This window comes from Balaenoptera ricei, chromosome 1 (assembly GCF_028023285.1).
Source record: "Balaenoptera ricei isolate mBalRic1 chromosome 1, mBalRic1.hap2, whole genome shotgun sequence".
Taxonomy (NCBI): Eukaryota; Metazoa; Chordata; class Mammalia; order Artiodactyla; family Balaenopteridae; genus Balaenoptera; species Balaenoptera ricei.
The window spans coordinates 146,578,188-146,722,366 of record NC_082639.1 but is presented as its reverse complement, the minus strand read 5'-3'; the positions used below and the strand labels follow the sequence as shown (position 1 = coordinate 146,722,366).

Here is a 144,179-nt window from a genome sequence, read left to right as displayed (position 1 = left end):
TCCTGTAGGTGCTTCTCTCCTCTCGCTTTTACATGGATTTTGTACCCTACAAAAAAGTAATCTGTAGGCACAGATTACTGGCATCTCTTTGGGAGCAAGTAAATGACCATTCCCATCTCACCTCACCCAAGCGGAGGAAACCAGAAGCTCTCATGGCAGCATGGATTGGGTAAGGGGAAAGGGCTCCACGTGAGAGAGTTGGCTTACAATTTCTGAAGACATGAGAACTGAGATGTTATTTTAAACAAAAACTTCAAAGGTTAGCTCTATTTAATTTTCTGAATTCTGCCCTGTTTGGGAAAAGCCCTCTGCTGCATCACTTTTACTTCAACAAAATAGCTTAATCTATAGTCTCAACCTTTATTCTCTTATTCTGTCTCCAGTAAGGAAGAAGACAGAGATGTGTAACAGATAGGCATATAATTAAAATGAATGAGAAAGTTATTGCCTAGCTTTCTCTCTTTCTGGACGACAAACGTACTGTGAAACCCAGAAGGTCCTGAGCGCTCAGTCAGGCCACCATTCTCATTTCATAGAAGAGGGAATGGAGCTCCTCAGAGTTGAAGTGACTTGTCTAAAATGGCACAGCTAGTTGGTGCCAGATCTGTCTCCTTTATCCTTTCTGGTAGGTATTATTTCCAGCCCTTCAATCATCTTGACAACTTTCCTCTGAAGCCTGTCCAATTTCTGCTGCCCTTTCTCGACTGAAGCTCCTGGAATTAGACACATGACCCCAGAGGGGTCTGATGTTATCTGAGCATAAATAGAAGATTGCGTTAGTGTTCCTACATTCTAGGTGTCCATTCCAATGCCATGCTTGCTCTGGGGGTTATTTCTGATGATGACCCTCCGGTCTATTTCTGACATGCTGGAACACGTTCTCCCATCTCACGTGTCTCGGGTCTGGTTTTCTTCCCCAAGTGTAATGATGCCCTTACTGAGCACACCCTGCGAAGGATAAAACCTCAGATGTTCAAAACATCTTTCTTTCTGGAAACACAAAGCACCTTTCTAAGAATACCGGCCTCCTAGATGCTTCTGGAGGGGTGGGTAGCCTGCCAGATTCCAACTTTGTGCTTAGACAGATTAGTGTCCAAAGTTTAATTGATTTAGCCTGACTCACCTATGAAGACGGGTGAAGATTATTCTGGCGGGCAGAGAGGTGACCTTATCCCTAGTCAGCACGGAGTCAGTTAGTCCGTATTTAGGGCACCCCTCCCCCAACCACTCACAACTGCCAGCCAATGCCTCCTTTTATTTACTGTTGCAGCAGTTCCTCCATATTCATTGTTCACATGCTTTCAACTCCATGGCAGATAAGATACAAAGCAAATTCGAGATGCTTAAGCTTTGCCCTTGCAGGAGTTTGTGAGTCAGCATTTTTAAAATCCTTGGGGGATCTGTTTATTTTCTAGATCCTACCAAGCTACCTTCCTGTAAGGCCCTCCACTGTGCTCCCTGAGCATTTTGTTCACCGTCACTGCATGTATCCCATTGTCTCGTACCCGCTTACCTGTCTCACCTGCTGCCCTCCTCCTCCCCAAGCCAGGCTCCAGGCCGGGGGCTCCACAGCCTGCGGGGGGTGCATACGGGGGTGGTGCATGCTTGTTTGCGGAATGGATGTACTCCCCGAGAAAGCCCCCTCTGCCGGCCCCTGCCTCCGCCTCTGGGTGCCTCAACTCTGCTTTCCCAGGGGTACCTCCTAGGAAAACAGAAAAACACTGCCTGTGTGGAACTTGTGGGTTCTGCTGAGGAGTTTGGATTCTGCTTCATCCTCAAGCTCATGAATCGGTGATTGACTCTTTCAGGGAGCAGCCGTCTCAGACATTTGGGGCTGATGTCTGTCCCCGCTGTCTCATGTCAAAGCGATGGGGCATAAGCAGCTGTGACCACAGAGTAGAACAGGGAGTAAGTCGGCACTGAGCTGACTCTAAGGATTGGACGATTTCGGCACCCAGCAAACTGCCGTGGGCGAAGTCAGTGCCTGTTGGTGACTGTGGCGATGGTCTCCCCATGCCCTCCTTAGAAACCCTCCAAGGAAGGCTCCCACCTGCTGCTGCAATTTATCTTGTCTTGTAAGGTCTGAGACCAGACTGCTGAGGACACAGCGTTTTAAACACTGAGCTCTCTTGGGATGGTGCCCAGAGCAAGGTTCCAGGAACACAAAATATCTCCACAATCCCTGGGGAGAAGCTACTGATGGAAACAGCCGAGGTGAAATCTCAGCCGGGGGCTTGTGATTCTCCAACCTTCTACCTCTTCCCTTCCAGCAGGGATATAAGTCAAGCCAGTGGCCAGCCCTCTGGAGGTCCTCCTCAGATGGACCGATGGTTCTTATTGTTGACCAAGGCCATGACCCAGTGCTCAGAACTGCCACCGGTTCATCTGTGAGAAGACAATGCTGTTAAAGTGAGCCTACGACTAGCTAACACTCATCGAGCCTTTGTTACGAGCCAGGCCCATCGCATGGGTTATCTTATTTAGACAACCCTATGAAGTAGGTACTTTTATGTCTGAGTTACAGATGAGGAGGGTACATGGATTTCCCAGTGTCACCCAGTTTAAGAAATTTCAGAATTGGGAATTCTAACCCAGCATAGACCAGAGGTCCACAGGCCATCCTGTTTCTCTTTCATGGCACTGCCTCTCTGACGGTTGGCAAGGGAGCCTTGGAAGAATTATGTCCAAAGGAATCACCAAGACAGCAGGATGGAAAAGTGGCGGGGAGGCAAGAGTTTATTTGGAGGAAATTGGAAAAGTAACATGAATGCTTTATCCAACAGAGGCACCCGCTCCAACTCGGTGACGTGATACCAATTAAGTTTCGTAAACAAAAAAATTTCCTTGGGGAGAACCATGGGTGGGCTGCCCAGCCCTGGCAGGCTCTCCAAGAATCTGAGATGCATGTGCATGCACACACACACACACACACACACACACACACCATGAAACAGACATGCACACACACACACACACACACACACACACACACCATGAAACAGACATGCAGACACACACGATGAAGCAGAGTTCACTGACATCAAAGGCACGGACAGCTTTCTGTTCCTTTCTGTTTTCTGGATTTCCAGCAGTCTGCAACGTGTCCCAGAGAGAAGAATTCAAGAGACTAAAATTGCAAAACTAGTCAGTGGCAACACCCAGAGAGGAAGCTTCAAATGAGAAAATACCTGCTTTTTTCCTGGAAAGTACCTCAAGAGAAAAAAACATCTTTCTTCTTAAGCCGTCTGAACCAAACTCAGAGCCAGTGGACAACCTAACAATGCAAAACATTAAATATGAGAAAGGATTTTGACAGCTGCCAAGAGCCTACCTGCTCCATCTTAGAACTGACCACTCCCATCTTGGTCCAAACTGCAGTTTATAGATTCTTTTTAAACGATTCCTATAATACTTTTTTGCACATATTTGTTAATGTCTATCTCTCTCCTTTCAGACCATAAACTACCTAAGGGGTGAGTTTGTACCTCCAGTCCTTCACGTGGTAACTACAAACATAGGAACTCAGTAGTCATTTGCTGAATTAATTTTTTTTTTTTTGCCTTCTATCTACCAGGCCAGGTAGGACAGACGACCTCGTCTTATACCTGAAACCTATATTTCAGTCATCATGAACTTGAACCGGCATGAACCTAGAAGCTCTTCTTTCAAGGTGGTCATAAAATGAGCCCAGGTCTGGAAGACGGCCAATGCTTGGTTTGGGTTTGATTCTTGGCTCTATCACTCACTTAAGGTTACTTGATTTTTCCACTCTTCAGCTTATTTGTAAGATGGGAGTTCTAGAAACCTCAGAGAACTATTGCCAGGTGGGGTATTATTTTCAGCAGAAGAACTATTACAGTTCTGTAAAAATATACCTTAGACCATGTCAATTGTCTGCTCAGATCTCTCCAGTGATTTATCAATTCATTCATAGTAAAAGTCAAATTCCTCCCATTGGCCTGCAAGGCCCTACAGGATCTGGCCCATTGTACTGCTCTCCTCTGCCCAGACACACTGGCCTCCTTGCTGTTCATTGGACACTCCAAGCACCCTTTCCATTGGCCATTCCCTCTGCATGGAGTCTATTCTATTCATGTGGCCAGCCTCTTCAGCTGCTGCAAGTTGAAGTTGCGCATTCTCAGTAAAGCCTACTGCCACAAACACCAATACCGACAGCTGATTTTAAATTGTAACTTGAACCCCACACGTAAAATCTTGGTCCATTGTACTCTAATATATTATTTTTCTAAAGCACTTTTTCCCTTCTAACATATTCTCTAGCTCCCTATATATATGTATATTGCCTGGAAATCCCCAGTGCCACTCTCACCCCCCAACATAGCTTCACAACAGCCAGGATTTTTGTGTGTTTTGTACGCTGATGTATCTCAAGTGTCTAAAACAGTACCTGGCACACAGTGTGGGCACTCAATAAATGAATAACAGTCCAGTGAAGATAGTTTAGTGCCTGGCACAAAGAAAGTCTTAATAATTGTAGCCATCAACACCACCATGGTCATTGTCAACATCTTCATCATCATTGGGACACTAGTGGCCCTCTTATAGGGCCCTGAGGAGAATAAAAGAGTTAAGGTATATAATACATCTAGCACAGGGCTGGTGTATATTAAATACTTGGTAAATATTATTTCCTTTACTCTTCTCTTTTGTGGCTTTTTTATATTGCTCGTTGTTTATGAAGGACCCTTAGGACATAGCTGTGATGCAAAACAAACTACCCAGCCTACATGTAAGTGTCACATAGGGCCATTTACAGAACACTTTGGAACTGCTGATTAACTATTACTACTATCATTAGCTGAGTATCAAAATTGAATTTATGTGACTTTGCATTCTCTTGATCTCGATTTTCATTATTAAGCACACTTTCTGCTGCTTTTTCTACAACTCACGAGGAAGAGAAAGGAGGAGGAAGAGGAGGAGGAGAAGAAATAAAAATGTATATTTCTTTTATAATGCCTGGGTTTACATATATACCGGGGGAAATATACCTGTAGGAAAAGAACATTACATTACCAGTTTAAAGTTAAGCATTCTCTAGAAAATTCTATAAGCATAAAAATGATATTGAGGGTTACAAAGGTATATATTTCCATGCTAGTGGCTAGAAATACCAGGTTGTAAATGTTTTCACGTCAGCAGAAATATTCACTTTTTTAAAAAACCTTTTCTTTTCTCTTTCCTATGTCAACGTAAAGGGAATTATTTTGAATGCTAAGCATGTGCCAGGTGCACAAATTCTGCCTGTCAATAGTTAACATAAAACACGATAATGACACCTCATTTTTCCTGCCTCTTGGAAATTCAGAGAATACACAGAATACAGAGACCTTGGGTAGGACCAAAGCATCGGGACAAGTTACTTCTGGTTGTCAAATTCAGTGTGCACCTTAGGCGGGACATGCACCCCCATTGCCTTTCTTTCCTTAGTGCTCCAGGCAATAGTATGGCTCTTTCATCTTTATACTTTTACATAGTTTTTAAAAAATTATTTGTTTTTTGAATCAAGCAGTTCTTGAATGCTGCATGGAACAGCTCCAGTCGTTATTGACAGAATTGCCTTTACTGTCAGGCTGGTGTTGTGCCGTTCTGTTTTTCTGTAAAATGATTTTACAAGGACACATGCTTATCATGTCACATTAGAAAGTCAAATGACTCTTTTATAAATTCTATACTTTGTTTGGAAATCATGCCCAGATGCCAACTCTCTTATCGTGCCAATAAATATATTTTCTGCATAAAATGTGAATCATCTTGACTTCCCACCTGCCACCTCCTCCCCCAGTTTAGGGGATGGTCAGGGTTGATGTAGCCATTGTGATAAACTGTGATTTGTCAGGGGTGATTTCCTGGGACAAAGCTAGGGTGGGATTCATACCCAAGTTTAAGTACAATCAAGGTTCAAATAGTAAACAAATGCAAACATTAGTCCTATAGATCTAGAGGTAAGGTTGAAGTTAGGATCCTAAAGCCAGGAGTGGGACTTATACGCGAACAACAGTAAACCAAAGAAGAAAGGTATAGTCCGAAGGGGTAATTATCTCAAAAACTAGAGGATATAAAAGCCAGTGAGGGGGCTTCCCTGGTGGCGCAGTGGTTGAGAATCTGCCTGCCAATGCAGGGGACATGGGTTCGAGCCCTGGTCTGGGAAGATCCCACATGCCGCGGAGCAACTAGGCCCGTGAACCACAACTACTGAGCCTGAGCGTCTGGAGCCTGTGCTCCGCAACAAGAGAGGCTGCGACAGTGAAAGGCCCGCGCACCGCGCTGAAGAGTGGCCCCTGCTTGCCACAACTAGAGAAAGCCCTCGCACAGAAACGAAGACCCAACACAGCCAAAAATAAATAAATAAATAAATAAATAATAAAAAAATAAAGGAATTCCTTAAAAAAAAAAAAAAAAAAGCCAGTGAGAGGGTCAGTCGATCTAGAAAGGCCAGAAGCAGGGCAGAGGTGAAAGTTGGGCAGTGCTTAAGACTGAGAATGAACAGACTTTAGTTTGTTTGTTTGTGTTTTTAAAGAAACTTATTATCATCATACAAAATGGATTAAAGACAAGCAGAAGACCTGAAACTGTTACTTTTCAGAGAAAACATAAGGGGAAAACTTCAAGACATATTTGCATTTATAAACAATAAAAGCAAAAATAGTCAAGTGGGATTACATCAAATTAAAAGTTCCTGAACGGCACAGGAAACAATTAACAGAGTGAAAAGGCAACCTATGGAATGGGAGAAAATATCTGCAAACCATATATCTGATAAAGGGTTATGATCTAAAATTTACAAGGAACTACTTCCATTCAAAAGCATAAAAATAACCCCGTTTTAAAAATGAGCAAAAGACTTGAATAGAGATTTTTCCAAAGAAGACATACAAGTGGCCAATAGGTATGTGAAAAGATGCTCAACATCACTAATCATCAGGCAAATGCAAATTAATACCGCAATGAGATATCAATTCACACCTATCAGGATGGCTATTATCAAGAAAACAAAACAAAACAAAACAAAAACTAAAGAACAAGTGTTGATGAGGATGTGGAGAACAGGTAACCCTTGTACATTGTTGTTGGTGAGAATGTGAAATGGTTCAGCCACTATGGAAAACAGTATGGAAGTCCCTAAAAAAATTAACATAAAAGTACCATATGATACAGCAACCCCATTTCTGAGTATTATCTAAAATAACCAAAATCAGAATCTTGAAGAAATAGTTGCACTCTCATGTTCATTGCAGTATTATTCACAATAGCCAATATGTGGAAACAACTTAAATGTCCATCAACAAATGAAAGAATAAAGAAAATGTGGTATATACATACAATTAAATATTATTCAGCCTTAAAAAAGAAGGAAATTCTGTCTATGCAACAACATGGAGGTACCTTGAGGACATTATGGTGAGTGAAATAAGCCAATCACAAAAGGACAAATACTGCATGATTCCACTTACATGTGATACCTAAAATAGTCAAACGTATAGAAACAGGTAGTAGAATGGTGGTTGCCAGAGCCGAGGGTAGGGGGAAAGAGGAATTGCTATTCAATGAGTATAAAGTTTCAGCTTTGCAAGATAATTAAGTTCTAGGGATCTGCTGTATAACATACTATACTGTATTGTACATTTAAAAATTTGTTTAGCGGGTAGATCTCACGTTAGGTGTTCTTATCACTATAAAAAAAATTGATTTTTTTCATGAAACCAGCATGATCTTAATAGTAAATCTGGAAAATATTTTAAGCACAACAAAGAAAATAAAAGTCATCCACAAATCTATCAATAATTCCAATCACCGGAGAAAGCCACACATACCAATTGAAAAATTATATACCTCTAGAGAGCAGCATTATCATGATTATCATCGTGATTTATTGAACACCTACTATGTGCTGGACACTGATTTCATGGCTTTACATGTAATTACTTCATTGCATTCTCAAAACACTCCTGTGAGGTAGAAACTATTATTAACTCCCATTTTGCTCACAAGAAAACTCAGGCGCTGAATTTAGGTAACATTACGACACTAGCCAGTAACAGTTGGTGGAGTCTGGAATCAAACCTAGGTTGTCTGGCTCTAGTGCACCCATGCCACATAATTTAATTCTAGAATAAATGATACATTCACATAAATCAAAAGAATGTAAAAGGTGTCTAATAAAAGGTCTTGCTCCCACCTCCGTCCCCATCTGTTTCATGTCCCCCCTGTCATAAGTAACCACTTTTATTAGTTTTGGGGGTACCCTTCAAGAGTTTCTCATGCAAATACAACCAGACACAAATATACTCTGTATTTTGTTTGCTTATTTTTCTGCCTACCTTTTTTATTTTTTAGCAGTTTTAGGTTCATAACACAATTGAGTGGAGAATACAGAGTTCCCACGTAACCCCTGCCCACCCACGTGCACAGCCTCCTCCATCTTCAGTATCCCCCACCACAGTGGTACAGTCGTTGCAACAGATGAATCAGCATTGACACATCATTATTAACCAAAGTCCATAGTTTATATGAGAGTTCACTCTTAGTGTCGAACATTCTGTAGGTTTGAACAAAGCTATAATGACATGTATCCACGATTCTAGTACCCTACAAAATTTCACTGCCCTAGAAATCTCCTGTGCCCTGCTGATTCATTCCTCCCTTCCCCTAACCCCTGGTAACCACTGATATTTTTACCTTCTCCATAGTTTCCCTTTTTCTAGAATTTAATACAGTTGAGATCATATGGTATGCAGCCTTTTCATATCAGTTTCTTTCACTTAGTAATATGCATTTAAGGTTTCTCCATGTCTATTCATGGCTTGAGAGCTCATTTATTTTTAGTGCTGAATAATATTCCATTGTCTGGATGTACCACAAGTTTATTTATAGATTCAGCTGTGGAAAGACATCTTGGTTGGTTTCAGATTTTGGCAATTATGATAAGCTGCTATAAACATCTGTGTGCAGGTTTTTGGTGTGAACATGAGTTTTCAGCTCATTTGGGTAAATGCCAAAGAGGGAAATTGCTGGATCATATGGTAAGAGCGTGTTTAGTTTTGAAAGAAACTGCCAAGTTATCTTCCAAAGTAGCTGTCCCATATTACATTCCCACCAGCAATGAATGAGGATTATTATTGCTCTGTATCCTTGCCAGCATTTGGTGTTGTCAGTGTTTTGGATTTTGGCCATTCTAATAGGTGTGCAGTGGTATCTCATTATTGTTTTATTTATTTATTTATTTATTTATTTATGTTTTAACTAGTCAGATGCTGAGGGAGAACAGCAAAGAGAAAAAACTCCTATAGGAAATACATTCACAGCATATCTCATTTTTAAAATATGACGTTTACTACAAAATCTTGCTTCTAATTCCTTGTGGAAATCTACTTCTTGTACTTTTAGCATCTTTATTTTTTATATGATTCTGTTAATTATTGTTTTAATTTGCAATTCCCTGATGACATATGACATTAAAAATCATTTCATATGCTTACTTGCCATCTGTATATATATGTTGGTGATGTGTTTGTGCAGATCTTTTGCTCATTTTTAAATTGAATTGCTCATTTTCTTATTGTTGAATTTTTTTTAGTTCTTTTATATTTTGGATAACAGTCCTTTTTCAGATATGTCTTTTGCAAAGATTTTCTCCTAGTCTGTGGCTGGTGTTCTTATTCTTGTGAATATTCTTTACTTTTTTATCTTTTAAAATATAAGTGGTGGCACTTGGTACACATTTTTCTGGATCTTACTTTTTCACTTAATATGAAATGTTGGACATCTTTTCATTTGAGTGTGTAGAGAGTTTATCATTCTTTTTTCAGTTGCATACTATTCCACTGTGTGGCCATATCTTGATTTATTAACCAGTGCCTTACTGAGAGACTGTGGGTTGTTTCTGATCTGGCTAAGAAACACAAGGCTGGAGTGAATAAGCTCGTGTGCACATTGTTTGGTATGAGTGCAGGTGTGTCTGTGGCAGAGGGTCCACGTTTCACCACCATGCTGTGCTGTGGCACCTTGGGAAGTAGCTCATTATTTATGTGTACTTGATATTGTGCAGGTGTTCATAACTGAGGTTTGCTCTCTGTGGTCATAGAAGTCTCTGCTCTTTATCGACCACCTGTGGACCCCAAAAGAAGAACCTCAGATGCTTCTCTGAAGACACACTGACTTTCTGGTTCCTTTCCACCTCTGGGCTTTCACACAGGCCAGACTTCTTGTCTCTCACTCTTTCCCTGGCTAACTCAGCTCCCCTCAGCCTAAATGCCACCTTCTCAGAGATTTCCCTGTCTCCCCTAAGCACTATTGCTTCCTTCTGTTACTCATTCCCAAAGCTCCCTGGACCTTGCCCTTGTAGGACCTAGAGTAACCCCAATTCACGTCCATTTATATGATGAGCTGTCTGCCGTTGCCCCATGATGGCAGTGAGTGGGTCTGTCTTATTCTACCGTATCCCTGGTATCCAGCCCACTGGCTTAAAAAGGGTGAGCAACTGATAAATATTTATAGAATGAATGAACTTCAGATCATTAGGCAAACTGTCTCCTTGTCCTTCAGATGAATTCCAGCTTTCATAAAAATGTTTTAAATTTTTGAAGTCTTGCTGGCATTGTCAAGTTTGCGAAAAAGCAACCTGATTAGCTCTGGATTAGGGGACGTGATACTTTCAAACAGACAAGCTAAACATCAGCAATTGGAGTCGAGAGAGCATTAGTGTATATGTTTTCCATGGACCTTTAGATTGGCCACAACTGAAACAGTACCCGGACACTAGCCAGCCTTAGTTTCCAAACATCCCTTGCATACCCATCCCTTGTCCAAGTCATGGCTCAATTCTAAAGATTGGGATCACCACTTCATATTCTGGGGTTATGACTGCTAATCTCTGGTAACTTCTGAAGGGATGAGTTAAGGGAGGTGAATACACATGTTATGGTATTATGCGCTGGTGGTAACAAAGATTAGGAGGAAGAAAAAAGCAATTTTGCCTTCAAATAACTATATAACTCCAGGAGAAGGAGAGGAGTCCCATATTCAATTCTTGGGCAATCCTAACCTTCTAATGAACAGCAGAATGCAAAGTTGTAACTGTCATGACAAGCAACCTTTGATGAGCTATGTATGATGCACAAAGGAATTCCAAGAACAAAAAGGATGACATTGTTTTAAAAGTTCATATTTCATATTGGGAAAAAAAGATCATAAAAGTTGCTGACAAATCTCCTGCGTATATTTTCTGTATAAACTTATTTATTCTGATTCTGGACCAATGACATTTTCTTTTTCCTAAAACCTTTGTTTCGTATAAAGAAAACTGACTCATTAACTACTCCAGAAGAGGTTAATGGTTTGGTTTAAGTACTTCTCCAGGGGCATGAGGAAAAGCTCAGATAAAGAAAGATGGTTTTCTATAAGAGACTGTGTTATGCATATGTTAACACATTACCTCTCCTCCCACAGAGGCCCTGCATGACAGAAGAGGGAAAATAAAAGGCTTGTTACGTTCTGCCTTCTAATCAGCATCTGTATTTCAAAGATTAAAAAAGTGACATTAGGGGCTTCCCTGGTGGCGCAGTGGTTGAGAATCTGCCTGCCAATGCAGGGGACACGGGTTCGAGCCCTGGTCTGGGAAGATCCCACATGCCGCGGAGCAACTAGGCCCGTGAGCCACAATTGCTGAGCCTGCGCGTCTGGAGCCTGTGCTCCGCAACGAGAGGCCGCGATAGTGAGAGGCCCGCGCACCGCGATGAAGAGTGGCCCCCGCTTGCCACAACTAGAGAAAGCCCTCGCACAGAAACGAAGACCCAACACAGCCATAAATAAATTAATTAATTAATTAATTAAAAAAAAAGAATACTGATGTAGCAATATACAATTATAATGAAAAAAAAAAGTGACATTATTAGAGTTCCATGGGATCTCGGAACTTCAAATGAAACAAGATTTGATATTGATAAACAGTGTACTTCTTCCCCAGAAGATCATTTCAAAATGTTTGAGGCTTCCTTAGCTTTGCACATGTATTCCTTCCCCATCACAAGTCTATCGAGGACATATTATCTGACATTAAATGATGTTTTGATGACCTATTTGTGTGTACAGCTGAAGCTATTGAGTGTCCTCTATGTGTTGGGCACAGGCAGAGTCAGTGAATGGATGTGACTGAGAGTAAAGATCCTGGGGGCAGGGGGCAGGTGTGTGTCTCCTCCTGACTGGGAGAACTCGGGTCACTTATATAACCTGTCCGAGATTTAGTGTATCCCTCTGCAAAACTGGATTGTTTGCATGGATTAAGTGAAACAATGGCTGTAAAGTATTTACCACCATACCTAGGAAGGTAAGGTGGTAAATACTTTAGCGTACAACAAACAGCAGCAATTATTACTGTTACTATTACAGGCCACTGAAGAGAAGACAAGGTCCCTGCCCTCAACACTCCTAAAATCCAGTAGCAAGACAAGGCATGGGAAAGTACTAGGATAAGTTGAAGTGCAAGGCACTTCTGCATTCCTGCTGAGGATTATCTGAATGAGGTAGCAGCATACTTTGCCATGAAATCTGAAAATTTTATGGAGTAGCAGACGGAACAGGGTCATACTTTCATATCCTATTGTTATTTTATTTCATCTCTTAGAATTACTAAAAATTTGGCCTCATAGGAAACTTGGGGGAGGGTGCACCTAACCCCCTTCTTTTTTTGGTGTGTTGCTGACATCGTTTTTCCTAGTTAATTTCAGTTTACTGTGGTGTGGCTTGAGCCTACTAGGTAAAATGCACTCTGTTAGATGCATTGGGCATTGTAAGAATAAGTAAAATATATTCAGAGAGGTGTGAGACGATAGTATATTCATAAAGCAAGACTAGGACGCTCTGCCAGCTTCAGTCCTCAGAGAAACAGAAGCCAAGAAAAAGTAAGAAGTATAACGATGTATTGGGGGTAATGCCTATGAAAGATAAACAGGGGAGGGAACAGGAGTAGGCAGAGAGAACCTTCAGTCTGTGAGGTAGGTCTAACAGCTTTGAAAGGAGAGGGGGAAGGAAGAAGGATTGGAAAGGAAGGGCTTCCTTTCCAGACTGCAGTACAGTCTGAGAAGGTCTCAGCCAGCCCACTGGGGTGAATGACCCCCCCAGGCTCTAGTCCCCACTGTGGTCAGTCGTTGCCTGGGAGCTTCCCAGGAAGTGGGGCTCGGGCTGAATGCTGCAGTGGAGGCCAACACTACTGCACCTGGAGGCTCTCAGTCAACTGCACTCCTTCCAGCAGGTTCTCCTTGAAGGGAGGTCTGAGCAGGCCACCTCCATAGTTGCCACAGATGGTCTGCAAAATGGAACAATCAGAGAAGAAGAAAGAGCCCTCAGATATTAAATGTGATTAACGACATTAGGCGTTCAACTGAAGGATTGAAAATTAAAGTTGGGAAAATATCTCAAAATGTAGAATAAGTCAAAGAGATATAAAATATAAAATATATGAAAATTTAAAATGAGACATTAGAAAAGCAATCCTAGAAAGCCATTGTCCTGTTAATAAGAGCTTCAGATAACGGAGGAGAGATAAGGAAGAAAATTATATTACAAAGACAAGAGAAATTTCTAGAACTGAAAACTAGGTAGCATGTTCAGCACAATGAATTAAAAAAGACCTACACCTGGATACATCCTCGTAAAATCACCTAACACTGAAAAGAGAAGATCCCCAGAGCTTTCAGAAAGAAACAACAGTTCATGTGCAATGGAATGAGAATCAGACTGTCACTGGTCTTCTAAAGAGCAGCTGGATGCTAGAAAACAAAAGCTGCAGTGCTTTAAAGATGTTAAAGAAAATTATTTTTATCCTAAAATTCTCTATCTGGCCGACAAAGGGAGAAGATTAACGCATAAAAACACTCAGAAAATGTAATTTGTAAGCAACTTGTCTTAGTTACTGGAGGACGTACTCCAGCATAATTAGAATAAAAAAGAAAGGGGAAGGTATATGATTCAAGAAACAGTCAGTTCAACCAAGTAAAACAAGACGGGAATTTCAGGATATCTGCAGTAGATCTAGAGAGCTCTAGTCCTGATTGGAGGAAGAGATGAGACAGGACCAGGAGGGAAGAGGCAATGGAATAAAACATGTGATCGAGATAATTGAGGATATAATAAAAGGCTGAAATGCCCCCTCCTATCAAATAAGAGGGGGGCAAAAAGGACTCTGGGAAAAACAAAAACTCTATAAGAAAAGTGTGGTGAAATAAGAAGTAAACCAAAATGTGGTGTCGATTTAGGCAAATGACATAGTGGAAAAAAGGAAAATCTATTTGGCTTTGATGCTAGGGACAACCTCTTGAAAGCAGCTCAACCCTGGAACTACAGAACCTATAGAAAATGAAAAGTAATCCTAATATACTACTTGGCCAAGCAGTAAACAATATTTACATTGCTATACTAATGTAAACACTATTTTTTCATTTTCAAATTTCAGAGTCAATCCATGGACACAACAGGAATATTGGTGAAATTTTAAGACAACGTGTAATTGTCAAAAAACATTTGACCATGAAAAATAATATATGGCTGGTGGAAGGTGGACTGTGGGGTCGGGGGAGGTATGCAGAGGAAGGGTAAGGTCAATTTCCAAATTGGAATGACCCCATAGAAGGTTGATGGAAACAAATATATAATCATATTATTTAATGTTACAAAAGTAACTAATAGAAGAATTAAAAATAATACAGTGCTAAATATTGGGAAGATGATGGGAAAGAAGTTAATGCGAGATAAATTTTCATTTCTCATAAGTTGATGACTATAAATGATAATCAGGGTATATATTTATAATTATAGTAACAATACTTGTGGAAATTACTAGCCAAAGAACTAAGTACAGAAACAATTAAAAGAGATGAGACTATATCCAGAGCTGGCTGGGAAACTACCAGTGTTTGTGAGTTTTTCTGTATTATTTGATTTTTACCAAGTACAAGTATTGTTTTGATAAAAAAACTAAAATTAAAAACAAAAGAAAAGCCTCAAACTTGTATTGTTTAAGGCGATAGGGGTTGCCATAGCAATTTTATAACATGTAGTTCCTAGAAGAGTAGATTTTAAATTTTTTAGGTTCTTTGTCCCTTCAGGGAGGCAGAAGGTTGCCTGACTCACGTTCAATTCTTCCCCTGCTGCACCCTCCTCCCCTGTCTCCCTCTCTCCCAATCTCTGTCTGCCTCCCTCTCTCTCTCTCACAAACACACACTATATGCCAGAATGGATAAGAAGATTGTCAGGTTTCTTAAGGAGACACAAATATAGCAGTCAGTTTTTTCACATTCCAACTTAATTTAAATTGGACACTAAGTCTCAGCACATTTACAGCTTCTCACCTCATTCATGTTGTTATTGTCTCAATTGCCTCTTTATACATTTTGTATTTATTAAACTAGATTTATATATATTATGCATGTTTTAAAAATCATACAGTAATAAATGGGAAGCCACAAACAAAAAGAATGTTATTATTCTACATACCATTGTACAGTATAAAGTTATACATATTAGACAGTATATTATGCTGATTCTCATATTTAGCTAGGTAACTACCTTTACCACTGTTGCTTATTTCCACGTATGTGTTTTTTCATATCATTGTACTAAATATACTATTTATTTTTCTTTTTATTAGCCTTGGTTTATTACTTTATTTTTTAAATTCAATGTATTTAAACTAAAAAAAAGTTCACCCATTTCTCCAACCCTCCCAGTCTGTTGTCTGTATTTATGACCTTAGTTATCTACCTATCTATCTATCTATCAATCTATCTCTTAGATTCCACATATGAGAGAGAGCATATGGTATTTGTCTTTCTCTGTCTGATGTATTTCACTTAGCATAATGCCCTTGAGGTCATCCATGTTGTCGCAAATGGCAAGATTTCATTCACTTTTGTGGCTGAATGATATTCCATTGTATATATACACCACATCTTCTTTATCCATTCATCCATTGATGGATACTTACATTGTTTCCATATCTTGGCTATTGCAAATAATGCTGCAATGAACATGGTGGTGAATATAGCTTTTCAAGTTAGTGTTTTCTTTTTCTTTGGATAAATACCCCAAAGGGGAATTGCTGGATCATATGGTGGTTCTATTTTCAATTTTTTGAGGAACCTCCATACTGTTTTCCATAGTGGCTGCACCAATTTAAATTCCCACCAACAGTGCACAAGGGTTCCCTTTTCTCCACATCCTTGCCCACACTTGTTATTTCTCTTCTTTTTGATAATAGCCATTTGAACAGGTGTGAGGTGATATCTCATTGTGGTTTTGATTTGCATTTCCCTGATGATTAATGGTGTAGAGCATCTTTTCATGTACCTGTTGGCCATCTGTATGTCTTCTTTGGAAAAATATCTGTTGAGATCTTCTGTCTATTTTTTAATTAGATATTTTTGCTATTGAGTTATATGTGTTCTTTATATATTTCAAATATTACCCACTTATCAGATATATGATTGGGAAATATTTTCTCTCATTCAGTAGGTTGCCTTTTCATTTTATTGATGGTTTCCATTGCTGTGCAGAAGCTTTGTAGTATAATGTACTCTCATTCATTTTTGCTTTTGTTGCTTTTGCTGTCAAAATAAAAAAATCATCACCAAGACCTATGTCAAGGAGCTTACTACCTATATTTTCTTCAAGGAGTTTTATGGTTTCAGGTCTTATGTTCAAGTCTTTCATCTTTTTTGAATTATTTTTTGTATTTAGTGTAAAATAGTGGCCCAGTTTCATACTTTTGTATGTGGTATCCAATTTTCCCAACAACATTTATTGAAGAAACTGTTCTTTTCCCATTGTGTATTCTTGCCTACTTCATCATAAATTAATTGGCCATATATGTATGGGTTTATTTCTGCGCTCTCTATTCTGTTCCATTGATCTATGTGTCTGTTTTTATGCCAATACCATACTATAGCTTTGTAATATAGTTTGAAATCAGGGCATGTCATGCCTCCATGTTTGTTTTTCTTTCTCAAGATTGTTTTGGCTATTTGGGGTCTTTTATGGTTTCACACAAATTTTGGGATTGTTTGTTTTATTTCTGTGAAAAATGCCATTGAAATTTTGACAGGGATTGCATGAATCTGTATATTGCTTTGGGTTGTATGGACATTTTAACAATATTAATTCTTCCAATCCATGAGCATGCAATATCTTTTCATTTATTTGTGTCTTCTTCAATTTCACTACTGTCTTGTAGTTTTTAATAGACAGATCTTTCACCTCCTTGTTAACCAAACCATTTATTTCTAGGTATTTTATTCTTTTTGATGCAATGGTAAATGGAGTTATTTTCTTAATTTCTCTTTCTGATAGTTCATTATTTGTATATAGAAATGCAACAGATTTTTGCATATTGATTTTGTATCCTGCAACTTTACTGAATTCATTTATCCTCAAGAGTGTTTTGATGTAATCTTTAGGGTTTTCTATATATAATATTATGTTATCTGCAAATAGTGACAGTTTTACTTCTTCCTTTCCAATTTTGATGCCTTTTATTTCTTTTTCTTGTCTAATTGCTCTGGATAGAATTTCCAATACTATGTTGAGTAAAAGTGGAGAGACTGGACAGAACATCTTTGTCTTGTTCCTGATCTTAGAGGAAAAGTTTTCAGCTTTTCACCATTGAGAATGACATTAGCTGTGGTCTTGTCATATATGGCCTTTATTATGTTATGTTCCTTCTATATCTGCTTTGTTGAGAGTTTTTATCATAAGCAGATGTTGAATTTGTCAAATGCTTTTTCTGCATCTATTGAGATGATCATATGATTTTCATCCTTCATTTTGTTACTGTGGTGTATCACATTGACTGATTTGTGGATGTTGAACCATCTTTGCATCCCTGGAATAAATCCCACTTGATCATGATGTGTGATCCTGTTAATATATTGTTGAATTCAGTTTGCTAATATTTCACTGAGGATTTTGCATCTATGTTCATCAGGGATACTGGCCTGTAATTTTATTTGCTTGTGGCATCCTAGTGTGGCTTTGGTATTAGGGTAATACTGGGCTTATAAAATGAGTTTGCAAGAGTTCCCTCCTCTTTTATTTTTTAGAGAGTTTTAGAAGGATTGGTATTATATATTCTTTGAAGAGTCGGTAGAATTTACCAGTAAAGCGGTCTGGTCCTGGAGTTTTGTTTGTTGGGAAGTTTTTGATTACTGATTCAATCTCCTTACTAGTAGCTGATCTATTCAGATTACTGGACAGAAAATGGTAGTCACCATTTTTAATTGCCTGTCATAATTAAATTATTATTTCATGTCTGAAATAAAAATGTGCAGACATTGTGAGCATTAAGTTTGTAGTGACATAACAATTAGAAGAGCATTCTAATTGAAGATGCCACTGGTCTGGACAAAATTCAGGTCCCAAGCTTATTCCTTTCCCTAATCCTCAACTCAGGGTTTTCAGGACTCAGGAAAAAAATGTAGAGTTTTTATCTCACTTTTGGGTCAATAGTCAACTTGGTTAGGGAAATGGCTGCCATTTTTATCATCATCATAGCACATAAAGACAATTTTCCTGTTATTCAGAAGAAGTTCACCTTGCTCCAGGTTCCTTCTACAGCATAAATGGTTGGATCCCAGAAAATCTAGAGTATAAGATTCCCTCTGGGGCATTTGGGCTACTTGAAGCTTGACAAGCACAATGACAGAAATCTTTTCCATATATCTTGACTTTTTAGAAGTTTGTAGAAGCCAGAAAGAAAATCCTTTGCCACACTCTGTACCAAGATTTAATCTATTAAAAGGATACTGGTCATTTTATTTTAGTCTACTGTTAAGGAATGTGTCTAAGTGCCATGCATTATGTTAGGCAATTTGCATGTATTATCTCTTTTAATTTTCACAATAATTCTAGGAGGCAAGGGCTATTACTAGATCTGTTTTTCAAACATGATACTGAGACTTAGAGAAGTCAAATAGGTATTAAGCAATAAAACCAGGATTTAAAACCTATCTGCCTGGTTCCAAATTCTGGACTAAAAACAACTGTCCAGGCTACTGTCAGCCTTATTGTTTATCATCGTTCTTCTCCTGCTCTGTATTATTTAATATAAAAGATCTCTACCTCAGCAGATACTTTATCAAATGAACTGTTCTTCTCTGTTTATATCACCTTGTTTAATTCCTATAGGCTCATCTTTTCAAAAAAATTTTAGTAGAAATGACCAAAATAACATCACAGACATAGTTGGTACCATTGTTTTGTGTATTGAGACTATATCTCCTCTGTTTTTTTCTAGCACATTACTGATCATTAATTTTACATCACAAACCTCAACCAGAATTTGCCTTCATCTACAGCTAAAGCATTCCTTTGGAAGGGAAGAACTAAGTCCAAACAATCATAGCTGTTAAGTAATTTAAAGCATTTTACTCCCACATGAAGTACCTTAAATTTGTCTGCATTGGATAAAATTCTCAGCATATGTTTAAAAAATGAGATGAAAGATTACATCACATTAAAAATACTGGCATTTTAATTTTTTAAATAATTCTACGAGGAACAAAATGGCAAATTATAAACACATGTTGTTTTTATAGCACTTTCATATTCATTTATAATGTATGAATATTTTAAAAGTAAAATTTTATTTAATCTGCATTTTAACATATAGTAACAGTAATATATATAATATCCAATGGATATATGCAGAAACCAAGGCATTCTATTAAGAGATTCAACATTCAGTGACAGGAGAAAAAGAGTAGTAGGGTGAATTTTGTGTGAGCAAACTTGACTAGGCTGAGGTCTGCTACTTAATAAGGAGAAAAAGGCAAATAACATATGTCATTTGAGTGTCGACAATTTTCATCTGTGGTCCAGCTCATTCTTTTACAGAAAGCAACAAAACCCAGATTTATATGAATAAAAATATAAAGACTAAAGCCATGAAAATAAGACAGAAAATAATCAAGTTAGGGTGTTTGAAGTGTTAAGTATTACCTCTAGAGTTGTGAGTCAAATTTACATAGAAATAATTTCCATATGATAAAATATACACATTTTAAGTGAGTTTTGACAAATGCATGTGGTGTGATGAGTTTTGACAAATGCATTTAACTACCCTTACAATCAGTGCATTTCTATTATTACAAAAGTTCCCTTGTACTCCTTTCCACTCAATCTTCTCCCACCACTCCCAGCCCCAGGAAAACAATGGTCTGTTTTCTAACACTATTCGTTAGATTCGGGAGTTTTTTTCTTCACATATCATACCCAGTAGTTTGATCATGATGTGTCTAACTGTGGTTTTCTTTATAGTCTGCCTGCTTGGAATTTATTGTGCTTCTGGGATCTGTAAGTCAATGTTAATCAAAAATCTGGGAAAATTCATGCCATTACTTCTACAAATTATTTTTTATGCACCTTTCTCACTTTCTTCTCCATCTTTGATTTCAATTACACATATGTCAGACTGTTTTAAATTATCCTATACACCCCTGAGCCTAGTGTTCTTTAATATTTTCACTTAATAGTCTTAATATTTGATAACTTCTGTTAATATGTCTTCAAGTTCACTGATTATTTCTTCTGCCATCTCCACTCAGTTATGAATCTTTTCCAGTGAACTTTTTATTTCAGGGTATTGTACATTTTAGTTCTAGGATTTTTATCTTTCTTAATAGTTTTTACTTTTCTGTTGAGATTCCCTAACTGATCACTCATTAAGACCATAGTTTATTTTAAATCTTTGAAAATATTTATGATTGCTGCTTTAGGTCTTTGTCTGCAAATCAAATATTTGGACTATCTTTTAATCAATTTTTATTGATTACTTTTTTCCTCAACTATGATTTACATTTTCCTATTTCTTTGCATTTTTAGTAATTTTTAATTGTATAATAGACATTGTGGGCAATATTGTAGATTCTTGGGATTCTGTAATATTCCTCTGAAGAGCATGATTTTTGTTCCAGAAGGTAGCTCAATTATTAGCTGAACACCTTGAATCTATATGGACTTGTTTTACGCTTTGTTATGGCAGATATGTGGAAAGTGCTAGGTGTTTTCTAAAACTCTCTAAGCTGGGTAGAGTCAACTTCCAAACTCTGATGCCCCTACAGATCTGTTTAAGTATTATTTTTAGGTTTTGTTAGGGTGGGTCTATTGTAGGCCTTTCTGTAGCGTGGTCCTTACATCTAAAGCATGGCCTTCCTGGTGTCTCAGCTGGATACCCATGGTATTAATGAGGTCTCTACACTCTGGCTGGAGCAGCCCTCTAATATTTCCCAGCACTGCTTGATTTTTAATATTCCTTTCTCCTCTCAATCCCATAGCAACCACTCTCTGGTAAACCTAGCGTGGTCTCACCTGGAACATGCACAGCCTAGTCCTTAGCCAAGGTCTCACCCAGACTTTTGAGTCTTCTTTTGGTGCAGCTCCTTCCTCTCTAGTGCCCTGCTTTGCCCTAAAGTTTCTAACCTGTTCAGTGTCTCCAAACTCTGAATTTGCCCCCAGTCAGAGAGAGATGGCAGCTGTGGGGATCACCTTGTGAGTTTCCTTTTCTCAGGGATCACAATCTGGTGCACCTATTGTCCAATGTCTGAAAACAGTTGCCTCATACATTTTACACAATTTTATAGTTGTTTATGGAAGGAGGGCTCATCCCATACCAGTTAGTCTACCATGGTTGAAGTCTTATCTACAACTTTGAAGAACCACTGAATGAAATCTGAGATCCATTAATAATGACATCTGAGGGTTTATGGTGATATTCGGGTGACTAAGAAAGGAAGGTATAATAACTAAATTAAAAAAAAGAAGTGTGAGTCAAAACATAGACCAGAAGATTATAAGATCTCCTAAAATGTACATTATGTGTTTGTCTTCCGGTATATCTTCCTTGGGGCAATCAGCCTCTCCCTACTTCCTGGGTTATAAATGACTTTCAGTTGCAGTGCCTTCCCAACCGCTCCCAGTCACAAACATGGGCATGTTTGCCCAGGCTGAGCCAATCAAAATGCTCCATGTTAATGACCTCAGTGACTGGTGCAGGAATGAGCCCCCAAACGGTGTCAATCAGAATCTTTCCTGACCTTAACAAATGGATATTGTTAGAGAGATACTCTCTTTCTGTTGGGATTGCTAACTGGGAACATATGAACTGGATCTCTTGACAGACACCCTGCCCACTGAAAGGACAGAGTCTGGATAGTTGATGTTTGTCTCTCTTGGGCTACTCGGTAGCCAAATCTTCTTCCAATCTGAGATCTCTATTGTGTGACCCTCAGCAGGAAGCAGGGTCCTGCCACCCACTCTAGTAGCCAAACACTCTCTCGCCTCTCCCTCTGGAAGCTGTGACTCAGCCAATCAGACTGAATCTCGTCAATCCAATTCTCCTACCCATCCTTTAGGTATGAATGTTATGATGTAAAGATGCAGAAAGAGTAGTGGCTGTTTGTACCACAGTAGTGGGCTAGAAAACGCAGTGAGAGTAGTAAGTGTCCTATGGCACATTCAGACAGTTTGAGGCAAGTATCCAGTGGTGGCACCAGCAGCGGCACCATCTTCACTGGACCGTTTCTGAGACATAAACTTAGTTGTGTTCACAGCTGTCTGGGAAACCTTAGGTGTTGCTTGTTTTCTATTCCTGGCTCTTGAGTCCTCCTAATAATCATGTAGGCTAACCAATACCCTTCTATAAATTCCCTTTTTAAGTCTGTTAGGCAGAATGTTAGTTGTCTCCCAAAATGTGTGTGTAAGTGTCTATGTGTATATATGCATATATGTATACATACACGTACAGGTAGTTATCGATAGATATAGATATGGAGAGAGAGAGAGAATGGAAAGGAGAGATGGAAGGAGGGAAAGAGAGAAAAAGAAAGACAAGAAGAAAACTTTTACTTTCAAATTTATATTTTTCTGTACTGCTTAAATGTTTTCGATTAATAAGCATGAATTGTTCCTAACATCTTTTAGAAAATCAAGGGCAGGAGGTTACTTTGGCTTCAATTACCTAGACTTCAGTTACTGTATGTCTAAATGCTCTCATGATTTCTTTACCAATGAAATTGTTCTGTAGGTAAATGCAGTGCAGAGCCTTGGGAAGTGTAATTCTTCCCTGAACTTCACTTTGAATAAGAAGAGCAATTGCTCTAAGGTCTTTCCCTTCTAAACACTCTGGAGGTAGGAATTTATAGACCTCTATGGTTTGAGGTAGGAAAAAGAATTTCTTCTGCATTGAGTTTTCCCTGGAAAATTTTCTCATTTACCAAAATGCTCTTTCCTCTGTGACAGACAACTGTGTCTGTCTCACACTGGAAACCTCTTCAACTGTGAAGAAAACTCTTTTCTCTGAGCAGTATTTAGCCAAGTTGGTATTTTTTTGTTTGGTTCGTTTGTAATTTTTTTATACATGTGGCATGTGAGTGACTGGCAAACACTCATTAATTTCCTTGCATTCCCTGTTTTTTGAACCTATACTTGCATCGCAGTTATAGGAAAATATGGCTTGATGTGTCTGGGGTAACCAAGGCAAGATGAAAAAGCGATATATAACTTGCATGCATTGACAGACTAGTATTTTGTCCTGAATGTGATGACCACCATTATGTTTATTTACAAAGTCCTGGTGAAATGGCAGGAAAATTATGGTTCCTTCTTGGCTACACCCTTTGAATCACTGCTGTCATCTCTGTGATGGAATGAAATCCTTCCAAGTCCATATATTTTTATGTCTATATGGTACTTCTTTATTTTTATTAGTTGTAGATGTACACATTATGTAGTGTGACTTGATAGGACTTGCTTTAGGCCTTGCAGCTCAAAAACATTTCTCCATAGAATGTAAATTGATGCAGCCACTATGGAAAACAGTATGAAGGTTCCTCAAAAAACTAAAAGTAGAGTTGCCATATGACCCAGCAATCCCACTCTCAGGCATATATCCAGACAAAACCATAATGTGAAAAGATATATGCACCCCAATGTTCACAGCAGCATTGTTTACAATAGCCAAAACATGGAAACAACCTAAATGTCCATTGACAGATGAATGGATAAAGAAGATGTGATAGACTCTAGGTCCATCCACCTCACTACAAATAACTCAATTTAGTTTCTTTTTATGGCTGAGTAATATTCCATTGTATACATGTGCCACATCTTCTTTATCCATTCATCTGTCAGTGGACACTTAGGTTGCTTCCATGTCCTGGCTATTGTAAATAGTGAGTAGCATTGACATATATACACTACAAATGTGAGGTAGATAGCTGATGGGAGACGGCCGCACAGCACAGGGAGATCAGCTCGGTGCTTTGTGGCCACATAGAGGGGTGGGATGGGGAGGGTGGGGGGGAGATGCGGGAGGGAGGGGATGTGGGGATGCATGTGTGCATATGGGTGATTCACCTTTTTGTGCAGCGGAGACTGGCACAACACTGTAAAGCAACTGTACTCCAATAAAGATGTAAAAAAGAAAAAAAAAAAGCTCTCATGCCTTGAGAAGTAAACAAAAAAAAAACTTAAAAAAAAAAGATGTGAGGGCTTCCCTGGTGGCGCAGTGGTTGAGAATCTGCCAATGCAGGGGACACAGGTTCGAGCCCTGGTCTGGGAAGATCCCACATGCTGCGGAGCAACTAGGCCCGTGAGCCACAACTACTGAGCCTGCGCGTCTGGAGCCTGTGCTCTGCAACAAGAGAGGCCGCAATAGTGAGAGGCCCGCGCACCGCGATGAAGAGTGGCCCCCACTTGCCGCAACTGGACAAAGCCCTTGCACAGAAATGAAGACCCAACACAGCCATAAATAAATAAATAAATAAATAATAATCAAAACACCAAGAACCTCCAAAAAAAAAAAAAAAAGAAAGATGTGATACACACACACACACACACACACACACACACACACACACACAATGGAATACTACTCAGGCATAAAAAAGAATGAAATAACGTCATTTGGAGCAACATGGATGGACCTAGAGATTATCATACTAAGTGAAGTAAGTCAGAAATACCATATGATATCACTTATATATGAAATCTAAAATATGACACAAATGAACGATACAAAGAACAGACTTGTGGTTGACAAGGGGGAGAGGAGGTGGGGGTGGGATGGATTGGGAGTTTGGGATTAGCAGATGCAAACCATTATATATAGAATGGATAAACAGCAAGGACCCAGTATAGTTCCCTGTATAGCACAGGGAACAATACTCAATATCCTGTGATAAACCATAATGGAAAAAAATACAAAAAAGAATATATATGTATAGCTGAATCAATTTGCTGTACAGCAGAAATTAATACAACATTGTAAATCAACTATACTTCAATAAAATAAAAAAATATTTCCCCATAAATTCCACTTGCTGTTTAATTTGGGCTAAGCTGGCTATTTTAAAATACAAATGCCCTGCTGGGCAGTAGGTCCCATTCATACTCTTGTAAGAATTATGTAACTAAATAATATGTGCATTATAGTCTGTCTGTCCCTGCAGGCCAGTTATTTAGCCTTCTCCGCCTGCTTTGTGTCTTGGGATGTTGACTTTACTGGCTACTTCAACCCAGGTCCCTTGCCTTCTGGTTTGGGCAGGTTTGGCCAGCTGGCAACACTAGGGGGAGATCAAAGGGTGGGAGGACAGAGAGGGCAAGGTATTTATTCCCCTAGTTCCTTCCCGGCTGGACGCTGGTTTGACACTGGCTGTCTTTCTTTACCTAAAACCACAGCCCTCACCTGGTTCTGGTAATTGCTTCCCCCCAGTCTTTGCCCTTTTCTGCTGTTACTGTCTTTAGTGTTCTTTCTCATCCTCTGTTGATTCCTTTAATCCCACTCACAACTTCATAAATTGTCCCTCCATTAAATGTTCTCCAATCATCTCTTTAGAATATGCCACCTGTTTTCTGAGAGGACCCAGAATGATACCGTAATACCTCTATGAATGGCCTCAGGAAACGGACCTCCAAAACTGTATATCGGGATTGTATTGAGCAGTAGGCAGAACAATGGTTCCCAAAGATGTCCACACCTTAATCCCTGGAATCTTTGAATATGTTATATTATGTGGCAAAAGAGAATTAAGGTTGCAAATGGAATTAAGGTTACTAATCAACTGACCTAAAGATAGGGAGGTTATCCTGGATTATCCAAGTCGGTCCAATGTAATCACGAGAGCCCTGAAAAGTGGAAGAGGAAAGCAGAAGAATCAGTGTCAGAGTGATGTGATGTGAGAAAGACAGATCAGCCATTTCTGACTTAGAACATGGAAGGGGCCCTGAGCCACAGAATGTATGCAGACTCTAGAGATGGAAAAGTCAAGGAAACACATTCTCCCATGGAGTCTCTAGTAAGAATGCAGCCCTGCTGACACCTTGATTTTAGCCCAGTGAGACCCATATCAGACTTTTGACCTACAGGGCTGTAAGATAATAAATGTGTTGTTTTAAGCCAGTAAGATTGTGGTAATTTGTTATAGCAGCAATAGGAAACTGATACAGATTGCTAACATATTTGGTGAGAACATAGAACCTTCTTGATGAAGGAAAATAAAATATGTATAATCCATTGTATGTTATTCAAATTATTACAAGTAACGAAGGTTGGGATGCAGTGTAGGTGGAGGGCAAGGTGTTGAAAGATCAATTAGCAATGGTCCTTAGTTGCTACGGTGACAATGGTAATTACTAAGATAGTGGTGTGAGCTGGCTGTTTCTGTCAGTTTTAAATAATGTGCACAGATAAAAGTACTAATTAAAAGCTTTTAAGGTCCAGTCAGAGCCAAGTAGAAAACCTCTCTGGCAGCTTGAAAAACCTTGCTTATCCTCTTCAGCACGTTTGATATGAGTGAGGATCAATCCAGAATCTGAGAATTGCAACATCAAAATCTGATTTGCTGAGGACTTGGGGTGTGAGATGGGAACGTTTGACAGACACAGGCAAGACCAAGAACTTTGAGCCTCCCAATTCTCTTAAAACTTTCTTGCATATAATCCCCCCAACCCAGTAGAGGGGCTGGAGAACATGGGGTTGGTGGTAAATGAAGGAAGCTATGCTTATCAACTTAGTCCTCATAACCAGCCTCAGAAGCAGGACTGTGCAGCTATGTTCTATACTAATCATCTCTTTTTTCGACTTTATTTCCCTGCTACCTTACATAAAAGGCACTGGTAGTGGCTAACATTTTAGGTGTAGGGGAGATTTTGACTGAATTCTTATCACCTACAATGAATGGTAGCTGGGGGTGCTCTGTGTTGGGGACACACGTTTTTTCACGCAGATAAAAGGATGCTAATGTGAAGTGTGTCTCCACCTTTCTCCACCCGGCTTTGTGTCCTGAGACATTGACCTCTATGGACCACATCAACCACGCTTCCTCATCCTCTGGCTTCTAGCTGGGTTTGGCCCATTCGAGGCACTGGCAAGAGACTAGAGGGTACGCTGAGAGGAAAAGGGCAAGGTATTTATTTTCCTGGGTCCCTCCTTGTGAGGCTACATTTGACTGTGTCTGCCACACCCTCTGTTTTAGAAACATAGCTGGAGATCCCAGCCCATGTTGGGCAGCCCTCCTTTACAGCTTGCTGAGGTTCTTCTCCTAACCCTTAACCCTGCCCCTACTTTTCTAAATAGACCCTTCATTTAACTCTCTTCAAATACTCCCTTTTCTTTGCCAGAACCCTGACTGATACCATCATCATTATCATTGTCATTATCATTATAGTAACTAACACTGCTTAGCTCTTTTTATGTCGCAGGCACCTTACATGAATTAGCTTATTTTATCTTTATCATAACTATATGAGATGCATGACTATTGCTACTCCATTTCAGAGATCAAGAAATTGACATTTACAAATTGGCACATAGCTTTCCCAAACTTACCCAGCTAGTAAGTGGCTAAGATGAGATTTAAAATAGAGCTACCATATGATCCAGCAATCCCACTCCTGCTCATATATATGGAGAAAACCATAATTTGAAAAGATACATGCATTCCAATGTTCACTGCAGCACTATTTACAAAGGCCAAGACATGGAAGCAACCTAAGTGCCCATCGATAGATGAATGGATAACGAAGATGTGGTGTATATATGCCACATCTGAGTAATGAAATACTACTCAGCCATAAAAAAGAATGAAATAATGCCATCTGCAGCAACATGGATGGACCTGGAGATTATTATACTAAGTGAAGTAAGCCAGACAGAGAGGGACAAATATCATATGATATCACTTACATGTGGAATCTGAAAAATAAATGATAAAAATGAACTTACTTACAAAACAGAAACAGACTCACAGACATAGAAAACAAACTTAGGGTTACCAAAGGGAAAGGGGGGAGGGATAAATTAGGAGTTTGGGATTAACATATACACACTACTATACATAAAACAGATAAACAACAAGGACCTACAGTATAGCACAGGGAACTATACTCAATATTTTGTAATAACCTATAAGGGAAAAGAATCTGAAAAAGAATAGATATGTATGTATAACTGAATCACTTTACTGTACACCTGAAACTAACACAACATTGTAAATCAACTATACTTCAATAAAAAAAGAGTACAGAGAAAAAAGTAATGGTAGGTTTCAATTATGTATGGAAAGATATTGTGATATACAGCAGGACCTCTTCATGAGCGTGTGTCCACCTCTCATTTTAAGAAGAGCTTTTGCATATGAGGACATTGTCGATGTAATTTGAAAACCTTAACCACAATTTTTAAAATAAATATTTAACAAAGCAAGAGGAAAGCACCTAGTCTGTAGCATTTGAGGGAGCATAGCAAAATAAGTATAGAAGAAGACAGGTTTTGAAGTCAGAGACTTGACTACAGATATCAAATGGTGACCTGAGCCAAAACACTTAATCCCTCTGATCTTAGGTTTCCTTATTTCTGAAATGGAAATTACATTGCCTCTGCCAGTTAGAGAGAGTCTTTGTTTGCAAGCAACACTGCCCAAAATGACAGGAATCCAGAGAGTTCTAAAGGATCCAGATAGCAGCAATTAATGAATGCACTCTTCAAGGGTCCCATGTTGTCAGCTCCAACCATCTTCCATTCATGGTTGACTGTGCTCAAGACTCAAATTCCCTAGAGGTGGGTCCTCCCTGGCCTCACTTACTCATGTTACTTGTCCACATCTTTAACCAGATAAGATAGGGCACCGGGTCTGCATTCAGTGATAGAGCATTAGTTTCCCAAAGAAGATCCCTGTGATTTTACCTGGAAAGGGGTTAAGGGATGAAGGGAGGCTGTGAAGGCAAAAAGCAAATAAACAAACACTTTAAAACCTGTTTTCATGCATACAGCGAAAAGCAAAGGAGATAACTTAGGCAGAGCACTTGACACAGGGAGCAGGGCTTTCTCTTCCCTCCTGCCTGAGCATTCAGAATTGGCGAATTTAATAACAGTGAGAGGAGTATATTGGAGGGAATTTACCCTCTACTAGCTGTATCTATTGTCTGCCTTCTGATAGCCTTTCGCAGGAATCTTTGATGTTTTCTTCCTCTTGTTCTGCCTAGTGACTGCCAACCCCAGTCCATAATGCCTATGCTTATATAGATTTCCCACCCCCCACCATTGCCTATAGGCTTCTTCTAACAGTCTGTCCGTGTACTAACTCACCCTCATCTGGTTCATCTCATTGTTGTTCAAGGCCCTGTTTTCTCCAACATTTCATTTTTAAAAATTTCAAACATATAGAAAAATTGAATGTAGACAGTGAATACCCATAAACGCATCGTCTAGATTCTACCATTAATCTTTTAGGTTATTTGGTTTATGGCATACCTATCCATCCATCCATCTATCCACTCATGTATTCATTCGAGCCCCTTTTTGACAACATTGTAACCTAATAGATTAATACAGATTTGGTTTTTTTTTTACAATGAACCCAAAGCTTTGATATCAATGTTAACAAAGAACCACCTGACAGAGATCTCAGCAACAACTGGTGATGGGCCAGTCTCTCTTGGTTAATTCTTTGAATAGAAGAAGTTTTTAAAGGATTTGTTTTTCACAGAAAGTAACCATCTGTTCTTTTTGATGGGTTCCTTGATTCCTATCATTTCTAACTAGGCGTCTAAAATAGATTTTTCGGAGAACTGCTTTTGGAATTATGGGGAAGAGTTCTTAGGGAAAATTCACTGACTGAAGTGACCCCAAACCAGAGGAGTATGTGGATGGAACACTTCCTAGATAATAAGAATAATAGGTTTTGAAAAATGTCCAAAATCTGGCTCACAATTACCATAGAGATTTTCACATCCGATCACCAAATCTTGGAGGAGACTAAGACCCTAAGAAGGATACCTTCCATCTTGAGAAATGGATAAGCATCTCAACTCTTGAGGGCTATTTGAATACCAAGGTAATTTACATATCCCAAGTTGCATTCCATTATTACTGACTAGATTTCACTGTGAGATTTATGATTCTGGTTCAAGTCCCTGAACTCAAGATTTGGGTTCTTGTTGATTTGCTCACTTGTTGAAAAGATGTTGAGCCAGGGCTGGTCAAATTTTAGGTGCAAACATAATGAAGTAGAAGAAACGTAACATAGCCATTTTGGAAGTATAAATACAGTTTACATTCAACTCTAAAATATGGGACATCTACTCTTGGTGCCATTTGTCTGGGTTCTGGCATGATTTTATTTCTGCATTACATCTTAATTGGTAAGCAGGGTTGGAAGAGTGTGTTTTGGGATTCCTAGGGAAAGTGGGATTAGCAGGTGGCTGGGGAAAAGTTGCTGGAAAAAAAAAAGAGATTGAAGAATAATCCTGCCAGTAGGGGAGAGAAGGTCTAATCTCTACTGCAAAAAGTACTGGAAAATAAACAGAACCCTAGAACATGTCAAAGAAGAGGAAGTAAAGATGAAAAGTAGGTAACAGTATAGGAGAGAAGTGTGAGCAATACCTAATAAACTGAATGGAGAAGAAACATCGCTGAGTTCAGCTGGGAAATTCTTAGAAAGTAACCAGGTATGATACGAGAAGGCTTGGCCTGGGATGATAGAATATGATTGAAAAAGAGATGAGTACTAGGGACAGGTAAATACCTCAGGAGAAATTGATCTGACTCACAACATCAGGGATGGGTTCTCCTTAGCTTAAACTGATCAGCATAGCCCATAACCCTAGCCACAGCTGCTGGTTCAGAGGGAGCCACGTGGCCTTTATTGAAATGCTTGGAAAGAGAAGGACTCTTTCCTGGATGGTGTGCTTTATGGATTTGAAGCTTGGAACTGCAGCAACCATGTTGACACCATGAGAGAAAACAGCCTTATGACAATGCTTACCTGTGGAAGGCAAGAAAATCAGCTCATCAAGGACAACACAGAGCCACTGGATTAACCTCCTCTGAAGTTCAAACATTCCCCAGATTTACCAAATTCGACCTCATCATGAAATAGCTGCAAACTGATAATGGTGTTGGTGTAGCCCAGAAGGCCTTACTAGCAGAGTTAATTGTGCAAATTTTATCCCCTTATTCGAAAATGATCTCCTACCACATCCTCGGGCACATAGACAATATCCAGTTAAAATACAGGCTGGAGGGGAATAAATGCATTTCATCCAACACATACTGTTGCTAAAAAATTAAGGTTAGAAGCAAAGGTAACATGTCATGTGTTTGTGTCTGCAGAGTGGTGGTTTGGGGGATGAGGCTAGGTGACCATTAGAGGTGAGGAGTTGAAGTAAAAAGTTATATGGGTTTTTTTTTCTTCTCCCATTCACCCTCTGTGACAGAGATAAAGCACCTGAAGAAGTAGAAGCAGTACTCAGTAAGCAGGTTTTCTCAGCTGCTCTTTCAAATTCTATTTCTGACAACCAGCAGCTCACAAGAGGGAGAAGATAGTATAATTCTAATTTTTCAGGGCAGAGGGTGCTACCTAAAAGGGAAAATAATATCCAGTAGTGTAATATTAGAGCTCAGTTCTGATATTGACTTTTCTAAGGAGTCACTGTATCCTAAATTGTCGCTTTCTACTATTGGTAAGAATGCTCCCTTTTCCAGAGTGGGGATAATAAACTAACACAGTCTTGCAAAGATGCTTGGAAAATCTGCACATAGAAACTACTTGAGAAATACTCAGGTACTAACTGGTTAGAAAGAAGAAATTATGGCCTAGAAGAAACAAAACCTGTGTTTTCCTTAGTCTTTATATCCAGGGTTTGTGCGCAAGGCTAGTGTATAAATTGTCAGTGAGGGACACCCAGGAGCCCTTTCCTAATGATCCTAAACAAATTTCAAAGATCAAACAAGGCATCATTCTCGCTAATAAAGAGGTCATAAAGTGAATACTCCAATTTCCAAGCTACCGTTTTGCGTGGGGAGTGTTTTTCTTTATGAATGAAACACATTAACTTTTTTTTTTTAAACATCTTTATTGGAGTATAATTGCTTTACAGTTAGATAGCCTCATCCACCAGAGGGCAGACAGCAGAAGCAAGAAGAACTACAATCCTGCAGCCTGTGGAACAAAAACCACATTCACAGAAAGAGAGACAAGATGAAAAGGCAGAGGGCTATGTACCAGATGAAGGAACAAGATAAAACGTCAGAAAAACAACTAGATGAAGTGGAGATAGGCAACCTTCCAGAAAAAGAATTCAGAATAATGATAGTGAAGATGATCCAGGACTTCGGAAAAAGAATGGAGGCAAAGATCGAGAAGATGCAAGGAATGTTTAACAAAGACCTAGGAGAATTAAAGAACAAACAAACAGAGATGAACAATACAATAACTGAAATGAAAAATACACTAGAAGGAATCAATAGCAGAATAACTGAGGCAGAAGAATGGATAAGTGACCTGGAAGACAGAATAGTGGAATTCACTGCTGTGGAACAGAATAAAGAAAAAAAGAATGAAAAGAAATGAAGACAGCCTAAGAGACCTTGGTGACAACATTAAACGGAACAACATTCGCATTATAGGGGTCCCAGAAGGAGAAGAGAGAGAGAAAGGACCCAAGAAAATATTTGAAGAGATTATAGTTGAAAACTTCCCTAACATGGGAAAGGAAATAGCCACCCAAGTCCAGGAAGCACAGAGAGTCCCATACAGGATAAACCCAAGGAGAAACACACTGAGACATATAGTAATCAAATTGGCAAAAATTAAAGACAAAGAAAAATTATTGAAAGCAGCAAGGGAAAAATGACAAATGACATACAAGGGAACTCCCATAAGGTTAACAGCTGATTTCTCAGCAGAAACTCTACAAGCCAGAAGGGAATGGCATGATATATTTAAAATGATGAAAGAGGAAAACCTACAACCAAGATTACTGTACCCAGCAAGGATCTCATTCAGATTCGATGGAGAAATCTAAAGCTTTACAGAAAAGCAAAAGCTGAGAGAATTCAGCACCACCAAACCAGCTTTACAACAAATGCTAAAGGAACTTCTCTAAGCAGGAAACACAAGAGAAAAAAAGGACCTACAAAAACAAACCCAAAACAATTAAGAAAGTGGCAATAGGAACATACATATCGATAATTACCTTAAACATGAATGGATTAAATGCTCTAACCAAAAGACACAGGTTTGCTGAATGGATACAAAAACAAGCCCCATATATATGCTGTGTACAAGAGACCCACTTCAGACCTAGGGACACATACGACTGAAAGTGAGGGGATGGATAAAGATATTCCATGCAAATGGAAATCAAAAGAAAGCTGGAGTAGCAATACTCATATCAGAAAAAATAGACTTTAAAATAAAGAATGTTACAAGAGACAAGGAAGGACACTACATAGTGATCAAGGGATCAATCCAAGAAGAAGATATAACAATTATAAATATATATGCACCCAACATAGGAGCACCTCAATATATAAGGCAACTGCTAACAGCTATAAAAGAGGAAATCGACAGTAACACAATAATAGTGGGGGAATTTAACACCTCACTTACACCAATGGACAGATCATGCAAAATGAAAATAAATAATGAAACAGAAGCTTTAAATGGCACAATAGACCAGATAGATTTAATTGATATTTATAGGACATTCCATCCAAAAACAGCACATTACACTTTCTTCTCAAGGGCGCACGGAACATTCTCCAGAATAGATCACATCTTGGTCAAAAATCAAGCCTCAGTAAATTTAAGAAAATTGAAATTATATCAAGCATCTTTTCTGACCACAACGCTACGAGATTAGAAATGAATTACAGGGAAAAAAATGTAAAAACCACAAACACATGGAGGCTAAACAATACGTTACTAAATAACCAAGAGATCACTGAAGAAGTCAAAAAGGAAATAGCTAGAGACAAATGACAATGAAAACACGATGATCCAAAACCTATGGTATGCAGCAAAAGCAGTTCTAAGAGGGAAGATTGTAGCAATACAAGCCTACCTCAAGAAACAAGAAAAATCTCAAATAAACAATCTAACGTTACACCTAAAGGAACTAGAGAAAGAAGAACAAACAAAACCCAATGTTAGTAGAAGGAAAGAAATCATAAAGATCAGAGCAGAAATAAATGAAATAGAAACAAAGAAAACAATAGCAAAGATCAATAAGACTAAAAGTAGGTTCTTTGAGAAGATAAACAAAATTGATAAACCATTAGCCAGACTCATCAAGAAAAAGAGGGAGAGGACTCAAATTAATAAAATTAGAAATGAAAAAGGAGAAGTTACAACAGACACTGCAGAAATACAGAGCATCTTGAGAGATTACTACAAGCAACTCTATGCCAATAAAATGGACAACCTGGGAGAAATGGACAAATTCTTAGAAAGGTATAACCTTCCAAGACTGAACCCGGAAGAAATAGAAAATATGAACAGACCAATCACAAGTAATAAAATTGAAACTGTGATTAAAAGTCTTCCAACTAACAGAAGTCCAGGACCAGATGGCTTCACATGTGAATTCTATCAAACATTTAGAGAAGAGCTAACACCCATCCTTCTCAAACTCTTCCAAAAAACTGCAGAGGAAGGAACACTCCTAAACTCATTCTATGAGGCCACCATCACCCTGATACCAAAACCAGACAAAGATACTACAAAAAAAGAAATTTACAGACCAATATCACTGATGAATATTGATGCAAAAATCCTCAACAAAATACTAGCAAACAGAATCCAACAACACATTAAAAGGATCATACACCATGATCAAGTTGGATTTATCCCAGGGATGCAAGGATTCTTCAGTATACGCAAATCAATCAATGTGATACACCATATTAAAAAACTGAAGAATAAAAATCATATGATCATTTCAATAGATGCAGAAGAAGCTTTTGACAAAATTCAACACCTATTTATGATAAAAACTCTCCAGAAAGTGGGCATAGAGGGAACCTACCTCAACATAATAAAGGCCATATATGACAAACCCACAGCAAACATCATTCTCAATGGTGAAAAACTGAAAGCATTTCCTCTAAGATCAGGAACGAGACAAGGATGTCCACTCTCACCACTATTGTTCAACATAGTTTTGGAAGTCCTAGCCACGGCAATCAGAGAAGAAAAAGAAATAAAAGGAATACAAATTGGAAAAGAAGAAGTAAAACTGTCACTGTTTGCAGATGACATGATACTATACATAGAGAATCCTAAAGATGCCACCAGAAAACTGCTAGAGCTAATCAATGAATTTGGTAAAGTAGCAGGATACAAAATTAATGCACAGAAATGGCTTGCATTCCTATACACTAATGATGAAAAATCTAAAAGAGAAATTAAAGAAACACTCCCATTTACCATTGGAACAAAAAGAGTAAAAGACCTAGGAGTAAACCTACCTAGGGAGACAAAAGACCTGTATGCAGAAAACTATGACACTGATGAAAGAAATTAAAGGTGATACCAATTGATGGAGAGATACACCATGTTCTTGGATTGGAAGAATCAATATTGTGAAAATGACTATACCACCTAAAGCAATCTACAGATTCAATGCAATTCTTATCAAATTACCAACGGCACTTTTTACAGAACCAGAACAAAAAATCTTAAAATTTGTATGGAGACATAAAAGACCCCGAATACCCATAGCAGTCTTGAGGGAAAAAAACGGAGCTGGAGGAATCAGACTCCTTGACTTCAAACTATACTACAAAGCTACAGTAATCAAGGCAGTATGGTACTGGCACAAAAACAGAAATACAGATCAGTGGAACAAGATAGAAAGCCCAGAGATAAACCCATGCACTTATGGTCAACTAATCTATGACAAAGAAGGCAAGGATATACAATGGAGAAAAGACAGTCTCTTCAATAAGTGGTGCTGGGAAAACTGGACAGCTACATGTAAAAGAATGTAATTAGAACACTCCCTAACACCATACACAAAAATAAACTCAAAATGGATTCGAGACCTAAATGTAAGACCGGACACTATAAAACTCTTAGAGGAAAACATAGGAAGAACACTCTTTGACATAAATCACAGCAAGATATTTTTTGATCCACCTCCTAGAGTAATGGAAATAAAAACAACAATAAACAAATGGGACCTAATGAAACTTAAAAGCTTTTGCACAGCAAAGGAAACCATAAACAAGATGAAAAGACAACTCTCAGAATGGGAGAAAATACTTGCAAATGAATCATTGGACAAAGGATTAATCTCCAAAATATATAAACAGCTCATGCAGCTCAATATTAAAAAAACAAACAATCCAATCTACAAATGGGCAGAAGACCTAAATAGACATTTTTCCAAAGAAGACATGCAGATGGCCAGGAAGCACATGAAAAGCTGCTCAACATCACTCATTATTAGAGAAATGCAAATCAAAACTACAATGAGGTATCACCTCACACCAGTTAGAATGGGCATCATCAGAAAATCTACAAACAACAAATGCTGGAGAGGGTGCGGAGAAAAGGGAACCCTCTTGCACTGTTGGTGGGAATGTAAATTGATACAGCCACTATGGAGAACAGTACCGAGGTTCCTTAAAAAACTAAAATTAGAATTACCATATGACCTAGCAATCCCACTACTGGGCATATACCCAGAGAAAACCATAATTCAAAAAGACACACGCACCCCAATGTTCGTTGCAGCACTGTTTACAATAGCCAGGTCATGGAAGCAACCTAAATGCCCGTCGACAGACGAATGGATAAAGAAGAAGTGGTACATATATACAATGGAATATTACTCAGCCATAAAAAGGAACAAAATTGGGTCATTTGTAGAGATGCGGATGCATCTAGAGACTGCCATACAGAGTGAAGTAAGTCAGAAAGAGAAAAACAGATATCATATATTAACACATATATGTGGAACCTAGAAAATGGTACAGATGAACTGGTTTGCAAGGCAGCAATTGAGACACGGATGTAGAGAACAAACGTATGGACACCAAGGGGGGAAAACGGCTGGGGGTGGTGGTGGTGGTGTGATGAATTGGGAGATTGGGATTGACATGTATACACTGATGTGTATAAAACTGATGATTAATAAGAATGTGCTGTATAAAAAAATAAATAAAATTGAAAAATAATTGCTTTACAATGGTGTGTTAGTTTCTGCTATATAACAAAGTGAATCAGCTATACGTATACATACCTACCCATATCCCCTCCTTCTTGCATCTCCCTCCCACCCACCCTATCCCACCCCTCTAGGTGGACATAAAGCACAAAGCTGATCTCCCTGTGCTCTGCGGCTGCTGCCCACTAGCTATCTATTTGACATTTGGTAGCGTACATATGTCCATGCCACTCTCTCACTTCGTCCCAGCTTCCCCTTCCCCCTCCCCGTGTCCTCAAGTCCATTCTGGGCATATACTCTGAGAAAACACATTAACTTTTACGGCGGCTGATTTCCTTCTGAGAGCCTGTGGTGTATCCCATTTATCAACCGGTGTGTACCTGGAGGTGTGTGTGTTATGTTACTGGGAAGCAGAGTTAATAAGTACGGTGCAAATTTTTTAAAGCAGCTCACGTGTGGGGAGGAATAAATGAGATAAACGGGGTGATTAAAGCGAGGAAGCAGCTTTCTCAGTGCCTGTGTGCCCTGCTACAAGGAGGCGTGAGTGTAAGCAGCAGAGAGGACAGAGATCGGCCCCTAAGTAAATACTGATGACTTCTGGGGCTTAGCCCAGGAGAACTCGGGTCAAGGCTATCACTGAAGTAATGTATACACAGGGTACATAAAAAGGTAGCTGAGTCTCTGCCCTCCAGAGATTTGCACTCTGTTTAGGAAAAGGGATCACGCCCATGGAAAGATGCTCTAGCGTGCTCAGTATTGACACTTCAGGGCTATCGGAGTTACAAGTCCTGATGTTTCAGGAGCTCAGAGAATTGCTGCAGGCTTGAGTAGCTGCGGAGGAAGAGGTGGTTTTGAGCTGGGCTTTGCAGAGTAGAGGTGAATGCTTGGGTGGATGAAGATGGGTGGGAAGAGAAGTCACAGAGGTAGAGGGACAAGACAGCCGAGGTGGCCCCTGCTGATTCTGGGACATCCACGGACCCCCTGCGTGCCCTCAAATTATTCCCTCCTCTCCTTTTCAGACAACAATGTTAAAGGAAGATGATTTGAACGAAAATCAAAAGGAGACCACATGGCGGCCTTCTAGAAATCCTTAAAAAGAACAATTCTATGGTAGTGCTGGCTTTCAATTACTTCTAGTGTATACTTGCTATGTCAATGCAGAAGACATGAAAAGAGGAAAAATGTAGGCTCTAATAATGATAGTAGCTCACTAAAGCAGCAGTAATAGCAGTCCCTTCCAGGAATTTAAGAATAGCAGTAGTATCATCCCCTGAGATTTAAATTTACTTCAGGCACAAAATAAAATATTTTTAAAAGAATTTTCTGAACATCTGCTTAGGAGGAGGTTTCAGGTCAGAAGTTACATTAAGGAATTAGGCATTAAGCACGGGGACAAATCCATTCACATGTCAGTCTTTGTGGTCATCTGACATACTGCCAACACAGGCCTCACTATTGTCACGTGGACAGAAGGGAAAAATGATAATATGGGAAATGATCACGACATCGTCTGTAAGTGTCAAAGATCCTGGAGATCTTTCCTGGAATCGCTGAATGGCTTCCATCTTTTTATGAGCAACACCTCCTTAGGAAGGCAGTAGTTGATGTCATCTGTGCGTTGCATCCTATTAAAGATGAGTTCAGCATCAACTCATCTGCCTTTTAAGGAACTCTTCTCTTCATTTGAAATGTCCATGTGCACAAAATTTAAGTCATGATCTTATCCTTTTTATTTCTTCCCTCACCCATAGAGCAAGCTCTACCAACCTCCCACCTTGGAGAACGGCACGGCCATCTATCCAGTGACCTAAGCCAATAGCCCAGACTCCTGTGTTGTTTCCTCCCTGTAGTTCCTGCTTCTCTCATTTCTACTCCCTTACCATTTCTCCTGTCTGTCCCTTCCACCGCGTCCCTACTGCTACCGCCATCGATCAGGTTCTCACCATTGCACAACTGGAATATTACAACAGTCTCCTAACTGGTCTCCTTTGCTCTCCTGTAACCTCTTCTCCACGATGAATCAGGAGTTGTCATTCAATCACAATTCTGTTCATGTTCCTCCCCTAGTTGAAATCTTTTACTGCTTCTAGAATAGGGTTCAAACAATTCAGTGGGCATAGAAAAGTCTTCATGCTCTGACCCCTGCCTGCCTCATGAACTTTCTCTCTTACCACATCCTTCACTTCTTATCCCACAGTCCAGCCAGGCTGAGTTATTTTCATGAACTCTGAAAGCGCCCTCCTCCTTCCTGCTCCTATGTCTTTGTCCAGGCTGCTCTTGTGTAGAATGTTCTCTTGAGTGACCAGAACTGCCTGGCTCACTTTAAAGGCTCAGTTCAGGAATTATCTGTGAAGTCTTTCCTATCTGCTCCCTCGAGAGTAATCATTTCTAATTCAGTGCTCCCTTCAAACCTGTTCGGTTGTCTGGTATCACATATATGGTATTGTGCTTTCTGGTTTCCATGTCTCCCTTCCCTTCTAGGTTGAAGATGAGGGATGACCCCATGTTCAACCTTGTATTCTGTTCATGTTTGTATTGCCAACTAGTTCCGTGTTAGGCTCTGCCAAAGGGAAGGGACTTGCTGCTTCCCGGCCTCATGTCTGCTTCTTATTCCTGTGAGGAACACTCCAGACATGCTTCTTCACTTTTCTGCAGTAGCAGCTGAGTCCAGTTTGCAATTTCTCCAACCCTTACGGAACCAGCCTCCTTGTGTCCCCAAAGAGACAGCAGTGTGGGCCAGCACCCTCTCCCCAGATGTCTGGGTCCCAGCCCCTAGGGACCCCTACTCCCCAGCTTCTAAGTTCTAACAATTCCAACCTCTTTCCTGGTCCCCGCATAGAGATGGGAGCTGCTTCCTGCAGTTGCTACCTCCATGATACTATAGGGTTCTCTTTTTTACACTTTCAGTTACCTGGTTAACAACATATCTGGTTAACAATTCTTTTTATTAAATCTACCGTTAAAATTTTCTGACCTCACCCTGACTGATACAGTCGCTGAACCAAAGAAATCCTTTAGCAGAAGGGTTTCTAATTCAGAGTTCTTCTTATAAAAACACTGATGGATTAAAAAACATGTTACAAATATGGTGCCTTCCCATAAATCTTCCCTCCAAAACATGCACTGAATTTGCAATGTTTTTGCCCTTTATTCAGTACCCCTTCATTCACTAGGCCTTAAATGTGACATGATTGTTTCAGAGAACCCTGGCTGATTTATGCTGGTCACTTCCTGCAGGGCCTAGATCAAGCTCTTTGTGACTCGTCCCACCCTGGACCAACTGTGCTCTCACCTCTCATTCCAGTCCTGTGGTGACTGGGCCCACCATCTCGAGCGTCTGACCATATTCGCTACTGGTTTGTCATTTCTAGATGTTTTCTGCCTTTTCCTCCCCAAGACTGAGAGTGAGATCGTTTTGTCTGTTCCTGTGAATCTCCCACAGCCCAGTAAATGCTATACAAACAAACAAATGAAGGAATAAAGTGAAAAATCAGGCAAAGACAAAATCCACTTTGCTTTGAGTTACCCCTGTTTATTGAGTGGGTACAATAGCACTTAATACGTATTGCAGATTGACAAATTCACCAGTATAACTCATGACCCCAGTTTCTCGTGAGTGATTCTGTTTTGCTATTGTTACTTGGACCTAAATCTCTTATTGGAAACATTATTTTAATTTCTATTGTTGGTGATAGAGGCAGTCGTAACAGGAAGAGCATGAGTGTGGAGTCAGAAAAACCTAGGTTTAAATTCTGAATCTGCCACTCATTACCTGTATGAATTCAGGTAAGTTACTTAACCTCTCGGAGCCTTAATATCCTCATCTGTAAATTGGAGTTATAATAGTAAACACTTATTAATTGTAATATGCCAGATATGTTCTAAGTGTCATACACATACTAACTAATTTACTCTCACAATAAACTTCTGAGGTATTAACTATTCTTACAAACAAGAAGACAAATCTCAGACAGGAGAGATAGCTTGCCTAACATCACCAGCGAAGAATTCTTGAGGTTCAGGTGTAGACCCAGGCAATCTGGCCCCAGAACCCAGTTTTCTAACCGTCTTCTCTATTGCCTCTTTCCTTTCGTGATTACCAAGAATCTCATTCAATGAGCTATCATATGTTAAGGGCATAGTCGTATAAGTGCTGCATAAATGACTCTATTCTGGCACCTTGGAAGGGAATTCAGAAAGAGCATGGAGTCAATAGCTTAGGTGCAGATCAGATTTACCATTGAAATGACCGGGCTGGGATGAACGGTTATGTTTGTTATGAGCAATTTGGCCAAAACCTCTGCCTCAAATAGTAGCGGAATATTTTCCTGCCATCCTTAGTGGTCAACTTGGCAAAAGGTATTTGGTTCTGTAATGTTTACTCTGTGTTCTGTTGCTAAGGAAAAGGTGATGTAGTCAGATAGAAAGGCATGGGGATGAAAGCTGAGCCGTGTAAAGGAGGCTTCCTGAGCAAGCCATCCCTAAAATAGCACACACTGTCCCTTTAGCCTGCTTCACGTGTCTTCCCAGTACCTGTCACTACCTGACAAAATAGATTTATTTGTTTATGTGTTGTCTGCCCTCCCAGAAATATACAGCCTCCATAGGGCAAGAACTTTACTTGTGTGGTTCCCTACTGCACGATCTTTGCCTAAAACAGTGTCCTGCTGAGAGTGGGTTCTCAGCAAGGACTTGTTGAATGAACAATGGACAATGTCCAGTTTTCCAGTAAATACAGAAAGATTCTTCATGTGTTATTGTTCATACCCATTTCTGACAGGAACTGAGGATATAGTCTTAAATCGTAACTAAGGGAAAGCAGGTCCAGACACAGTGCAGAATCAGAGAGTTGTATTTCCTTTAGCGCTTGAGCGCAGGGTGCAGATTCATACAGGACAACCAGAAGATGCAACGTTTGAGGACAGACAGGGATGAAATATGAAGGCAGTGTTGCCATTAATATCACGAATAAGGTCCAATTTGAGAAATCCCTTTCAGAATTTAGTACCAAGAAAAAGGTTGTCTCCCCTAAAATGCAATGAGGACAAAATAGCTGCGTGCTGTACTTTTTGCTTTGGCTGCTTGGAAGCTGAGAACCGAACTTAATACTCAGTAATAGTAGTGACGTTGGCCTAGGCTGTGGTTTTAGAATCTCTCTCCCTCTTTTTCTGATATATATATTTAATGTAGCTCTCTGATATATACCTAATCTCTTTCTATTTTAATAAATTTATTATAAGAAGATGTGATACACACACACACAAACATACACACACACACAGTGGAATACTACTCAGCCATAAAAAAGAATGAAATATTGCCATTTGCAGCAACATGGATGGCCCTAGAGATTATCATACTAAGTGAAGTAAGTCAGAAAGAGAAAGACAAATACCATATGATATCACTTGTATGTGGAATCTGAAAAAAAATACAAATGAACTTATTTACAAAACAGAAATAGGCCCACAGACATAGAAAACAAACTTCTGGTTACCAAAGGGGAAAGGGAAGGGGGAGGGATAAATTAGGAGTATAGGATTAACAGGTACATGTTACTATATGTAAAACAGACAACAAGGATTTACTGTATAGCACAGGGAACTGTATTCAGTATCTTGTGATAACCTACAATGGAAAAGAATCTGAAAATATATATATAATGGAATCACTTCTGTACACCTGAAACTAACACAGTGCTGTAAACCAACTATACTTCAATAAAATTTTTTTTAAATTTTAATTAAAAAATAAAATAAAAATAATAAATTTATTATATGTTTCTTGTATTGCAAACCCTCTCAAATTTAGAAAGTAGGATATAAATGTAAATACTCAAATAAAGAAAGAAATCAGAGAAGTCCTAGAGAAAACCAGGCACAGCAGGTCACTCTGGTGACCCTGAAAGAATCTCTCCATTTCCTAGTCCCCTGCATGACATGCATCTCTGCCGTCCTGTCTCTGGCTCTGGGTTGGCAAGCTGTGGTCTCCTTCAGCACATTCATCTCCTTTCACCTCTTCTTCTATGTCACGCATACAAGCCACACATCCAGAAATCTGATCCTGAGCTCTTCTATTTAAATTTCTTCAGGAATCCCCACTGCCCAGCAGAGAAAAATCCATAGAGCTGCAGAAACTCTCAAGCCACATTCCCTGTCATGTTCCACTCCACATTTAGGTTTAGCCAATGTGATTCTGTTTATCAAAATGTACTGCATGCCTACTACATGCCTGGCACTGTGTCCTGGGCTTGTAGAGCTGTCAAGCTTAGCTCTCTCTGTGAAGTCCCCTGGATGTCCTCTAGTTTATCATATCTCCCGATATCCTACCCTGTGTATTGCATCTATTTCTCTATTATCAATATTTTGCTCCAATTCACACTGTTGGACTGGGACTGGCTTGGGTTTATGGTTTACTTCCTCTGCTTGACTCTGAGTTCATGGAAAGCAGGAGACCTCATTCATTCATCTCTGTGTCTTCAGAGTGCAGAGGCCAGCAAATAGTGGGTGTTGAGATATATATATATATATATATATATATATATATATATATATATATACACATAAACATATAAATATATAAATATTGTGCATGTGTATATTTTTAATTGAGGAGATTAAGGACATGAGAAGCAGAAAGAATGGGGCTTTTCACATAGTATGTGCTCAATAAATATTTATTTATTCGAAGAGAAAAGGAGGTCCAGAGATACCCAGTAACTGCATAAGGGAAAGGGAAATGTTTTAGATGGTCTGCATAAGCAGTAAACATATGTGTGTGAGAATCACGTGCTGTGGAAGAAGATGCAGTGACTGAACCTTTGAATGTGTGTATTTAGTTTGATTCAAAAACGTTTCTTGAACATAAACTATAAATAGGAGAGCTGACTGAGCAGCTGAGGTTTGTGCAGCAAAGCGTGCGGGATGAATCCTTGTGAAGCACTGCTGCATTAAAGATGTGGACTCTGGAACCAGATGAATCCTGGGTTCAAGTCCCAGTCTCAGCTCCACCACTTATCAACTGTATGACTTTGGCCAAGTTAATGAACTTTTCTCAGCCTCGGTTTCCTATATAAAATAAGAATAAAAATTACCTAATTCACAGGTTTCATGAGTTTGAAATGAGACAAACCACGTGGTGTGTAAGGTACATAGAAAGGATGCTACACATGTTAGCCATCAGTATCAGTGGCCAAATAAGATACCAAAAATATGCTCCAGACTTATCTTCTTCCTCAGGAAGAGCCACATTAACTTTTCATGTAAACATAAAAACGTTTGCCAAACCCCAAAATGTTTAAGTTGAACCATGTGAAATAATCAATATTCAACTGGTTTTGACTTATTAAAATGGCAGGGCTTGCCTGGTGGCGCAGTGGTTAAGAATCCGCCTGCTAATGCAGGGAACACGGGTTCGAGCCCTGGTCCGGGAAGATCCCACATGCCACGGAGCAAGGAAGCCCCTGCGCCACAACTACTGAGCCTGCGCTCTAGAGCCCGGGAGCCACAACTACCGAAGCCCACGTGCCTAGAGCCCGTGCTTCGCAACAAGAGAAGCCACCGCAATGAGAAGCCCGCGTACCGCAAGAGTAGCCCCCGCTCGTCACAACTAGAGAAAGCCCGTGTGCAGCAACGAAGACCCAACGCAGCCAAACATAAATAAATACAATTAATAAATTTAAAAATAAAGAAATAAATAAAATGGCATTAATTTTTCATGGCCCAATACTGCCTGTATGGTACAGTTGGTCACTGACCACTCAGAGGCAAGTTCCTTAGATTTCCTCTGTTCACTCCGACCTCTTTCCTCTCAGCCAGCTTGTTCATTTATGCTTGTTTATAATGCATGCTCTGCTTTCTTCCAAAAAGGACCCAAGGAGGCTCCGCTCCTGTAACAACGAGGCTGTCTGTGCAGTTCATTTGGCAATTAATCACCAGCTGCCTTATGACAAATCCTCTGTTGCCTTGAACTGTTATGTAAATCTTGCATTGGTCTCAGCTTTTGCAGGCCAAATGCTATTAACAGGGATAGAGAACAACCGGGCCACCTCTGAAGCAGAGTGGAGAAAGTATACGTGTGTTGCGGGGCACTGGCTTAAGAAGCTGGGAACGGGGGACTGGTGAGGAGGAGACGCAAGAGCCATGGTCAGTGACCTGTCACCAGCATCCGGACGATGGGCCTGAGGAAGAGAAAGGACGTGTTCTATTCAAATTCAAGATGAAAGAAGTAGGATCCACAGAGAGAATCCTGAGCGAGAGGGTGAGAGGTCTCTTGACCTAAAAGAAATCTGAAGCACGTTTTGGTTCCGCACCTCCGTTAAGAAGACAAGAGAGCCTTTGTGATATTCAGGGGACAGCACTGCAGATCAATATAAAATGTACTTTCTGGACACTTAGGTGCCCAAAAGGATATGGTGTTTCTAAAATGTTGAACACTGCTGGGCCAGAAGATGCTATATTTCCAACTCTTGCCTTGTTTTCTAGTTTCTAGACTGTTCATTCTCTAGGGGGAGGGATTGTGTTCAGTCTGTTCTTCTAGCCTCCACAAGGTCTACCTAGTGATAAAAACACTATAAGTGCTTAATAAAGTCTGCTGGGGTCATAGATTGGCACACCCCAGTCTTTCTAGCTGACAGGGCATAATGATACAAGAAGGGCAGCAACTCCTCAGAGTTATGATAATTATGGATAATCACAGTAGCTGGCTGCCTAAGGGGTCCTGTGTCTCTTACCTTCAGCTTAAGACTTTAAGGGTATACCTGACATAGCAGATATAAAAGCATCGTCACCATCATTCATATTTGTGGAGCACGCTTTCTATACAATACTCAGTATCTCCTTGGACCCTGCATCATAGATGAGATGGGTATTATTCTCATTTTAAGGAGGACTCAGAGGCTCAGAGAGGTTAAGGAACTTGCCTAAGGCCACACAGCTAGCAAGGGGCAGGCAGCAGTCAGTGATCGGGCTTCCAATTTCTGTCCCTGGCTTTGGATAACTTTCCTGTCATGAACACTCACAGAAAGCCATGTCCGCAGAGGGGAGGAGGAGGCGGGGGCGGGGGCGGGGAACGGGGGTGTGACTCGTCTCACCATTCAGCAGCATTTCCAGGTGGGTGCATTGCTCCCGGACTGCTCTGCGCATGCGTCCTTGCTCCCCCGCCCGTCTCATAGGGCTACGGAGCAGAGGACAAGAAGGTGACCTCCGCCCAGGAAGCTTCTGATGGGATAGGAACCCAGCCGGGCTGCAAAGGGGAGCAACAAGGAGCAGGAAGGCAGGCAAGATGATGTCATTGATTTAGTCTCAGCATCTGACCCTAGGATCTGTCTCCTAAACCTTGAGCAAATCTCTGTTTAGCTCCGTCTTCACTCCCTCCTGTGTGGCTGCCACAGACACACATGGCCCAGAAATGCTACATATGCTCCTCCTAATTAATATGTGATGTGGTGTTTCACAGCACTTTCCAGGCTGTCTCTCTGTAGAGTGAAAGGCAGATGACAAGGGAGCTTTTTGTCTTTCATATGCTATCTAGACTGTGACATGCCCCAGTGGACAAGCAGGCAGCAGTGGGTCTCTCCCTTCAGTGAGAGATGTGACATGTGTCAGGAAAATGAGCTGGCTTCCTCTTCATTTCGAAAGCTTGCTCCTTGTGCAGGTCCAGGAGAGTTACCAGGTGGCTCATTTCGTGTGATGAGTGGACCAAGGTGAGGCAACCCCCGCAAAGCTGACCCAGGGCAGCAGCCCTTCTCAGCGAGGTAACAGGATATTAAAGATCTGAGCCTCCCGGTCTCAGCCTGACAGCAGATTTACCCCCTGGCCTTAAGCAAGTTGCCAAACGTCTCATACCTCTGCTTCGTCAATTATAACGTAAGTGTTCTGGAGTTTGTTAATAGTCCTGGGGAAGGGTTTATAAAATGAGCTGTGATCCACACCAATAACTATTAATCAAAGCTGACACTGATGGTGGTTTTGCAAATATAAAAGTGTCCTAGGAAAAGCTTGTCTGATTCTTCTGAGTGATTTCCATAAAGTTGGGCTGGCTCCCAGATAATATTATGGAACTGTTACACAAAGAAACTGATATTTGCATTTTAGTCTCTTAGCTCATCCTGCCTTATTTATATATAGATGGCTGTCTAAGGGGACACCATCAATATCCCATTAGTCACAACTGTGAAAAAGGCATCTCCGTGTCAGGGTATGCCATTAATCTGCAGCATTAGTGTTGTAGCAGTATCAGCAGGGCATGCCAGCTGGGATGTCAGAGGAATGGACTTCATCCCACTGTAGAATGCAGCAGATCGCAAACAAGATCAGGAGCTTTCCAGTCCAAGATTCTGGGAAATCCCAGAGGCTGAATGCAGCTTCTGACAAATTAAAGCAGAGATTTGATCCTTGAGGAGACACATGTACAAAAAGTTCAAAGCCTTTTGTCCTCAGCTTTCTTAAAGTTCAAGGAAGTCTATTGCTGCTGACTTTCAATTAAGGAATTTTTTCCCAAGACTGAAGTTATTTGTGCATTCAGTGATCTTTTGCTCAGCACGTCCTATGCACTGTACCTCTGTCCTTAGCACTGAAGATGTTAAGGATGAAAAAGACATGATGCTTGAATTAAAGAGCTTAGAGTCAGGAGGACTGACAAAAGATAGACAATCTAAGTACGTGCTGTGCAGATGTAAGTCCAGGGTGTGGCCCAGGTCCAGGGAGACAGACAAGGGGCCTCAAACATGGTGGAAGGAATGGCTTCTGGTTAAAGATGACCGGCCAGCCCCACATGGTTAACTTCCCTTTCTCTCTTAAGAGATCATAACCAATATTGTAATGGAGTATAAATGAGTATAAGCCCACCATGATGTAGAATGGGGAGAAATACCTTCAGACAAGAGACTTTTAGCCCATCAACGGGAGAGACAAAGTGGATGGAGGAGAGGTCCTGGGAAAGAAAGCTGGAGGCCGCAGCTGCCCAGAGCACCAGAGGTGGCTGCTGAGAGAGGGACGGGAGGGGAGGATACGACTGGCCAGTGAGGCTCAGGAAGGCTCGGAAGGTAGAGCTCAGGCCTGACAGAGTGGAGCGCTAGAGTAGGACAGGCGGCAGGAAGCAGGAAGTTTCATCTAGAGCCTTTACGAGAGAGGCTCTCCATGAGGCCACCTCACTCCCCACGGCAAGTCAGCGGTGGAGTGTCAGTCTCCAAAGTGAATTCGGGTGTACTTCAAAGCACTGAATGGCCCAGAGAACAGACCTGCACGTGTTGTGTTTAGAAGTCCTTCTGAGGAAGGCAGGACTTCAGCTCCATCACCCAAATGAAGTGGTTCTCAACTGTGACTATTTTGCTCCCCAGGGGACATTTGGCAGTGGCTGGAGAAGATGTATTTGGTTGTCTGGGAGGACAACCAACTTGGGACAGGGGCCACTGGCATCTGGAGGGTGGAAGCCAGCGATGTTGCTGAACACCCTACAATGCATAGGAGAGACCCACGCGACAAAGAATTATCTGGCCCCAAATGTCAATCATGCCAAGTTTGAGAAACCCTGCTCCGACGTAACACCCTCCAGTTTATAAAGCCCACACCCAAGCAGTGTTCCGTAGCCCTTTCAGCAGTGTCCTCTTCCAGGCACCAAGACCAACTTGACCAAGTGCCTGGCCAGCGCTGGACACTATGGGGGACGCTTTATGGCACATCCAGGAGGCAGTCATTGGGAGCGTGGGGAGGGGAGGTGTTTCAATGTCGCTTGCAAAATTCTGAGCGTACAACCAAATTTTTTTAAAAGAAGGAAGAGAAAACATGAGAATTGGGAAAGAGCAAAGAAAGAGCTCCTGTTCCACGCCAGGGGTGACAAAGGGTTGACCGCAGTACCCACTGACGGCCAGCAGAGGGCAGCTGCAAGGACTGAGCTGCAGGGCATACAGCGATGTAAGAGGTAAAATTCAGAGCTGGTGGGAAAGTGGCAACCTGGCTTTGGTTAGAAGCAGACTATTCCACGTGTGAGTTCCTGCCAAGCAGTCCCAGATGGCCCTGGAAACCCGGCATCGCACTCTGGTGCGTCTTGACCATACAAACCTCCTTTACAAGTCACCCTGTAGGAACTCCTTGTTTTGTAGAAATAAAGCAAAGAAGAAGATGCCTCTAAGGGTGTTTACAGGAAGGGCCCGGAGGAATTCTGGTACAACAAAGGTGAAATTCTGATGGTCCGCAAACAAACAGGGCCACCTCCTAAAAGTCATTTTTATTATTGCTGATGACTGTTGCTTACTCATTCTCCAAGTTTATTTCATGGATGTCTAAAATAGAATCAAGTCTGAATATCTCAGAAATCTCCCTTATTTATGGTGTATGAGGAGGAGAAGACTGAATACCCAGGAACTCGGGCTGGAGCTGGTATAACCTCTACCATGCTAAGTGGAGTACAAACGCTGACCTATTCTAGAAACCCCATAACACTGCAACACAAAATTCAAGCGTGCAACGTTCTGGTTTCTTTGCTGCTTTAAAAATACTTTTTGCCTGTTATCTGTCAGAACCAGAAATAACCTTCCGACACCAGAAATGTGGGGAAATGAACTACATGTTATCTGAGTGCTGGCCATTGTCCTAAGTACTTTATTCTGATGTTTAATCCCGAGAACAGCCATTTGAGTTAGTATTATTATACCACTTCACAATGAAGAAACCAAGGTTCTAAGATATCACTATAATAACCTAACAAATTTTCATTAAGTGCCTTCTATATCAGGAACTGAGCTATACTCTGGGGGAAACAGATGAAGTAACACAGTCTCTCCCTTGCCTGTAGGATTTGCTATGCACACTGACAATTATGTATTAGAAATACTATAATGGAAGTGGGAGCTCCTGGGATGTGCCTGAAGGAGCCAGGGACAATTTCATAGTGAGGTGACACCCTCTGGCTCCTGAAGGAACAGGGATTTTCCTGTCCTCCCGCCTACCTGACGGTGCACCCTTGTGCTGTTGCAAAGTGATCTCTCCAATTTCCATGGAAACTCCCTGAAGGCTAATTAAAGCCCAGTTGATAAATTTAAAATTGGTAGAGCTTGATATTCTCTGATGCATGCCAATGTCTACCCCTGCCAGTAGGATTCTGTGGCTCATCAAGAACCTTTTGGGGGGGGCTTCCCTGGTGGCGCAGTGGTTGAGAGTCTGCCTGCCAATGCAGGGAACACGGGTTCGAGCCCTGGTCTGGGAAGATCTCACATGCCGCGGAGCAACTAGGCCCGTGAGCCACAACTACTGAGCCTGCGCGTCTGGAGCCTGTGCTCCGCAAGAAGAGAGGCCACGACAGTGAGAGGCCCGCGCACCGCGATGAAGAGTGGCCCCCACTTGCCGCAACTAGAGAAAGCCCTCGCACAGAAACGAAGACCCAACACAGCCAAAAATAAATAAAAAAAAAAAAAAGAAAGAAAGAAAAAAAAAGAACCTTTTGGGGAATCCTCAGGATGAGACAAGACTGATAAAGTAGCTTACCAGCTGGCTGTTAGCACCCTTTCTTTTTATCCTGCAGCTACATTCACCTGAAATACCACATGGACAATGGAGCCCCTAGCTCTTCCACTTGCCCTAAACTGCCGCTACTTTGGGGGCTACAGTGCCCTGTGCGCCTTCACTGGTGGTTCTCAGACCAGCCCTGGCCAGCCCACCAGGAGTCTTGTTCGAGCTTGCTCACTGGATTCCATTTCAAGAGGACAGTCAAGGAACAGAGGCTAACATTAGTGGAAAATTGGGCTGGTACTTGAGGGCAAGACCTCTGCTAAGATTTCTCCAGTGATCAACATTCCCTTTCAACCATCAGCTGAAGCTAAAGGGAAAAGTCAGGGCCGTATGCGAGCAATCAGATTTTAGTTCTGGATCTTATGTGGAGACGATTGCTACCATCACAGAGCCAGATCACTACTGTGTTATTTGCCAGAAGAATATTTATTGTCACCGTTCATCTCAAGGATATTAAAGCGTGCTTCTCATTCCACTGGATTACACGGAAGAAACTGTTAATTCATAATATGTCTTCCAATTTCTTTTAAAGGTTTTGTCAAGCATTGTTGGGAAGAAGTCAGTACATGGGCAGCAGGTATGTAGTTAAGGTGGTTCATGGATTCTGGCTCCACAGAAAGAAGAAAAGGATAAAAACCCCCTTGGCCTGTTAGGAGAGACCTTACAGAATATTAATGTAATGAGTTCATAATAGGCAATATAGTTGGTTTTAATTAGGATTCTACAATCCTAGAAATTAAGTTGAAAAAGATCTATTAGGTCATCTGGCCTGTCACCTTCCCATCCCCTCTTCAATGCAGGATTGTTCCCTGGGGTCTGCTCACAAATGTATGGTTCAATCAAATTTAAATGACTGCGGCTATGAGGTTTACATCATTTCCCTTGGGAAACTATTACACAGTCTAATGGATTTTACCATGATTATTTTTTTCCCAGAGACTCAGCCCAAATTTCTCTTTGCTTGAGTCTGTCACATTTTTCCTCATTATGTACCCTCAGATTCAGAAAAATCAGAAAAATGACAGTGAGAAAGACCAGGACTCTATTTTCTACTCTTTAGCAATAAAGATGGGAATCTCGGCCCAGGCCACTTTCTCAGTTCCACATTTGTAAGTGAGCTAGGACGTCACTAACTGGTTTTACCCACGTAAGGTACTCTCCTGTTCTCAGAAAAGGAATCCACAGAGTCACCAGGGTGAGGCCAATTTTGAGTTCCACTGGTGGTGGTGGTACATTTGCCATGATTCATGCCGTCCTACCTTCTCCGGCCCTACCCTCACATAAACAACTCTACATTTGCCAGTCTTTGAGATGCTCTCTTTGTCTGTTGAACAGAGTTCATCATTCTGGCTTTGGGGGATGGAACCTAAGACTTTACCTTCATTAGCACCCTTACCAACCAGTTAAGCTACCTGGTCCATATTACATTTCCTTGGATGACACCCAAAGAATCTAAGAATTCCAAGCTGGCTGAGTGAGTAAAGAGGTTTGGATCTTGATGTCATACATTTCACACGTGGGCATGTGCAGGTACAGACAGAAGCAGCAGCACCAGGAGAAGGCCATGAAGGAGAAACAGCTGCAGGGCTTCTTTTGAAAGTACATCCCACATTGATAATCTTCTATTTATAAAGGAGAATTAAGTCCCATGCATGGTGGAACTGTGACTCATTAGAACGCCTTAATTAAAGAGGAAGGCCTCCCTGGTGATTTTACTTCCTTGGGTTTGTTTTGGTTATTATTATTATTATAATATGAGAAAGACAGCGGCACCCTGCCCTGAGAGAGGATTACTCTTCTGAGCTCCACACGCTGCCGAAAAAACACTAAAATGAATTCAGAGCACAGACAGGACTGAATTGCAGCTCCTTGCTGTCCTGCAAGAAATGGTCCCTAAATGTAATTCCCCTGAATTATTATACTAGATGGCAACTCAGGCTGAGTGAGATGGATGGGGAGGAGATGACTCTCCAAGTGTGATTTAATGATAGAAGGGGCACAGCGTACGTGTGACCAGGCATACTCTGTTTCCAAACACAGGCCCATTCATCCATTCATTCTTTCCTTCTTTCCATCTTCATTTATTGCATGCTCTTTTGGACCTGGGCACTGTGCTAGGTGCTAGGGATAGTTGTCCTAGGCCGTTGGAAGGATGTGGCAGGTCATACATCAGCACTGTAACAGCAAACCGTTATACTTTCACCTTCCTTTGTGTTGGAAGTAAAAGCCAATTTTCAATCTTTTAAAGTGGATTACAACATTCTATAAAGATGCACAAAGTGAGAGAAAATAACATAATGAACACTTGTCTGCCCACTATCTACCTCTATCAAATCTTAACATTTTAAGTGATTTGCTTTACTTTTCTTTCTTTTTTAAAATAAAAGATTACAACTATAATTGAAATCTTCCCTACAGGGAGCCATCATCATAAATTTGACGATTATCATTCCCATTCATGTTTTATATTACTCTCCACAATATGTGTCTCATGTGTGAATCCATAAATAACTAGTAGCACTGTTTTATATGCTTTCAAACTTTATATAAATGGTACCTTATAACACCTATTCTGTAATTTACTTTTTTTCATTCCACATTATGTTTTTGAGATGTATCCATGTTAATACATGTAATCCTACTCTATTCATTTCAATTCTTATGTAGTATTTCATTGTATTATTATCCCATAATTTATCTATCCCCTCTTGATGGTCATTTATGTAGTTTCCGCTTATTTTATTCTGTTACTAACAATGTTGTAATCAATGCTATTCTACAAACCTCCCATTTCATTATATACCTTTATTGTTTCATTAGATTGTATGCCTAGAAGTGCAATCTCTGGCTCAAAGTGATTGCAACCAGGAACAAAGCAGTGTGGGAGAATTTTCATCTATCCATATCCTTGCTTACACTTTTTATGATAAGACTTCTAAAATTTTGGTCAACTTGATGAGTGAGTAATGGTATCTTTTGGTTGTTTTAATTTGTAGTTTATTAGTTAGGGGGGACCTTGAACATCTTTTCATGTGTTTATTGGCAATTAATGACTATCATCTTATGTTTTGCCTGTTTTCTTTTTTTTTTTCTTATTGAGTTGTAGTTCTTTTAAAATTCTGTATACTAGGCCTTTAACAATTATCTGTGTTTCCAATATTTTCTCCATATCTTGGGCTTACCTTTAATCTTTGTTTATGGTGTCTTTCGTTAAAAAGAAGTTTTAGATTTAATGTTAATGTAGTCAAATTTGTCACTATTTTTCTATATTGTTTTTATTTTTTATTTATTGTCTACGAAATCAGTCCCTAGCTCTTAAGTCAAAGATGCTTTCCCTACATTTCCTTCTAAAAATATTATGTTTTTGTAAGACACGACACCATAAAACTCATAGAAGAGAACATAGGCAAAACATTCTCTGACATAAATCGTACCAATGTTTTCTTAGGTCAGTCACCCAAGGCAATAGAAATAAAAGCAAAAATAAACAAATGGGACCTAATCAAACTTGCCAGCTTTTGTACAGCAAAGGAAACCATAAACAAAAAGAAAAGACAACCTACGGACTGGGAGGAAATATTTGCAAATGATGTGACCGACAAAGGCTTAATTTCCAAAATGTACAAACAGCTCATACAACTCAACAACAACAAAAACAAACAACCCAATAAAAAAAATGGGCAGAAGACCTAAACAGACATTTCTCCAAAGAAGACATATGGATGGTCAATAGGCACATGAAAAGGTGCTCAACATCGCTAATTATTCAAAAAATGAAAATCAAAACTACAATGAGGTACCATCTCTCACCACTTAGACTGGCCATCATTAAGAAGTCTACAAATAACAAATGCTGGAGAGGGTGTGGAGAAAAGGGAACCCTCCTACATTGTTGGTGGGAATGTAAATTGGTGCACCCACTATGGAAAGCAGTATGGAGGTTCCTCAAAAAACTAGAGTTGCCGTAAGATCCATCAATCCCACTCCTGGGCATATATCTGGACAAAACTGTAATTAAAAAAGATACATGCACCCCTATGTTCATAGCAGCACTATTCACAGTAGCCAGGATATGGAAACAACCTAAATGTCCATCAACAGATGAATAAAGAACATGTGATACATACAGACAATGGGATACTACTCAGCCATAAAAAACCTGACATAATGCCATTTGCAACAACATGGGTGGACCTAGGGATTATCATAATAAGTGAAGTCAGAAAGAGAAAGACAAATACCATATGATATCACTTATATGTGGAATCTAAAATATGACACAAATGAACATATCTATGAAACATAAACAGACTCACAGACATAGAGAACACACTTGTGATTGCCAAGGGGGAGGGGATGTGGGAGAGGGATGGAGTGGGAGTTCAGGGTTAGCAGATGCAAACCATTATGTATAGAATGGATAAACAACAAGGTCTTACTATATAGCACAGGGAACTATATTCAATATTCTGTGATACACCATAATGAAAAAGAATAAAAAATAAAGACTGTATCTATAACTGAATCACTTTGCTGTACAGCAGAAATTAACAGAACATTGTAAATCAACTACATTTCAGTTAAAAAAAAGAAAGAAAAAATGGTATTTATCATTAAGCACATGTGGACCATCAGCAAGAATCAAGCCAGGTGCTAGCTTAGAACCATCTACGAAACTTCAAGGAACTAATCCTAAGAGAGTAATTCCAGATTTATGCAAAGATCAAGGTACACTGATGATCACCACAGTATTTTTATAAATGTTATAATTAAAATTACAAAACAAAGAGTGCTTGAATAAATTATGGTTCTTCCTCAAAAAAAAAAAAAGTATTATGGTTTTGTTTTCATGTAGAGCTCTATCATGCACTTGGAATTGATTTTTTTGTTGTGTGATCTGTTTTTATTCTTCTCCATATGGATAACCAGTTTCCCATCCTTTTCCTGCTTTCTCATATCAAATCTTCACTTTGTATGGTTTTTTGTTGTTCTCTATTCCAGTGGTCTATTCTTCTATTCGTGTACCAGTATCTGCACCATTGCTATAAACTATAAAAGTCTTGCTATCTGGCGAAGGAAATCTCCCATTTTGTTCTTTTTTCAAAACTACCACTTATAATCCTTTGTCTTTGATCTTCCATATAAATTTCAATATTAGTTTGTCAAGTACCATGAGGCAATGGATAGACTAGACCCATAACTCTAGATACCAGAGCAACTTCATCTTTGCTCTGACTGCTATTACTATACTGAGCACTAAAGAAGTGCCAGGCACATGCTAAGTGCTATACATTGACTCACTGAAACCTAATAACTCTGTGAGGTAGGTACTAATTATTATTCTCTTGTTCTAGTTGAAGTAACTGAGGATGGGTAAGATTAAGTCATTTGGCCAAAGTTCCAGGGTTATAATGAGGCATAGCCAGAGCACACCCACTTTAACCCACTCTAATCATATGCCAGGGCTTACCTGGACATTCAAAAACTAAAATAGCTACTATTAGTAGCTACTATTATGGTGAATAAAACTATAAATATTATGACCAGAGATAAAGTCAGAAGTCAAAGCCAAAATTAAAGAGAGGAAAACCTTTCTTTTTTTCTCCTTTCTCCTTTCCTTTCAACCCCCTCCTGCTAGAGGAAGGTAAGGACAGAGGGAACCACATTGCTTGGAGAAGAAATGCAGAGAGGCTGAGGCACAGGTGCATAAACACGCACAATAATTACCTCATTAATATCAAAACCAGTAGGAAACAGGCTCATTCCAGATGGCAGGACCGGGCCAGGCTCCTTCTTGAGGCCTCCAGCCAGCATTGCAATCCCTCTGAGGTGTGGGCCTGGTTTGCAATCTTTCTCCAGCTCCTACAGCTCTGGAGGAGGAGGCAAGACCACCAGAGAGCCCCCATCTAATCTCTCCTGCATTCATCACCTTCCTCTAATCACTGTAGGTGCTGACTTAATGGTGCCTCATGTTAGCCTTAACAGCTGTGGCCCCATTTTAGGACCAGCAGGGCTATAATCCTACCTTAGAGATGAAGGACTAACATGTGGGGAAATTATGTGATTTGCCAGAGCTTTTTTGCAATACTAGACAGTGAAAGAAAAGCAGTGAGAAGAGATCGAGTTCTCAGGCATACAAACTGTCCTTGGAGGAATCCAGAGTACACTTAGTTTGTTTTGTGACTCTTTTCCACTGCCCTCCTCACCTCCTCACGTCCAGCCTTCAGGAAGCTTAGGTGTCCCCAAACCCCTGGCAGGGCAAAAGCCCTCTAATAGGCTTGTGCTCTTTCTTCCAGACCACACTGATTCTCTTCCCTTAGTGAAAGCTCCCATGGGCCTCCTGTCACACAGGGCAAGTCTGCAGGAGCAGATTACATGGAAAGTAATTCAATAAGAAAACATTGGTTAGGAGCTGTCAAGGGAGTCAAAGAGCAAAGCATGTTCTAAAAACATACTTATCAACCCAGGCTGGGGGTCGGAGGATAGACCCTATCAGCAGCAGCTTTTGGTATCAATCTTGACGTGGCCATCAGTGGGCTTGGTGACTTTGAGCATCACTCCAGACAGCCTGGAGGTCTCTGCTCCCTTCTGTGTGAGAGGAGAACCTCTAGCCTCACTGCTTCCATCTGCAACAGATCTTCCCTGTTCTCCTTGACCCCTGGGAAACATCTCCAAGACCTGGTGGTTGCTGACCTCCTTCCTTCTGATCCAGTACACTCTTTTTAAAAAAAAAAAATCAATTTTAAGTCAATGGGAAAGATGTCTATTATCCAATGGGGCCACATCATAAGCCTACTTTCCATAAAGTCGTTTGAAGTCAGGGAGGAACACAGGGAGTGGAAGTTATCATTAAAAATGTACCATGGTTCCAAAGCAAGGACCAGCCCTCATAACCTGGCTGCCCTCAAATCCTGAGCAACTGACATGGCATTCCCGAATCCCTGAGGATTCCAGAGGGCAATGTGCAGCCGTAGACTCCTGGGATCCTGACAGCAGAGGAAATCTAACCAGTGACCCAGCTTCTGCCCCAAAGCAGCATCTCCTAAAAGGGGGATGTGTCCGCTAGCACTAGGTACTTAGGTAGGTCCCTGTCCTACAGAGCGCTCTGGCCACCCATGGGACGTAACAGGGAGGTGCCTCCCAAATGGGTCAAAATGCCCTTGATGTCCAAAAGGATGACCTAGAGTTGTAACAGTAAACACAGTCCAAAATTACTGGATGATACCAAACTATACAAATCCCAACTCTTGGTATGTAACTTTGTATGTTATTTTCAAACTAATATTATCCATGTGCAAATTAAATCTTGACTATCTTAAATAAAAATTACTACCATGCCTACCACTAGATGGTTCAGAGGATGACCAGGTTAATCGAGGATTGAAAGGGGCTGGTGAATATTTACATTATAAACTGAAAGTATAAATTAGAAGCAACACTATAGGCCAAAGGAGGTAGGAGGGAGATATGGAAGTAGATCTTGACATTAATTAGGTTTTGACTATTTCCAAGAAACCAGCCCAGGCCAAATCTCATTATAACTGACACCATTAGACTAGAAATCTGTGTATTAGCATAAGTGTTCAAAAGTCCTCCATTGGCCCCCTTTTTGTGTAAGGCACAGGACAGATTCCTGGTGTTCTGGAGACTGGGTGATAAACTGGCTCTCCCTCAATGCTCCGCTTAACTAGCTCAAGTCCCTTCCCTGCTTGCTGCATCAGTATTTACATCTGTCAAATGGGGACGGTACTGCTTGACCTGCCTCCTAATAAAATAAGAAAAAGATGTCACATCACTAGAAACCTAGTAAGAACTAGAATTTGTAATCACTCAATACTGATAAAGGATTTTCAGATAGTTTAGGCCATTTGATCCTCACAATAAGGCAGTGGTTAAAACTCTGTCAGATGCTAGGCACCCTTTATAGAACAAATATTTTGTAATGTCCTCTTACTATCACAAAATGATATTAACTGCAAATACAACTTTAATACATGTAAGATTTTTAAAGATAATTCTCTATAATAAAAGGAAAATTATTAAAATTTTTATAACATGGTCATTAAACATGGGTTCAGGGACTCAACCCAGTTCTTCCGATGCCACTGCCGTGATTTTCCAGAATCCTCTAAAATTATTTTTTAAATTAAAGACAATTAAAATTAATGTTTAAGAATTCCCTAATGCCATCATTTTTCTCTCCTCAGAAAATAGGAAAACATTGTTTTTCCATCACAGTACCCTTTCATAGGAAGCCTGGTCTTGCTGTATTGGTCAGTTCTACTGCAGTAACAGATAATCCCCAATTCTCAGTGGCTTACAGTGACATTTATTGTTCACTCACATTACTGAAGGCCGAGGGTTGGCTGCCGCTCTGTTCCAGTGTGTGGCTCACCTCCAAGCTGGAAGTTGGCTGCTGGTCTGCACCTTCCGGGATCCAGGCTGAAGGATCATGAGGTGTGCTATTCCCACGGCAGAGGGAAAGAGCCAGAGAGCTGCTGATAATCATGATGCCTCTTAAAACCACTGCTTGAATGATCCACACACATAGTCACAAGGCAATGGTCAGAGATGTATAATCCTCATAAGGAAGGGGAGGTGGATAATTGCCAACCGCAGTGCAATCTACCATAACTGATCAGATACATTATGGCACTCCAGGCAGTCCTACTAGCAGACTTGAGGCAGCACACAGAAAAACTTGTTCGCCATCTTGCTTGAGACCAAGGGTCACAGGTGCAAGCACTCGTAGCAAGTGGTAGGAACTGTGAAAAAGCAAAGAGCCAATCCTTCACTTAAAGGAGCAGCTACTATAAGCCCCAGTAAGTGTTGCAATGAGCAAATGAAAGCCCAAGTCCTCCAAATTCTCAAGAGAGGTCAGAAAATTGGATATTTATGTAAAACCTCCTACTTTAAAAAAGGTCGGCAACTATTTCCATTTTTTAAAAATAACACTACCCTGCAGGCCAAACAAAACATCCAAAATCCAAATTTGAACCTTAACTTAAATTTTTTGTCCTTTGCTTTAGGGAAATTTTAGGGATGTGGCTAATGGGGCAGGGGCCATTGCTATCCCAGTAAGGAGGGAACAGATTTTTTTTCCCTATTGTGTTTCAATAACTCAGAGAGTCAGTGTTCACCCAGCTCAGAGTCACTCAGGCTCCATGAATTGACTCAGGACTCAGGTCAGGGTCTCACTCATGGCCTTCAGTTTTCTGGTCCTGGGCTTGGCTCTATGAGCTGTTCCATCTCCCAAGAGATGCCTATCAGGCTGATTGACTTAGAGCTCAGATGGCAAAAGAAGAGGGTAATAATAGGACAAGAGATTGCACTCATTTGCCTCTTTAAATTTTCATATGGAGTGCGATTTGTTAACAAAGGGGAGGGCCCGAGGTAGTGAGGGGCATCAATAATTCAGCAGAGGCTGTCAAGCTGCAAATAGCCCCGTGGTGCCCAGCTGATGCTCCCGGTTGTGACACTGGCTACTTTTTCACGCTCTAAGACAAAAGGTCACATTTCCGTCATCCAGCCCATTTCAGTCCTATCGTTCCTCAGCTCCCAATTCCTAATGGTACTGGAGACCATTGTACTTGAGTCTGTGACCATGTTTGGAGTTGAGGCTAAGCTGAAACCTGAAAGTTCCTTGAGAACAATGATGAATGCAGGAGCTCCCCTCTCGGTAGGATCTTTAGTGTCAATATTTAGTGTCTCCCAATCAGTTGCATTTAGTGCCCAGGATTTAATAAATTCTTACCCCCATCCCCAAAACAAATGTCACTCTTTCCTGTTTGCAAGGTCTCATTTCTCTACATCTTCAAAACCAAACTCAATACTCACCTGGACCTGGTCACTGACTTTCCTGGATTATGGCATCCTTTGGTCTCGGCAGAGGGACATAATGGCATCCAGCCTAAGATATTGGAACATTTAGGCCTAGAATCACATAAATCTATATACCCCCTCCCACCAAGATGTATGACTTTGGGCAAGTTTCTGAAGTCTTTGAGCCTGTTTTCTCATCTTTAAAACAAGGATAAAAATACCTACCTCACTTAAGAATCAAATAAGACAGCATGTGTAAATTTATTATGATTATTTTTACAGTTTCTGAATGGATTTCCAGTTGGCTCTCTCCCCACCCTCTACATGTTGCCATTTAATAAGGCCAGATATCTCATGGGTGAGACTGGAAATCTTTATGCCAAAGCACCAATGACTCAGTTTCTGTTTTCAACCATGAGAAATAGAAATAGATGAAATTAGTATCAGCCAAATGGTACTAGGAGCTGCCTCAGGCCTTTGTCCTACAAAAATGGGTGATAACCAAACTCACAGTGTCAACAAACCCAGCCTTCTTTGGAAGGCCCACCAAACGTCAGCCCCAAAGGGCAATTGGCAGCTTCAAGATGGCATTCCTTTTCCATCACTGTTGCCGGCAGACACAGAGCTTTGGATTCTACAGAGACTCTTCACATAGCAGGACAAGCCCAACAATGTGAGAGAGCAGGAAAGGGGGCAAGTGTTAACCCAGTGGTTTCTGCTTAATGTACCACATTGGCTGAGATGGATTTCATAAAACATGAGCAGTTGAGGCTATTAGCCAGCAGTAGGCCTGGGAAATGCTGTTCAATATTTTTTTCCATTTCTGAATGAAACAGAGAGCTGAGAGAATAATACTGTGTGATAAGGAAAGCTTTGCTCCTGGCAGAGGGCGTGTCCTGTCCCCCCATGTTGTCCGGTCACTTGCTTGGGAAGAGGAAACAGAAGCAGAGCTGGGGATGAGGGTGGAGAGGAGGGAAGTTCTTGTCCCTTAAAGCAAGGTAAAAATATTAGTTTATAGTTTTAATGGTTTGCTCTTCTACTGTAATTCCCTTTGACTAGTTTAATGTCAAAGTAAAGTGTAAAGTCCCTATATCACTTTGAGAAGTGATGTCATGTAGAATAAAGGGATGGGAAAATATCAGAAAAATTTTTTTCTCTCCTGTTCACACCTTCACTGGCCCTTTGGAAGCCGACTCTTATCCACTGGTCCAGGATTTCTAGGTAGTGAATGGCAGTGAGGTGAATGGTTGCCAATAGCAGGGCTGAGAATGGTAGACATCTCAGGAAAGATGGGCAATAAGCCCTATTCTTTCCTGACCCATCCATGGGAAGATAATCAACAAAGAATAAGAGGGGAGGGCAGACAGGCTGAGCTTGCGTTATACAACATAGGCACATAAAGACAATCAAAATACAAAGGAAAAAGTACGCACGGTCCAAATGTATAATGACTTTGCACTTTAAAAATAGTGACTTTTACTTCTCCCTGGAAAGTCTTCTCTGTTCAGAAATATCTCTATTGCCTGCGGTTCTATCATTAAGTTGACTTTTTTAGTTTACAAAGAACTTCTACTTGGAAAAATGTGACATGTTATTCTTGACCCACAACTAATATGAGTGGTGGAAAAGGTGGACACAAATCTCTCAGTCTGTCCAGTGTGTGCATCTCCTCTGCCACTACTTTATTTTCACTCTTGCCATCTCCTTCCTAGGTTAGTACGATGGCCTCCTTCCTCACTGACCTCCCTGCCTCTGATTACACTCTCTTTTAGCCCTGTCTCCACCGAACAGCCAAAATGGTCTCTATTAAATGCTGGTCCACATCTCACTCCCCTGCTTCAAACTTCAAAGGTTTCCTAGTGTCCTTAGGAAAAAGGCTAAATTGAATGACATTGGCAGCAACAGTCTCTGCCTATCTATCCAGACTCATAACTCACCACTATCGTCACCCCTATTCTGTGACCTGTTGGTAGGTCCTCACTCTTGCTCCCAAGCCTCTGTACCTGCACCTTTGTCTGCCCAGCATCATGTTCTCCTACCTTACCTGGACCCACCCTACAAAATCTCCTGGTCTGGACGTGGGGCTCCTCCCACAGATTCCCATGGAATTCTGCACAATCTCTATCACAGGACATGTTATTCTCTGTTGTTATTATTATGGTCGTTTAATCATCCATACCTCCCATGAGACTGTCTATTCCTTGAATGTTGTATTCACTTACGTCTCTCTAGCATCTAGGCATGGCATAAAGTGGTTCACAGTAAATAATGTTTGAATGAATACGTTTGTTACTTTAATAAGAAAATTAATGCTCAAAGGAGTGTTGGACTTACTGAAAGTCCCTCAAGCTGTTTATTAATTGGGTCAGATAGGCATCTGCAGTTTTTCTAGTAAAGATAGTATCTTTTCTTTCTAAACAAGACACAAAACCCATAGTCATGAAGGAAATGTTTGTCCACAGGACAAGATACCATTTTTGGAGTTAATATAGATGTGATGAACTGGGAGAAAACATTTGAACATAGATGACACGCAAAGGATTAAAAGTCATAATACCTAAAAAAAAGCACTTATGAGTCAATAAGAAAAAAATATCATCAAACTTGTTCAAAAATAGGAAAGATAAATATTCCATCTGTCAATAGGGAAGTAAGCACATAAAAAGAACTTCAATCTCAACAACAAAGCAATAATAATTTTTCACCCAATTAAATTACTAAAAATACAAAAGGTTGATAAAATGTAGTGATGGTGAAGGTATTAGGAAATGGGCTTTCTCTTACACTGGTGATAGAATTGTCAATGGAAGATGCTATTTTTGGTGAAAGCCATTCTCATTATTCATCAAATTTTTAAATATGTATTTCCTAGGACCAAGTGTGTTAGTTTTCTGTGGCTGCTGTTTCAAATTACTACCAATTTAGTGGCTTAAAGCAACACAAATTTATTATCTTACAGGTCTGTAGTTCAGAAGAATGACATGGGTTTCACGGACCTAAAATCCAGGTATTGGCAGGATTACGTTCCTCACTGGAGTCTCTAGGGGAGAATCTGTCTCCTTGTCCTTTCCAGCTTTCAGAGAGCACCCATACTCCTCGGCTCGTGACCCTCTTCCTCCGCCTTCAAAGACGGCAACTTCGGGCTAGTCCAACTCACACTGCGATCTTTCTGATTCTGTCTTTTGATCTCTTCTTCCACTTTTAAGGACCCTTGACCCTTGGCATTAGGCCCACTTGGCTAACTCAGGATAATCTCCCTATTGTAAAGTCAGCTGATTAGGAATCTTAATTCCATCTGCAACATTAGTTTCCCTTTGCCATGTAACCTGACATATTCACAGGTCCCAGGGATTAGGACATAGACATTTTTGTCATTAGTCTTCCTACCACTTCCAGAAATTCCACTTCTAGGAATATACCCTACAGAATTGCGCACACATACGTGCCCCAAAATGTATGATCAAAGATTTTTATTTCAGTAGTGTTTCTAATAGAAAGAAAGAAGAAAGAAAGAAAGAAAGAAAGAAAGAAAGAAAGAAAGAGGGAGAGAGAGAGAGAAAGAAAGAAAGAGGGAAAGAAAGAATCTAAATATCATCAAAAGTAGAACAATTACATAATTCCATGTAATGGTTAATTACATGTGTCAATTGGACTGGGCCACGAGTTACACAGATATTTGGTCAAACATTATTCTAGGTGTCTCTGTGAGGGTGTTTTTGGATACAATTAGTATCTGAATTGGTAGACCGAATAAAGCAGGTTGCCCTTCTTGATGTGGGTGGACCTCATACAATCCGTTGAAGGCTTGAATAAAATAAAAAGCCTAACCCTCCCCCTAGTAAGAGAGAATTCTTCTTGCCTGATGGTCTTCTACCTGGCACATCGATTTTTTCCTTCCTCTGGACTCAAACTGAAACGTCAGCTTTTCCTGGATCTTGAGCCCGTAGGCCTTCAGACTGGAACTAAGCCATCGACTCTCCTGGGCCTCCAGCTGCGACTCACCCTGAACATCTCGGGACTTGCCAGCCTTCATGATCATGTGAACTGATTTCTTATCATAAATCTCTCTCTCTCTTTCTCTCTCTCTAATATATACATCCTATTGGTTCTGTTTCTCTGGAGGACACTGACTAATACATCCTACAAAAAAAGTGTGGCCATAAGAAACAAGAAGACAGAGCTTTGTGGACCAATGTAGAAGGATGCCCATGGGATAGAGTTATGTGAAACAGGGAAATGTATAGTATGATCTATTTTGTATAAAAATCAAATGGGACACATAAATATGCACATATCTCTCTATAAATGCATAGAACAGGGACTGAAGGCTGCGTATTGGACTCATAACAATGATTGTCTCTGAGACTGGAAGTGGGATGGGGGCCTCGTGGTGAAAGGGGCTTTCATGGGTATTTATTTCAATTGTTTGAATCTCTTATAATGAGAAAGTATATATAAAGTATTTGTGCTATTAAAAAAAATCCATTGTATACAGGGAATTTTTTCTAAGAAACTGGCTTAAAAGCTTAAAAGTTGCAATACCAAAGTGTGAATTTACAAGAAAGAAGGTTTCTATCTAGTGACTGGAATACCCATATCTGCTATCAAGAGGATGTTTTCCTAATAAAAAAATAAGTAAGAAATCAAATTAGTGAACAGAAAGGACGTGTTAAGCATGAAATCAGAGCACAGAAAGTCAGATGTCCTTGAGGGATGTTTTATCTTAGCTGAGGTTTTAACTCCAGTGAATTATCCAATTGACCCTGACACTTGGGCCTCTAGACACAGCCTCGCTTTCTGATAATAGCTGTCTCTCTCTGCTCTGAAGAGTCACTTGAGAATTCTAGCAAACTCTCACTCTCCCACTGTCATTTTGAGAATCTACGTTAAATCTACCTTTCCTATTTGCACAAAGCACTGCACGGTGTCCACGCTCTCTCTCTTTTTTTTTTTTTAACAGATTCTGAGATTATCTTCCATCTCTTTTGGCATTTTCAGTTTCTTGGCAGAGGACAGAGGTCTTTCGCATCTCCTAGTAAACATAGAATAGAGTGGAAAGCCTCAGGGGCATTTTCTGCTAGACAACTGAGTCCATTCATGGTGGGGCTCTTTCTTCGCCTTCCCAACCTTGTCTCTGGGTCTATGATTTCAACTTACTTTGGGGAACTGAACTCCTATTGACTATACTGAATTATCTTACAAGGCTGTGTGACCTGGGGTTATGTCATTATTCTTTGTCATGTTTGTTTCTTTCTTTTATCTAAGATAAGGAAGTCAGGCAGTAACACAGGAATAATACTCAATGTCTGCCACCTTACAGGACCATTGAGAAGTTAAAATAAGGAAACATTTACCCATTCAACAAATGTTTGCTGAGGTCCTTTACTCTGCCCAGCTCCATGATTGGTTCTGGAGACACAAAAAAGAATAAGACAGTCCCTGCCTTCAGAGCACTCACAGTCTTATGGGAAAGACACACAAACAATTATAATACAGAATAACAAATGCTAACATAGTGTGTTATGTTACACCCTGGAGGAAGTAGGGTTAAGTAAGATTTGGGGAGATATTATAACTCTTGAGCAGAATCTTGAAGAAAGAGCAGGAAATAGGACAAGGTGAGAAAAGCATTCAAGACCAAAGGGACAGCATGTAAAAATGCACAGAAGCAGGGAGAGGACTGCAAGAGTTGGATTGGAATAGAGTGTAATAGATTGAAGATAGCCCTGAATTCTTCAATACTCCCCCTCAAGAGGTGGGGTTTATGTTTGAATCTGGGTGGGCTCTGACTGTTTGACCGATACAATACAGCAGAAGTGGCACTTTGCCAGTTTACAGGCCCAGGCCTTAAGAGACCTGTATATTCCACTTCTTGTCTCTTGGAACCCAGCCACCATGCTGTGAGGAAGCCCAAGGAGCCTCAGGAAGAGACCCAAATGGAGAGGAACTGAGGTTCCCTGGATGAATTCCCTGCTGACGACCAGCACCATCTTGCCAGCCCTGTGAGTGAGGCGTCATTAAGCCACTAAGTTTTACATTAAAAATTAGCAGTAATTACTGAAACATGGAGGTAAAAAGAGGGGAGAATCAGGATCAGACCCCCAGGTCTCCAGGTATAGGTAACATGATGGAGATTCCTTTCTCAAAGATAAGATTTAGAGGTAGAGCAGGCTTAGAGAGTGGAGGAGGTGAGGGGGGCATTGGAGGGTAATGATAAGTTCAGTTTGGGACCTACGGAGTTTGAGGAGCAAGGGGTTATCTGGTAGAGATAGATGGTAGAGTTGGACATATAGATCTGAAACTGAAGAGAGATCTGGACTAGAGATATGCGAATGATATTTATGGAGGGAGAGTGCATGATTGTGGATACAAACACCTGTGGGGAATATACATGAGTAAGACGAGAAGAGAGCTCAAGAGGAACCATCACAATGGGTAGCAGAAAAAAGTCCATGAAGAAGCCGCCAAAGAAGTGAGAGCAGGGAAGTAGGGCAGAGAGTTCACTCTTTCTGCTGCCGGTGAGCAGTTGCTTCTGATCACAGAGGGGAGGCTGTATTCAACGCTTCACACTGAACCCGATTCCAGGTCAGGGAAGCACCCTCGATAAGCAAGCCGTGGTTCCCTGTGCCCTGCTCTGTTGCTTACGGGCAAAAATAAACTCAGGCTGAAACTGGGAGCATGACAACCAACAAGCCAACCTCATGAAGGCTTTCACCCTTCCCTCTCGCTCTTTTGGCCTTTCCTTACCTAGGGGCTGGGGTTTCTCCTTGTCTAGGAGTCCAGGAAGACAGCCCTGACTGTGCTTTTGAAAAAAAAAACCCAAAACTAAGAAGTGCATTGGTGTTCTGTCTCTGAGCTAAACACGAAAAGAGGCCTCTTTTTCCATTTTGGGTGAAGCTTTTCTTCCCCGAGCTGCACACCTAGACAGATGGGGGAGCAATGGTTTATTGATGCAGTGGAGGAGTGGATGAATATTTCATGGGCACCAGTAGCAGTTAATAAATCATGAGGCGCCGCAGACAAGTGGGTCGCTCACTCCACCCTGGACAATGGTTGCTGAGCTCTAGTCAAGTGGAACCTCCTTTTCTGGCCTCTCCAATCTGTCCTGAGTGCTGTAGGGAAGCTGGCACGACATTTCTGTGCGTTTTGATTTCTCAATTCAGTATATGCAGAGGAAAGTTAGTACTTCTGTTTTCAGCTATTGCCAACAAGATGAAGCTCTAATTAGGCAAATTCAGAGGAAATTAACCTAGGAATCAAAAGATTTGGCTTCTGGTCCCAACTCTGCTGATGGCTAGCTGTGTGGCATTGGACAATATACTTAACCTCTCTGAATAATAGTTTCCTATCTCTAAAACAAAGAGATGGAAGGATTGGTAATCTTGAAGCTTCCTGTCGGTCTTATGATTTTCTGAGTCAATCAGTTTCTTGAAATGACAATAAATGACTCATGATGTTGAGTGATCTGTTTCATAAATGGTCCTTAATAAAAGTTTCTGTGCTGTATGCTTTGTTTGTAAGGAGCATTGACAACCTCCCTTCCATGTCTAAGGACAAGGGTGCCTAATTTCTAGAAAAGAGAAAAAGAGAAGAAAAGCAAAAACATAGATCTACTCAATAATTAGCTTTGGAAATAAGTACAGAAATGATGAGTACCATTTTGCCAGACTCAATATTTGAGGTTGGTTTATTTATCTATCTATGATTTACAACTTTAACTATATCCAAAAGGAATTTTAGCTGATTACACCAGTAATGAAAACAGCAATGGCTGGTTATATAAACAGAAGTTTCAGCACTGTTAAAATTGCCAATTTTAATAATAAAAATAATATGACCACTATTGAATGTTTACTCTGTGCTAATCCCTATATGGAGTATTTTACAAACATTATTCTAGTTATTCCTCATTAGTCCCAAAATAATGGCATACTGATAAGAAAACTGGGCTGAGGAAGATAAATTTCCTTGCCCAAGGTCACCCAATTAGTGAGTGGCTGAGATGAGATTCAAAACCAAGCCTGTCTGATTCTAAATACACTATTATTGTAATAATAAATGATAGCTAAAACTTGCATTGAACTTACTATGAACTAGAAACTAGTCTAAGCAGCTCACCCATCTGGATTCTCTCCATCTTTCCTTGTCTTTGAGCTATTTTATAACCCTGTAAATTGTAAAAAACGGATAACAATACAAATTATTCATATCCATAGAAATGCAAATTAATTGATTATTGCCTTGTGGGTGAGCACATCTTGCATCTATTAGTAAATTCATTTCTGAAGTCCTTATGCCCTATTTCTAGGTGGTTCTTGGAATTCTTTAAACCAGTCGTAACGTCTTACTGGTTCATTCATTTACTGAATTAAACACAATATTTGACACGTGTTCATTTTATATTTGTAGGACAGCATGATTTAAAAAAAAATATCCTTCATCAGTATATCATACACATTCATGTGTTCTCAGAGAGGGAGAGTGACACAGCTCTGCAGCATGACTGCTGCCGCCGGTGTGCGTGAGCACAGCAGGAGATGAGGCCGGGCCAGCACAGTGCACCAGCCTTCTCTGCCTCTCACATCTGTGATGTGGCGGGGGCGCCTGCTGCTAACTAAGCTGGTTGCAGTCAGTGGCTTGGCTGCTCTACCCTCCGGGTGGCCTGTCTAATGACTGCTCCTACACCCTCTCACCGCTGCAGCTGCTGCCAGAGCATTGCCCAGCTGCCTCCTATTTTGCAGAATCTTTGTAGGGTCTGTCTATAGACTTCCAGAGCCCTGCTTTCCCCAACAGCGCTAAAGACAAGGGCAGTAGAGACTGAAGGACAGAACTAACCAGCTTTCTGGAGCCATCCCTCTTCTTTTCTGAAATTGCCTTTTAAACTTAAAGATAATGGGGTCCCATTCGGTGAGCATGGTATTGTGTACCATCACAATCAAACCACCAGGACAGTGTTTCTCATACTGCATGCCAGGGAACACGGGTGTTCTGTGAATAACTTGTAGATGTGCTGTGATAAATGGAAAAATACTTTCAAGTCTTATGATAACCATTTTATCATGATACTGATAATTATTGAAGCAATTTTATTTCCTTACCTTTCAGGATCAAATCACTTTGTTTTTACCTTATATAACTTTGGGAATTTTGTTGTTGTCCTAAGAAAATAGTTTTTACAGAAACATCTTATATGCCTATGCATAAAAATATTATCAGTGGGGTTTTGTGATATCAAAACTTTAATAAATGTTCTGTTACAGACCTGGAACCCTTCATCCTGTAACACAGAAAGTATAAGAGTTGAGGACTTTTGAGAAAAGATGGAGGTCTTTTTAGCAGCACAAAATCTAGACTTTTTCCTTACCTTTAGGTTTGGGAGCCATGAAAACCCTCCTGCCCCCTCCGCTACCACAGGGCAGACCAGTGTAGGAGATCCCAAATGCCAGTTATCAGGGGGCTGTGACATTCCACACACAATAGTTTTAACAGAGAAAAACTATGTTCCAAACAGATCTCCAAAGTGGTTGAAAATAGTTGTAGAAGACGCTGCGCTCAAAATCAGAACTTTAAACAATTATAAACAGAAACACAGAATTCTTTGCAGTTGACATTAAAATCTTGAAATCAGAGAATTACCATTCTGACGCAAACCAGCTTGAAAACAGAAGAGAAAACATGAAAGGGATCGACTGTTAAATGTTGGTGATCTCTAAGAATCTGGAATTATTCCTCTTCTCTTTACAGTGTGTATATTCTCTCTCGCTGATCTCCATTCACTCCCTGGACTTCAGCCACCTCCTCTGTGGAACAGAATCCCAGGTCCCACCTTAGCCCGGAGTTCTTGCCTGAACTCCTGACCCTACTGGGGCAACTCTGTTTGGATATCTCGCAGACACTGATGTGTTTTCTTCATCCACCCACCTCACCCCCACTCCATCAGCTCTTTCCCTTACACTCTTTGTTGTGGAGAATGACACCATCATTCACTAAAAACATGGGAATTATTCTTACATCTTCCTTATTCACACATGTCCAATCCATTGCTAAATCCCATCTATTCTATCTCCTAATTATGTCTCCATTGTCTTCTTTCTCTTCATCCTCTCTTGCCATTATCTCAAATCAGAGCCTCAAAATCTCTTTCTTGGTTCCTGAAAGCTCATTTTAACTGGTTTACCTGCCTTTTAGTCAATTCTCACCAATGGTAGATTGACCTCTGTACAGTGTAAATTTGATAATGTCACTCTCCTTTACAAAAAATCCTCCTGTGTCTTTCCATTGCTTCTCATTATCTGAGCCCAGTTTACCAGTTCAATCCCATATTTTACCAGGCTCCCATCCTACCATAAATTTTATGCCAGCCACACTAAATTGCTACAGATCCCCAAATATGACATATTCTCCGTTATGGCCATAGCTCTTTGTTGTGCTACTTTCTCTGCCTCTTGAACTCACTTAACCACTTCGCTAATTTCTTCCCCCACAAGGCCTTCCTGGAACCACCCAGTTAGCCTTCAGTGCCCCTCTCTTGTGTGCTCAGGACATCCTATGGGTCCACTCAGTCAAAACCTTTACTGAGCCCACTCTACCGAAATTGCCAATATAGAGAGAAAGTATTTAAGAAAAAAACCCTATACTTCTTTCTCTAGTATTTTCTTTTTTTTTTTTGAATTTTAGAATTTTATTTATTTTTTATACAGCAGTTTCTTATTAGTTATCTATTTTATACATATTAGTGTATATATGTCAATCCCAATTCATCCCACCACCCCCGCCACTTTCCCCCCTTGGTGTCCATACGTTTGTTCTCTACATCTGCGTCTCTATTTCTGCCGATACCGCTGTCCTTTCTTCCATTTAGATCAGATGGGCAGTCTCTACTCAATACCCTTCAGAGTAAGGCTGCTAAATGAAAAATTCAAAGAGCAGGAAATCAGTTAACATTAGCTTTTTGAGTTTCCCCAAGTAGACTCAAGTTGGCAGTTCATTGTTTAAAGGAGAATATTTTGAAAGATCAAAAGCCTAGGTCAGGAATGTTTTACAGCACAAAGTTCATTCTGATTTGGAAGATTTTATGGACTGGAGCCAGAGAAAAAGGAAGCAGAAGCAAGAGTGAGTAAGCCACTGGCGAGTGACTCTGAGGGTGGGTAAGTGTTGTGATATAAATGTGTGTGTGTGTGTGTGTGTGTGTGTGTGTGGGTGTGTGTGTGTGTGTTGGTTTTACTCTACACACTAGGGGTACGTGATTAACATCCTAACCTGGAATAAACTGTCCAGACGTGCTTAGTTAGTATTTTAATAGTCACACTGAGGAGTCCACACTCCAGAGTACTTTGAGTGCCTCAATTATCTCTATCTCCATTAGCAGTGAAGGGGTTATTCAGTAGCATTTAGTGGAGTTAGAAATAATTTTCAAAGACAATTTGAGTAGTGTCCAATTGTGACTAGCAAGGTACAGACATCTCCACCTGTGCATGAATCTGTCCCACTCAGTGTCCTAATACCTCTCAGTGTGATGCCCCAGCCTAGAAGTCCCAGTTGGTCCTGTGTCCCATCTCTAACCAGAGGATTTACTGTCTGATTCTGACTCGATGGCTAGCTGATCCCCCCAAGATAATATTTCTGTATCTGTCACTAGTGAAATTGTCATACAGGGGGCCTAGCAGAGGGACCAAGGCAGGGAGCCAATAAGAGCATATTGTATGACTCCTTGTGTTTGTGTGCTGATAAATGTCTGTGTGTGCGTTGCAGGATTTGCTTTCTTTGTAATGGACCACTTGGTAGCAAGTTTCTTGGGAATGAGACCCAGACACTTCCTCTACCTTTAGTATTGGAGGCCACCATTATTTGCCAAAAGAACCCAACAGTTGTGAATGACCAAATTGGCTTAGATGAGCCGACAACACAGCACTTAATACAATGCACATTATCATTGCTTTTCCCTGACATTTCAGATTTCTGTAGATAAAGATATAAATACATACATCACAATGAAAAAAATTTCCACATTATTTCTCTCCTTAATATCCTGACTCTAATATTTTCATAGCATGGTTGACCCTTGCATGTGTCATCCACTGGAATGTCACTGCTCTCCTCATCTGAATTCCTTTCTGGCTTGTACTTTATCCTATTTATCTTGGATGCCCCTCTGAGCCTACTACAATATCTCGCCAGGAAGAAGCCCTCATCATTAAATGTTTGCCAGCTGGAATGTCATGAAACAAACTGGATGACAGTGGTATCAGAGTCGTCCTCATTGCAAAGCCCTACCACCCTCTGAGGTCACAGCTGATACTCCAAGAAGAGAAAGGAAAAAGCAGTATTGTCACGAAAGGGTGGGCCCACACCCAAAGTTGTTGGGGGCAAAAGTACAGAACCCATGTGGCCATGAAGACAGAGGGAGGGCAGACCCTGCTCTGATTGTAGGTTGCCTTCCGATCGCTGGGTAGGCAGCAGACTGAGAGAAGTATTGTCCAGCTTTGCTGGGAGGAAGGAGACCACCATGGAGAGGGGATGAGTAGCCCAAGAGAACATCTTTACAACAACTAGATTTTTCAACCCAGTAGCCATGTCTGTCAATAAAATATGAGATTGAAGCATTACTGTTTTACTTGCCACAGATAAGACTTGTGCACAAAGCATGTCAGTTTGTCATCACTAGACTGGGGTTGCTGAGGAGAAGCTCTGACCCAGCATGAGCCCCTTAAGAAGGCAGAGTAGGCTCTGAGAGAATTAATCTGACTGCAGAGTCTGGCACAGAGGCCCAGAGGAGCGTAGGGAGGTGCAGCTTAGTCACGGGTCACTAAATGGCCAGCACCTAGTGGCAGGGCATTGTTTTGATTAAGCACTTGGGTTACAAACCTACCCGGACAGCCTTACAGAACAGAGGCAATTTGTGGGAAAGATATTGGTAGGAACTTCAGCCAGGCTACTAGAGAAAACCAGGAATGGCTGTTACGATAAGCAGCTGCTCTTTCCTTTACCGAGGGTCCCATGGCAGCTTAACTGGCATTACTGGTGTCTGCCCAAGAGCTTCACTGTTCACTTTTGCACTATTCACTCTCTCCAGACTGGCTTGGCTTTTCTTTCTCAAACACCATGGGAATGGTTGGACACAGACTCTCATACCTGAAGGGGATGTTAGAGAGCCAAAGATGGGCCCTTGACCCAAGTCACTCTCTGGATCACTCAAAGCTCCCTAATCACTACCCCACCCCATGACTGTCGCCACCACCACCACCACCAGCAATCACGTCACTGGCCAGTCATTCTACAGCAGCGTTCCTATACTTGCCAGCCTGACAGTCATCTGGGGATACTTATTAAAAATACACATCCTGGGACTTGCCTGGTGGTCCAGTGGTTAAGAATCCGCCTTCCAATGCAGAGGTCACAGGTTCGCTCCCTGGTCTGGGAACTAAGATCCCACGTGCCATGGGGCAACTAAGCCCATGCGCCCTAGAGCCCATGTGCCCTAGAGCCCACATGCCACAACTAGAGAGAAGCCTGTGCGCCGCAACGAGAGATCCCGCACGCCACAATGAAAGATCCCGCACGCCACAACGAAGATCCCTAGTGCCACAACTAAGACCTGATGCAGCCAAATAAATAAATAAATAAATAAATATTAAAAAGATATATACATCCTCAGGCTCCTCTATTGGAAACTCTGGGGTGGGGCTTACGAAGCTCTACTTCTATTAAGTATCCCCAGGCCACTCTAGAATTGGGCAAGCTTGAAGACTGCACTGGAGCAGTTCTAGAATTTTATTTATTTAGCATCAGAATAGCCTGGGTGCTTATTATTAATACAAATGCAGAGTTCTACCCCGGAAGCCCACAAAAGATTCTACTTCGAAAGCCGTGGCACGAGACCCTAGGAATTGCAATGAATAAACATTCCTAGGTGATTCTGATAGGGAGGTCCATGGGCCTCCCAGTGAGAAGCATTATTTTAGAGAGAAACCCCATCTGACTTCACACTCTCAGTCTACAGCCAGTATGATCTGGGAGTAGCCATGTTCTACTCCATTCTGTGATGGGTGGGTCAGAGGAGGACTTTGGCACTTGGGGGACTCCCAGAGCCAGAGGACCAAAACCACCGGGCAGGAGGGGCAATGAGCAGAATGGTTAAGGAGATAAGTCACAGCAATAAAGGCAGATCTCACACTTAAATGAAACAGAAAAAGCTGCATTTATTTTTTTTTTAATATTTATTTATTTAGGCTGTGCTGGGTCTTAGTTGTGGCATGCGGGATCTTCATTGCAGCATGTGGGATCTTTTGTTGAGGCATGGGGATCTTTTTTTTTTTAGTTGCAGCCTGTGGACTTCTTAGTTGCGGCATGCGTGCAGGATCTAGTTCCCCGACCAGGGGTTGAACCCCGGCCCCCTGCATTGGGAGCACGGATTCCTACCCACCAGACCACCAGGGAAGTCTCGAAAAAGCTGCATTTAAATAAGATGTGGGTAAACCAACCTTTATGTACAAATATTCTAATAACAAAAAGACTAAGAATTGCTCACTAATATATTGAACACTTATTATGCCCTGAGCGCCTGAGGTATGCTATCTCATTTAATACGTGCAAAAATTTTAATTTTGTATTTGTGAGCCAATAAGAAACTTATCCAAACACATAGGAAGTAAGTGGCAGAGCCTAGTCTCAAATCTAGGTCTTGTTGAAGTGAAAGAACATGGTTCTAATCACCAAGGTGTACTTTCGCTAGAAACATGGATTACTCCTGAAATCAGGAAACAGCAACCCACAAATGTAGTGTTATATATACTAAGAGAATTATGGATTCATAAAAGGGACTCTGAATTTGATCACAAGACCCTTTGGTGGTAGAAAAAATAATCCATCCCCATAATTTACCAATTTTGTAAGCTCAGATTTTAATAAGTTGTGTTTTATTAAAATTACACACCTGTAAGGTTGAGGACCCTAGAACTCCCCAAATGTGCCAACAATCAAAAGAGGCAGAAATGATGTAAAAGGAAACCACCTAAGGATCAGAGACTAAATCATTCCCATTTCCTGTGGAAACGCTGCCTCTGAAATAAATCAGACAGCTGTAGGCTCTGTGGGCCTCCGCCTCAGTCAGCACCACATTCTGGAGCCTCCCGGGTTCGTTGTTCAGTGTAGAGGAGGCCTCTCACCCCGGTGTCACAGTGTCCCAAAGCCCCAGGGTTCAAGACTGTGTTCCCTGGTTCAGGCCTGCAAGCTTAGCCAGGCCCTGGCTGCGTAGATTCCTCTCGAGCAGCAAGAAGAGACAGGGTCTAACCTCTATTTTCTGCCAACTTGTTGTGTGTTGAGAACCAAAAGCTATAATCAAAATGCCTCCTGTTGACTCTGCAAAGCCTTGGAGGAGGAGTTTACAAGTGCTAAACACATGTTTCCAAATCCTCATCTCCGAAGCAGTCCTTTAAGACAGAAAGGTGCAGGGGCCTGTGAGGGGGAATGGAAGAACAAACAATGTAGCAAGGCGTGGTGGCTAAGGGGCAGAGGGAGACAAAAATAGAGGTGGATTTCCAGCCCCACTTCCTGCCCTGCCCTCCCTCCTCCACCATCCCCTCCCAGACGATCCTTGTCGCAAAAAGAGCTTGGGATACCTGGGAAAGGCCTTTATTTTGCCTGTGGTCTAATCCAATCATTTGCACAGATGAGAAATAAGTGCTCTCAGGAGCTCTGAGTGTTTCCTTAAACTCTCTGAAAATGGATGAAAAAATGATAACATATAAGTAATCCCCAAACCACCGATAACCCCAAACCTCCCTACCGTTAGGGAGCAGCCTGAATAATTGGTTCCTAAACAATTAAACTCTCTGGTTCTTTCATCAGTCACTTTATTAATAAGTATTTATGGGCTACCCTCTGTAAACCCATCACTGAACTGAGCAAGAATCGGAAATACAGGACCTGGAGGTGACTTCAAGAAGCTCCTTGTTTAATAGGCAAAACATTCTCTGACATAAATCGTACCAATGTTTTCTTAGGGCAGTCTCCCAAGGCAATAGAAATAAAAGCAAAAATAGACCTAATCAAACTTACAAGCTTTTGTACAGCAAAGGAAACCATAAACAAAATGAAAAGACAATCTATGGACTGGGAGAAAATATTTGCAAATGATGCAACTGACAAGGGCTTAATTTCCAAAATATACAAACAGCTCACACAACTCAACAACAACAAAAACCAAACAACCCAATCAAAAAATGGTCAGAAGACCTAAATAGACATTTCTCCAAAGAAGACATACAAATGGCCAACAGGCACATGAAAAGATGCTTAACATTGCAAATTCTTAGAGAAATGCGAATCAAAACTACAATGAAGTACCACCTCACATGGGTCAGAATGGCCATCATTAAAAAACCTACAAATAACTAATACCGGAGAGGATGTGAAGAAAAGGGAACTCTCCTGCACTCTTGGTGGGAATGTAATTTGATGCAGCCTCTATGGAAAACAGTATGGAGTTTCCTCAAAAAAACTAAAAATAGAGTTGCCATATGATCCAGCAATCCCACTCCTGGGCATATATCTGGACAAAACTATAATTCAAAAAGAGACATGTACCCTTATGTTATAGCAGCACTATACACAATAGCCAAGGCATGGAAACAGCCTAAATGTCCATCGACAGATGAATGGATAAAGAATATGTGGTACATATATACAATGTAATACTACTCAGCCATAAAAAAGAATGAAATAATGCCATTTGCAACAACATGAATGGAACTAGAGATTATCATACAAAGTGAAGTAAGTCAGAAAGAGAAAGACAAATACCGTATGATATCACTTATATGTGGAATCTAAAACATGATGCAAATGAACTTATCTACAAAACAGAAACAGACTTACAGACATAGAGAGCAGACTTGTGGTTGCCAAGGGGGAGGGGGAGGTGGGGGGAGGGATGGAGTGGGAGTTTGGGATTAACATATGCAAACTAGTATATATAGGATGGATAAACAACAAGATCCTACTATATAGCACAGGAAACTATATTCAATATCCTGTGATAAACCATAATGGAAAAGAATATGAAAAAGAATGTATATATGTATAACTGAATTGCTTCACTGTACAGCAGAAATTAACACAACATTGTAAATCAACTATACTTCAACAAAATAATTTTAAAAAGAAACGCGTTGTTTAGAGAGAAGGTCAGATTGATAATTAGGGGACAATGCAAGGCAGTAAGATCTGAGTGCTACCTTGAGGAGAACTAGAGATATAGGCTCTTCCTTCAGAAAAAGGAAAAAAGATTAAGGTGGACGGGAGGTATCAAGGGAAGCTTCATGGAGGAGGCCAGCTTTGAACTTACTAGGATTTGGAGAGCAAAAGAGAGAAGTTCTGAGGGCATTCCAGTGGTGGAGAAGAGGATGAAAGGCCTCCCATCTTTCCACCTATCAAAATCTTTTCAGGCCAGCTCAGGTCTGGCTTGCCCTTGTAGTCTTCCACCATGAGAACTGTGAAGATTAATGCCTGCAGATATCTTTGAGTCTTCAGAGAAAACAGGTATATACACAGAGTTACAAAAAAGCATCAATGGGGTTGCATTACATCAATTGCAATTAAAGTATTCTGGACTTAAAAAAAGGTAACATCCTATATTCCTAATAGCATGGAATTAGAAAAACTAACCATCAAATACCTTTTACCCTTCTCTTTGCTTGGACACGTTTAAAATGTTAACTTCTAGAGGAAAAAGTTAATTGGATGGATAAGAGCAAACACTCCTTTCTATATGTGGTGATTTATTTCCTCCACACTGTATAAACCAAACAGCTGCATTTAGAGCAGATACATAAGGTTCAATTATAGTTACAGACATTACTAACCTGCCATTTTTCTAAACATTTCGAAACACTGAAAATGTAGTTGAAAAGACAGCTTGCATCATGTTTGATCATGGAGAAGCAGCATTCCATGATGTTAGGTGAAAGCTATATCGAAATCCTACACCTGCTTGCAAATAGAATTTTAACTGGCAATTTGGCTTCTAGGTAGTGTATTATGACATAAAATAAATTAATCTTTTTTCTTTCATACAGAACACAAGGCCACAATCAGTGCCAAGTCTGTTCCCTAGAATTGCTTGGCAGTGTTCCCAGATGTTCCAACAGTCTTGTAGCAGAAGCTTTGCAACCCATTTGCTAGGCAGAGATTTTATTTTTTTTTCCTTCCATTTAACAGACTGCAATATGTCCCACCCTTCCTGGTATCACTGGACAATCGTATTTTCAATTCTTCCTTAATATCTTATTTTCCCAAACCTAAGGTCTTTCTGAAACTGATCTTGTTATTCTAGTCTGTTATTCTCTTCAAGCCTATATGGCTATATTATCCTCCTAAACAGGCAAATCCAAGCCCAAGGGGATTCAGATTCAACTTAAAATGTGTTCCCCAGAATGTCAAGCTTCTCAAGATGTTAATAGATATTCCACGAGATAGAGTGATGTCAAATAATAATAAAAAAAAGAAACGCTGCAAACCCTCTACATCTCTAGGGATTTATAAAGCACATTACTTGAGAAAAAACAGAAATCAAGCAGGAAATATATTTAATTTGGTTAAACAAAACTGATTTGACTACAGAATTCTATCTCCCTCTTTCTCCCTCTCTCTTTCTCTTTCTTTCTATAATATTACTGAAATATAATAATTATAATCATAGTAATGATAATAATAATAAAAATAGCTAACATTTATAGCTATCTCTGCTCCTTTAGTGATCGTCATAGAAATTTTAACATACATAATTAACAGAGTTCAATATTAATAGTTATAATCTTCTGAATCATATAAGAATACTAGAATACTGTCATGCCAGTCATCACCCTCCCTAAGTTACATGCTATTCTCTCTTGATATTTAGCCTCATACATTAGACATTAACTTTACCATTATACACAGTCAATATTTATCCTTTCCATTTTCATGTATTGCAAATCTTCCTTTTGACATGAAGTATCTTCATTAGAAGTTCCTTATGTGAAGACGTGTTGGTAGTAAGTCCTCAGGTTTGTGTCTGAAAATGTCTTTTTTTGCCTTGATTTTTGATAGATTGTATTAATAAATATTCAATTCTAGGTTGAGAGTTATTTTCTTACAGTACTTTGAAAATTCGTTTTCAATTCTTTTGAGTTCCACTCTCATTTCTGAGAAGTCACCTATCAGTTAGTCATTGCAGATGTGTCTCCGCCCACTCCACCCCCAACTTTTTTTCCCTGTTTGGCTGCATCTGTTACTTTCTCTTTGTTTTTATTATTCTGAATTTGTCACTCTGTTATGTATTTCTTTTTACTTCTGTTGTTTGGCACTTGGGGAACTTCCTTAATCTGAAGATTGATGGTCTTCTTCTGGAAAACACTCACTCATGTCGTTTAACACTGAATGTCCCCAATTGTCATTTCTTCTTAGAACTCAGATTATATGCATGTTGGACCTGCTAAGTCTTTCTTCCATATTTCTTAATCTCTTTTTCATATTTCTCTTTGCTTTGTCTCTGTCTAACGTTATGTGTAACTTCTTCAACTTTACCTTCCAAATAACTAATTGTTTCTTTAACTGTGTTTAATATAATGGTAAATCCATTCACCCAGATTCTACTTTCAACTATTATAATTTTTATTTCTGCAGATTCATCCAGAACCCCTTTTTCAGTTCTATTTCTCTCTATATATTAATTTATACATATTTATTTTTATTGTATGTTTGGTATCTGATAATCATAATATCATCAATCTTTATAAGTCTGATTCTGTGTTTTGCTGTTTTTTTGAATCTTATTCATAGTTGTACGCTTTGTATGTGTGTAGAGGTATTTTGGTGAGTACATGGAACATGGAACTTTAACTATGGTATTTCTTTGGGGCTTGGTTGTCAAGTTTACTCCTTTGGAAATGATTTGCATTTGTTTCTTGTAGCCAGAGACACTTGCCCTATAGATATGACACTTATTATAACGCTATAGTAATTAAGACCATGTAGGGTTGGCACAAGACTAGACTAACAGAGCTCAGAAACAGATGCTCACATATATGGAAAGTTGATATATGATAGAGGTAGCATTGCAGACACTGGGCAAAAGATGGTTTATTCAATAAATGGTGCATGATAATAAATAAAAAGATATCCAAGTGGGACTGCACCAGGAAAATGTATCTTAACCACATCTGTTTCTTGATGAGGAGAGATTGTAAGAGAGATAAATGAATGGCAGTCATTCTTACACTGAGACCCATATATCAGCTTCAGGACAGATATGAACCTCAACGGTATATGAAAAGGTTGCATGTATATGCATAAAAAATTGTAGGGAAAATAGGATTCTATATGCAAAAAATTTAAACTGTTTTTTAGTAATCATAATTGGTGGTGATAGTATTAGCATTGCCTTTTTGTGACTGTTATGTGTCATATGAGATAAAGCAAATGAATAACTGTGGGATGTTCTAATTGTATTTTCCCTTGTATTGTTGAGAACAAGGATTCTCAATGTGGAAGGAAGGAGATAGAGATGTAATCCAGAAGAGGTTAAATACAAATCCTGTATTTCTGAATTTAATTGGAAATATCAGAATAAATATCATAAACATGCAACATATTCTTTCTTTGTATCAATCTACTTACTTATCTATTATCTATGTATCTGTGTATCTATCTATCTACCTATCATCTATCTAATATATATATTAGATATATTATATCCACTGAAAAGGCCTTGAAGCAATGACTAACTAGTGATATCCTGCAAAACTGTATTCAGAATGTGGTCTTGAAATGCCATTTCCTATTAAAAGAAATAACATATTCTTCATATGTTTCAACATATCAGATATCAAGGAAACTATTAAAGACCACTAGGGTTATGTCAAAAGGACTCAGAAGCCAATTTAAAGAGGCTCCCACTTTATTCTATTCAATTCCATTCCATTCCATTCCCGTATTCTACTTCCAAAGATAAGACAATTTGAATTTCAACAAGGATAAGAATTGTAATGGGTTGGAACCATCAAATATTTTAAGTCCATGCATTTCTAGAGATATGTTAAAAATTGGATGATAAGCAATTGAATCATCTTGAAAACAGGTTAAATAAAAGGAAAAAATCAAACATTTATCCTTGCTTTCCTTTGAGAACTGTACCACTGGAAAAACTGAATGGCAAATGAAGAGACTCTTCTTTTTATAAAATTATTCAGGCCAGTAAAATGATAGAATTAGAATATTACCATTTTGCTAACATCATAAAAGAACAATAACCAGATATTACGTGTTTGTTGATGAAAGAACATGCCATCCTTTGATTCAAAATACATCAAACCTGAATTTGATCAAGCCCCTGGATCCAGCTTCCAATTTGCAGAAATATATGGGTCTTGTTGAACTGCACTATGGGTAGGCAATCCAAATTATGGGAAACTACAGTTCAAATGACATAGATAAAACGATGGCATAGATTTTTCAACAGAGGGATGGAGGAGTAACCTGTAGATTAAAAGACATTCAAAGCATATACAAAGTTTTAAAAAGAAATCAAACAGATATTCATTTTTGTGTCTTGCTTCTTTCACTCAGAATAATGTTTTTGAGATTTATCTATGCTGCTGTGCATTATTTACAATAGCCAAGAAATGGAAAAAACCTAGTGTCCATTGATGGGTGAATGGATAAAGAAGTTGTGGTGTATATATACAATGGAATATTATTCAGCCATGAAAAGGAAGAAATCCTACCCTTTGTGACAATGTGGATGGACCTTGAGGGTCTTATGTTAAGTGAAATAAGTCAGAGAGAGAAAGACAAATACTGTATGATCTCACTTATATGTGGAATAATAAAAAAAAAAGCCAAAAAACAAACAAACAAAATAACCCCCCAAACTCATAGAAAAAGAGATCTGACTTGCAGTTACCAGAGGCAGAGGGTAGGGGGATGGCGAATTGGAGGAAGGTGGTCAAAAGGTACAAACTTCTAGTCATAAGATAAATAAATACTAGGGATGTACGTACAACATGAAGACTATGTTAACATTGCTGTGTGATATACAGAAAAGTTGGTAAAAGAGTAAATCCTAAGTGTTCTCATCACAAGGAGAAAAGTATTTTCCTATTTTTTTTCTTTCTTTTCTTTTTATTGTATCTATATGAGATGATAGATGTTAGCTAAACCTATCATGGTAACCATTTCACAATACATGTAGATCAAACCATCGTGCTGTCTGCCTTAAACTTACACAGTGATGTATGTCAATTATTTCTCAATAAAACGGGGGGGTGGGAGGGAGGTCAGAATATACACTGATATATCTCAGATAAAAAAAATTGAGATTAATTACTATCTTTACCATCTATGCTGCTGTATATATCAATAGTTCATTCTCATTTGCTACTGAGTAGAATTCCATTGTGCAAATATATCACAATTTGTTTATACATTCACTTGTTGATGGATATTTTGGGTTGTTTCTAGGTTTAGGCTATTATGAATATAGTTGCCATGAAAATTTGCATACATTGTGTATATTGTGAATCATGTTTTCATTTCTCTTAAGGAAATATCTAGAAATAGAATTGTTGGTTTGTGTGATAGTGTATATTTAAGTTATATGAAACTGCCAAACTGCTTTCCAACATGGTTGTGCCATTTTACTTTCCCACCAGCAGCACATAAGAATTATAGTTGCTCTATATTTGCACCAACACTTGTCAGTATTTTGGATCATTTTAGTGGATTTGTAGTGGTATCACATTGTGGTTTTAATTTTAATTTTCCTCTTTATTATTGGTGTTAAGCATTTTTCATGTGCTTATTGAGGACTGTTGCATCATTTTGGTATGTGTGAAGTGACTTCAAATCTTGCTCCATTTTAAAGCTGTTTGTTTTCTTCCTACTGACTGATCTTGAAAGAGTTCGTTCTTTACATATTCTGGATATAAATCTTTTGTCAGATATATGCATTGTAAATCTTTCCTCCCTGTCTGAGGCTTGCCTTTTCATTTTCTTAATGGTGTCTTTGGAAGTTTTTTTTTATTCCGATAAAGTACACTTTATCATTTTTTCTTTTATGGTTTATATTTTTTGAACTATCTGAAAAATCTTTGACTATCTGAAGGCTATGAAGATTTTCTCCTATATTTCCTTCTAAAAAGTTTTTTGTTGTTATCCTTTTAGTATCTGAAGGATCTGTAGTGATGTCTCCTCTTGTGATTCCCCCCCCCTTTTTTTAATCTTGATATATCGAGCTAGAGGTTTATCAATTTTATTGATTATTTTAAGGAACTTCCTTTTGACCTCATTGATTTTCTCTAGTTTTCTTGTATGTTCCATAACATCATTTCAGTTTACTACGCTTTTTCTAGATTTTCACATTGAAAGCTCAAATAATTTATTTTTGCCATTTCACCTTTTTAAATACAAGCTTTTAAAGCTTTAAATTTTTCTCCAAGAGTGATTTACAAACTAAACAGCTAAGTGTTTTAGCTGTGTCAAATTTTGACATGTTGTATTTTAATTTTTATTCAATTTAAAATATTTTCTAAATTTTCTTGTGATTTCCTCTCTGACCCATGGATTATTTAGAAATATTTGCTTTATTTTCCAATACCTAAATACTTTCTTCCTGTGATTTCTGATTTAATTCTATTTTGGACAGAAAACATGGTTTGTATGATTTCTATGCTTTTAAAATTTATTGAGATTTGTTTTATGGCCCAGATAATGGCTTATTTTAATAAATGTCCCAAATGCACTAGAAAAGAATGTGTATTCTATTGTTATTAGGTGGAGTATTCTATAAATGTTGATTAGGTCAAGTTAATTGACAAAGTTGCTCTGGACTTTAATATCTTTATTAATTTTTATATACTTGCTCTCTCAATTACTGAGAGAGAAATTTTGAAATCTCCAACCATATTTGTGGATTTTCCTATTTCTCTTTCAGTTTGGTTGACTTTTGCTTCATGTATTTTGGAGCTCTATTTTTAGGTGCAAATGCATTAGGATTGTTGTATCTTCATGGTAAATTGACTCATTATCATTATAAAATGTCTCACTTTATCCCTGGTAATATTTTTTCTGAAGTCTGCTTCAGCTTCCTTTTATTGGTTTTTGCTTGACATAACTTTTCCCATCATTTTTCTTTTTTTAAATAACAGCTTTATTGATATATAATTTACATGCCATACAATTAACTCATTTTAAAATGTACAATTCAGTGTTTTTTGGCATAGTCACAGTTGTGCAACCATCCCCACAATGTTAGAGCATTTTCATTACCTTATAAAGAAACCACATATCCTCTGGCAGTCACCCCCATTTTCCCTACCCACCCAACCCTTGGCAACAACTAATTTACTTTCTGTCTCTATGGATTTTCCTATTCTGCACATTTCATACAAATGGAATAATACAATATGTAGGCTTTTGTGTCTGGCTCCTTTAGCATATTATAAAGGTTCATTCATGTTGTAGCATGTATCACTATTTCATTCCCTTTGATTGCCAAATAATCTTCCACTATATGGATTTCTCACATTTTACTTATCCATTCATTAGCTGATAGATATTTGAGTTGTTTTCACTTTGGCTATTATAAATAATTTTGTTACGAATAGTCATGTACAGGTTTTAGTGTGGATATATGTTTTCATTTCTCTTGGATATACACCTAGGGGTAGAATTGTTGATTCATATAGTAACTCAATGTCTAACATATTGAGGAACTGCCAGATTGTTTTCCAGAGTAGCTGGACCATTTTACATTCCCACCAGCAGTGTATGAGGGTTCCAATTTCTCTGTGTTCTCATCAACACTTGTTATTATCTGTCTTTTTTATTCCAGCCATGCTAGTGGGAGTGATATGGTATCTCACTGTGGTTTTGATTTGCATTTCCCTGATGGCTAATGATGTGGAACATCTTTTCGTGTGCTTATTGGCCATTTCTGTAACTTCTTTGGAGAAATGTCTATTCAGATCCTTTAATCATTTTAAAATTGGGTTATTTATCTTTTATTATTGAGTTGTAACAGTTATTTATATATTCTAAATATAAGTCCCTTATAAGATATACAATTTGCAAATATTTGTCCCATGTTGTGGGTGGTCTTTTCACATTCTTGATGGTGTCCTTTGAAGCAGAAAAATTTAAATTTTGCTGATGTCCAATTTATCTATTTTTTCTTCTGTTTCCTGTATCAAACTTTCTATTATTTTCCTTTAACCTATCTGTGCCCTTACATGTAAAATGGGTTTCTTATAGATAGCATATAGTTGGATATTGCTTTTTACTCAATCTGAGAATCTCTTAATTGAGGCATTTGGACCATTTACATTGAATGAAATATTCAGTATGTTTGCGTTTAAACGTACAATTTTGTTATTCTTTTCTATTCACCCATCCACCACTTATTTGTTTACTTATTTGCTCTCTTTCTGTCTTTTTTGTATTAATTCATGGTGTTTTAGCATTCAAACATCCAGTATATACCCAGTAGTGGGATTGCCGGGTCGTATGGTAGTTCTATTTTTAGTTTTTTACGGAACCTCCATACTGTTCTCCATAGTGGCTGTATCAATTTACATTCCCACCAACACTGCAAGAGGGTTCCATTTTCTCCACACCTTCTCCAGCATTTATTGTTTGTAGATTTTTTTGATGATGGCCATTCTCACTGGTGTGAGGTGATACCTCATTGTAGTTTTGATTTGCATTTCTCTAATGATTAGTGATGTTGAGCATCCTTTCTTGTGTTTGTTGGCAATCTGTATATCTTCTTTGGAGAAATGTCTATTTAGATCTTCTGCCCATTTTGGGATTGGGTTGTTTGTTTTTTTGATATTGAGCTGCATGGGCTGCTTGTATATTTTGGAGATTAATCCTTTGTCAGTTGCTTTGTTTGCAAATATTTTCTCCCATTCTGAGGGTTGTCTTTTCATCTTGTTTATGGGTTCCTTTGCTGTGCAAAAGCTTTTAAGTTTCATTAGGTCCCATTTGTTTATTTTTGTTTTTATTTCCATTTGTCTAGGAGGTGGGTCAAAAAGGATCTTGCTGTGATTTATGTCATAGAGTGTTCTGCCTACATCTTCCTCTAAGAGTTTGATAGTGTCTGGCCTTACATTTAGGTCTTTAATCAATTTTGAGTTTATTTTTGTGTTTGGTGTTAGGGAGTGTTCTAATTTCATTCTTTTACATATAGCTGTCCAGTTTTCCCAGCACCACTTATTGAACAGGCTGTCTTTTCTCCATTGTATATTCTTGTCTCCTTTGTCAAAAATAAGTTGACCATATGTGCGTGGGTTTATCTCTGGGCTTTCTACCCTGTTCTATTGATCTATATTTCTGTTTTTGTGCCAGTGCCATACTGTCTTGATTACTGTAGCTTTGTAGCATAATGTGAAGTCAGGGAGCCTGATTCCTCCAGCTCCGTCTTTCTTTCTCAAGTTTGCTTTGGCTATTCAGGGTCTTTTGTGTTTCCATTACAAATTGTGAAATTTTTTGTTCTAGTTCTGTGAAAAATGCCATTGGTAGTTTGATAGGGATTGCATTGAATCTGTAGATTGCTTTGGGTAGTAGAGTCATTTTCACAATGTTGATTCTTCCAATCCAAGAACATGGTATATCTCTCCATCTGTTTGTATCATCTTTAATTTCTTTCATCAGTGTCTTATAGTTTTCCACATACAGGTCTTTTGTCTCCTTAGGTAGGTTTATTCATAGGTATTTTCTTCTTTTTGTTGCAATGGTAAATGGGAGTGTTTCCTTCATTTCTCTTTCAGATTTTTCATCATTAGTGTATAGGAATGCAAGAGATTTCTGTGCATTAATTTTGTATCCTGCTACTTTACCAAATTCATTGATTATGAACAACATTTTTAAAAACATTTCTTGTAATATAGATCTCCTGATGAATTGTCATAGCTTTTGTTTTTCTGAAAATTTTTTTTTACCATATTTCTGAAGAATATATTAGTTGCATATGGATTTTTTTCCCCTTTTAGTATTTTGAAGATGTTAGTTCATTGTCTTCTGGTTTACATAGTTTCTGCCCAGAGGTATACAATAATTCTTATTTATTTCTCTGTATAAACTATCTTTATTCTTTGGTGGCTGCTAAGTTTTTTTCTTTTTTAATCACTGGTTTTCAGCACTTTATAATGTGCCTTGTGTGACTCTGTATGTGGGTATTTGTATGTGTGTGTGATATCTTGTTTGATGTTCTCTGAGCTTCCTGGATCTGTGAGTTTATATTTTTAATCAAGTTTGGAGATGTTTCAGACTTGAGTCTTCTAATATGTTTGCTTTCCCTACCACTCACTCTTCTTATTCTGGGACTCCAATTACATGTATCTTGGACTTCCTGATATTGTCTCACAGGTCACTGAGGCTTTGTTCACTTTTAAAGTCATTGTTCTCTGTTTCTTTTTGGATAGATTCTATTGCTATGTCTTCAAAGTCATTAGCGTTTTCTTTTGCAGTGTGAAATCTGTTGTTAATCCCCTCCAGTGAATTTTTCATTTCAAATATTTTATTTTTCCACTCCAGAATTTCATTCTCATTGATTCTTTTTTCTATGTTCTATTTCTCTTCTCACTATGTTTATGTCTTTCTTTATATACTTGAATATTACATTAATAACTGTTCTATCACCCTGTAATTTCTGGCATCACTGTAATTTATGGTTCTGTTTTTACTGATTGTCTTTATTCCTGGTTAGAGGACACGTTTTCCATTTTCTTCTCACATCTAGTTTAAAAAAAAAAACTTATTGGTTCTGGACTTTGTAAATCTTACATTGTTGAGTGTCTGGATTTCGTTGTGTTCTTTTAAAGACGGTTGGGTTTTATATCTGTAGATACTTCACTATCAGATCAAAATAATCTTTTTTTTTAAATTTGTTTTACTTATTGATTTTTGGCTGTGTTGGGTCTTCGTTGCTGTGTGTGGACTTTCTCTAGTTGCGGCGAGCAGGGGCTACTCTTCGTTGCGGTGCGCGGGCTTCTCATTGCAGTGGCTTCTCTTGTTGCGGAGCATGGGCTCTAGGCGTGTGGGCTTCAGTAGTTGTGGCACGCGGGCTTAGTTGCTCCGCGGCATGTGGGATCCTCCCGGACCTGGGCTTGAACCCATGTCCCCTGCATTGGCAGGCGGATTCTTAACCACTATGCCAGGAGGATTCTTAACCACTGCGCCACCAGGGAAGCCCAAAATAATCTTCTTGATAACTGTTTTTAAGCTTTTGTAAGTAGTGCTAAAGTAGTTTTTACTCCAGGAATATTTCATACTTACTTCTAAGGTGTGACCTCTCAGGAATCCCCACTAAATGCCCCAGGTGGTCCCAACGATCCTCCACTGTGGATGAGCAGAGTTTGAACACATTCATCCCTGTGCAAGCTTACAACTCCCCACCATTCTTTGAACAGCTTTGTATAATTTCACTCTGTGCATGTGTAGGTCAGTACTTAGCAAAGATTCAAAGGGACCTTAATGTAGATTTCTGGAGGTTATTTTTTAAAAAGTTTCCTCATTTCTGGAGCTTCCTAAACATGTTTTTAAAATTCAGTAAATTAAATTCATAAATGACTATTATTTCTTAAACATGCATAACAAACATACAATGTAACTATTACAGACAACTAATAATAAACCATAACAAACAACTGATCATCAAATGATAACATGCATTACTATGTTATTCATATTGATAACTTACACCTGTATGCTTAAGTCAATAAAGTAAGTGAAGAAATGAGTATCATTTCTTTGGTATTTACTAACCAAGTAATTTTATTATTATCCAAGTGATAAAATATATTACCAGACTCAGTCTTGCCATATCACTTCACACAGCTCAGTGACGATGTCTAGGTGGCAGCAGCAGCTGCTACTTCAGACACTGTAGCTCCAGGTGCTTGTTCTCCTCAAAAGCAAGCTGCAGCCCAGGCCATTTCAGGTAGCAAAATATGCCTCTATCTCAGTTTGTATTCCCCAAAATCAGAATCTGAAAAAAGAATTTCAGTACAAGTAATTTATTTGGGAGGTGATTACAGGATGGACATTGAGAGAATAAGAAATTGAGTCATAAAGGGGATAAAGCCAATAAATTGTGAGTTAATGAATTGTGGGTGACTGGGGCTTAATACTACTGGGGACATTCTGAGAAAATGGATGGAACACACCTGAGAACTATTCCTCAGGAATAGAAGGAATAGAAAACTGAATTCTTTATTCACCTACTCCCATCCCTCATTGGCCGAGTGCTACACCTGGGGCATCGGCCCTCAGCACTGTTGGCTACTCCATTCCTTAGAGCATAAGAGAACACGGCCAAGCTTAGTCCTGCAGCTAGACAATGCCATCAGACAGAGTCACAGGAATTCAACAGAGTGTGTGGGAACCACAGGCAGTTGACCTCCAGGGTAAGTGGAGGGGATATGGGTGAGGCATCAACAGGTCCTCCTTTCCTTGGAAACAGGAACTCATTCAAATCTCCTGTTCTGTTTACTCTAATCAAGCCCAACCATATTAACATCAAAAAAGAAGAAGGGTAATATAAGTCAGGTGCTCTCTAATGGAAGCTTGACCCTGAACAATACTGTGGGGTGAGGAGAGAGACAAAACAGTTACTAACAGTTGCTGAATGGGCAAAGGTTAAAAAAACAGTCCACAAGCAAACCAAACTTTTGGCCTCTTCAGCAGATTCCTTCTTTTAACCTTCTGTTCATCTGGCATGAGGTCTGTGATGCAGCTGGGTCCCCATGGCAGTCAGACTCATAGTTATTGTATTTATATTGGGAGTGGGTATGTGTGGTGTGCTTTTCAAAGGAAGGGACACAGCCCTAAGTCTGTTCTCAGAGAATAGCTGTGTCCATTGTACTTTCAGTTCTTCAGGTTTTTCCCCAAAGGATGTGGAGGGGAAAAAAAAAAGACTTCCCACAGCACATAGGTGGCACAAGGACTCGAGCCAAGCCAGTGGCCATAATGATGAACTCATTTTAATGCCTGAAAGAACCCTGCCCAAACTTATGCAATACAGTCACCCTTTTATCATTCATTTTAATTTTTAAGTGAATTCTTAGAGAAAACAGTACTCAGGATAGATCCATATGACGGCAGAGTCGGAGACCGCAAAAAGATAATTTCATGGATACATTCACCCTCACCACATTTAAATCATGAAGTTCCTTGAGAGGAGAGATGCCTTTATTTTTGCAATGAGAGATAAATCTTAATTGCAAGTACTCCTGTGATAGGTAACAGTCTGATTCAACATCATTCATTCATTCATTAATAGTGTCAAGCACTGTTTGAGGTGCTGGGGATACTATAGTGAACAAAACAACTAAAGTCCCTGCCTTCATGTGGCTGATAATTAGTTGGGTGAGATCAACAATAAACAATTAAACATATAATAATCAAGTGGTCATAACTGCCAAGGCTCACAATAAATCAAAAGAAAGGGTATCAGGAATGCAGAAGTTCTGGATTGTTATTTATAGTAGGTGCCTTCTCTAATAAGGTGATTTTGAGCACAGTGAAAAGTAAGTAAAGTAAGAGTGGATGCCAACCATACATGTAAGAGTGTTCCAGACTGAGAGATAGCATGTGCAAAGACCCTGAGGTAGGGGCATGACTCATAATTCAAGAACAGCAAGGAAACCAAGAACAAGTGAGATAAGAGAAGTTATAGGAGAGAGGTATTTGGGTGGGATTAGGACACTTGCAAAGCACATAGAGCTGATGAACTAGTGAAGAAATTTGGCCATTGCTCTGAGTGACATATGAAGCCATTATACTTTTAAAAGAGCCCTCTAGCTGCTGTAGTAGGGCAGGAGTGGAGGAGTAGAGTAGTTAGGATGCCATTATAACAATTCAGGCAAGATGGTAGAGGCTTGGACCAGACCAGTGCAATAGTTGTGGAGATGGTGAGAATTGGAGATTGATTGATATTGAACTCTATTGATATCGTTGATAGTAGAGATACAGGGTTTGTTCATTTGAATATGGGATAAAGAGAGGAGTCAAGGATGACGTCAAGATTCTTGACTTAAGCAACTGGAAGGGTGGAGTTACCATTTACCAATGTGGAGAAAAGTGTATGAGAAGCAGGTTTGATAGGGGAAACCACACCTTTGGTTTTGGTCCTAGTAAGTTTGAGATGTCTCTTAGACATCCAAGTGAAGATGTTAAGTAGGCAACTGAATATATGTGTCTGGACTTCTGGGACAGAGTCCTGACTGGAAGTATAAATTGAGGAATCATATTTAAAGCCACATGTCTAGAAGTAATCACAAAGGGGGTGAGTGTAGTTATGGAAGAGAAGCGGTCCAATGATGGAGCCTCCAGCCTAGAGTCAGGGAAAAGGAAAGGAACCAGTAAAAGAGACAGTGAAGTAGCAGCCACTGAGGTAGAAGGAAATTCAAGAGAGAATAGTGTACAAGAAGCCATAGGAAGAAAAGATTTCCGAGGAGGAAGGGAAAGAGTGATCAATTATGTCAAATCCTGCTGATGGGACAAGCAAAAGGAAGATGGAGAATTTAACACTGGATTTGGCTCACATCATTTGGATGTCAGTGATCCTGACAAGTAAGGGCTGATAAAGGATCTTTCCATGAAAATAGTCTTCTTTACTTATAAAAGGGGTAATTGAGCCTCTGAAATGGAGTAAAGAGGAAGAAGATGAAGAATTTATGAAGAAGGAAGTCTGAAGGCAAATAAAACAAACCTCAATAACTATATACAAGATCCCTCACCTCACTTGGCCGCAGTATTGAGAAGGGCCAAAAGAAAGAATTGGTCTCTACCCTCAGTTTTCTCTTCTGTATGATGGGAATGTTTATTGTACTTACCTTATAGGGTTATGGTTGGGATTCAGTGATTTAAAACATGTGATGTATTTAGAATACTTCCTGGACATAATCAGGTCTTAATGAATGTTTGCTATAATTACTGTATTACTGTCATCATGATTAATATTCTTATTTTCACTTCAGCTTGGAAATTTCATGACTCTATGTCATCATTATCATCTTACTAAGAACCAACCATCCCTGATGGCTAGTTCTAGTGTTGTACTGCCACGGTAGGGTGTATTTGCTTCCTGCCCAAATATTAGTCATGGCTTCCTTGTCGACTTCTCTGTAAGAGTCCATTTTAGATCAGAGTAAAGTAGGTTAAAAAAAAGGAGTTGGGAATGCTCTTTCCTTGGATGAGTGGTCCTTTATTGATACTATGGATTGGTAGATACAACAGGCTTTAATCTTAGGGCTTTAGTATTAGGTCCACTTGGCTTGAGATAAAACATTTTCTTGGAAAACTGGTCCCTGAGTTTGCTGTGGCTTTGGAAGTGGCTGTTCTCCACAGTTTATATTTTTTTGCCTGGTTGTTTTTGAAGTGTTTACACTGCCCTTTCTAGCTAAAATTGCTAGGCTGACTTTGTTTCACCTGGACTTTATATTACGCCATAATGATAAATCCACTTGGTCTGGCCAAACAAAGTAAGCTAGCAACTAAGTACCACTTGTAATTTCCACAACAAATGACGTAATTCATCCTAGTCTGGAGTTTGTACTTGATAAATGTCCAATCCTTGTCTACAGTGAGCCTGGAACCTTGGGTATAACATCATGATGGAGATTTTTAATTTCTTACTCTTTTTCATCCCTCTTTTTGAAATTTTAGGGAGGGGCTTTATGGACATGGGACTGAGATTGATAAAACTCGGACGGAAAGAGAGGGCCAAGAGAGGGTGACAATTAGTTGATCTCTCACTGAATTTGATCTGTCTTCCCTCCTCGAGGCAAGGATGGCAGCACGGAGCTGCCTCCATGCCAAAGCAGTCAGTCAGTGAGGTGAAGCTTCTGCGGAGGAAGGGGTGGGAGCCTTTGGCCACCACTGTCCTGCTTCCTCAGGACACTTTCCAGACTCTTTGAGGATGGGGTGTGTGTGTATGTTTTGAGTCAGATATCTTTATGTGTATTTTCCAGGTGTGGACAGTGAAGTTCACAGAGAATGTAGTACCTCATTAAAGTCACACAACCAGTAAGTAGTAAAGCCAGGATTTGAACGCAGGTCAGCCTAATTTCAAAATCTATATTCTTAAACCCTATTCAATATTGCCTCCTGATTCAATCTTATTTTTTTAAGTGTACAGTTCAGTTATTTTTAGTATATTTGAATTGTAGGAACGTCACCAAAATCAATTTGATAATATTTTCATCACCAAATAGAAACCCTGTATTCTTTAGCCATCAACTCCTAAACCTACTGTTCTGCCAGCCTTAGGCAACCACTATCCTACTTTCTGTCTATAGATTTGCTTATACTGGATAATTCATATAAAGGGAATCATACAATATTGGTCTTTTGTGACTGGCTTTTTTCATTTAACATAATTTTTTTTTAAAATTTAATTTAATTAATTTATTTTTTATACAGCAGGTTAAGCATAATTTTTAAAGGAAGACTTTTTTGGAGCAGTTTTAGGTTCAGAGCAAAATTAAGAAGAAGGTACAAAAATTTTCCATATGCCTCCAAACCCCACCCATGCATAGCCTCCCCCATTATCAACATTGTGCACCAGTGTGGTACACTTGTTACAACTGATGACCCTACAATGACACATCATCACAGTTACCCAAAGTCCACAGTTACTTTAGGGTTCACTCTTGGTGTTGTATATTCTTTGGATTTGGACAAATGTATAATAATATATATCCATCATTATAGTATCATACAGGGTATTTTCACTGGCCTAAAATCCTCTGTGCTCTGACTATTCATTCCTCCCTCCTTGCCTCCAACTCCTGGCAATCATTGATTTTTTTACTATCTTCATAATTTTGCTTCTTGAAATAATGATTTGAGAATTTATTCCAGAAAGATAAAGAAAAGAGAAAAACAAGCAATTCAAATAACAATTGACTAAACTCAGCTGCTCGATACAAAGTAAAGCTGGAAAAAAACAAAAACAATAAAAATCCCTGCAATAAACAGAACAACACCGCTCCCCTCCTGGAGTAAAATGACATTGAAAACTAAGTCTCAAAAGTTAGCAACCCAAGTTGGATTAGCAAGTCAGGAGGCTCTGGAAAGAATAGCTTCAAGAAGAAAATAAATTTCCTCTAAAGTGTTGCAGATTCTAGATTATTATCTTAGTGAGAAAGTGAAGGCATATGACAATAATACATTATAAAAATTCAGCACCTTGCTTCCTCTACTTCTTCCCTCTTCCTCCCAATTTAGGTATGTGCATTTCTTTTTCTACTGGCAAGGTTATATGCCATAGAATTTCTTCACTTTTTCTATGAGTCCAAACATACGTTCAAATGTAAGCTCTATGAAGGCAGGGATATTTTGTCTGTTTTCTTCATTGATCTATCCCTAGCACTTAGAATGGTGCTGGCCCAGAGTATGTAATCAATAAACATTTTTTATTTGAATAGAATGAAATTTACCAAATAATGACTAATACTCATTTAATTAAAATAAGTCCTGGTTATTTTTAAACTTAATAAACAGCCAAAATGCAGAAGAATTAATTATATAAGAAAGTATAAATTCTATACGTTTTGACAATGTAAAATTAACTATATGATGAGCTGAAGCTGACATTGGGGGTAGCCATGAGGGGAGGAGGGGAACACAGGGCTATTAAATCTCTCGTCTCAGAGGTAAGTCAAGAGATACCATCTGAAATTGATGGATCAAGAAATGGAGGGATGTATTGGGTAAAGCTATAGAAGTATGTAACAGAATAATAAAAAATGAAATACATCTGGCAGTGGTTGCTGAAGTGTAAATGAGCAAAGATCTTCATCTTTCATGAGGGGACCCATCAGATGTACTTTGAAGTCGATACATCGAAGATAAAAGGCTAATAAGTTATAATTGTGGGTGTTGGTCTCAGAAGGATTAAAGTTAGAGCAATTTTAAGCTGTTACCTCTGGGGAATGCCACGGAAAAAGACCTGTACTTTTTTTTTCCAAATTACTCTCCATTGCCAACTAAATTGTTATTGCCAGGTAGCCATATTTTAAAAGTGATATTTTTAATTTAAAAACAGTTTCTAGAAAAGAGAAGAATTTTTAGGGCAGAAAAAAATTGCAACAGTTTGCAATTACATACTGTCTACCAGCAAGGACCGTCAAACATTTTGCAAACATTATCTGATGGTGAGTGTCAGAATCTACATTTGCCAGATGGAGAAATTCAGACAAAGATGGAAGTGACTTGCCCATTTTCAGTGCATCTGTGACCAAGCCAGTGATAAAACCCAGGCTTCCTGGATTCTGAGTCCAAAGACAGATTTGGATTGATTTCTTCTTAGAAAAACCACCACATATTGGTGTGACAATAGTTAAGGAAGAAATCCAAACTAATAGATGACATGCTCTGTGTTTAGGGCTTGGAAAATGCCTGTATTTTTCCATCCAATAATTTGGTGCCAAAATGCACATTGTCTGTCAAGAGAAAGACCAGTGCTTCTCTGAAGCACCTGATGGGAATATATATCATTTCAAGGAGTTGTGCCTGCAAAAATAAAAAATGACAATCCCTATAACAACCACAATTAATTTTTAAGTCTCACTCTATATATAAAGATTTCTGCCATTTTATGGCCAATTAGGAAACTAAATATGGTTAATTAGCTTGATAAATAATTATGATTATTCTGCCATATGCCTCTAATATTAATTCAGACTACTAGCATAGGTGGAAAGGATAAAAAAACTTTTACTGATCTGGCATCATTTTACCTATTGATTTTACGCTTGATGTGAGTGTGTATATATATATATATATATATGTGTGTGTGTGTGTGTGTGTGTGTGTGTGTATTTTTGGCCTGACTTCCCCATCTGGTTAAAACTCTGGAGGGGAGTCATTAAATGATTATAGTGGATTCCTCTTGTTTTGTCAGTAAAGTTCCCTCCTCATTCATCCTATGCCCAAAACGACAAATAAACACTTCTGAAAACAGGTCTATAGCAGATGGTACTGGCCCAAATAACCAAAGTGAGCATTGGACCAAAGCTGCTGCAGAACTTCCAGGAGAATTTGGAAGAGGACACTGTGAGAGTCCAGACCTCAGCCTGGCTGGTTTCTTGACAATAGGAGAGCTGTTTTAGGTCAGGAGCTGTTGCTGGCCATGTTTTTAGTGTGTGGACTGAGAAACAGAGAAAGGAAGAAGAAAGTGGATGTATGGAGAGGAGCAAAAGTGAGACACGAATATAGTAACCATGAATTAATCTTTCTAAAAATTGTAGTAGAATATACATAGCAGAAAACTTACCATTTTAACCCTTTTTGAGTGAACAATTCAGTGGTATTAACATTAAGTACATTCACATTGTTGTACAGCCATCACCACCATCCATCTCCAGAACTTTTTATCTTCCCAAACTGAAACTCTGTACCCATTAAACAATAATTCTCTGTTTCCCCATTCTCCTAGCCCCTGGTAACTACCATTCTGCTCTCTTTCTCTATGAATCTGACTATTCTGGGAATTAATCATTCTTACCAGGGTACTGTTGAAATTTGTGCCAGTTAGCAATTTATTGTCACTCAGATCCGAATTCACCCTTCAATGCGTGCTCTGCAATAATAGATGGAATTCCTTTAAGCATTTCTCCTTTACAAAGAGCACTTGTTAAGCTTTCTCAGTAGAGGTCACTCAAGGGAGAACGCAGGAGGAAGGGGCCCTCCTGCTGTTTCTGGCAGCTACATTACCAGCTGGTGGTACTCTGACCCAGTTCTGGCACAGGTCCCAAAGTCATGGCCCCTTGGTGTCCTTGCAGCCTTGGCCTGCCCTAACAATCCCCTTCCTGTGGGCTTCCTGACAGGGACACCATATGCTCCAGGCCTCCTATCTGCAATGGCACTTGTACTCGCTCTGCACGCCCATGTGCCAGGCCACTGGATGTGGTTTTTCTACACCCCGCTGTGTCTCAGAGAGTTGCTTCCTGCTTGCCCAGTGGTTGCAATCCCAGCCTTGGGAAGGGAGTCCTCTTTTGCTGTTGTCCCTCCTTGGGTACTCTCCCTCAGCTTTAGGGTACCACATAGAGTTCCCTTATATCTTATAATTGCTCTTTCATTAGAAAATTTAAAATATTTACATTAAATTTCTCCTATTTAAGTCACCTTGAGGTTTCTGCCTCTTGATTGGACCGAGACTGACATACAGTGATTGTGGGCAGAGTGAAAGAGTAAACCAGGATGTTCCTACAGAAACTGAAATGGTTCCTACAGAAACTGAAATGTATGGTCGCCTCCTCTAGAGACGGGAGGGAAGGTCCTGACTGCATTTGAGGCTCTGGCTCTAGTTTATTTCTAGAGTCCACTAGCTACCTGCCCCTGGGTTCTGAGATAAACCTGTCTCTAAAATAAACTCTAGGGGCTTCCCTGGTGGTGCAGTGGTTAAGAATCTGCCTGCCAGTGCAGGGGACATGGGTTCGAGCCCAGGTCCGGGAAGATCCCACATGCTGTGGAGCAACTAAGCCCGTTCGCTACAACTACTGAGCCTATGTGCCACAACTACTGAAGCCCGAGAGCCTAGAGCCCGTGCTCCACAACAAGAGAAGCCGCTGCAATGAGAAGGCCGCACACCACAACGAAGAGTAGCCCCTGCTCGGCGCAACTAGAGAAAGCCCGTGCGCAGCAACAAAGACCCAACGCAGCCAAAAATAAATAAATAAATTTGTAAAAAATAAAATAAGCTCTATCTCTAGTCTTTAAGAGAGCTCAAGTGTGTTTCTGTTAGTTGAAACCAATAATAAATATGCAATTTCACATTCTCTCAAATATGGTTCAGAAAAAAGGATGTAGGAAAGCGTGGCTTAGTACATGTCAGATTTTCACCCAGCAGATTTGCCATTTTTGTCCGAGGCGGAGTAAGCAATGAGGAGCAGAGCGAGGTGGAACCTCCCGCTCCGGCACTTCTCCCGTGAAGACAGCACTAAAATGTTGGTGTCAGTTCCCCCCTCCATGAGCCAAGATGGAATTTAGGGAGACAAGGAACACTCCTCCCTTCCAATAGTAACTTTCCTTACCTATCCAAATAGGGGATTTTAAAGTCTGCACAGAGTATTCGATGCTTTATACTGATCACATAGAATCATGATTATCTTTCAAAGTGCCTTTTTTAAAAAATTAATTAATTAATTAATTTATTTTTGGCTGTGTTGGGTCTTCGTTTCTGTGCGAGGGCTTTCTCTAATTGCGGCAAGTGGGGGCCACTCTTCATCGCGGTGCGCGGGCCTCTCACTATCGCGGCCTCTCTTGTTGCGGAGCACAGGCTCCAGACGCGCAGGCTCAGTAGTTGTGGCTCACGGGCCTAGTTGCTCCGCGGCATGTGGGATCTTCCCAGACCAGGGCTCGAACCCGTGTTCCCTGCATTAGCAGGCAGATTCTCAACCACTGCGCCACCAGGGAAGCCCCCAAAGTGCCTTTTTTTTTTTTTTTTTTTTTTAACAGAAAAAAATCATATGTCAATCCTCAATAGAGTGTGAAACCTGAGATGCTTTTGCTATGAATGGAGTGAATCTAAGTGAATCCATCCACCCTCTTCCATCTGGAAGTACAAAGTTGGATGAGATACGGTCCCTGCCTTTTAGAAAGTAGAGCACTTCCACCCATATTTTACTTCTCCTGGCTCTGCATTGGAGAAAGAAAATTAAACTGCATTCCAACCGATCAGAACGGAGGGTGAAACAAGAGTGGATTCTACAACCAATCAGAGCAGATGCCGCAACTAATGTCAGAAATGCTGGCTGTAAACAACTGGTCAGGCTGTACAGCATAGTACGTCCCAGTGGTTGCCAGCTCTGGATCTGTGAGAACCCGTGTCTAAGGTCATGGGAAGGACTGTAGGAGAGCCCCTGGCTGCTCTGACTGAAGTCATATCTTCTGGTCTAACTTAATTGCATCTCAAGGTACTGAAAGAAACTGTCAGGCAGTTAAGGATTTTTGAAGAATACTTCCTCTGAAATGTACTCTTCCCATAACCTTAATCATCTCAGTACATTGCAACACAGTTTTTCTAGAGTAACTAACTGGCCAGTGCTTTGGAGTCATCTGTTTTTCTTCTTTCGTTCTATATCCTACATTTGCATTGTAGGCAAACCCTGGCCATTCCCCCTTCAAATTATGTCCATTACCTGACTACTTCTCAGCACTTCTATGACTACTTTCCTGGCCAAGCCGCCATCGCTTCTTGCCTGGTTCACTGCAATAGCCTCCACACTGGTCTCCTTCCCTTCTTCAGTCTACTCTCAACCTGACAGCCAGAGTGATTCCACTAAAATACAAGTCAGGCTGTGTTACTCCTCTCCTGGCACCCCTCCAATGGCTTCTCACCTCAGAGTAAAAGCCAAAAGACTTACACTGGTCTGCAAGGCCCTGTACCACCTCGATTCCCATTACCTCTCTGACCTTATCTCCTACCAGCTCAATGTGGTAGACTCACGGCAAAAAGCGGTCCTAATTTTCCACCCCTCCCTATATTCACATCCTTTGCAATGTGACTTCAAGGCTCTCCCCGTGAAGGAGTGCAGTTTGTTCCCGACCCCTTGAAACTAAGCTGGTGTTATGAATTGCTCTGGCCGACAGAATGCGGCAGAAGTACCATTGTTTCAGTTCTGAGCCCAGGCCTCAAGAGGTCTTGTGAACGTGCCCGCTCTCTCTTTTCTTCCCTCTCCCCACCCTGCTTCTCTCTCTCTTTCTCACCATCCCCTCTCTCCCTTTCTCTCCTCCTGTTATGGTCTCTCCCTCTCTTCTTTCTTTCTCTCCTTGCCTTTCTCCCCACCCTCCCTGCTAGGCATGAGAACAGAATATCATCTTACTGGAGGATGAGAGACACACAGGTACGTGGAGCTGAGCTAAGTCAACCCAGTTGTCTTATCCAAGGCTCAACACATGTGAGAGAGCCCAAGATCAGAACTATGCTGGCTTGCCACTGACTGCAGAGGCATGAATGAGCCCTGCTAAGCTCAGCTCAGCTCAGCAGAACCACCCAGGTGATCTTTAGACTCATGAGTAGAACTAAGTGTTTATTATGATATACCACTGGGGTTCTGAGGTTGCTTGTTACTTAGCATTATTGTGGAATAGATAACTGATACATTTTCCAGTCATAGTAGCCTTCTGGAAAAGACTAGTCACATCTCTACCTCAGAGTTTTTGTACTTGCTGTTCCCTCTGACTAGAATACTCTTCTTTGACCCACCCCACTCCCAATATCTGCACACCTTAATCCCTAACCTCCCTCAGTTCTTTACTCAACTATCACCTTTTAAACTTTTTTTTCTTAAAATCTAGTTTTGCTTTATTGACATGATTTCAACTGGGGTAACAAAGACAAATTCATCAACAATATCTTCCAAAAGAAATTTGACATTCATATGTACCATAGCATTTAAAATTTGAGTCTAGAATTTAGTTGTAGAATATAGGGGAGTATGAAACAGTGGACATATTATTGACTTTGGATTCATTTTACTTGAATTTGAATGCTAATTTCTCTACTTCCACAGTGCTGAGGAAGCTGAGTTAATTTCTTTCAGTCTAAGTTTCCTCATCTGCAAAACTGGAATAATGTTTTTATTGCAGCATTTTTGTAACAATTCAATGAGGTAAAGCAATGGCTTTCAAATTTTTAAAATTGTGATCCACATTAAAAAAAACCAGCTTTTTAATCATCATTTGGAACACACACACTATATCTATGTATACAAATATGAAAATTAAAAATTCATAGAATGATACTTATCTTTCCTATGAAAAATCATGTATTTACATCAAAATGTTAATTTTAATTTACATTAAAAAATTTTACATCATCTGTCTTCTTGAACAATAGTGGATAAAGGTTTTATTTCATTTCATTTTATTCTATTTTTTAATATTTTAATTTTATTAGAGAATAGTTGATTTACAATGTTGTGTTAGTTTCAGGTTAGTTTCACAGCAAAGTGATTCAGTTATACATACACATATAGTCATTCTTTTTAAGATTCTTTTCTCACATAGGTTATCACAGAATATTTTTTAAAATTTAATTTAATTTTATTTTATTTTTAACATCTTTATTGGAGTATAATTGCTTTACAATGGTGCATTAGTTTCTGCTTTATAACAAAGTGAATCAGCTATACATATACATATATCCTCATATCTCCTCCCTGTTGCGTCTCCCTCCCATCCTCCCTATTCCACCCCTCTAGGTGGTCACAAATCACCGAGCTGATCTCCCTGTATCACAGAATATTGGGTAGAGTTCCCTGTGCTATACAGTAGGTCCCCGTTGGTCATCTGTCTTATATATAGTAGTGTGCGTGTGTTCATCCCAAGCTCCTGATTTATCCCTCCCCCTGACATTTTCTCTTTGGTAACTGTAAGTTTGTTTTTGATATCTGTAAGTCTGCTTCTGTATTGTAAATAAGTTCATTTGTATCTTTTTTTAAAAATCAGATTCCACATATGAGTGATATCATATGATACTTGCCTTTCTCTGTCTGAGTTACTTCACTTAGTATGATAATCTCTAAGTCCATCCATGTTGCTCCAAATGGCATTATGTCATTCTTTTTTATGGCTGAGCAATATTCCATTGCATATATGTACCACAACTTCTTTATCCATTCCTCTGTCGATAGACATTTAGGTTGCTTCCATGTCTTGGCTATTGTAAATAGTGCTGCAGTGAACATTGGGGTGCATGTATCCTTTCGAATTATGGTTTTCTCTGGATATATGCCCAGGAGTGAGATTGCTGGATCATATGGTAGTTCTATTTTAAGTTTTTTAAGGAACATCCATGCTGTTCTCCATAGCGGTTGTACCAATTTACATTCCCACCAACAGTGCAGGATATCACCTTCTAAAGTTATGGTTACCAAAGGGGAAAGGAGGGGGGAGGGATAAATTAGGAGGTTGGTATTAACATTTACACACTACTATATATAAAATAGATAACCAACAAGGACCTATTGTATAGCACAGGGAACTATATTCAAAATCGTGTAATAACCTATAAGGGAAAAGGATCTGAAAAGAATATCTATATCTATATCTACATGTATAACTGAATTACTATACTGTACACCTGAAACTAACACAACATTGTAAATCAAGCTATACTTCAATAAAAAAAAAGTTTAATCAAGATAGGAAAAAAAATATCATCTTCTTAGTGAGATCTTGTCTGGCCATATATAATGCAATCTTATTCTAACACTTCCTATTTCCCTCTTTTAATTTTAACTTTCTCCTTAGCATTTTTTGCTAACAAATATATTTTATATATTCCTTATCTTTCTTGCTTATGATCTAAATCCCTTGCAAGCTCCTTGGGAACGGGGATTTTGCCTGTTTTATTCATTACTATATCGCCATGCTTAGAATAGTGCCTGGTACATAAAAATAACACAATACGTATTTATCAAATATGTAAGTGAATGAATGTGAATTCTTCAAAATGGTAGGGTAGACTGAACATGTTTTCTTAATTTTTAAAACTGGCAAAGTTAAGGCTCCCCAAATTAGATAAGTTTTATCTAACTTCTCTCCTTGTCCACATCATGATCTCTGTCATAGCCACCCTGAACTCCTGTCTGGATGGTTGCAATTGCTTCCCAACTAGTATTTTCAAGTCTGTCTTTCTCCCTACAATCCCTTTCCTCCATCACAGCTGGGGTGGTCTTTTAAAAGGGAAAACCTGACTGAGACTGTAATCCTTAGCAAAGCCTAACAGGACCTGCAAGATCTAGCTCTGCTCCCTCCCCACCTTCGACTCACACACACTCTTCTCCTCATTCTCCTTGTTACTTCACTAGTCTTGCCGTTTCTTAAACTGGCCATGACCTTTCCTGCCTCAGGGACTTTACGCGAGCTGTTCCCTGTGATGAAGAGCATCTTTACTCATCCCTTGGCCAAGTTACCTCCTATTCATCCTCCTGGTCTCATGGCAAGGATCATCTCCTCAAGAAAAGCCTTCCCTGAACCTCCAGGCTCAAGTTTCTCTGATACTTCATGTTTATTCTTTAAGGCACACCATACAGTTTATACTCCTATGTTCGTGCAATTACTTGTTTAATATCTGCCTTTCCCAACATGCTGCAAGCTCAGTGAGGACCTAAAAACTCTTCAACAGATCATTTGGCTAAGTTTGGTCTATGGTGCAGAGAAGGCCTTGGTAGGTGAGAAACTTGTAGTGTCAAACAGGAAGCCTCTGAAGAAAAGGGCTTTCACATATAATGAGTCAAGTCTTCCAGGAAAGACTCAGTTCTGATGATATCTGTGTGCTTTTCTAAAGCCACAGAGGTTGATAAACCACTCCTCCCCATGACCATCACCAGCCCATTAGCAGAAGACAGTCAGAGCGAATACTTCCAGTCTAAGGGGGGGCGTGTTGAAGAATAGCACCTCTTGCCATTCTTGCAGTGTCATGATTTATGCAGCAAGGTATTGCTGCAGATGACAGCAATTAAGAACGGAACTGGACACAGCGAGAACAATAGCAGTAGTGTTGATTAACTCTAGGTAGGATATTAGTCTTCTATTACTGTGAACAAATTACCACAAGCTAAGTGGATTAAAACAACACAAACTTATTATCTTACATTTTCCATGGAGCAGAATTCTGAGCACAGCTTTGCTGGATCCCTGCTCAGGGGATCACAAGGCTGCAGTCAGGGCACCGGCCATGCTGAGTTCTCATCTGAGGGGTGGGGTCCCCTTCCAAGCTCAGTCGGGTTGTTGGCAGAATTCAGTTTCTCATGACCTAGTAGGAATATGTTCCCCATTTCCCTGCTAGCTGTCATCTGGGGATCACACTCAGCTCCCAGAGGCCATTGGTATTCCTTGCCATGTGGTCCCCATGCTATTCACAGCATGGATGTTTGCTTTCTCCCAGGCCAGCAGGAGCCACTTCTAGGATTTCTCACCTGTGACCAGCGGAGAAAGCTCTGTGCTTTTAAACTGACTAGGTCAGGTCCACCCCACGACCTCCCTTTTGCCATATTACGTACCACAGCCATGGGAGTGATCGCTCGTCATATTCACAGGCTCCGCTTTGCCCAAGGATGTTAAACAGGGCATCACACCGGGGCATCCTGCCTACCACCAGCAGCCGGGACGGCTGATGTTAATAATAATGAACCCTTGAGTGCGTATTCCTTGCCAGCACTGTGCTAAGTGCTTTTCAGCATTTAATCTTTAAAATAATCTATGAGGAAAATTCCATTGCTTTCCCTGTTTTACCTGGTTTACAGGTGACTGTCCAGTTTTATACAATCACTAGGAAGCGTAACTAGATTTTAAGCTCCAGTCTTTCTGATTCTAGAATCCATTCTTATACACCTTACCTCGAGAACTGTTTCTCCTGTAATCAGGGGAATGATGATTATTACTGTTTTACGGATGTAAACACTGGTTTGGGGAGATCAAGTAACACACTCAAGGCCACCTGGTTGGTAAGTGATAGAGCAGCCATCAATCTAATCTTTTCCTTCTCAGCCCCACACTGTTGACATCCCACGTAATAGGGGGACATTCAAATCGCTTGTCAGCTAGAAGGAAACTCAGTAATGAACCCTCCCCCAGAGACCAGAGGAACCAGCATGCCTTCAGGCTCCAACGCTTGATTGAATGACATGATACACGTTATCAGTGCTATTTCTTTTAACCTGCAGTGAGTGAAAGCAGAGGTGTTTTATTCCCAAGCTGAGGAAACTTACCTGAGCTAAGGGCACCTGGAATCATTCCCTCAGAAGTTTCCTGATACTTGGCACCAGAAGTCGCTCCTCCCAAGATGGTAAAAGGTTAGTGATCATTAACTTCTCTCTTCTGTGCATTTACACGTTTGAATGAAAAGTGTCCGGGGGCTGAAACAAACAATTATTCAGGAGTGAGGATGTATTTCCCTGGGACTAACATCGTCTTGTTTTCATTGTTTCCTGCAGGGAGACAACACAGCTTTGGCCCCAACCTGCTAACAAATACAATTATCCTTTGTAAATGTGATATCCTCCCCTCCCCCCACTTTGTGCTTTGGCAACCAGAGGTCAACCTCCACCGGAGAATGCTGTCCACTTTGTTTCTCTTGATAGCTCTCAATGCCAATAGTCAGCTTGGTGCAGAAACAGCTATTCAAAGGACATACCTGCCTCCAGCACCTCAACTGTAACCCCCTGTCCTGCTACTGTGCTTCAGGTAAGAAGCAGAAAATAAAGGTATCAGAAAAGTTTCATTTCCTCTGAGTGCCCTGCCAGGTGAAGGTCTGGATTATAACGGCATTCCTCTGTCAGCAGCCACTCCTCCCAGTGGGCAGCTCTCCTCCCAGGGCTGCAGCTTGCCCAGCACCAGGAGCACCTTTCTTCTCCTGCCCCTTCAGGACCAGGGCTGGTAACAGCTGCCCACCTGGCACTCATCACCCACCCCTTGATGGCCCACACCTCAGTATGTAGCTCCGTCCTAAAAATGTTCTTAATTAACCTTTAATTAATTGAAGTGTGGCATCCATATCCTACCAAGACCCCTGGCTGATAATCACTTTAAACTCTTAATGGAATTATTGACTTATGCAGTGAGTATAAACTGGTGATAAAAAGCATTAAGCATATGGCTGATGGGGCACTGGACATTTGTATATTGCCAAAACAACATCGCATCGTTTACTCGCTAGTCACATGGGGAAAACATCATGCTACAATGGAAGGATGAGACTACCATTTGCCTTAATTGATGGTTCAATGCTAGGATCCTCAATGGCGAGTCAACCAGAACATATGTAGCTTATGACGAAATGCAATATAAAGTCCACATCTATGACATAATCTAGCTAACAAGATTTAAACTGAATCATCATGCCTTTGCTTTTTCCTTCCAGTTTATAAAAAATAGGTGGGTTAGAGAAACAAGCTAAATGATATTGCAAAGAAGCACCTAGTCAAATCCAGAAGATGGGATGTTCTGTAGATAACTGGCCAAATACGTTTAACAAGCCTGCTATTATGTCTATACTTGATCTTTTTTTAAAAAGGACTTAAAATTGGATATGCGATGTACATGCTCTAATTGGTTCCTCATTGAACAAACTAGCTAGAAAGGACATTTGAGGGATGATTTAGATAATCAAATATGGACTGGTTATTATTAAGATGTATTGACATGGAAAGTTTCAGATCATTAACTGGGAGTAAATACAATTGTCCAGGGAAGGGACTGTGAAGAATAAAAGAGGGCTGAGGACATAGCCTTCAGAAACATCAAGATTCCAGAGAGAACACTGGAGGTGGAGAGCTGGTCGGGGACTGACAAGGAGCCAGGAGAGCACAGAAGAAGCAGGAAGGCCAGGGGAGGAGGGTGTCTCCAGAAGGAGGGAAAAGTCAGGTGTATCATATGCTACAGATGGGCGAGCAGGAGGATGAAAGGGAGGCCACTGATGATACAGTAGGAAGTCCTCAGAGACTTCTGCACGTGGAAAGGCAAGGAACAGAGATGGCTCTTGTAAGAATGGCGTTAGAAGGAAGGAAGAACACAGGACAGTAACTGGAGGGAAGCAACGGTGCCCATCTTTGCACGAGGAGGCGGAAGAGGAGGAGTTGCATTCAGGTTGTATCCTGGGTAAATGAAACTCCTCGCAACTACTACCGTACCCAGAATACAGTGTGGGTGGCGCCCCCTGGAGGACGCAAAGGGAAGGGCTTATGAAGCAGGCAGAGTACATAGAGTTGTTGGGAAATGGAGAGTTAAGCAATTTGTAGACTAATTGGAAAAGGTCAGTAGGGAGGCAGAGATTGAAAATCTAAGAGGAGAAGGAAGGATCGCTTACGGCACAGGATGCAGAAGTTCACAGAGCAGGGAATAACGTGGCGAGCAGCAGACAAGCCTGATGAGCCTTGTGGAGGATCGAGGTTTCCTCTGAATCAGCAGGAAGAGAGCCAGGACCCAAACCATGGAATTCTCACCTTCTGTGGAAGTCACCAAGCTGGTGATGATGAGCAACCATAAGCATACTTTGAAAGCTGGCAGTGTTTTGGAGTTCTGCAAAGCTGCATCAGCAGTCGCTAGATGGTGTGGGCCTCACACTTACTGGGGCAGGGGATTGTCAATGGGATGGGACTTGAGGGGTGGACCCATCACCCCAGGAAAATCTCCCCAAAGCTTTTCATAATGACACTGTGATGGAATGAATAAACAATAAAAGGTTTTGAGTCAGCAGACGAGTTTTTGGCCCTTCTCTTCTGTCACGTACACTTTTTGAACTTCAGCTTGACTTGCTTCAATGAACTTTTACTCAATACAGGGCACAAAGGACACTGTTCTTAGTACAGCCCGTGACATTCTATTCAATCAAGAATCTGTTTGGAGGAGGGGCTGGAATATTTTGGGCCTGCAATGAGAAATATAAAACGGTTCTCCATGTGCCTGGAACAGAGAACTGCCTCCCTAAAGAGTTAAGACTGATAGAAGAGGAACTAAGGTGCACTGTTTACTATGACCATTTCTTTTCTCTTTCTGTACTCTCTTCCCATCACTCCATCACTGAACCAGAAAGGGCCGATGTCTTCTGGCCTCTACTGCCCCACGGAGTCCTGCTTTGTGGCTACTGACCACACAGCAAACTATCCCCTGGTCAGCAGGTCTCAGACGTGCATGCAACGCTCCTAACCAGGGCTCTGAGGAGACCACAGCCGTCTTCCAGGGGATTCAGCAGCTGCTCAAGGTCCAGCAGCTCAGAGCCCATTAGTCAAAGGTTGCTATTCCCAACTGCTCTGCTCGCTATGTCAGATGGATCTGGGACAAGCTCTTGGTCAGATGGTTTTCTCCCTGGTGCCTCTTCATAGATGCTCATCTTCCCAATTTATCCTCCAAGCAATATCTTCCCTCACAGCTTTAGAAACTCTGGGGCTTTGCACAAATGTGTACAAAGTGTGGAGACTCCAGCCAAGAGATGAGAGTGGGAAGGAAAACTGCAAAGGGAGGGAGAGCTGAAAGGTGCCAGGCCATTAATTCCAGCTCAGTAGGGATGGGGAAGGAAACAGTAACTCAGAACGGAGCTCCAGAGCTAAAGCAAACAGGAAGGTTTTAATGAGAAAGTCCTTGAGGGGAAATGACTTAGTGGTTTGGAAAGAGTGGGTTCCGGCAGGGCTGGAGGTACCACTTGGAGCTTCATCCTTGGGGAGGGAGGGTAGCCAGTCCGGAGGAGGCCCACCAGGGAAGGGCAGGACTTTCTTTTTGGTGCCGAGACAGAGCAAACGCATCCTCCACTCGGGTTTCCCCCACCACACATATTTCCCTGGAACGGGGGTTGGGAAGGGGATCCTCAGGGAGGGGCAGCTGTTCCATCTGCTACAGGATTGAGAAAAGCATCTTAACTCTTAGTATGGAGGGGGAGGCTGAGACTGCGTGGTCAAGAATCTGTTTGGAGAAGGGGCTGGGATATTCTGGTGCTGCACCTTCAATGAGGGACACACAACAGTTCTTCCAGTGCCTGCAACAGAGAATTAAAAAAAAAAAAGTGCTGCTAAAAGGAAAACTAAGGCACGATGATTACCACGATGATTACCACGATGATGATACAGACATGGTGCGGAGCTTGGGGAGGGGATGCATTTTCTGATCCAAAAATCAGGGCATGGCATCTAACAAAAACATTTTTTTTCTCTGGTTTCTGAATTTGCATACAGGAGATGCCTTAAAATGGTATAAAATGAAATCATACTTAGTCATAAATGTAACAAAATGAACTTATCAGAAAGGATGACTTTGCATGAAATTGGAAGTATGCTGGAGAATCTGGCAGGGACCAAAACTGTGTTTGAACTGAAGGGTACCTGAGAAGAGCTGGCGAACGAAACTTTACAAATCCTGACTTTATTATAATTTCTGCATGAATCAGCGACGGGTGGGGAGAGAGGGAGAGCACGGTCCCTTCTGCGAGTGTGGGTGTCAGGGGAGAAGCCAAAGTCCCTTCAGCGTATTCAAGTGAAAAGCGCTTGGGCTCTGGGGCCCGGGACCTAGAATTGAGTCCTGACTCTCTGACATCCTAGCTGTGTCTCTGGTCAATCAGGGGTCCCTGATCTGCTGAGTGAGGACAGAACTGAGCCTGCCAGGTGGCTGTGAGAATTCCAGCTAATGATGTCCATTGGGCCCCTGGTCCAATGTCTGGCGTGGATGGTTACGCATGATGTCAATTCCTTCCCCCTCTCCGACCCATTGATCTCATTGAGGTAGGGAAAGATGCGCCAGCTTTGGACAGGTGCTCAGTCACTGAAAACACCCTGCAATTTATCAGACATTTGGGGACTCCTCCAGAAGCACAAGGAGGCCCTGCCCATTCCCCGTCCCCCCAGGCAAGTGGGTGAGGAGAGAACACGCTCAGGTCAAGCTGCCTGCTTCTCCGTGGGTGCCCACCGCAAACCCACCATAAACCCGCCGCAATCCCACCATAAACCCACCGCAATCCCACCATAAACCCGCCGCAAACCAGTAACGGGCCAGGCTTCCACTGGCTGGAAAACTGCATGGAGAGGAAGCTGTAAACAGTCTGGGGGGAAAGAAAGTTTCCTGTTGAAACAGGGGCAGCAAGAGCCTGGTGATTTGCGGTGAGCAGAAGAACAAGGGCAGCAAAGAGGGGAAAATGTAAACACAGATGAACCGTGAGCCCCCGGTGCATTTTATCTGACCCGAGGAGCAGCCGGGGCAGAAAGAATGTGGGAACCTCAATTATGCTGCAGATGATCACGAGGAACTTCCCAGCCTTAGCTGATCCCGCTGACGGCTCCTTCAGCGACTTAAAAGGGCATTTTAAAAGCCATTCTCCAAGTCCCTCCTGCAAGGGGAATGGGGAAGATTTGTCATTTCCACCCAGCTTGCAATGCTGTCACTTCTGTGCACCCTGGCTTTTTCTAAAAAGGTCCCTGTCTTTTAAATTTCATCATTTACACCACTTGCTTCAATGACTCTAAACCTGGCAAGCTTCTCCATGGTTTTGCTGCTCTCTGAATCACATGCTTTTGCGTACATTACGTAGCAGGGCTTGGAGTCCAACCTTAGAAGGAAGTTGCCAAAGCTTCCCATTCCTTTACCAAGGCTGCTGGTGGTGCCTTTCTGGAGTCGTCAGAAACACACTGTCTTCCTCAAGGTCTTTTTTCTAATTCTAAGTTAACCTTGAAGAAAGATCCCAGGCTGGGCCATGACTACCTAAGAGCTCAAGCCAATTCTGATTAATAAATATTTAGGCACCTACTATGTGCCAGGCATGATGGGCATTCCCAGGTAAGGATCCTTAGTTTCTACTCTGCAGGGCCTTGCTGCCTGTAAAGGAGAAACATACAGGGTCTACGTCAGGTCTATAGCGGAGTCCAGCTCCTGTGGGCTGTGAGGAGAGGCGACTGGCACAATGGAAACAGTTCATTGTTATTGTGTTCATTCAAAAGATATTTGCTGAGTACTGATTATGTACCATACGCTTTTCAATACCTTGGGAATACAGTGAAGAATAAGAGTGTGGGATCTGAGGTCAGGCAGAACTGAATCAAAGCCCTACTTCCAATGCAACCCAAGTCTCAAACTCACTGAGCTCCAGATTTTTCATTTTTAAACTGGGACCATAATAAGAATATTAATATCTACTTTGCAGAGTTCTTGTGAAGTCAAGGAGTGGCTATGATACATGCTTAATGTGGCTGATTGGTTGTTCTAGAATAGATTGAATAAATAAGGATGATGATTGGATATGCAAACAGGGGAGGTGAAGAAAATTAATTTTATTTCTTGGGCATGACCGAATGCACGGGTATGGCAGAAGGAGAAATAATAGCATATACAAAGACGCAACATTCCAGACGAGGCTATGCCTAAAACAGCGTTGTTCCTCAAGGGGCCACAAATTTTCTAAGAGAATGTTTTACTTTTTTATTTTAAAACTAAAACTTGATGATTATGTCACGTACATAAATGCATATGTATACATACATATATATCATGTATATATAATAAATATGATATATATTCTTATAAGCATATATATTCTAAATAATCTGAATATCCAACGTATAATCCACAGTCACCGCATGATTGCAGCCTCCAGTTTGTGTCTGGGGTCACATTAATGCCAAGTAAAGCCACTTTATTTATTTTCCTCTAGTGAGGAATAGATAGAGGTGGGCTTAACATATAAATGTGTTTGCATCTGCTGGAAGCTAAAACACAGCAGAGTGCATTTTATCCAAAAGTAGGTTTAGAGGTGGTAGGAAGAGAGAAAAGCTGAGTGCAAGAGAGGATGCCTGCACTTGGCCCAGGATAATACAGATGGGCTGACTGGGAGAGAGCTGGGCTTGGACAGTTAGGACCACACTGTGTTGGGAATATAGACTTGGTTTTAGGAAAACAATATGATGTCACATTTCATTAATGTTATTAATGCTCATTTTACTGGTTTTGTGACTTTTTTGGTGTATAGATCATAAATCTGTTTTAGTCTTATATGAGCACTAAGGTAAAATGGGTTAATACTACCTAGTTTTTTGATGTACAGATTTAAATAACATATTAATAAACCTAATTTAAGTCTAACCCAAGGGTCCACTAGACCTCTGAAGGGCGGGGCATTGTCCTAGGTTAAGGAGTAGTCTGGGACACTCCATCCTGGTGTAGGGGGAGGAGGGGCTGACCGGAAGTGCCCCTTTCCGGGTGAGGGCCTGAGTCCACAGCTTCCTGGGAACTAGGAGCAGGTTCCCGGGAAAAGTGAGGTCATCACAGAAGGGCTTGGAAGGGTGCAAAGGAGCATGTGCTACAGAGAACGGATCCTCTTTCCCCAACTTTCTCCTGGCTCAACCTCCGGACTCACAGAAACCTCACCGGTTGCTTCTCTCAACTTCATTCACTTAACTGCTGCAGATCTGCCACGTTTCAGCTCCTGTGCTGGGCGCAGGGATACAGTGTGCATGAGACGAACACGTCCCGTACCCCCAAGGAGCTTACACTGAGAGGGACCATTGAATTCATACTTATTCTCAACTCTCACTGCTTGTCCTTTCCTACAAACTTAGTCTTTAGAATCCTACACGTAATTCCCGCCCCACTTCTACAAAGAAATAATCAAGCTTCGTTTGATTTATTCAACTACATACCCGGAAAGGGGCAGGTACCAGGGGCGATAGCGGCATTTTCTCCTGTTTTTTTCGTGGCGCTGTCGGAGTCTAGCCCAGGAACCTGCAAAAAGCGAGGACTACGTTTTAGAGAGAGTTAGAAGAGGCGACAAGGAAATGGCATGATTGGCTAGGAGGTCCGGTATTCCCTTATAAGGCTAGCAGGTCTCGTTTTCTAGGGTGAGGGAAGCCAGCTAAAGCTGAGTTGGAGGATTGTGACTGGTGCATGTCAGGTTTCCTTGACAGTGAGGCATTTCTTGTAAGTGGGAACTGACTTCCGTTTAGATCTGTGATGTGGGCCCCCGCCGCTGGGCCAGCCTCCATTTTGTGGGTCCCGATATTTGAATTAATTTTGTATCACATCTTAGGTTGGGTTCTTTGGAAGTACTGCCAGAGGTAGGGGTTTGGGAACACGTGATTTATTCAGGAAAAACTTGTAAGGGAAGAAGGGAAGGAGAAAAGTGAAGGGAAAAGAGTAAAGCGAGGAAGAAGTCCAGATTTGATCCCCAGAGGACTCTGGGACACAGAAATGTCCTCACCATGAGGCAAGAGGGCCAGACTTTTGTGGTTGGGAGGGTGTGTGTGTGTGCCTGCGCGTTGGGCGAGGGGGTGGTCGGTGGCATAACCTCAAAGCTGAGGCAGCCCCCATCCGCTGTAAGGGTAATTTCTAGAGAAAGGGGGAGCTGTGAGCTGTTAGCTCACCACCTCTGTAGACGGGTGCACCAGCCCAGTAAAGGGGACCCGAGTGAGTCACCAAATGAATCTACCTCATGTAGGTTCAAATGCAGGGTTCACCTTCACAAGTTAGCATGACCATTATATGAGGTGATTTTGAAAAGCACCTGCTGCAGTAACGGTCCCTTCCTCTCCTTTCTGGCATTAGAGGCAGAAGTTCTTGACAGACAAGCCTAATCAGAAAAATCTGCCTGATTCATACTCGAGGTAAGCAAGAAGGTTAAACCCATCACTGAAACCTTATTCCTCTGCCCCCCCCCCCCCCCCGTGCCAACCACGTGGAGGAATCCAACCTCACCTGGTCTTGTGCTCACCCAGTGCTTTGGCTGTTGCAACAGCCCCTAAAGAAATAGTTTCTTTCCTGTCTAGAATCAGCCCTCTGGATACCTCTACCGCAGGGCTTCCCAAACTCTATTACATTAAACTCTAGTTTAATGGGGTTGGGGAATGAAGGTTGTGGTAGGGAATGACTCTCCCAAAGATGTCCACACTCTAATCCATGGAACATGTGACTGTGTTGCCTTACATGGTAAATGGAACTTTGCCGATGTGACTAAGGGCACGGATCTTCAGGTGGAAAGAACACCCTGGATTATCCAGGTGGGCCCAATCTAATCACATGCGTTCTTAAAAGTTGAAAATCTTCCCTGGCTGTGGTCAGAGAGAGATGAGACAGAAGAAGATGGAGGAGAGATTCAAGGTGTGAGAATTATTCTACCTGCCATTGCTGGCTTTGAAGATAGAGGACGGAGCCATGAGCTAAGGAATTTGGGCAGCCTTTAGAAGCTGGGAATGGCCCTCAGCCAGCAAGAAAATGGAGACCTTGGTCCTATAACCACAAGGAATTCAATTCTGCCAAGAACCAGAATGACTAAGGAAATGGACCTTCCCCTTGAGCCTCAAGAAAGGGACATAGCCCTGCTGATACTGTCATTTTAGCCTGTAGAGACCCACATCAGACTTCTGATCTACAGACTGTAAGATAATACATTTGTGTTTTTTGAGCTGTTAAGTTTGTGGTGATTTGTTACAGCAGCAACAGAAAACTAATACAAGGGTCTTGATCAAATAAATTTGGGAAATGATGTTACAGATTATAGGACATGTTAATCATTTTGTTATGAGAGAGTCATAGTAAAAACAAAGCGAGTAAAAAAAACATTAATTGAATCAAATCGCAGATAACTTGTTCACTGCAAAGAGAGAGGCCGACGTTACCCTGATTCGCAGTCCTGTGTTCCCACAGCATCATGTGTGCAAAGAGAGGGCTGCTGCACGGCCACAGCATCAGCATCAGGCTCCGTTGTCATAGTTACCCTCTGAAAAGGAAGATGCCCTGACAAAGACCAGATTGACTGTGGTAAGTGGTGGGAAGTTACCCTGGGGGCGGCCAGATGCTTCTACATTCATGTCCGAGATGTTTTCTGAAATTCGTATTCAGTCAGCTCTGCCCCAAATAGAAACACGGTCATTTATGTTTAGAAAACAGGAAGCCTATGTTCACGATGGATACTTTCTAATGAGGAGGATTTGTTCTTCCATCCTAACACCGAGGGGACCAAACACCAGCAAAAGCAATGTTTTGTAATAGATTTTGCCCCAACTCCTGGTAACTTCTTATACCTCATTTCCTACCCTTCTCCAACTTAATCCCTCCATGCTAGTCACAGGGCTTCCTGTTATACCTTGAATACTCAAGTTTATCCTTCTGCAGGGACTTTGCCCTTGCTCTTCCCCAGGCTGGAATGCCCTTCCTCCAGATGTCTGCATGCTTCACTCCGTCCATTTAAGTGTCTGCTCAAATGTCCCCACCTCAGAGAGGTCATCCCTAAGCTCTTTACCTAAAATAGACACCCCGCCCCAATATCGTTAGTCTTCTTACCCAACTTTATAGTTCCTCGTGGCACTTCTGTATTTATTTGAGCATGAAAGCTGCTGGAGCCTTGTCTCTTGATCACTGCTGTATCCCCAGTTTCTGGCACCTGATAAGTACCCAGTAAACACTTGTTGAATGTAAGAAGGAATTGCTTGGAGTCTTGATTCTCCACTGCCCTTCCAGCCCTCTGGCACTTAATACTGCCTATAGTACCTCGTCCAATTTCTCCCAAATCCAAGCTGTTCCCTAGTCCATTGCAATTGGTATGGATGATTGTATCTTTCACCACAATATATATCCCATCTCACATGCTCCTCTTACAAACTGATGTTGATTCTCCTTCCTTTGAGGAGTGTGTCTATATTCTCTCCTCTTGGATCTGGCCTAGCCTGCGACCACAATGGGACTATACTATGACACTACGTGACTTCTAAGGCTCGGTCATAAAAGGTGATATAGTGTTTGCCTCATTCTCTTGGGTCTCTCCCTCTGGGAACACAGCTCTCTTCCTATGGGGACAGTCAGGCCCATGGAGAGATGATATATAGCTGTCCTGACACACAGCTGAGCTGAGGTCCCAGTTCACAGCCAGCACCGACTTCCAGATACATGAAGAAGCCTTTGAAATGACTCCAGCCCCAACCATTGTCCAGCTGCAACTGAAGGAGAGACCCCAGTGAGAACCACCTAGCCAGACAGCCACCCACCAACGTCCATGGGAGGTAATAATAAAATGATTGTTCTTGTTTTAAGCCACTAAGTTTAAGGGTGGCTTGGTATATAGGAATAAACAACTGAAACAGATGGGATATGGAGCTGTCTGTTAAAAGCTCTGATTTCTAATCTCTATTCTGTACCACTCACTCTACTTCCCAAGGACTCAGTTTCCAACCTACAACACCAGAGCATGCATGTAACCACCTCTTCTAACTTTCATCCTAGGGTGACTGGTCATCCTCAGGAATTGTGCTTAGAAAAAAGTACACATATATTTTGATATTTTCCTATTATCACTGTTCAGAATTTGCCTGGATTCAGCCACTCTGAAGATAAATAAGTCACCCAGGACAGCTGGGTTAATGAACTGCACCCCGCTGTCAGTCTTCTCAGCTCTGGTCCCATGCCAGTCCCTGGTGGCATTTCCTTTCCCAGCAGCCCTTGTCATCTACAAGGACGAATTCCATACATCTCTCTGCACCTCTACAGCTGGGGCAGGCTCTCATAAGGCTGTTCAACTGCTTCCTCCAAGCAGTTCTTACTCAAGGCTGAGGGCAAAACCAAGAGCCCCCCACCTCACTGGGCTGTTTCTGGGCCCAGTCTGGGAGGGGTTTTTAGGGAAGTCAACACAGTCACAGTGGGGCTAGATAACAAACCTATGGTCAGAACCTCTCAAATACAGTTAAGCATTGAGTCTGGAAAATAAGCTGCAGATGGAAATAATATGCAAAAAATACAGTGTCTATTGCAGAGAGACTGATTGGGTAGGGGATTTAGAACTGGTCAGTATGATAACAATAGTTAAGATCATGGTCTCGCTTCAGTGAGCCCAAGCTCAGATTCTAACTCTGCAAGTCCCTAAGCCTCTCCAAGCCTCAGTTTCCTTGGCTGTAAGGTGGAACTAAGACTAGAACCTCCCTCACAAGGATGTCATATGGACGAGTTGAACTGATGCTTGTACAAGCCAACACTGAAAACTGAAGCCCTCAGTAAACGGGAGCCCTTGTCTTTCCCTGAGACGGATCACAAAGGCTGCAGAGGGTTGGTTAAGGCTGGAAGAGTTTGCCCAGTGATTTATGGAGCTGGAATGGGGAGCTCTGAAATGGGAAAGGCCAGCATGTTGCCTCAGGGATGCTGTATAAAAGCCTTGGGCTTTTTACGTTTCCTCCCCCAATCCAGAACCCCCCTCCGCCTCCTCGGCAGCTGCCACCCCTGGATCGCTTTTGAGCCACTGAAAGTGTGGACCCCTGGGACTAACACCCTGGGAAAACCCTCCCTCCATCCTCTTCCTTGTCTCATTGGAAGGTTGCCTGAAGGGCCGGCTCACAACACTTAACATAAAGAGCAGAAACTCCCTATCCCGCCAGTGCCCTTGGTTTCCCACGAACTAGTGGTGGAGCAGTCGCATTTGCACAAAATGGCATGTACTAAAATAGGCAGTTTGAAATATTCCTGGCAGATGGTGCTAAATATAGACGCAGCGACAGATTGGCCCCTCAGTGCAACTCTTCTCCTGAGCGTTAAGAACATGCTGGAGCCAAGAAGCTTCTCTTTTCCGGAAGACTGTGGCAACAGCCCCAGGATCTCGCCATGCCAGAGAACTGCTAAGATTTAGAGAAGGGAGGTACCTCAGAGAGTGAACACTGGTACCATGGTAAGAGGTTCCCAGATTCCACAAGTGCTGGAATGAAAAAAAAACAAAGGTGCAGAGAAGAAGTTCTGATGAACTGGAATTATTTATCTTCCTTCTGAAGGATCAACTACTCTCTCAAGAGATGTCTTCCATGAGCAAAAATTAAAATAGAAGTAGAGGCCGTAGAGCACAGTGGTTAAGGTTGGAGGTTTGCAGCTAGAGTGCTCAGGTTTGAACCCTGGTTTTGCTCCTTACTAGTTATGTGAGCTTGGCCAAGTTATTTAATCTTTTGCTGCCTCAGTTTCTTCATATGCAAAATGGGATAACAATAATACTCTCCTGTGACGATTAAGTAACGTAATGTAGGTAAAGGCCATGCCCAGTGCCTTGTACAGAATAACTGTTACTTGGATGGTGGCTATTTTATTTAATGGACTAGGAAGGAGAGAGAGGTACTTATTGTAAAATGGCTGAAGAGCTTTAAGGCTTGGAGGAATATTTCGGATAAAAACCAAGCCAAAATTAAAAATAAATCAGGTTGCAAATTCTTAAGTAGTTCCTATATCCACTGAGATTGTATTTGGAATGGGTGATGCCATAAATAGCTACCCAGTGGAAAGCCATCACTGTGGGAAGGGTGCTGGCGTGTGAAAGGCTGGCTGCTGGGAGAGGAAGGAGACAATCTGGAGGGGCTCGGTCATTATCTTAAAAGGGAAGGCAAATCTATCTTTTCCTAAGGACTAGGACTTCGAACATCGTGAAATTCGCTATCTGACTTCCATGCAGTAAAACTTTTTAAAAGCCAGGAGGATTTTCTCTTAAATTTTAATGACAATACCTGCCAGTCTGTGGCAAGTGCCATTAAGGGACCTAGCAGGTGGTCCTGTGCTCTGGTTCTCTGCATGCGTGTCGTGCTCCATTGTGGCTGTGCCTCTGGTTTCCTTCTATCCAATCCTGTTGTCTCCAAATTCTGAAGTGAGAATTTCTGTGTATTTCACACTCTGTGTGCTGCTAGGACCATGTCCCATTGACCAAGAGAAATGTTTGCTTTGAACTGTCCTTGCAGGACTAGAATTCTCCTGACAGCCTAAGTACTGCCCCCTGGAGCTAGAAGAGTCTTTTCTACAGAATTTTCTCAGGGGGATTATGGTAAAGGCAACCTCTGCAGGAGAATTATGGGACTATGTTCAGGGCTCTGGCTCCAGAAATAATAGGTAGTGCATGGTCTCATGGTACAGACTTGCCTGTATTCTTACATCCTGTATTAGTTAAAGTAGGCTAACTGCTGTTACAGACTAACCCCAACGCTTCAGAGGCTTAACAGGGTGAAGGGTTGTTTTTCTCTCAAGCAAAGTCCATTGGCATTGGGATGGGGAGGAGTGCGGGTGGGATGTCCCTGCTCCGTACAGTTATTTAAGAACCCAGGCTGACAGAAGCCCTGCAGTTTTCAATTTGTGGCTTTCAAGGTTGCCTGGGTGTCATCATCCAGCAGACAGAAAGGTGCATGGAGAACCACAGGGGGAACTTTTTATGGGTCAAGCCTAGAAGAGGTATATCTATCCATCTATCTATCTCACATCACTTCCACTCATATTCCATTGGCTATAACTTAGTATATGACCATATATAGAATGTAAAGGAGGCTTGGAAGAGTAGTTTACCTGTGTTCCCAGGAAAGAGAGGAAAATCAAGAATTTCTGTGATCAGCAGCCACCATATTGCACTTCTTGAAGCTATTTCAAGAGACCAGGAGACATTTTGAATCAACATTTGGAAAAAATTCTAGAATTTTTTTCAAGTTTCCTGTGCTGTTTTCACTCAATTTTGAATCAGACTTGTTAAATAGTTGCTTCTAACCTACATCTCTTCCTATTAAATCTTGTAGTCAAGGAACATCACAGCTTCCCTACAATAAAAGTGGAGTTGATCCATCCCTCACAGCCTAAGTTTCTTTGTGAATGGCACAGTAAATAAGTGCCTCCTTTTACGAAGAAAACACCAATTATTCTTTAAAAGAAAGTTTATTTTCCTCAATGCAAGACTCAGAGTTTTGCACTTTGCATTATTGTGGGTGTTTTAGAAACTGCTGATACTCCTCTAATGCTGTTTGTATCAACAGGCTGCAAAAGAGCCCAGTAGACAAAGGAATAAAAGAAAAGGAAAGAACCCTTTCATTTATAACAGGACCAGTCCTGTTATAATGGCCACAGAATACGCTTCCCAGCATTTCAGTAAGAACTGCCAGATGCTTTCCTCATTCCTACTAAAGGAAGTTGTATGCATGGATATAATGATATTTGTATGTTTACAGCATGCTCTTACCTTTATGATCAGTTATAAGGACATTAAAATTTTCTGCAATATTAATGAAAATAAACATATTGCTAAGGCTTTAAAGACCTAACAAAAAATTCCATTATAGCTGAAAATTTGCAATAATATTGTTGAGTGTACAGTCTACTGCTATAGGAAGATACAAATATAATAAAATTTAATATACACTCTACCCCATGTATACTTCTATCTGACACCGCTTACATTTTAGTATATTTAAGTTTTCACTATAAATGTTTTTTACATAGAACAATAGTTCTAAAACTTTGTTGTGCATCAGAATCACAAAGAGAGCTTGTTAAACATAGATTCCCAGAAACGACCCTGGACCTACTGAATATGAGGGGGTGCATTGGGGCATATGTATTTTTAACAAGTTTTCTAGGTGGTTCCAATGCATACCAAAGCTTGAGAATCATGCCTGATGTGCCTTAACGCTCCCAGTGTCTGGCATATAGTAGGCACTTAACATACATTTGATGTATGAATGAGTGAGTGAATGAGCAAAGTAAATTTGTTGCTGAGTCTAAAACAATAAAATAAAAATTCATTGGGAATTTACTGCCACTAGCATTAAACACAAAAGTAAGAAATAATCTCATTCCCAGGAATGCTGCAATAATAATTCAACTTTATTTGTACAGTGTTTATCATCAAGTTTCACTGACATCAAATATTCAAATTTACTACTAGAATGCCAAAAAGCCATAGATGAATAATAGGGTATCTGAAAAGGATATGCCACACTCAGAGGGGGAATGCAAGAATTGGAATAAACTAATTTTGATGAAGATACAACATCTTAATAATGCAAAAATCTACATCCTTCCAGTGTTGTAGGTACATATGGCTGAGAACTATTTATCTAGTGTCAAGCACAATTTCAGGACCACCTGCTTAATGATAATTTTTAATTAAATGACAGGTACTTTATTAGGAGTTAGACTCTCCCAAAGCAAAGTGTGTTATGAGAATTGCAAGCTTTCAGAAAGCTGACACATACCTTCCTGTGTGTAACACCCTCCCAGTTTTCCTGTGACCTCTCTGGGTGCTCCTTCTCTGCCTTTTCAGGCTCATCATCTTCTACTCAACCATTAAAAATTAAATTCCTCAAAGTTTTGAGCTAGGCTCTCTCCTTTTATCACTCTCCAGAGCATACGATCTATCCCTATACCTTTAATTATCATACATTTATACAAGATACCCAAATTGTTGTCTGTAGCTCAGATCACTCCTCTGAGCTCCAGTTGGTTATGCACACCATAAAAGAACAGTTTATAAAACTTAGACCTAACTTTAATGAGTAAAAGAAAAATATTAGTCAGTCTTTTATTTTTAACTGATTAAGCATATAGATATATAAAGTATCCAATATACTCGATAAATGTGAAAAATCTTGATATCATATGCCAAGCACTCAGTAAATATTATATGCTGGGGTATTTTTTTTCTGATGTTGTTATATATAATATAGCCCTCCAAAGTAGGATAAACATAAAATTTCAAAGCTACATCAAGATGTACATCTGAGTAGATAGTGTCAATTGTGCTAAGATGGAATGATGTTTGGCTGGAATTTTGAACACCCAATCTTGGACCAGCCCCCTATGGCTAGCTGTCTCAGGTTCAGGAGGAAAAAGTGTAGATGCAGGGGAAAGCTGCTCTGTTTATTACTGTGAAGTTTTAGCCCCTCCTTGTCCTCTCCACTTGGAAATTAACACCCACTGAGCTGCACAGGGCCACCTGATGCCAGGGGGATTCCTTTGCCTGGAGAAAGCCACGAAACAGCCTGGATCTCAATCAAGCACAGTGGCCTAGTTCCTCAAGATCTACATCCAGTCCTGGTCCTCAAGTCCTACTACTCTGATGACTAGAAAATATAAGGAGAGAGAAACCCAAAGGAAAAACATGAGGGAGAAGGGAGAGTTTCCACCTATGGCCACTCCATCTCAGTATTCCACTGGTATTGATCCATCGTGGTTATCCTCCAGATGGTAGGGTAAGGAGTTTTGTACTTGTCAAAGAGAATAGTGGGTGCCATTTGTTCAGTGATGTGTTTATTCATCCAACAAATATTTGTGAGTGACATATGTGTCAGGCACTGTTATAGGTACTATGGTTACAGCAGCAATGAAAAATGACAAAATCCCTGCCATAATAGGACCTATATATTCTAACATATAAGTAAAATATATACACGGTCAGATGATGATAAGTCCTATTGAAAAAAATAAAGCAGGGAGGGTGGACAGGGAGTGCTAAGCTATTACAATAACATAAGCAAGAGATGATAGTGTTCAAAAATCACAGTTGGAGATCCTAGTACTCCACTTTAAATTGATAGAACAGCTAGGCAGAAAGTCAGCAAGTATAGAGAAGACTTAAAAACACTTGCCCTCACTGATATTTATAAAACATTCCACTCAATTACAGCAGAATACACATTCTTTTCAAACACGCATGGAACATTGTCTGGAGTGGACCATATGTCAGGCTATAAAACAAGTTTCAATAAATTTAAAAGGTCTGAAATCATACAAAGTGTGCTGTCTAACTATAATACAATGAAATTAGAAATCAACAACAGAAGGAAATTGGGGGAATTACTAAATACTTGGAAATTAAACAAAACACTTCTAAATAAACCATTTGTCAAAGAAAAACACCAGAAGGAAATTTTAAAAAATATTTTGAGCTGAGTAAGAATAAAATTCAACATATCAAAATTTATGGGATGCAGCTAATTCAGTAATTAGAGGGAAATATATAGCTATAAATGCCTACACTAGAACAGAAGACAGTTATTAAATCAATAACTTAAACATCAACCATAAGAAACCAGTAATAGAGGGACTAAATCCAAAGCAAGAAAGAGAAAGGAAATAATGAAGAGTAGAGTAGAAAACAGAGAAGTAGAAAACAGAGAAATAGAAAACAGAAAAATAGTAGCGAAAAATCAATGAAACCAAAAGTTGGTTCCTTGAAAAGACCAACAAAATTGATAAATCTTTAGCTAGACTAACCAGGAAATAAAAAGAGGAGACATAAATTACCACCCCCCCCCAAAAAAAAGAGGGGCAATCCTTTCCATTCTTGTAAAAAATTAAAGGATTATAAGTGAATATTATAAATTACTACTTTATATCAAATTAGACAACTTGTGTAAAATGGAAAAATTTCTAGGAAGACATGTTACCTAAACTGACTCAAGAAGAAATAGAAAATCTGAATTGATATATAATAAGGTAAAAACTGATTTGTAATTTAAAATCTTCCCACAATGACAAAGTCATGCCCAAATGGATTCACTGGCAAAAGTTTTCCCACTAAGACTAGGAATATGGCATGCGTACCCACTCTTACTCCTTCTACTCAACCTTGTACCAAAGTTCTAGTCAGTTTAATATGGCAAGAAAAAAATTAAAGGCATACCAATTGGAATGGAAGAAGTAAAACTGCCTTTATTCACAGACAACGTGATCTCGTATGTAGAAAATCTTGAGAAATGCTCACATTAAAAGATATATTAGAGTTAATAAACAAGTTTGGAAAGGTCACAAGGTTCAGGATCAATGCACAAAAATCAATTGTATTTCTACAAGTTAGCAAGGAACAGTCCAAAATCAAGATTAAGAAATGACTTCCATTCACAATAGCGTCAAAAAGAATGAAATATTTAGGAATCAAGTTACCAAAAGAAGTGCAAGATAGGGCTTGTACTTTGAAAACCACAAAGCATTGCTAAATAAATAGAGTTACAGTCCATGTTCATAAACTGAAGACTCAATTTTATTAAGATGGCAATTCTCCCCAGAATGATCTATAGATTTAATACAATCCATATAAAATTGCCATCAGGATTTTTTGTAGAAATTGACAAGTTTACTCTACAATGCATACGAAAGTGCAAAGAACCCACAGTAGCTGAAACAATCTTGAAAAAAAAGAGAAAAGAACTTATATTGCCCAATTACAAACTTAACCATAAAGCTACAGTAAGCAAGACAATGTGGTACTGGCATAGGATAATCACATAGATCAATGGAACAGAGGTGAGAGTCCAGAAACAAACTGTCACATTTATGGTCAGTTGATTTTTGACAGATATGCTAAGGCAATTCAATAAGGGAAAGGTAGTCTTTCCAACAAACAGGGCTGAGACAATTGGCACTTATATACAAAAAAAAATTGAAAATAAAAAGAATGTAGATACTAACTTCACACCATACACAAATTAACTCAAAATGGATCATAGACTTAATGTAGAAGTGAAATTACAAGACTTCTAGAAGAAAACATAAGAAAAAAAAATGTAGTGACATCAGGGCAAAGAGTTCTTATATATGATATCAAAAACAAGAAAAAAAATTGATAAATTGGACTTTATAAAAATTAAAACTTTATAAAAATTAAAACGAAAAGACAACCCTCAGAATGGGAGAAAATATTTGCAAACGCATCAACGGACAAAGGATTAATATCCAAAATATATAAACAGCTCATGCAGCTCAATATTAAAGAAACAAACAACCCAATCCAAAAATGGGCAGAAGACCTAAATAGACATTTCTCCAAAGAAGACACACAGATGGCCAAGAAGCACATGAAAAGATGCTCAACATCACTAATTATTAGAGAAATGTAAATCAAAACTACAATGAGGTATCACCTCACACCAGTTAGAATGGGCATCATCAGAAAATCTACAAACAACAAATGCTGGAGAGGGTGTGGAGAAAAGGGAACCCTCTTGCACTGTTGGTGGGAATGTAAATTGATACAGCCACTATGGAGAACAATATGGAGGTTCCTTAAAAAACTAAAAATAGAATTACCATATGATCCAGCAATACCACCACTGGGCATATACCCAGAGAAAACCATAATTCAAAAAGACACATGTACCCCAATGTTCATTGCAGCACTATTTACAATAGCCAGGTCATGGAAGCAACCTAAATGCCCATTGACAGACGAATGGATAAAGAAGTTGTGGTACATATATAAAATGGAATATTACTCAGCCATAAAAAGGAACGAAATTGAGTCATTTGTTGAGACGTGGATGGATCTAGAGACCGTCATACAGAGTGAAGTAAGTCAGAAAGAGAAAAACAAATATTGTATATTAACGCATGTATGTGGAACCTAGAAAAATCGTACAGATGAACCGGTTTGCAGGGCAGAAGTTGAGACACAGATGTAGAGAACAAACGTATGGACACCAAGGGGGGAAAACCGCGGTGGGGTGGGGATGGTGGTGTGCTGAATTGGGCGATTGGGATTGACATGTATACACTGTTGTGTATAAAATTGATGACTGATTAAAAAAATAAAAAAAAAAAAAATTAAAACTTTTGCTCTTCTAAAAGGCACCGTTAGAAAAATGAAAGGGGGAAGGCACAAACTGGGAGAAACGGTTTGTAAATCATATGTCTGATAAAGAACTTGTATCCAGATTGTATAAACAACTCATATAACTCAATAATAAGACAAGCAATTCAATTTTTAAATAGTCAAAATATTTGAATAGACATTTCACCAAAGAAAATATAAGAAGAGCTAATAAGCACATGAAAAGATGCTGGACATCAGTAAATCATTAAGAGATGCAGTTTAAAACCAAAATGAGGATTACTACACCCCCCACTAGAATGGCTATAATCAAAAAGATAGAGAACAACAAGTATTGGTGAGGATGTGGAGAAATTAGAACCCTTATACCTGTGGGAATGAAAAACGATAGACCCACTTTGGAAAACAGTTTGGTGGCTTCTTATAAAGTTAAATATATTTTTACAACCCAGCAATTCCACATCTAGATATCTACATAAAAGAAATACAAACATACGTTCACAGAAAGACTTAAAGTTCAGAGCAGACTTACTCGCAATAGCCAAAAAACTTGAAAAAATCCAAATGTTGACTAACTAATGAAAAGATAAACAAATGTGGTATGTCCATGCAATGGAATACTATTCAGCAGTGAAAAGGAGCAAACTACCAGTGCATGCTACAACATAGATGAACCTCAAAAATATTATGCTAAATGAAAGAAGCCACATACAAAACACTACATATTGTATGATTCCATTTATATGAAGTGTCCAGAAAAGGCAAATCTATAGATACAGAAAACAGAGCAGTGCTTGGCAAATCTATAGATATAGAAAACAGAGCAGTGGTGGCCAGGGATTGAAAGTGGGAGCAGAATTGACTGCAAATAGGCACAAAGAAATGTTTTGGGGTGATGGAGATGTTCTAAAACTGTGATGATGGTTACACAATTCTATTACTAAATGACTACTAAAAATCATTGAATTATAATACACTTACAATAGGTGACTTTTATAGTATGTAATTACACCTCAATAAAACTGTTTAAAAAAAGAGAGAGGTGATGGTGGCTTGGTTATGGGGTCTCAGAGGGGAGGTGATGAGAAGTGCTACCAGCAGATGGTAGAAGACAACATTATACTATGGGCGAGCATAATGGGGAGACCAGGGTCTTGATGCAGGTCAGATTTCTTCAGAGACATCGAACCAATAGGATACATATGTATTGAGATATATATATATATATTTAAGAGGAAATGTATTATAGGAATTGGCTCACACAATTATGGAGGACAAGTCCCACTATCTGCCATCTTCAAGTTGGAGAAGGGAAGCCAGTGGTATAATTCAATCCAACTCTGAAGATCTGAGGACCAGGGCAGCTGATGGTGTAAGTCCTGGTCTGAGTCTGAAGTCCAGGAGCACTGACGGCTGAGGACAGGAGAAGATGGTGTACCAACTCAAGCAAAGACAGCAAATTTGCCCATCCTTCACCTCTTTTATCTATTTAGGCCCTCACTAGACTGGATGATGCCCACCCAAAGTGGTATGGGCAATCTTCTTTATTTCTTCCTTATTCAGCCTACTGATTCAAATGCTAATCTCTTCCAGAAACACCCTCACAGACACACCAAGAAATAATAGTTTACCAGTTATCGGGGCATCTGTTAGTCCAGTCAAGTTGACGCATAAAATTAACCATCACAATCACTTAACAGATCAACATGTGGATTAAAAACAATACTTGTGCTTCATTTTCCCACCATGTACTGTTTGTTTTTTTCAATATAAATTTATTTATTTTTGGCTGCGTTGGGTCTTCGTTGCTGCGTGCCGGCTTTCTCTGGTTTCATTGAGCAGGGGCTACTCTTTGCTGCGGTGTGCAGGCTTCTCACTGCGGCGGCTTCTCTTGTTGTGGAGCACGTGCTCTAGGCGTGCGGGCTTCAGTAGTTGTGGCTTGCAGGCTCTAGAGTGCAGGCTCAGTAGTTGTGGCTCACGGGCTTAGTTGCTCCGCGGCATGTGGGATCTTCCCGGACCAGGGCTCGAACCTGTGTACCCTGCATTGGCAGGGGGATTCTTAACAAAAGAAGTTTGTTGTGACAGGGAAGTTCCTGTGATGAACTTTTGATCTAGTGCATAAACTGGTTTCCTGTGTCCTGTGTACTGTTCTAGAAAATTAATCAGACCCAAGGAAAGGGTTGAGGAAATCTCTGATTTATAGCCAGCTGGTCAGAAATATAGGTGACAACCTGGACTTGCAATTGACATCTGAAGTAGAGGGACATCTTGTGGGACTGAGCCCTTAACTTGTGGAATCTGATGCCATCTGGGTAGATAGTGAGTCAAAATTGAGCTCAGTTGTAGGATACCCAGCTGGTGTCCAAGAATTGCTTGGTGGTGTGGGTAGAACGCCCACCCTGCCCTGCACCTTGCCCCCGGCACCCGCCCCAAACACACACAATGGAATTGGTTGCAGAACCTTTTCCTAGGCAATAAAAATCATGGAGAAATTTTGAGCTCAAGAATGATATGGTTTCAATTTCCCAGAGCCACTGTAGGAAGAAGCCACAGGATGAACAAAGGAGGACAACATTAGCTTCCAGAGTGTGGTCCAGACACCACGAGGTGAAAAGGGATCTGCACTGTGGTACTGACAGTGATGAGAGTGTTGGAAGAATAACAGCACAACAGAGAGAACTTGTGAATTTCTCTCACAGATGGCTATCTAGGGAGGGTGCATTCAAAGATGGCTGTGGTTCTGAGCCTGCTGGGAGAACAATGTCATCAGGAACATAAACAGTTTCATCTGGAGAAGACAGACTTGGTGGAGAACATGATGGATTCAGTCTGGGATATGTTTGGAGGAAGGGATTCTGGCAGAGCAATCAAATGGAACATTTTAGCAGTCAGGCACTTAGAAATGTAGGCCTGGAACTCTGGAGCTCCTAAATTTTAAGCAATGATCAGCCAACTTCAAGGTTCTTTAAATCATGGTACATGGATAATTAAACCAGGAAAGAACATTTTTAAATAAACATTCAAGTACTACCTCCTCTCTGGGCTGGCCTGTTTGTCTCAGTAACTACGCCCAGTTAAGAAGGTCTTCCAAGTCTCCTGCCTCTTTGCTCTTCTTAACCAAGGAAAAGGGAAAAATTCCAAAGAATTCTTTCATAACAGAGAGTAAATGTAGGGTTCAGTGAGTTTACCCTTATTCTTAATAGGCTCTAATTAAATGAGCTAACTGGCCATAGATGGTTAGCATTATACTTTAATTAGTAGAGGCTTAAAAACTCCTCCTTCTGTAAACCTGGTAGGCAAATATGAGGCCTGCAGCATTTCAACAGGACTCCATCAAAGAGAAAGCTGGTTGGGAGAAGAGCAACTTCTGCATTAGAGGCCGGGGCCCTATGAACAAAGCTGTAACTATTGGGGTTTCATGGTCTCCAATCTCAATGTTTGGATCCTGTGAAACAGATTCTACGGTGGGCAGTTTCCCCCAAGCTCCATCCCTACTGTGAGTTACCAGGCTGGCATGAATTTTAATATTAGAATCAGGCTATATTGCTAGAGCTATAGGAGTAATGACTCTCCCTCTGTGTGCGATTTGAACAATCTATCCCTTTCCTAGAAAGTTCTTCTGAGATATTAACATTTTTACATTTTACTATGAAACCAAGACATGATCTCACAGGTGCTAGGATCTTCTTAAGCAATCTGTGCCTCCATTACTCCATTTAAAAAATGGATGAAATATTATTGTATATCTCATGGGATCATGGTGAGGATGGAAGGAGTTAATTTACATATGGCATATTAGGTATTATAGTAATTTATGTATAGAAGAGTGCCTGGTTCATAGTAAGTGCTCAATAAATATTAGATGTTTAATTTTTATCATAGTAACTCTCATTCAGGGCCCTTCTCATCTACATTTTTTCCCTGAAAATGTTAATTTTACATTACCTGCATTGTTACTTAAGAGTTCGTTTGAATGCACAGTTCTGGGCCCCAAACTATACCAATGGGATCTCTCTATCCCTGGGAATGGAGCCCAGAAATCTGCCTTTGAACAAGTTTTCTAAGAGATTTTAGTCTCCCTGGAGTTTGAGACCCACCAGTCTACTGGGATTAGATGAAGTACGGATGACATTTCTGCCTTGCCTTCGTGTCCTGCTGCCTGGATCAGCTATGGAAGTATTCCATCATCTAGAAACCCACGACCTGAGATGTGGTAATTGTTCAAGGCACGGTGGAGCCTGAGTCAGGATAATGTCAGCCAGATCACTCTGAAGAACCCCTGAGTCTTGTAAAAATTTACCTCATGATCTGTTATGATCAATTCCTGGCCTGCAGTCTCTGGAGGGAGCCTCCCACAGACATCGGCTTCCCTAGAAGGAGATCTGTTTAGGGAGCCTGGTGATGCTTTGAATACATGTGTCACCACATCAATCAAGTCAGATCCACAACGTTCATGATTCCTGCTGCTTCCTGGCTGTGAATTATCTGATTCCCTGGCATGTCAGCATATCAAATGATTCATTTTGAACCTCAGCCTCACTGGATGTGACATGAGAATTTGACTCCTCTGCGAATCTTTACCCCAGAGCAGCTACCACGTCTCATATGAGAATCTTGCCACATCATCATAGTGATCACAATACAAAATAATGTCCTATTGTTATGACTTTATGGTTGACTGTCCAAAAACTTTCACAGCTATTATCTAGCAAGCCTTCACAATGGGAGTTAGAAAAAAACAGGAGTCCCTTCTGCTTTATAGGAAGCAAAACCTCAGGGAGCTTATGTGACTTACCTAAACTCACCTAACAGATTAGAGGCTAACATGACCAGCAATTCTCCATGCTCTCAGCATGGTCTTGTCCTGCTACCCTACATGGCCTCCAGCCATTGTGTCCTCAGGGTAGAGAAGAGGTGAGGAGCAGTGAATCGGAGGCCATCACTCACTGCTTTGTGATCTTGACAAAACCCACCTCACAGTGGTGAGATAAGGATACAGTGTCAAGCATAAAACTCCATAGGTGCTGGAGGTTAATATCCTTGCCATTATTATTAACTACGGACATCACTGACAGTAAGTGATGGTGGTCCTGACCAAACTGGCTGAGATTCCATCAGGATCCTGTCTCCCCTCTTACATATTCTTTTTGAGAAAGAGGATAATTGGTTATTATGTTCCATTTTTGTCTTCTTTTGCTTTGATAAAGTAGAGAAAACTTTTGGAACGTATTCCCCAGTTTTCAACAACTTTAGACTGAATTATTATATGATATTATATTTGACACAGGGAATTGAGGGTTTTTTTCCCCAGAGAACTGAACTTAAGCTATACTCTTGTCCCAAATCAAATGAGTTCAGTTACTCTGTTTTGTTCCATTAACTTTTTGACCAAATTAAGAAGACATGGTATACACACACACACACACACACACACACACACACACACACACATACACACACACACACACACACACACTAGACTATTACTCAACCATAAAAAGAATGAAATAATGTCATTTGCAGCAACATGGATGGACCTAGAGAATATTACACTTAGTGAAATAAGTCAGACAGTGAAAGACAAATATGATATGATATCATTTATATGTGGAATCTAAAAAATAATACAAATGAATTTATATACAGAACAGAAACAGACTCATGGATATATAAAACAAACTTGTGGTGGTTACCAAAAGGGGAGAGGGAGGTGGGGGAAGGACAAATTAAGGGTATGGGATTAAAAAATACAAACTACTGCATATAAGATAGGTAAGCAACAAGGCACAGGGATGCCCATTATCTTGTAATAACCTATAATGGAATAAAATCTGCAAAAATACTGAACCACTATGGTGTACCCCTAAAACTAACACAATATTGCAAATCAACTATACTTCAATTAAAAAAATTAAAATTAATTAAAAATGCTGAAAAGATACACTAGATCAGATGAGCAGGTGAGATACGACCAGGCAAGGAAAATATATTAATTGGGTGAATTTCCCAGATACCTGCTTGACCTGGTAAGCTGGTCCCTGACTAATTTCTCAACCACATCTAGAAAGTTAGAATGAAATATTAAATAAAGGAATAAGTAAACATGTTGACACTCAGGGAACAATTTGCCTTAGATGATGTAATTATAACTTTCAGTTAATTACAGTCACAGAGATTTTATGCCTCGTCTCACAATCACTTCCTGCTAACAACAAGTTAATTCATTGCCACTACCTTTGCACCTTTCTGTTCCACATACAACACTCACCAGAACTTAAAAAGCCCTTGGGGGAAACTGCAAAGTGAGGGAGGAGAACGAGTTACCTGTCAGGCTAAGGGCCATGGAGGTTCTGAGTGCATAAAAAACCCCAATAGAGGCAACATCCTAGAGGATTAGCGTATTAACACGACAACCTGCATTCTCTGTACATCTAATGAGGAAAATCCTCCTCCTGCCTGCCACTGCCCCTCCCCCACCAACTCCCTGAAGCATCTGGTACCCTGGGAATTTGCTCCCACCCAGGCAGGGCAAGTGAAGCCTGACACAAAAGACTGTGAGCATCAGAACGGCCATCTGACATGCAGAGAAATGACCCATGAGGGGAATGTAACCCAAGAAAATAACTCATGGGAAAACAAAAATATTCCCAGCAGCACTATTTTTAAGGGAAAAAACTATAAAGAACGTAAAAGCAGACAAGTGTATAACAGCGCCAAAAATACCATGATGTAATACTACACAGCTAATAAAAATAACAAGTTTATGGACTACAAACATGTAGAAATGTTTATATAGAGCAGTGTGAAGTGGAAAGTTACAACTAACAATGTAAAAATTAATTTCTATGTCTGTGTCTAGATCCTGAACACTGCTGTAAAAATTCTCACCACCCGAGAGATTAGAATCTTTATGAATTTATCCTATCTCAAATTAAATGGACCACATCACTACATTTCTCTAGTAAGAACATTCTCTCAGTCTTACAACTTCTACTTACATTTCTTCCACTAGTCTCACACTTCTCAGCTCTCTCATAAGAGAATCCCAGGAGTCGTCTGTGAGTCTTGCTCTGCCTGCCTGATTTTGGCAACACAATCCCTCTCCTTTCTTGTGTTCTAGCCACAAGGGCCTGTTGGATCCTTGAATTTGCCAAGTGCTCTGCTGTCTTGAGGTCTTCCCTTATGCACTTCCTGCTCCCTAGAAGGCCCTTGCTTTGCATAAGTCAACTCAACCAAGTCTCATATTTATGCCCCTCCACTGTTATCCACATACACGTTTCCCTTCATAGCACCTAGCACGCTGTGTAATTATAGATATATTTGCATGACTAGTGGCTTACAATGTCCCCCTCCCCTAAATAAACTGTAAACTCCATGAGGAATCTGGGCTGTTCACAATCATATAACTACCTAGCACTTGACAGAGTGCCTGGCCCAGACTGGTTGTCTAATAAAACTTGGTGAATGAATGAAGTGATGAGAATATAATTTAATATTCATTAGGTTTTATTTTTTCCACAAAAATACCATGTAGCATAGACTAATGAAAATGTCTTGCACTCATTTGAGTAGTACTTTCTAATTTCAAAGCATTTTCATATACAATAATAAAATTTAAAAATTCTTTAGTATCCTATGAGGTAGACATTATTCCAGCTTCACATTTGAGGAAATGGAGACTTGGGGAAACGAAATAATTGGTCCAAGCTGAACTAAGTGGTAGGGAGAGGTATGGAATCCACACTTGCTTGGATTCAGGCCAGTGACTTGGACCTTCTGTCTCTGTGGCTCCAAGTATGTCACTGTGTCCACTACAGGATGCATTGGGAGCACCAGAGGGCTGGAAAGTGCAGAGGCATTATCCTGATGGCTACTGATACTTGGGAATGATGGGAGGTGATGGGGCTACAGTCTGGGGAGAGGGTCCTGGCCCTGGCCAGGGAGGGTTGGAGTGATGAGGCAGTGGGCAGTGGGCCTCCGATGTGGCTCTCAGGTCAGTCTTTCACATGCAACCTGCAGTTGTTCAATGCCTCATTGTCAGTGTTACTCTGGCGGTCATGCAATAGGTATATGAAGCTGTTGATTACTGATAATTTCACAGATGGCTCCATAGTCATCAAACTCAGATGCAACACAACAGAACCAATAGAGCATGGGCCTGGGGTCCAAGCTGCTGGGCTGAACGCCAAAGGTGTGCTCAGAAAGTCAAGTGACACAGAGAAGTCAAGGAGAGTCAACATGGATATGTCAACACCATCACTCTGGCAAAGCTATGACCTTATTCATCACATTGTTTGTCCTATCTGAATATTTATAAAAATAGAAGCTCAAAGGGCAGAGGTGTGGTGGGAGGGAGTATGATATAAAAAGGCAAGTAACCAAATGAAGGCCTAACCCTGAAGGCAGAAAATCCTTTCTTGGGTCACATGCTTTTAGTGCACCCTTTTCATCATTTCAACTTTCACACTGTGTTAAAGCCTTCATCGTCTTTTCAACCCCTGTCTACAGCAGCTTTCCATAAAGAGCTTGATGACAGCTCTGTCTGTTGGGAAAACCACAGCCTCATTTTTCTCTCTCTTCAGAAGAAGAGAGAAAAAAAACCTTAGAACTGTGATACTTGCCACCACTTAACAAGGTGGGCTCGCAAAGCCAGCAGTGGAGAGGCTGGTTATTTCTTCCCTGACAGCATTTGTAATTCCAGCAGCTGCCTCTAGGCAAATGGCAGGTGGTGCCTGACGTTGATTGCACAGGCCCAAAGCTGAGATTCACCCCAAACAAGTATAACTAAAACAAATCAGGAGTTCAATGTTCATTGCCTTTCTCATGCTTTTTGCATTATTAAATTACTAAATTTTTTGCATTATGCTTTTGTATTACTAAAATAATACTACAGTTATTATTAATAACATAATTACTTGAGAGGAACACTGTAACATTAAAACAAATCCAATAATAAATATAGCTACCATTTTTAACACCTTGCCTATGTTACCTTTTTCATTTTTCACAATAACCTTTTTACTAGCAAGGAAAATGAGATTCGGACTTACCCAGTAGGGTGCGAAGTTGGAAGTTAGGAGATGAAGTCTGTTCCCAACTATGTTATTAATTAGCTGTGTGGCCACAGGCAAGTCTAGTTACCTCTCTGGGCTTCGATTTCCTTTCTGGAGACAGAAAATGAGTGAGTTAGACTTGCAGATGGTGTAGGTACCTTCTTGCTTTAAGTGTCTTCATGCTGAATTTTATTGCTTTCTTTTATCAATGATTGTTCTAGTTCTTGTTTTGGGTTTTGGGTTTTTTCTTTCCTAATCCCCATAGTTTTCTCATCATCCAACTCTCAGCTTATCACCTCTCAGCGAGATTTCATTGACCAATCCTGCTAAAATAGCTTGTCCAGCCTCCCACTCTTTATTACAAAGTCTAAACACCTTGGCATGGCACACACACCTGCCGCAGATTGGCCCCCATTTTCTCCTCGAGAGCCTAGTAAACGGTCAATGAATATTTGTTGACTGAATTTATGAATAAATCCAATTTATTAAAAGTTCTTTTGATTCTGTCACAAAAACCCTAGAATCGTGCTGTCTAATATGGTAGTCAATAGCCACATATAGCTATTTAAATTTACATTAAAAGTTCAGTTCCTCAGTCCTCCTTTCAAGTATTCAATGCTGTATGTGGCTAGTGGCTAGTGTAAAGGACAGTACAGAATAAAACATGTCCATCATTGCAGAAAGTTCTACTGGGGAGCACTGGTCTAAATTCTGGCCCTTTCTCTCCAACGCCACCATGATTCCTCACCTGGATTCTTATAACCGTCTCCTAAGTGGCCTGACAGTAGCCTCCTCCCATGCTAGTCCATTCTCCACTCTGCCTCATTCATTTAGTTCATTTATTCATGCAACAAATATTTAAGGAGACCTACTAGAGAATGGACTTGAGGATATGGGGAGGGGGAAGGGTAAGCTGTGACAAAGTGAGAGAGTGGCATGGACATATATACACTACCAAACGTAAAATAGATAGCTAGTGGGAAGCAGCCGCATAGCACAGGGAGATCAGCTCGGTGCTTTGTGACCACCTAGAGAGGTGGGATAGGGAGGGTGGGAGGGAGGCTCAAGATGGAGGGGATATGGGGATATATGTATATGTATAGCTGATTCACTTTGTTATACAGCAGAAAATAACACACCATTGTAAAGCAATTATACTCCAATAAAGATGTTAAAAAAAAAAAATTGAGGAGGACCTTATACATGCCAGGTCTTTACAGGAGACCAAGCAGGGCACAAGTCAGACCTAGTCCTGCCTCAGTGAACTTACAGGCTGGAGATAATGTGTGTATGTCATTCTCACGCTTCAAAACTAATGTTGGGTCCTCTACCAAAGTACTCTACAGTGTTGTTCCTAGAATTCTGGGCTCTGGGGGATACAGCAGACAGAGTCAACTCTGCTCTCAAGAGGGGGTCAACTGATGGAGAGGTTCCTGTGTGTGTGTGTGTGTGTGTGTGTGTGTAAAATGGCAGGAGGGCCCATGGGCTGCACTTCTGCCTTCTGGCCCCTGAGCTGGAGGACGAATGGCCTCCTCGCGCACTAAGGTCTCAGTTTCAGCTCTCCCTTATCACCGCTCCTGCGTGTTCTGTACATGGTCCTCTACCATATTGTTCTAATGCTGTCCCCTGTCCTCTGCATACCCTTCTCTCAGTGGGATTTTATTTCTCTTACCCTGATTCTCTTACCCTGAACTCTCACTCATCCTACCAAACCCACTTCAAATATCATTTTCTGTGAACTCTTTCCCGGCAATCCCAGATAAGTGAGGGGATCTTTGTCCTGTGTGCCCATAGCTACCTGTTGTTCAGTCTAGTACAACACTTATCATGTTTACCCTTAACCATTTATTTGTATATGCCTCCCTCCAGCAGGCTGGAATTTTTCCAGATGAAAACTTCTTATTCATCATCATAGCCTCAATGCCTGAAATATAATAAGTCCCCAATAAACGATTTTGGACAGATGATTAATGAATGATGACTGGACGAATACATAAGTGAATAAATGTATGAATATTATGAAAGTGCCTGGCCTGTCTGCAGTTCCCCGGGGAGGCTGCATTGGTTCTCAAACTTCAAAGTGGAATAAAGAGACCATAACTATCTACTTACTCTTTTCAAAGAGAAAATGTTATTTTTCTTAACATTCATACTTTTAACCTACTCTAAATATCCCTTCTGCTCTTTTTTCCTAGAGAAGATTTATTTTGTCCCTGCGAGCCTTCCTTTGTGACTACCCAAAATTCAAGGATCAAATACTTCATTTCTAAATGCCATGTGTCACAGGCAGCTCTTTCTTCTGATTGGGGAATGACCTCAGTGCTGCCAGAGTGCTTACTTACCATTCCTCCCAACTTTCATGTTTACGACTGCTGTCAGAACTGTTGTGCGTAAGATATAAAATTTCTTCATTAAGCATTATTACACCACTATGTGAGTGTTTTATAAACCAATCTGAAGCAGGCCTAAAATTTCTTAATTTTTCTCAGACCTTTAAAAACACAATCAAACCAAAGAGAAACCTCACGAAATAATCCCATAGAGGTTCCCTTCAGGTGCCCTAGGGTGACCCTCTGTTCACCCAACCATTATTGTTATTTCTATGGTTTCTATGAAACCCCTCAACAAGCCACTTCAACAAACCAGATATTAATTAACCTTCAGCTAGCTTGCAAACATTCTGAGATTCAAATTGTTTTTCTTGATACTTCAGGATATTTTAAGCGAGCAGATTAATCTTCCTCACATCTGCACCTCCACATGACTCTGCAGACACGTCCTCTGAGATGGGAACCTGGGTGTCTTCACCAAAATATACAACCCCAGCTGCTTCTCACTTTCCCCAGTGGCCTGAGCTCTGTGTCTTTCATTATAGGCTGGGGAAGAAAAATTGAGTTGGAAATACATCTATAATTACCATTTCTTAGAATTACTTCAGTTAAATTTGTTAGTATCAATTACACAGGAGCAATATTTCATCCTTAGAAAATCCTAGTTGCTAAAATCTTCTACTAGTCACTTAATCAGCAATACTCAGAGACAAAGCCACATCCAGCCCTTGTACATCTAAGATTTTGGTACACAAAATTATAATCCTTGAGTTTTTTAGATTATTTTCTGGTAAACTCCTGTTCTGATTTTATCAATAGAAATGATCCAATAATGTGCATTGCTGTGATCAAGGCTGCGTAAAGGGGGTCAGGTGTGCATGTGTGTGTGTGTGTGTGTGCTATCCTCAGGGTATCAGTACATATCACACCAGATCAATAAAGGAGTTTTTGTAAAAAAATAAAGGCTTGCCAGAGGCTCTGGAATTCCCAACTATGACTTACAACAGAGGAATTCCTTCCCAGATTGTGAAAACTTTGTTGACTTTTAACTACTAAAAAGAACTGATCTTAATGTGAGGGAAATGTTATGGTTTCTTAGGAAAAACTGTTGTGTAAATATAGTGGTTCTGCCTTATTATCTTGACTTAGCCCGGAAAAGCAGAAGCTAACATAGATGCATTAACCTTTCTCAAGTATAGATAGAGGTTCAATGAGGACAATGGACATTTGCTGTCCATTTCAGGGAAGATCAAATAGGAAAAAATGGACAAGTTTCAACCAGAGAGACTGTGATCAGGCTTAAGCGAGAGCTTGTTGATTATACAGCTGGTTTATGCAGCTTCCCTAAAGAGGAGCAGGGGGTTTAACAAGTACTTACTAGGTGTCTATTGCATAGAAGGCTTAGGTTGTGGAGGATAAAAAGAAAAGCAAGGTACATTCAGTCTCTGCCCTTTAGGAGGTCACAATCTAGTTGGAGAGAGAAGACAATTACTCACAAAATGACGGGTAATATAGAATAATAATGCAAGATATGGCCTGAGACAGTATATACAAGGGCCAAGGGAGTAAGGGAGTTGAGCACTCTGAGTCCAGGATAGGGAGAGATCCCCACGGCCTGAAGCAACTGGAAAATCTTGGTATTGAGCCTTGGAGGATGGAAAGGGTTTTGCGAAGAGGAGAGAAGGAGGAGAAGCAGGAAGGGTATTTCGAAAGAGGTTACCAGATATTTTGAAAATAAGCTTGAAGAACAAATACATAATTGTACTTATATGAGGTACCTAGAGTAGCCAAATTTAAAAAAGACAAAAAGTAGAATGATGGTTGCCTGGGGGGAGGGGAAAGTGGGGAATTTATTCTTTAATGGGTACAGAGTTTCAGTATGGGAAAATGAAGTCTTTCTAGAGATAGAAGATGATTGCACAACAATGAATGTACTTAATGACACTGAACTGCATGCTTAAAAATGGTTAAAATGGTAAATTTTATATTATACCCATTTTACCACAATTTTTAAAAATTGAGATAGACAACTATCTGTTCCTAGAGGAGAGAGGATGAATTTATATTCAACTTGTGAGGTCTCTTCTCTTATGACTCCATATTAACTGTATGTGTGGCCCATGTGACAGCAAGTGTGAAATTATTAAATATAATCCATCCCTGGGCTGTTGCACTTTAAGGCTATTTGATGGTTGTGGTCGTCTTAGTCTGTTGAGGTTGCTATAACAGAATATCAGAGTCTGGATGGCTTATAGAAATGCATTTCCCACAGTTCTGGAGGCTGAAAGACTGAGGTCAGGGCGCCAGCATGGTCGGGCCCTCTTCTGGTTTCAGACTTTTCCTTGTATCCTCACATGGCAGAAAGAGAGGAAGCAAGCTCTCTCTTGAGTCTCATAAGGGCACTAATCCCATTTGTGAGGGTTCCATCCTTGTGACCTCATCTAATCCTAATTACCTCCCAAAGGCCCCACCCCATCTTCTGATATCCTCACACTGGGGTATAGGTTTTCAACATATGAATTCAGTCCATAACAGCGGTTGACTACCTAGCAGCTTTTCCCCTCCTTCTTCCTTACACACAGAAGTCCACTTCCACTAGAGCGGCCACTTACTTTCCCAGCTTCATCATAGGTAGAACATAGGCATGTGACCCTATCCTGACCCTTGATACTACGGAGAAATCTGCCAGGGGGTAAAATTTTGGAAAAAATTTTCCTCCCCATTTAAAAAAGAGAGATAAAACTCTAATGGTGTGCACTTTCTCCCTGTCTTCCTTTGGATATTTTTGTGAAGACATAATGCTTAATGCTAGATGGCTAACCTACATCCATATGGGAGAGACTAAAGAATGACAGATAAGTCAATATGGAATCTTTACTACCTTGTTACTATATTAATCACCCTCATAAGATAGATTCCTCCCTGTTTAAGTTACTATTAGTTAAGTATTTGTTTATTTGCAGCCAAGATGATTCCAAGGGACTATGGTATTACAAGGACAGCCCTACAACACATTGCAGGAAATTCGTATTCAGCTGGAGTTTGTTCTTCCCTTAAAAAATGTGTTTATTATAATTTTCTTCCATTACATGGCAGGCAAAATAAAGAACATAAAGAGCAGGACAAAAAGAATAGCTAGTGCTGGGCTTGGAAAGGCATAGGACCATCAGCAAATAAGCTGGTAGTAAACAAAGTAAATAGCCAGTATTTTGCCACACACTGGAAAGAATCACATTCTCCTTTGTAACTGAGAAAGGTTGTATTTAAAGGGAACATTGGGTAAAAGTATAAACAAAGACTGAGAACTCTCTGAAAACAGTAAGGGTCTAGAAGCAAGAAAGCAATAACCCAGTGGAGATCAGAGCAGGATACTAACAGTGTAGCCTAAGAAGAGGGTCAGTGGAATCCATAAGACAAACCTAAGGTCTACATCAGACCACTGTCTTCTCTCAGCTCAGCTCTATAGGTTTCAGTAATTCTCAACTAAGCTTTCTGCTTTCCTTAGGAAGACCCAAGTTAAAGTGCCCCTCAACATACTGCTACATATAGATACAAGGTCTGCATGGGTCTGCTCTGATTTGAAATAAAGATTCTGACACTCTTTTGTCAGATTTTTCTACCAAAATGAACATCTTTCTGGGGGTATTGCAATTTAGATATTTATTAAGCACTTTTATTAGCTGGTGGTATTATAGCTACTTCCAAAGTTGATTAAACAGACACAGCCAAGGAAGGGAGGATGGCTCCATCTGTCCATTAATGATGTTGGCAGCCCTGAGCAAGAGATCCAGGCACGGGGCAATCTGTCACATCCCAGTTATGAATGTCCTGTGGTGCTTTTAACAGGAACCAAGGTGCTGCACTAGGCAGCTGTCCCCTAAGAATAAGACTCCTTGATCTGAGGCAACTAGAATTAAACCACTTACTTCTCCAGAAAAAAAGAAATGGATTCCATGATATGGTCTACCTCCTTTCCCATTGTTCACACACTAGTTTTTTAAAAAAGGGAAACTTGAGTTCCCTGAAAGGAAGCTGATCCTAATGTTTGGCAAAGCACTGTGTTTAAAGAAAAACGCACAAAACTCAGAGCTGTGAATGAATGACACAAATGTCCTCATAAAACTGCAGCCCGTGTGAAATATGGCTGATCCAACACATCAGGGATCAGCGAGTCTTCCCATAAGGCCCAGCTTGCTTTAAGGCTAAAAATGGAATGAGAAACTCCAACTCATATCATCTAATCTGATCAAGGGCAGACTCTTTGGGCTATTCTCTCAGCATTCAAGGAATGTGGTATTATTCCCCTGATAGCACACAAACTCTCCATGAGTTGCAGAGTCCCAGTGGAGATGTAAGTGTTTTGCCTCTGGTGAAAATGAACTTCCATGGAAAATGTGACACAAACACTACCTTTTGGGTCTCATATGAATCAGGTTTTATGCCAGAAAGACTTTTCTCATTAAAACTGTACTTTGGGGAAGTGGCTCTCAAAGGACTTGTGGGGCTTCCTGATGGTCCTCCAGGGCAGGGGTCCCCAACCCCTGGGCCACGGACCGGTCCTGGGCCACAGCCTGGTAGGAACTGGGCTGCACAGCAGGAGGTCAGTGGCAGGGCAGTGAGCGAAGCTTCATCTGCCGCTCCCCCATCGCTGGCATTACCGCCTGAAACACCCTCGCCACCCACCCCGGTCTGTGGAAAAATTGTCTTCCATGAAACCGGTCCCCAGTGTCAAAAAGGTTGGGGACCGCTGCCCTAGGGCCTGACTGCCCCCGCAACCCTTACCCAGTGACCTGTTCTGTTTTACTCAGGTTTAAAAAGGGGAAAGATGTAGAGCAGTGGGAAGAATACGGGGATATTCTGGGGAGTCAGATCTGTGATTAAATTTTAAGCCTGCTGCTTCCTCACTGTGTGATACTGGACACACTCACTAATTTCTCCGAGCATCTACCTTAGAGGGTTGATGTGAGCCAATATATGTAACGTACCTAAGAAAACACAAAGGATCAGATTGTTAAAGCATACTCATAAGAATAGATCTTACCCAGTCTCAAGCTTTACTAATAACATCAGTGAAACAGGTCATTGCAAGGTTCAGGTAAAGCAATGAGTGGTCTGAGACTAATGCAGCCCCCCAGGCCCTTTTATGCCACATCAAGATATTCTCTTGCCCAGATGAACATAGAAAACCTTTAAGCCATATATATGGCCACATCACCTGCATGGAAAAGAGTCATTGGTAAGTACCTTCATATTTATATTCAGATAGTTACCTAATTTACTTTACTTTTTCCCAGAAACCATGCTCAACGTATCCATAGGTTCTAGGTTTGTAACAAATGAGCAACCCAGGCAGATCAGGTATCTCCTTATAAAAGCATTTCATAGATAAGGATCCTGCAACTAGCAAATATCATTAGTATGCTTAGTTGGATGTCTATCATTAGCATGCTTACATGAAGATTTGACCGAGTTACCTTCCTTCTGTCTTTCCCATGGGCTTCCCCCCGGTAAAGAGGGAGGATGGATTGTAGGTCTATTGTTAAACATTTCCTGCCTAGAACCTAACCCAGACTGGAACTTGACAGATAGTAGCTTTTATCACATTATGAAAAATAATAACTACAATATGACTGTACTTCTATTTCTTCCTGACTTTCCAGGTCTCACCTAATTCAGCCTCTCTCTTTCATCTAGGCCTCACCTGTCCAATTGTGTGCAATTCTCACCTCAGCCTTTTCTCCCCTTATTCCATTCTACTGCTCTACCCATCTTTCAAGGTCGGTCAAGAGCCCCTTCCTCCTGAAAACATCCATGTCTACTTCTGCCCTCTGATCTCGCCCTTTCTACCATCTCTAATCCATGATCTAACACTGAGTTTAGAGTATCTTATATCATTCTGTTTCTTACTTTTGTATGTATGACAGTTTTCTTTCTCTAAATAGGTTATAAATCCTAGGAGAGCTGAGAACTCTAACTTGCTCTGAGTCACTTATACCAGGAAACATTGCTTGATCCACCTCCCCAACAGACGTGGTCCCATGTTACTGACCCCATCAACACCCCACTTCCCATACTGTGAGGTTATCATAATTTCTTGTAATTCCAGATTTAATTGTTGCTTCTCTTTAAGGGCAACAAGCTCCTGGAAGACAGGGTCATGTCTCTTTTGCTCACTCGTATAAACCTAGTGCCGGATACAGCACCTGGCAAGGAGTAGGTAATTAATAAATATTTGTTGAAGAACCTGGTTTTCTAGTGGTAAAACTAGGTGGAGCAAGGAGGTCCATTAATGTATACAATGAACATATTGAGCACCTACTCTGGATACTCAAGGTGCAGAGATGAATAAGACATGATTTCAGTCATCTAATGTCTGGCCTGAGAAAGTTTGAGTCAGCTTCTTTACCACCACTATCTGGGTCTATAGATATGTAAAAAAATGTTAAGCAGATAAAGTCAAAACCAAATCCCATTAGTTAAGCCCAATGAGTTAATGGGAAGAAAGTAGAAAAAATAGGGGAATGTAGCTCTAGAGAGGTGTGGGTGCTCTCAGGAAGACTTCCTGCTCCCATTGCCTCTTCTTCCTCCCCAACGGCCATCATACAAGTTTTACCACTGGCCTCAATTCATGTGAAATCCTTACAGCAATCCTTAAATTGAGCTTTAACTTAGTAACTAGACAGTTGTGTAGGTATATGCTAGGGCACCTTTCTGGATACCTTTTTTTTTTAGAATGACACAATCTGAATAGCATTCCGACTTGTTTATAGCAGATTTTGGCCACCAACATAAAGCTACATGCTAATTAACTATATTGTTCAAACCAGATAATAATATATACTTAATTTTGTCCATCTTAATATCACCCTATGTAGTAAAAGACATCATCTTATCATTGCTTTTCCTAAATCAACAACTTTCATAGGTTTGGTACAGGGTCAGTCCATTCCTTAGTCTTCTGAGAAATAAGAGAATCAATGAATTTGGTATTTATTAGTTGTATCTTATGAGAACTAAAGAGAAACTCTAGTGCACCAGTCTCTCAACTCCTCCTGGGAAGAGGGGTTAGGATTATGGAATGGAGGCAGATGGATTCATATATGATATTTTCTCAAGTATGTAA

At 40.4% G+C, this 144,179-nt stretch overlaps 1 long non-coding RNA gene across 1 annotated transcript; it reads right to left on the bottom strand.

Annotated features, from left to right (window-relative positions):
• Nucleotides 1–89,703: 89,703 nt before the first annotated feature.
• On the bottom strand, nt 89,704–134,810 carry LOC132353147 (uncharacterized). Its single transcript, XR_009498958.1, has 4 exons — nt 134,724–134,810; nt 113,006–113,087; nt 105,605–105,751; nt 89,704–89,868 (listed from the first exon to the last, which is right to left on the bottom strand). It is a non-coding gene; the product is annotated as an uncharacterized LOC132353147 (long non-coding RNA).
• Between the last annotated feature and the right edge of the window lie 9,369 nt (nt 134,811–144,179).